Genomic DNA, 144,179 nt, shown 5'->3' with positions numbered 1-144,179 from the left:
TGGTTCTAATGAGATGATCATGTGATTTTTGTCCTTCAACCCGTTTATGTAATGTATTACATTTATAGATTTGCGTATGCTGAACCATCCCTGCATCTCTGGGATAAAGCCTACTTGGTCAGGGTGAATGATCTTTTTGACATACTCTTGTATTCTGTTTGCCAATATTTTGTTGAGAATTTTTGCATCTATGTACATGAGGGAGATTGGTCTGTAATTTTCGTTTTTTGTTCTATCTTTGCCTGGTTTTGGTATCAGGGTGATGCTGGCCTCATAGAAGGAGTTAGGTAGAATTCATTTTTTTCCTATTTCCTGGAAAAGCTTAAGAAGCAATGGTGTTAGCTCTTCCTTAAAAGTCTGGTAAAATTCAGCAGTGAATCCATCCGGGCCTGGGCTTTTTTTAGTTGGGAGATTGTTGATAATTATTCGCATCTCCATGTTTGTTTTAGGTCTATTTAAGTGATTAATCTCATTTTGATTTAATTTAGGCAGGTCATATAGATCAAGGAAATCATCCATTTCTTTCAGATTTTCATACTTTGTGGAGTATATGCTTTTATAGTACGTCCCAATGATTTTTTGAATTTCTCTGGAATCTGTTGTGATATTACCTTGTTCATCTCTGATTTTATTAATTTGTGTCTCTTCTCTCTTTCTTTTGGTCAGATTTGCTAAGGGTTTATCAATCTTGTTTATCCTTTCAAAGAACCAACTCTTTGTTTCATTAATTCTTTGGATTGTTCTTTTTGTCTCTATTTAATTAATTTCTGCCCTAATCTTTATTATTTCTTCCCGTCTACTGACTTTTGGTTTGGCTTGTTCTTCTTTTTCCTAGGCTTTAAGGCGAAGCATTAGGTCATTTACTTGCAACCTTTCTAATTTCTTAATATAGGTACTTAAGGCTATAAATTTACCTCTTAGAACTGCCTTCATTGTGTCCCAGAGATTTTGGTATGTTGTGTTCTCATTATCATTTGACTCTATAAATTTTTTGATTTCCTTCTTGATTTCTTCATTGACCCATTCATCATTTAGTAGTGTATTGTTTACTTTCCATGATTTTGTGTATGCTCTATAGCCTTTCTTGCTACTGATTTGTAGTTTAATTCCATTGTGGTCAGATAGAATGCAAGGAATTATTTCAATTTTCCTGAATTTGTTAAGATTTGCTTTGTGTCCTAATATATGGTCTATTTTAGAGAATGTTCCATGTGCTGCTGAAAAGAATGTATATTCTGAAGCCTTTGGGTGAAATGTCCTGTATATATCTGTTAAGTCCATTCCTTCTATGACCTCATTTAGTCCAGATGCCTCTCTGTTTATTCTTTCCTGGGATGACCTGTCAATTGATGAGAGTGGGGTGTTAAAGTCACCCACCACCACTGTGTTTGGTGTTATCTGTGACCTTAGTTCTAATAGTGTTTGATAAATTTGGGAGCCCCATGTTAGGTGCATATATGTTTAGGATTGTAATGTCCTCCTGTTGGAGTGTGCCCTTAATCAAGTGACCTTCCTTATCTTTCTTGACTAACGTCGGACTAAAGTCTACCCTGTCTGATATTAGGATAGCAACCCCTGCTTGTTTTCTAGGCCCATTTGCTTGAAACACCATCTTCCAACCTTTCACCCTAAGATAATGTCTATCCTTTGTAGAAAGGTGAGTTTCTTGGAGACAACAAATTTTAGGATCCTGCTTTTTAACCCAGTCTGCAAATCTATGTCTTTTCGTTGGGGCATTGAGGCCATTGATATTAAGAGATATTATTGAAAGGTGTGTATTTATGTTTGCTATTTCTTTTGTATGTGTTTCTGGTTCTACATGTGCTCTCTTCTGTTAACTTGTATTTGAGTATTGCTTGTTTTTTCTAGGTTCCTTATATGTGTAATTTTCCTTTTCTTCAGCATGGAGGATTCTGTCAAGTATTTTCTATAGAGCTGGTTTTGTCTTCAAATACTCCTTTAACCTGCTCTTGTCATGGAATGTCTTTATTTCTCCATCTATTTGAATGGATAACTTTTCAGGATAAAGTAACCTTGGTTGACAGTTGTTATCTTTCAGAACTTGGAATATATCACTCCAAGCTCTTCTGGCTTTAAAAGTTTGTGTTGAATAATCTGCTGTAATCCTGATGGGCTTGCTTTTGTAGGTAACTTGATTTTTCTCTCTAACTGCTTTCAATACTTTTTCTTTGGTGTGTGTGTTTGGAAGTTTGGTTATAATATGGCGAGGAGAGGTTCTTTCTGGGTTTTGTCTGGCTGGGGTTCTGAAGGCTTCCTGTATCTGCATTGGCACCTCTTTCCCAATTTGGGGGAAATTTTCTTCTATGATTTTGTTGAAGACGCCTACTATGCCTCTGGAGTGGAGTTCTTCTCCTTCTACTATGCCCTGAATTCTTATATTGGATCTTTTCATAGTGTCCCAAATATCTTGAAATTCCCACTCATACTTTTCTATAAGTTTGTCTTTCTCTTTGTTGGACTGTATTAGGTCTGCCACCTGGTCTTCTAGCTTAGATATTCTGTCCTCTCCCTCATCCATCCTACTGGTGAGATTTTCTACAGAGTTTTTTTATTTCATTAACTGTGTTCTTCATTGCTAGTAATTCTAACTGGTTTTTCTTTATTATTTCTATTTCCTTATTTATGTCTTGTATTGCCTTCTTTATTTCATTAAATTGGTGTCCTGCACTTCTTTGATTCCTTTGATTTCCTCTTTGATTGTTTTGATGTGTTCTTTGACCTCTTTGAACATATTTATAATCATTCTTTTGAACTCTTTCTCAGGCATTTCCTCTAACTGTTTCTCACTGGAGGACAATTCTGATGCATTAATACTTTTAGGTGGATTTATGTTGTCTTGCATTTTAGTGTTTCTTGTGTTATAATGTATATATTTTTGCATCTTGGATTAAGTTAATGCTTGGATTTTCTAGCTAGCTGTATATTCTTAGCTGTATCAATTGATTTGATGTAATATATTTTCAGGGTAGGACCTTAAGATGTTAGGTGTGGCTCTTAAGACTCTCAGAGTATCTACAAAGATGTTTTTAGGGGTTGAGTTTCCCTACTATAGGAGTATTCAAGCAGGCTGAGTGGAAAAAAATACAGGTAGATTCTAAAATTTAACTAAACACTGTACATATTCAATCAAAAACAGCCCCAAGTATGTATGCAAGAGTAGTTATTTAATGACCAAATCCTCTATCAACAAAGAGGTTAAGATTTATGGCCTGTTGAGGGATCCAAGTCAGCTTGCAACCAAGTGAGACCCTTCCCTGGTGCAATCCCAGTTACCTTGGGTGATTGTGGTCTCAGTCAAGTTGCTGCCTGGGTCGTCGGGCTGCTGTTCTGATTTCTGGAGCTGGGCACTTGCTTTTCCTGCGGGGCACACTGAGCCTGGCAAGTGTGGCCCTGCAGATCAGCACCCCTGCTGCTAGAACTGCTGCTGCTCAAGCTGCCCCTGCTGGGTCTGTAGCCACTGCTGCTGAAGGTGTTGCTGCTGGACCCACAGCTGCTGCTGCCTCTGCTGCTGCTGTAGCTGGCACTGCTGGAACCACCACTGCTGCTGTGTCCACTGCTGCTGCTCCCCCTGAAGCTGCTGCTGCCGAGTCTGCCGCTGCTGCCACTCCTGGTTCTGCTGCTGCTGGGGCCGCTGTTACCAGTGCTGGAGCCGCTGATGTTGCTGCCGAACTCTGCTCCTGCTTGGGTCCCGCTGTCAGCCCAAGTTGGCATGGCTGGGTCCCGGGCCGCTGCTGTGTTCGCCGGAGCTGGGCTCAGGCGGTGGGGGAGGGGAGGGAGCCGCAGCTGCTCCAGTTCTCTCGTTGCTCCACATGTTCTTCTACCTCGCGGTCTGCTCCTCTGTTGCTCACTGCCGCTCTCCCCTCACATTTCCTGAGTTGCGGAGAGCGCGGTGTGAGGGGAAGCTCCCACACCTGGCTTTTCCTGCAGCTGGAGCTGAGCCTGGCGGCTTTCTGGTGCGCCGCTGCCGCGGCGGTTGGCCAAGCTGATGGAGCCGCTTTTTCCAGCCTGTGCAGGCTCTGGATGCTCTGGAACTCTTCTACTTCTCCGCTGCCACTTCAATTTCCTATACACCTCACTTTTTAGTAAAAGTGTGTATTTTGCTGAGTTTTTTTGGTCTTTTTCCCCCCTAGGCTGCTTTGGCGTGGTACCTACGCCGCCATCTTAACCGGAAGTCTGGAATTGTTTTGTAGCTAGATGAGAGCTGCCATTGGAATGGACCCAGGCCACAGTCTGACTGACTTGACTTCCTTCCCTTTCTAGCTGCAGAGAAATGGCTGCCTGCAAGCTAAGAAATGAATGGAGGTGTGATTCTAATTGTCCTGCTCACACAGAGGCAGCTGAATAGAAAATGGGGCTGGAACACTGGTCATTTTGATAGTGGACCCTGTTGAACTCATATCCAACAAGCATAAGATCTTAATAGAGAAAAAACATAAGGAAACATATGAATAAAAGAACAAATGAGGTGTGGAGAGAGGACTTAGAGGTTAAGGCATTTGTCTGTGAAGCCAAAGGTCTCAGGTTGATAACACAGGACCCTCTTAAGCAAGATACAGAATGTGGCCCATGCATCTTGAGTTCATTTACAGTGGCTAAAGGCCCTTTCATGCATATTCTCCCTCTCTCTGTCTCTATCTCTCTCCCAAATAAAATAAAAAGAAAGAAAGAAAAAAAAAAAGAATAAAGTCTGACCTGATAGTAGCTGGGTGTGGTGGTACATGCCTTTAATCCCAGCACTCAGGAGGCAGAGGTACAAGGATCACCATGAGTTCGAGGCCACCCTGAGAATACAGAGTGAATTCCAGGTCAGCCTGGGGTAGAGTGAGACCTTACCTCATAAAACAAAAAGCAAAAAACAAACAAACAAACAAAAAAAGTATAGGATTAGGTGATCTTACTTTATTTCCTTGACCATCATCTTGTTCAAAAGTGGGATATACATTAAATCCTTGCATATCTTCTCTTTGCACTGCTCCTGCAAGAGTGGCTTGTAGGGGCGAGACATAAGGCCGAATCAAAGATAAAGGATGAAACTCACCCACAGGTTTCAACACTACCACTATAAGGGGAGGTTTCATTACAGTAGAAGGACTAGGAATGACTGGATTTCCTGGAGCATGCTTTTCCTGAAATTGCTGTACTTGTAAAGAGAACCATGTTTTGTAAACATTGCACCTCTTCTGAATATTTTTCTTTCTGTTCACTCTCAGATTTTATAAAGATGATAAAAGGTGGAAAATCCTCCTCTTGGTGATCTTTTGCTGCTTCATCTAATTGTGCTTCCTCATGTGAATCTAAATGATCAAGACATCATTCTTCTTCTCTACATAAAAGCTTAAATCCAGACTCCGGCTCCTCAGGTGGAACGGAAGGCTTAGTTTCATTTTCGAAGTCTGTGCCGAGAAGCAGTCCTTTGACTTTAACTGTATTTGATTGAACTTTATCTCTTTCATGTCTAGGATCTAAACTATCTCTAACTAAAGCCCATAAGCTAAAAGTTTCTACTGGTACTTTATTTGGCCTGTGGGCAACATAACAATCTTGAAGCTTAGTCCTTACTCTTTGCCAAGTTTTTAAATCGACAGTTCCTACTTCAGGAAACCAAGGACAGGCCTTTTCTATAAATTTCAAGAAATTACTAAGTTGCTACTGTATAACTTTGGCTCCCTGAGCATGCAACATATTTTTAAGCATATGCACAAAAGGCATTCAAGTACTTGCCTCACCCATATTTACTTATATTACTCACTCTCCCTTTTTCTTTTCCTAAGCACTCCTTTCCAATCCAGTGGTGTTCTTCACTTCAGATCCCCATCTTCAGGCCCCACGTTTGGGCGCCACCTGCTGGAGCCTGCCAGCTGAAATGGTTCAAGTCTGATGGGGAGTGAGGATTAAAGAAAGACAGGAGAAAAGAGTGAAAGCAAGGACTCCATGCCAGGACTGAAGCACCGTTTATTTCTCAGCAGTCCTTTATATCTTATTTTATTTTATTTTTTAAATAAAGCAGGCACTTTATCTGTGGAGGCGCTTTCGGACTCCATGACAAAATGCTGTGCTGTTTCACCACACACACTACAGAAGCTTAGGTACACAAAAATCACCCAAATATAAATTATCAAGTCATGCCTGGGGTTGTTCTCTGGTTTTCAGGGCCATTTCACTGTCTGTGAGACATCCTTCTTGCTGTGAGCATTGTGCCAGGCAGCTACAGGGAGGCCTCGCAATGAAGGCAATTTCAACCAGTGCGCCATTGACTTTCACTTTCTAGGAAGAAGGGGCACACTAGGAATTGAACCTACAGCTTCAAGCACGCTAGGCAAGCACTCCACCACAAAGTTATGTCCACAGCCCTCTTTTTACTCTTGAGACAGGGTTTCATTAAGTTGCCCAGGCTGGCCTTGAATTCACTTGTAGCCTAGCCAGGCCTTGAACTTATGGTCTTCTTGCCTCAGCCTCCCATGTAGCAGGGATTGTAGGTCTGCACTGCCAGGCCTGGCTTAGACTTGCTCTACCATCTCCACTGACCGTGTGGGATAGAAAACCAGTTTTATTTTGGGCTGAGCTGGGTGGCTCCCTTGGACATCAAGCTGTTTAAAGTTCTTCCCTTTTACAACCCTGGGCAACTCACTTGACCTTTCTTGGTATCCATTTCCTGATGTCTAAAATGAGAGGCCTGAGGACATCAGACATCCTCCCAGATAAACAATCCAGTTCGATTCAAGGACATTCTTAGCTCTGAGCATTAGAGGCCCAAAAATTTTTTCTAAGACCTAAATATTTCTGATTTTCTATTTATGAAAATTATGACTACCTGTGCTTGTGGGTGTTTGCACAATCAAGTGAACATGTGAGAATCAGCAGTCCTGTTTAATATGTCCTTGCAAACAATTTGCCCATGTACAAAAATTCCATGACCTTCACACAAGTTTCTATGAAAATAACTTCTTTCTATTACAGACTTACGCACCTTGACCACTTCTCAGTACAAAAGATTATTCCAAGGTTGGGAGAGAAATATACCATCTGTTCTCAGCAGTACAAGCATAAAGGTTCAAGGAACAGTCAGCTCTTGCCAGTAACACTGAATGTACACAGTCTTGCTCACTTGCAGGTGCAAAAGTCTTGTTGCTACACAGCCCAGTGCTATGGATTCAAGGCCAGCCCAATGGCCCCCCGACAATAATCATTGCATTACAGATGATACCTGGGGAGCTATGATCCTCATTGTGTTACAGATGAGGCCCGGGGATACATGATCAGCATTATGTTACAGAGGAGGCCTGGGAGTCATGATATTATTGTGCTACAGCTAAGTCCTGTAATTCCATGATCATGATTGTGCTACAGATCAGGCTTGGGGAGATGATTTGACCATCATTGTGTTTCACATGAGTCCTGGGGTGACATGATCAACCTTGTGTTACAGATGAGTCCTTGGAGAGACATGATCAACATTGTCTTATAGAAGAGGCCTTGGGAGACTTGATCATCATTATTTTACATAGGAAGTCTGGGTAGACATGATCATCATTGTGTTATATCTGAGGGTTGGTTAGACATGACCATCAATGCATTACAGATATATCCTGGGGAGACATGATTATTGTTGTGTTACAATTGAAGCCTGGGGATACATAATTATGACTGTGTTACCGGTGAAGCCTGGGGAGACTTGATCATTATTTTGTTATAGATGAGGCCTGATGATACATGACCATCAATGTGTTACAGATGAGGTTGGTGGATATATGGTCATTATTGTGCTACAAATGAGATCTGTGATGATATGATCATCATTGTGCTTAGCTGAGGCTTGGGGAGATGACTTGATCATCATTGTGTTACTCATGAGTCCTAGGGTCACATGACCAACCTTGTGTTACAGAGGCAGCCTTGGGAGACTTGATCATTGATGTCTTACAGATGTGGCCTGAGGAGATATGATCATGATTGTGTGACACATGAGACCTGAGGAGACATGATCACCATTGTGTTGCAGATGAGGCAAGGGGAGACATGACCATCTTTGTGTTACGATGAGGCCATGGGGAGATATGATCTTCATTATATTAAAGATGTGGCCCCCAAAGGCATTATTGTCATTGTAGTTCAGATAAGGAATCAGAAGGCTTGCTCATCATTGCATTACAGATGAAGCCTCTGGAGACATGATCATTACTCTGTTCCAGATGAGGCCTGGGGAGACATAATCATCATTGTGTTGTAGCTGATTCGTGGGGAGATATGATCATCATTGTGTTACAGATAAGGCCTTCAGATACATGATGATCATTGTGTTACAAGTTAGGCCTGCAGAGACATGATCCTCATTCTTACACATGAGGCCTGGTGAGACATGATGAACAATGTGTTACAGATGAGTTCTGGGAAGATTTAATCTTCCTTGTGTTAAAGATAAGACCTCCAAAGACATTATCATCATTTTGCTATATATGAGGCCTGGGAAGATGACTTGATCATGATTTTCTTACAGATGGGGCCTATGAAGACATTATCAACATTGTTACAAATGAAGTCAGGTGAGACATGACCCTCAATGTCTTACAGATGTCGCTTTTGGAGACATGATAATCCTTGTATTACAGTTGTGGCCTGGGGAAACAGGATCAACATTGTACTACTGGTAAGGAATGGGGAGATTTGATTATTATTGTGTTACAGATGGGATCTGGTAAGACATGATCATCAATGTGACAGATAAGGCCTGGTGAGACATGATCATCACTGTGTTACAGATGAGAACCGAAGAGGCATGATCTTCATTGTCCTGCAGATGACACTGATCATCTTTGTCACATACGAGGCCAGGTGTGAAATTATCATCAAAGTCTTACAGATGTGGCCTGTGGAGATATGATCATCATTTTGTTAAAGATGAGATCTGGAGAGATATGATCATTGTTGTATTACAGAAGGTGCCTGGGGAGACATGATCATCACTGAGTTACAGAAGAAGCATCAGGATTCAACATCACCATTGTGTTTCAGTTGGGGCATGGGGAGACATGCTTCTCATTCTGTTAAAGAGGAGGCCTATGTAGACTTGATCATCATTGTGTTACTGATGAGTCCTGGTAAGACATAAAGATCCTTGTAGCCAGGCATGGTGATGCATGCCTTTAATCCCAGTACTTGGGAGGCAGAGGTAGGAGGATTGCCATGAGTTTGAGGCCACTCTGAGACTCCATAGTGAATTCCAGGTCAGCCTGGGCTACAGTGAGACCCTACCTTGAAAAACCAAAATAAATAAATAATAAATAAATAAATAAAATAAAGATCCTTGTGTTACAGATGAAGCCTGGATAGACATGATCATCAGTGTGTTACAGATAGGACCTTGGAAGACATGATCATTAATCTGCTACTAATGAAGCCTAGGGAGACATGATCATCATGGTGTTACAGATGAGGCCTCTGAAGACATGGTCATCCCTGGTTTACAGATGAGGATTGGGGAGACATGATCTTCATTGTGCTACAGAAGATAAATGGGGAGACTTAATCATCATTGTGTTCCACATGAGGCCGCCAGAGACCTGATCATCCTTGGGGTACAGATGAGGCCTGGGGAGACATGATCATCATTGTTACAGATGACGCCTGGGGAGACATGGCCAACAATGTGTTCCAGATTTGTCCTGGGAAGACATGATCATCATTGTGTTATAAATTAGGCCTTGGGGGACATAATAATCATTGTGTTACAAATCAGGTCTGGGGAAACTGGATCATTATTGTGCTACAGTTGAGACCTGGGAAGACATGATCAACCTTGTTACAGATGAGGCCCAGTGTGACATGATCATCAAAGTCTTATAGATGTGACCTGCAGAGATATGATCATCATGTGATACAGGAGACACTGGGAAGACATGATTATCATCATGTTACAGATTAGGCCTGGGGAGAATTGGCAATTTTTGTGTTATAAATGAGGCCTAGGGAGACATGATCCTCTTTGTGTTATAGTTGAAGCCTGGGGAGAAATGATATTCATTGTGGTACAGATGAGGCCTGAGGAAATGACTTCATCATCATTGTGTTACAGATAAAGCCTGGGAAGAAATGGCTATCATTTTGTTAGAGATGAGGCCTTTGGAGATATTATCATCATTCTTATATAAGAAGTATGTTGAGATATGATAATCAATGTATTACCAATGAGGCCTAGTGAGACATGATCATCATTGTATTATAGTTTAGTTCAGGGTAGACATGAACATTATTGTGTTATATTGCATTACAGATGAGACCTGGTCAGTCTTGATCATCTTTGTGTTATATTTGACATCTGGGTAGATATGATCATCACCGTGTTACAGATGAAGCATGGGAAGACATGATCACCATTGTGTTAGAGATGAGACCTAGGGAGAATTGATCATCAATGTTATATATGAGGTCTGATGACATATGACTGTCAATGTGTTACAGATGACATCTGAGAACACATGATCAAAACTGTGTTACAAATTATGCCTAGGGAGACATGATCATTATTGTGCTATAGATTAGGCATGGGAAGACTTAAACATCATTCTGTTACAGATGATACCACAGGAGTCATGATCATCATTGTGTTACAAATGAGGCCTGAGAAGTCATGATCATTATTGTGTTACAGATGAGGCCTGCAAAGACTTGGTCACCTTTGTGTTACAGATGAGGCCTTCAAAGATATTATCATCCTTGCTACAGATGGAGGCTTGGGGAGACATGATCATCATTGTGTTACAAATTAGATCTGGGAAGATATGATCAGTTATTTGCTATAGATAAAGCCTGAGGAGAATTGATCATAATTCTGTTGCAGATGATACCATGGGAGACATGATCATCATTGTTTTACAAATGTGGACTGGGGACACATGACCATCCTTGTGTTGCAGATGAGGCCTGAGGAAACATGATCATCAGTGTGTTACAGAAGATGCCTAAGGAGACATTATAATCATTGTGTTGAAGATTAGACCCAAGGAGACCTGATCATCATTGCTACATATGAGGGCTAGTGAGAAATAACCATCAGTATGTTACAGATATGTCCTAGGGAGACAGGATCATCACTGTGTTAAAAATTATATCTGGGAGTTCATGATTATTAATTTGCTACAGACCAAGCCTGGGGAGAATTTATCATCATTTGTTACAGATGTCACCACAGGAGTCATAATCATCACTGTGTTACAAATGATGCCTGGGGAGACATGAACATCCTTGTGTTGCAGATGAAGCCTGAGGAGACATGATGATCATTGTGTTACATACAAGGCCCATGGAGACCTGATCATCTTTGTGCTACCTATCAGGCCTGGGGAAATAGGATCTTCATTGTGTTAAACATGTGGCCCCTTGTAGGGTGTGGTGGCCCACACATTTAATCCCAGCACTCGGGAGGCAGAGGTAGGAGGATTTCCATGTGTTCAAGGCCATGCTGAGACTACAGAGTAAATTGCAGGTCAGCCTAGGCTAGAGCAAGATCCTATCTCAAAAAACCAAAGAAGAAGAAAAAAAAGATGTGGCCTCTGAAGACATTATCACTGTGCTACAGATGAGATATGGGAAGACTTGATCATTGTGTTGCAGATGACACCTCCAGAGACATGATTATCATTATGTTACAGATGAGGCCTGGGGAGAAATAATTATCATTGTTACAGATGGGGCTTGGTGAGTGTTGCAGTATGGTTTGTATTGCTGGTAGAAATCACCCAACCAAGAGCAGCTTGTGGGAAAAAAAGAGGTTTATTTTGGATTACAGGCTTGGGGGGAAACTCCATGATTGCAGGAAAAACAATGGCATGAGCAGAGGTGGACATCACCTCCTGGCCAACATCAGGTTGACAACAGGAACAGGAGATTGTGTCAAACACTGTCAAGGGGACACTGGCTATAATACCCAGCCAGCCTCCAATAATAACACTGCCGCTAGGAGGCATTAATTCCCAAATGTCCATCAGCTGGGAACCTAGCATTCAGAACACCTAAGTTTATATGGACAGCTGATCAAACCACCACAATGAGACATTATCATCATTGTTACAGATGAGGTCTGTTGAGACATGGTCATCATTGTGTTACAGATGAGGCCTTGGAAGAAATGATCATCATTGTGTTACAGTTGAGGCCTGGAAAGACATGAACATCCTTGTGTTACAAATGATGCCTGGGGATGGTCATATCTCAACATGCTGATGGTGTTCAAGTTGTCTCCCCATGCCCTATCTGAAACACAATGATGATCAAGTCTACTGAAGCCTCATCTGTAACACAATCATGACCAGGTCTTCCCAGGCCTCATCTGTAACACAAAGTTGATCAAGTCTCCCAAGGCCTCAACTGTAACACAATGATGATCATGTTTCCTCAGGTGTCTTTTGTAACACACTGATGATCATGTCTCACCAGGTCTCATCTGTAACACAATGAAGATAAATTCTCCCCAGGCTTCATCTGTAGCAAATTAATGATCATGACTTCCCAGATATAATTTATAACACAATGATGATCAGTATCCTCAGGCCTTATCTATAGCATAATAATGATCATGTCTCCCTAGACCTAACTTGTAACCCAATGATGACCATGTCTTCCCAGGACATATCTGGAACACATTGTTGGTCATGTCTCTCCAGGCCTCATTGGTCACAATGATGATCATGTCTCCCCAGGCCTCATCTGTAACCCAAGGATGATTGGGTCTCTGGAGTCCTCATGTGTAACACAATGATGATTAAGTCTCCCCATTCCTCATCTTTAGCACAATAATTATCATGTCTCCCCAGGCCTCATCTGTAACACAAGGATGATCATGCCTTTGGAGGCCTCATCTGAAACACACAGATGATCAAGTCTTCATAAGCTTTATCTCTAACACAATGATGATCATGTCTTCCCACTCCTCATTGGTAATGCATTGATGGTCATATCTCAATATGACTCATATGAAAATGATAATGTCTCCACAGGCCTTATCTCTAACAAAATGATGATCATGTCTTCCCTGGCTTCATCTGTTACACAATGATGATCAAGCCATGTCCTCAGGCCTCACCTGTAACAAAAAGATGACCAATTCTCCCCAGGCCTAATATGTAACAAAATGATAACCATGTCTCCACAGGCCTTTTCTGCAATGCAATGATGATCAAAAGTCCCAACACCTCATCTGTAACAGAAATATGATCATGCCTCTCCAGACCTTGTCTATAAAAATAGTGATGATCATATGTACACAGGCCAAACCTAACAGCATTGATGATCATGTCTAGCCATGTCTTATCTGTAAAAAAAAAAAATGATGAAACATGGTAAGACATGATCTTTACTGTGCTACAGATGAGGCCTGAGGAGGCATAAACTTCATTATGTTACACATGAGCCCTGGGAAGTCTTGATCATCACTGTGTTACAACAGTCCTGGGGAGACACGATCTTCATTGTGCTGCAGATGCGGAATGAGGAGTCTTGATTATAATTCTGTTAACCATGAAGCCTCAGGAGACATGATCATCATTGTGCTACAGCTGAGGCCTGGGAAGAGTTAAACATCATTCTGTTACAGATGTTATTGTGGGAATCATGATCATCATTGTGTTACAGATGAGGCCAGGTGAGATATGATCATCATGTGTTAAATATGAGACCTGGGAAGACATTGCTGCAAGTGGGGAATGAAGAGACTTGATTATACTTCTGTTAACCATGAAGCCTCTGGACATATGATCATCATTGTGCTACAGATGATGCCTGGAGAGACATGATCATCCTTTTTACAAATGAGGCCTGGTGAGACATGATCATCAATGTTGTCCAGGTGTGACCTGTGTAGATACGTTCATCAATTTTTTACAGATGAGCTTGAGGAGGCCTGATAATACTTATATTACAGATGAGGCCTTGGGACATTTGATCACCACTGTGTTACAGAAGAGGTCAGGGGAGTAATAATTGTCATTGTGTTACAGATTAGGTCTAGGAGAATTGGTCATCTTTGTGTTACAGATGAGGCCTGGCAACACTTGGTCATTTTTGTTTTATAGTTGAGGCCTAGGGAAAAATGATCTTCATTGTGATAAGGATGAGGCCTAAGGATATGACTTGATCATCATTGTGTAACAGGTGAAGCCTGGAAAGACATGATTATCATTTTGTTAGAGATGAGGCCTAGGGAGTCATTATCATCATTCTTAAATATGAGGCATGTGGAGAAATGACCATCAATGTGTTACAGATAAGTCCTGGGGAGACATGATCATTATTGTGTTACAGATGAAGCCTGGGGAGACTTGATCATCTTTGTTTTACAGTTGAAGCCTGGGGATAAATGATCTTCATTGTGTAACAGATGAAGCCTGGGAAGACATGACCATCATTTTGTTAGAGATGAGGTCTGCAGAGACATGATCATCATTCTTATATAACAGGCGTGTTGAGATATGACCATCAGTGTGTTGCAGATGAGTTTTAGGGAGACATGATCATTATTGTGTTACAGAGAAGGCCTGGTGAGACATGGTCATCCTTGTGTTACAGATGAGGCTTGGTGAGACATGATCATCATTGCCTTACAGAAGACGCCTGTGTTACATATGAAGCTTGGGATTCATGGTCATCATTGTGTTACAGATGGGGCCTGGGGAGACATCATCATCCTTGTGTTTATACATGAGACCTAGGAAGACATGATCATAATTATGTTACAGATGAGGCTTACAGAAACTTGATCATCATTGTGTTACAGATAAAGCCCTGGGGAGATATGATCAGTATTGTGCTACAGATAAGGCCTGGGAAGACATAATCATCCTTGTGTTAAAAATTAGGCCTGGGGTTACATGATTGTTATTGACTACAGATAATTCCTGGGGATTTGAACAGCATTGTTTATAGATGATACTATGGGAGCCACTGTTGTGTTATAGATGTGCCATGTGGAGTTCTGACCATAACTGTGTTTCAGTTGAGACATGGAGAGACACTATCATCATTGTTACAGAAGATGCCTGGGGAGACCTGATCATCATTGTGTTACAAATAAGCACTTCAGAGAAAAGATGGTCATTCTTACATATAAGACCTGGTGAGACATAACCAACAATATGTTAAACATATGCACTGGGAAGACACAATCATCACTGTTTTACAAATTATGCCTGGTGAGATATGAACGTCATTGTATTACAGGTGAGAAATGGGTATGGCATGATCATTAATGTCTTACACATGTGGACTGTGGAGATATAATCATCCTGTGGAGATATAATCATCCTTGTGGTACATCTGAGGCCTGGGGAGCCATGATTATCATTACCTATATATGGGGCCTGGGAAGACCTAATCATCAGTGTGTTACAGGTAGGGCTTGGGGATATATGATCTTCATTGTGCTATGGAGAAGTAATGAGGAATCACTATCACTGTCGTGTTACACTTAAAGCCTAGGGAGAAATGATATTCATTGTGTTACAGATTAGGTTACAGGAGACATATCATCATTGTGCTATAGATGAGTTCTTGGGAAATGACTTGATCATCATTGTGTTACTGATGAAGTCTGTAGAGACTTGATTATCATTGTGCTACATATGAGGCCTTGGGATACTTGATCATCCTTGTGTTACAGATGAGACCAGGGAGTCATTATCATCTTTGTGTTATGGATGGGGCCTGGGAAGACATGATCATCATTGAATTAGAGATGAGGCCTTGGGAGGGACTTCATCATCATTGTGCTACAGTTGAGGCCTTGGGATAGTTGACCATCATTATGTTATACATCAGGCCTGTGGAGACATGATCATCCTTGTGTTACAGATGAGGCCTGCTGAGACATGGTCACCATTTTGTTACAGAAGAGACCTGGGGAGACATGATCATCATTGTATTACATAACAGGCCTGGGAAGACATGATCACATGTGGTGGTCATGCAGCTGCAATAGTCAGCTCTGGAGTGTAAAGCTGAAGGGACTCCATCTTGCAAAGATGCGGAATCCAAGACTTCCTTTGACAAAGCTGGGAGGTCTTTCACTGACTTCCTAGAATGCCTGCTACCTGACAATCTGTACTACTGCTATCTCTTTCTTAGATTTTCTTGGAATTTCAATGAGCATAATGTTGCTTATTTTGCTTTCATTTCCCCCTTTTCAGTAGTAATAGGGGAATCCAATTCACATGTGTTTATACAATCACCAATGATTAAATAGGAAAAGAATGTTTCTGCAGAAATTTCTGAGGCTGTAATGTTTAAGCAGATTATGGATCCTAAAACTATGACTAATTTGAATGTACAAAGTTTCTTAATACCACAAATGTATATTTTACCTAATGAGACATGTTCCTCACAATGCTACATGCCTTACCAATTGTTCCCAAGAAACATTACTTACAAGAGAATCCTTGTTGTCAAGATGATTACAGGAATTAATGGGCACATTTACTGAACTTAGAGATGACTCACTAGAAAAGGAGTCTGAAATGCTAGGGGGCAAAAGTAAACATCTTTCAAATAATTGGGTTGGGTCACACAAGGAATTAAAACAAAATACATAACTTTCAAAAGTAACAATAGTGTTTGTTGGGCTCCTAAAGGAAAGACACCAATGCAAAACACTGGTTGGATACATCAACCTTTACCATATACAGGGGCATACATTAATGGAGTAAGGATGGTCTGGAAAGATGAAAAAAATAGTTAAATATCAAAATATTCCTTTTGTAGAGAGACTTGGAAGGTCAGGACCAAACTGTAAAACAGAGCAACAAAGAAAAGTTTTGGAGAGACAAATCAGTACTGAATTAGAAATAGAGAAATGTACTGTTATTCAGGCCACAAGATAATATTATGTAGACAGTGCCTAACACAGCCCTTTCTGAGGACAAAAAAATGTCTATCACCTCATAACTTCAGGAGTTGCCTTCCAGGACAGACCCCACAACCTCTTTACAATGCTCCATGTTGATATCAGAATGTAACAACACAAAGCCCCACTGTGACATCACAAAGCCCAACTCCAACATGACAATGACCCCCTATGACATCACAATATTCCACTACTGCAGGGAGCGGCTACAGACGCCATTACAAGATGGCGCTGACTTCCTGCTGAGAGTGGTGACGAACAACCCCCTACTTGGTCATATCCTGGCGACAGTTTTGCTTGATGCTGCGCGTGCACATGATGTAATGCATCCTGGGCCTATCCCGTGGCCCTGGGTGGTGGGTGAGCAGGTGGCAGCCAATCCGTAGGTGTCTTGTAGTATTACACCCTATAAAAGCAGCTACACTCCTGCGCCCCGGCCCCTTCGCCATCAACTTTCCTGTTAACCAAGAGGCTCTCCAATAAAGTGTGATCGAGAAGGATCTTTGTTTGCTGGTCATTCTTATCCTGCTGGTCAGGGAGGTCCAGCAAAGTGGTGCCGAAATCCTGGGACGCCGGGTGCCAGAAGGGCATTGGGCGAGGGGCCGAAGAGGATCCAGAACTTGACACACGGAGAGGAAGACCGCGGTAAGTTACCCCAGTCATGCTAGACCCGTATTTGATTCTTGCCATTTTTATTCCTGTGTGGTTCATATTTCTTGTTGTCTGCTGCTCTTGGTGCCGTTGTGATGAAGAGGATTAGCCTCACGGTACAAATCAAAAGTAAAAGACCTTGGTAGATAACAAGGTTTTTCAATCTGTCACTCACTGTATTGCTTCTTTTGTTAGGCGGATAAATCGCTGGTAGATAACACCGTGTGCCATGGGCAATTCTCAGAGTACAAACTTTGCACCCGATAATTTTGTCCAACCCATAAAAGAATTGCTTAAGCAGAGGGACATTAAGATCTCATCCGCGACCGTTAAGAAAATAGTCAGAAACCTAGATGAGATCGCACCATGGTTCGCGGTGTTGGGTGATCTTTCCCTCCTTACGTGGGAGAAGCTAGGTCGTGATTTAGAACGGGCAAAGGAGGAGGATAGAATAGGAAAAGGCACGATGCCGTTCTGGCGCCTTATCCATTCTTGTTTAAGTAAAGGAAACCACATAGAAATCATTAAAAGGGGACGAGAAGCTCTAGCAAGACATCAGGATAGTCTTTCTGAGTCTGATTCAGGGGAGTCAAAAGTTAGGCCTAAGAAAAAGGGAGATAAAAAGAAGGAGAAACATATACAAGATAAAGATAAAAGCCTGCAGGAGGAGCTTGAAGAGATGGGGGAAATAAGTCATCACTTGCCTGAGAAAGGGACTAAAGGGGCCTTTACCAGGCTGTATCCCCCTATTGAAGAGCTTGTACGTCTAAGTGTTTTTGAGACAGATGAGGAAATCACCTCCAACTCAGACCTGGAGGAGGGGGAGGAGGAAGAACTATTACAAAAAGGGGGGGAAGGAAATAAGGAAGTTACAAAAGGGCACTATTCATCTCTGCCTAGGCGCCCCTTACTAACAAAAGGAAAACAGGCCCAGGGAGATGGTTCTCTGCATTTGAAAGAGCCGTCTGCACCTCCCCCCTATAACTCTGCTAGAGACACATACCGCTTTAATTGCCCCCCCTGAGGGGAAAAGAGGAGCCTTTAACAGGCTCTATCCTCCCATTGAGGAGCTTACACATGTAAATGTACTTGACACAGATAAGGAGGCTAACTCTGATTCTGCAGAGGAGGAAGAAGAAGAATTATTTAAAGGGGAAGAGGAAGGACTAAAGGAGGCCACCGCCTGTTATAAAAGGGAGCGGACAAAGGGGCCTCAAGGCCAAGGGTGTGGTCCTTTACAGTCGATAGAGCCTTCCGCACCCCCACCCTATAACTCCCCTGGGGACACATGCTGCTTCATTAAAACAAAAAACTCCCCTGGGGACACATGCCGCTTCATTAAAACAAAAACCTGGTCGCGGCTGGCCTCCACTAGGAGGGGCTTCTATTATGGCTTAAAAAAAAAAAAAAAAAAAAAACTCCTTGGGAGCCCGCACTCTCCAATATTTCCCACAGCTGGTCGCTCGACAAGCTTGCTTGGGGCTTAAATATTGTTTAATACACTTTGCCAGATTGCCTGACAGGCTTATCATTCCCTATACTAAGGAACAGGTAGAAGTTTTGTGTGGCACAGTAGATGATTGGAGCATTCTTATGTGCGCCTTTCCAAATGTCATAGATAATCATTACCCAAAGAGCCCTATTTTGTCTTTTGTTGAAAACAATTTGGTTTACTTTCCTAAAATCACTGTTCAGGAGCCTATTACATCAGCCCCTGCCATCTTTACTGATGGCTCAAAGTCTGGTCGTGGGGCCTACCTGGTACAGGGATCAGAGCCTATAGTAAGAATGTTCAGACCTGACTCTCCTCAGATTGTTGAATGCTTAATAGTCTTAAAGGTATTTCAGACATTCCCCACTTCCTTTAATTTGTTTACAGATTCCTTGTATGTGGCCAATGCAGTGGCTAATTTAGAGATCGCAGCTTCAGTTCGCTCTACTAGTTTAGTGTCTAATATTCTTTTACAACTTCAATCTTTAATTCTACAACGAACTTGCCCATTTTATGTTTCTCATATCTGAGCCCATTCCTTGCTGCCTGGACCCCTGTCACAGGCTAATGACCTGGTAGATCGGGCTACCAGGCTGGCCATGGTTTCCTTAGGAGATCCTAAGGCTTCAGCTATAGAATTTCATAGATTATATCACGTGCCTGCAAATACTTTAAGACTCAAATTTCTCATTTCCAGAAATGAGGCTTGAAATATTGTAAAATCTTGCCAATCTTGTGTCACCTTTTTGCCTTCCCCACATGTGGGTGTTAATCCCCGAGGCCTATGTCCTAGAGATCTTTGGCAAATGGATGTGACACATTTTCCAGAGTTTGGAAGGTTAAAATACCTTCATGTCTCAGTGGACACCTGTTCAGGCGTTATTTTCGCCTCTCCATTGGCAGGTGAAAAGGTCTCTCATGTCAAGACTCATTGTTTGGAGGCCTGGGCTGCTTGGGGAAAGCCACGCCATTTAAAAACTGATAATGGCCCAGCATACACATCTGCTGGTTTTCGAGCCTTTTGCGCACAAATGCAGGTAGCTCATGCCACTGGCCTTCCTTACAACCCACAGGGCCAAGGTATAGTAGAAACAGCAAATAAAACCCTAAAAGCTCTTTTATTTAAACAAAAAAGAGGGATAGCCGAGGACGCTACTCCCAAGGAAAGAATATCTTTAGCTCTTTTTACACTCAATTTTTTAATTTTGGATTTCCATGGTGACAGTGCAGCTGATAGACATGGAAAATCTCTAACTTCTGTGCCAAAAGAAATGGTGATGTGGAAAGATGTCTTGGATAATAAATGGAAAGGACCGGATCTTGTGATGTTAAGATCCAGGGGAGCTGTTTGTGTTTTTCCACAGGACCAAGATTCTCCGCATTGGGTTCTGGCTCGCTTGGTGAAAACAATTATCCGACCCCAACAGGAGGCTCCTGGAGACAGAGATGCCTACCAGGATGGAGAGAAGGATGGAGAAAAGGAGAGCCTTATTGATGATCCTCATCCTGTGCCTGGAATGTAGTGGAGAACAGCGTTGGGGCATTATGTCTGCATTTCCCAAACCCATGCCAGTATACCACTCCGCTGTGGTTTTTCCCTGTTTCTTTACAACAGAGAAGGAACTGGGTCTTCCCATGCTGAAGAAAGACACCTTTTCCGTTCCTATTGGAGAACAGCGGAGTTTCCAGGCATCAGGGACATTGTGCTTTACGCTTGATCCGACTTATGAAGACTGTATGGTCTTAAAGAAACAAGCCTTTGCTTGGTTCCACGGGGACATGATTTGGGAAAAAAATGACCAACAGAGATGTAATGATTGGTATGGTCCAGAAAATAAGACTTCCCAATATAAATTTGGTAACTATACCTATACTGAATTGGCAATCTGGCTTAATGGAACATTTCTGGTTGGTGTAAACATATCAGACAAAGCATACCAACCACGACTTGCTCCTCATTGTTGGGGAAGTGATGAAGGGGAAACCTGGCCATGGTCTGACTGTCAGTCTACCGGTGTTGGCTGGACTAGTAAGGGAAAACTCTTTAATTTCTCCCCGGACATGAGGGGTCCCCATCCCTATCCAGCCTTATGGACTGGGGGATTTTTCAGACAAGATAGAAGGTATAATCCATTTTCAAAGTGGATTTTGTGTGGAACAAATGGAAGCTGTACTGATTTCACACCTTTTGTGTTATTACAGGGAGGACAAGTTGCTTGTAATAATGTGACTGCAGTCTTTAGTGAGAAGGAACAGGTGGTGGAGGAAGCTGATGAGAACTGGGGTGCTTTATACAAAATTATCAACACCACAGGGGGAATTATGAGCATTGGACATGGGTGCCAAACTAACGCAAGAAATGCTACTTTCTCCCCGGCACCAGTTTGCGTTCACCCACCGTTTATGTTTGTCCTCAGTAATTCCTTCTTTAGTAGTTGCTCCAATACCTCCTGCCTCTTGTCCCAATGCTGGGATGCTCCAAAGTTTAAGAATGCTATGGTCCTTAGGGTCCCTCCCTGGGTCCCTGTGCCTGTGGAAGCTCCCAGCATGCTGACTTTATTTAGGAAAAAAAGGGATTTTGGCATCACAGCAGCAGTTATCGCAGCCGTGGCTGCGATAGCTGCTGCCGCTACTGCGGCGGGTGTGGCCATAGCTTCCTCAGTACAGACGGCTGAAACTTTAAATAACTTGGCTACTTCTACCTCAGAGGCCTTAGACACTCAGACAGCTTTAAATTCTCACTTAAAGGGTGGTATCCAAATTTTAAACCAAAGAATAGACTTAGTCCAAGAACAGGTTGATATCCTTTGGCAGCTAGCTCAGCTGGGATGTGAATGGAAGTATAATGCATTGTGTGTTACTAGTGTCTCTTATGAAAACTTCACCAGAGCTGCTAATCTGTCTTGTAGTTTGTCGCTAGCCCTCTCGCAAAATTGGTCTAAGGAATTTGATAGGGAATTGGAGGAATTAAGACAAGCTATAGTACATATTAATTCCACACGAGTGGATCTTAGCTTGGCAGAAGGCTTTGCTTCTTGGATATCATCTGCATTCTCCTATTTCAAGGAATGGGTAGGAACTGGAATGTTTCTGGTATGCTGCTTAGGAGGGTGTGTGCTTTGCCTATGGTTGGTCTGTCGCCTGCGAACCCAAACTAGGAGAGATAAAATGGTCATTTCACAAGCGCTCGCTGCCTTAGAATGTGGCTCCTCTCCCCAAATCTGGCTGGCAGCCTTAAAGGGAAAATAGCTCCCCTGGCCCTTGCACCCTCGGGGTCTCAGAGTACCCATTGCACGAGGATGGGCAGGAATATGGTAGCTTTCGTTTGACCACCACCTTTGCACTCTCAGGGGACCTGTCTCATTGCACTGAGGAAGGGGAGGTTGGACTTCTTCCCTTGATCGGTCAACACATCATGAGGTGCGGACCTGATCGGGAAGGCATGTTTTCTATTTACGCTTGGCCATTTTATTAAACAAAAAAGGAGGAGCTGCAGGGAGCGGCTACAGACGCCATTACAAGATGGCGCTGACTTCCTGATGAGAGTGGTGACGAACAACCCCCTACTTGGTCATATCCTGGCGACAGTCTTGCTTGATGCTGCGCGTGCACATGATGTAATGCATCCTGGGCCTATCCCGTGGCCCTGGGTGGTGGGTGAGCAGGTGGCAGCCAATCCGTAGGTGTCTTGTAGTATTACACCCTATAAAAGCAGCTACACTCCTGCGCCCCGGCCCCTTCGCCATCAACTTTCCTGTTAACCAAGAGGCTCTCCAATAAAGTGTGATCAAGAAGGATCTTTGTTTGCTGGTCGTTCTTATCCTGCTGGTCAGGGAGGTCCAGCACACTACCAAATCACAATATTCACCTGTGACAACACAATGATTCACAGTCTCATGACAATGACCAGCTATGTCATCACAAAAGGCCAATATGACATAATACCCAAGTTGTTCATTACAATGCCCCACTGTGATATCACAAAGCTCAACTTTGACATTACAATGACCCACTGTATCATCAAAATATCTGACTGTGGTGGTGCACACTTTTAATCACTGAACTTACATAGTGAATTCCAGGTCAGCCTGTGCTAAAGTGAAATGCTACCTTAACCCCCACCCCCTAAAAAAATACCCGACTGTGAAATCCCAATACCCAACTGTCACATCACAATGCCCAACTGACTGATCAAAATGCCCCATAGTACAACACAAATCCCCACTTTTACTTCAAAATGCCCCTCTCTGAAATCACGATGCTTCACTGTGATGCAACATAAGCTCACTGTACCATCATAATCCCCACAGTATCACCACATTGCCCCACTTTGACATCACAATGCTCCACTGTGACATCACCACACCCCACTGTCACTACACAATGCTCAAATCTGACATCACAATACCCTATTGTGACATCAGAAGACTCCCTCTGAATTCACAATGCCCCATTGTGAAAAATATAGTACACATATGTGACAACACAATTGCCTAGTGTCACACCATAATGCTCAACTCTGACACCATATTACCCCACTGTTACATCATAATGTTTTATGTGACATCACAACACCTCACTGCCACATCACAATGTACAGCTGTAACATCACTCTGACTCACTTTCTCATAATAATGCCTAGCTATAACATCACAATGCTCAAATATGACATAATAATATGCAACTTGTTCATCATAATGTCCCACTATGACATCACAATGTCCCATTGTGGTATTACAATGCACCTCTGTGACATCACAATGTCCCACTGTTACATAACAAAGCTCAACTATGACATTACAGTGACCCAATTTATCATTGCAAAGCCCACTGTCAATTCTCAATGCCCCACTGTGACATCACAATGATACAATATGACATCAGAATGCCCACTGTGATGTCCCAATGTTCCACTGTGGTATCAGAATACCTCTCTGCCACATCACAATGCCCAACTATGACATCACAATGACTCATATTCTCATGATAATGTCCATTTATGACATCATAACACACCATGATGATATAATTCTAAACTAGCTCACCATAATGCACTACTGTAATATCACACTGCCTTACTGAGACATACCACTGCCCCACTATGATATCACACTGCTTTACTGTGACATCACAATACCCTACTGTGATACCACAATGTTCCACTATGACATCATAATGACCTTTTGCCACATCACATTGCCAAACTGTGTACAATGACACTGTTTAATAAAAATGCCTGACTGGAAATCTCAGTGCTCCAATTAGATATCATATTACCCAACATTTTCATCACAATGCCCCACTGTGGTATGACAGTGCTCCGCTATAATATCACAATACCACAAGATCCCATCATAATGCTCAGCTGTGATGTCACAATGCCCCAGTGTGAATTCACAATGCCCAACTGTTAAATCACAATGGACCACTGTGAACAAACAATGCCCAGCTCTCTTATCACAATTCTCCCTTGGATGTTACAGTGTTTCACTGTGACATCACAATGTCTCACTCTCTCATCATAATTTCCCACTGGAATATCACAGATCCCCACTGTAATATCATTATGTCCCACTCTGATATCACTATGTTCCATGTGACAGCACAATACCCCACTGCCACATCACCATGTCCAATTGTGACCTCACAATGACTCACTGTCTCATGGCACTGCCTAGCTATGATATCACAATGCTCCAATATGACACAATAATATCAAACTTGTTCAATACAATGCCTTCTGTGACTTCACAACATCCCCCTGTTATATCTTAATGTTACTCTGTGATGCCACATTTGTCAGATCACAAAGCTCAACTGTGACATCAAAATGACCCACTGTAGCATCACAAAGCCCCTCTCAAATCACAATGCTCCATTGTCTCATCACGATAACCTAATGTGAAATTCCAATTCCCAACTATGACATAACAATGCCCCACTGTCACACAACAATGTTCCACTCTGACATCACAATGCTCTAATGTGACATCAATAAGCACCAGTCTCTTCACAACACCCCATGAGGATCGCACAATGTTCCACTGGCATATAGCAATATTCCATTGTGACATCATCATGCCCAACTGTCACATCACAGAAACCCACTGTTACAACACAATGCCCCACTGTGATATTACATTGCTCTACAGTGAGATCACAAAGGCCCACTATGGCATCACAATGCTGCAATGTGACATCAGAATCCTTCTCTACCATATCAAAATGCTGATTGTGAAATCACAATAACTAACAATCTCATGACAATGCCCGTCTATGACATCACAATGCCCTAATATATCATAATTCTCAGCTAGCACATTATAATGTCCCACTGTGATATCTGAATGTCCCACTGTGATTTCACAATGCCCCACTTTTATATCACAATGCTCTACTGTGTCATCACAAAGCCCCACTGAGACATAATGCCCCACTGAGATATCACATCTCCTTCCTGTGACATCACAGTACTCTACTGTGATATACCAACTTTCCATTATGGCATCACAATAACCTTCTGCTACATTACAATGCCCAACTGTTATATCACAATGACACTGTCTCATGAAACTGCATGACTGGACATCACAATGCTCCAACTAAATATTGTATTATCCAACATATTCACCATAATGCCTCACTGAGATATAACAATGCTCCACAGTAACATCAAAATGTGACATCAAAATACTACACTGTCATATCACAATGCTCAACTGTGATATCACAATGATCCACTATGACATCATAATGCCCCACTGTTATATGACAATGTTTTATATGACATGACAATACCCTACTACTACATCACAATGTCCAACTGTGACATCACAATTACTGAATGTCTCATGACAATGCCACGTATGACATTACAATGCTCAAACATGACATAATAACCAACTTTCTCATCACAATGCACCACTGTGACATCAAAATGACTCACTATCTCATGACAATGCCCAGCTATGACATCACAATACTCCAATATGACATGATACCCCAATTTGTTCATCTCAATGCTCCACTGTCACATCACAATGTCCACTGTCTGTTCAAAATGCCCCATGGTGACATCATAAATCCCACTTTTATTTCATAATGCCTCACTCTGAAGATAACAATAACCAAAAATAGACGTGGTTAAAAAATGTGCAAAACACAAGAAAGCACCAAGCCCCATAAAACACCTCATGGTAGGGATTAATACAAACAGTAATAACCAGATTCATATAAAACTGATTCATACTTGCAGTAATAACCTTAAATATAAATGGTCTTAACTCATCCATCAAAAGACACAGGGGGGCTGGGCGTGGTGGCGCACGCCTTTAATCCCAGCACACGGGAGGCAGAGGTAGGAGGATCACTGTGAGTTCGAGGCCAGCCTGAGACTATATAGAGAATTCCAGGTCAGCCTGACTTAAAGTGAGACCCTACTTTGAAAAACCAAAGAAAAAAAAAGACACAGGGGGGCTGGAGAGATGGCTTAGCGGTTAAGCGCTTGCCTGTGAAGCCTAAGGACCCCGGTTGGAGGCTCGGTTCCCCAGGTCCCATGTTAGCCAGATGCACAAGGGGGCGCACGCGTCTGGAGTTCGTTTGCAGAGGCTGGAAGCCCTGGCGCGCCCATTCTCTCTCTCTCCCTCTATCTGTCTTTCTCTCTGTGTCTGTAGCTCTCAAATAAATAAAAATTAAAAAAAAAATTCTAAAAAAAAAAAAAAGACACAGGGTATCAGGGTTGATTAAAAACTGGACCCTCTATCCACTGACTTCAAGAAACCCACCTGACCACTAAAGTTCATAGACACCTCCTCAGGGTGAAAGAATGGAAAATTATATTTCAAGCACATAGAAATTTAAAAAGCAGGCTTTGCTATATTAATATCTGATTGTGATAATAATATCTGATAATATAGACTTTCGAACCAAAAGCAATCAAAGAAGGCCACTTCTTTTTTTTTTTTGAGGTAGGGTCTCACTCTAGCCCAGGCTGACCTGGAATTAACTATGTAGTCTCAGGGTGTCCTCGAACTCATGGCGATCCTCCTACCTCTGCCTCCTGAGTGCTGGGATTAAAGGCGTGCGCCACCACGCCCGGCTAGAAGGCCACTTCTTATTCATCAAGGGAATGATCCAACATTAGCACATCACAATCATAAAAATATATGCACCAAACACAGGTGGACCACAGTTTATAAGTCAAAATCTACTTGAAAACAAAACAGAAATAAACACCAACACCATAATACTTGGAGACTTCAGTACTCCACTATCATCAATACACAGATCATCCAAGCAGAAAATAAACAGGGAACTAATAAAGCTCAAAAACATCATAGATCAACTAGTCCTAATGGATTTCTACAGAAATTTCCATCCCAACTCTACAGAATACAAATTCTTCTCAGCAGCCCATGAACCTACCCAAAAATTGGCCCTATAGTAAGTCATATGGTGTGCCTCCATAAAGTAAGGAAAATTGAAGTAATTTCCTATATCATATCAGATCCCAATGCTATAAAGCTAGAAATTAACAGCAAAAAACACATTAAGAATTCTACCAGATCCTGGAGACTAAACAACATACCTTTAAACAATGAATGGGTTGTGGAAGAAATAAAAAAAAGAAATCTTAAAATTCCTAGAGTTGAATGATAATGAAAACACAGCCTATCAAAACTGATGGGACACAATGAAGGTAGTCCTAAGAGGAAAATTCATAGCACTAAAGGTCTTCACAACAAAGACAGTGTACTCCCAAATTAATAACTTAACTGTCCACATGCAGTAACTAGTAAAACAAGAAGAATCCAACCCTAAGAGCTCCAGGTAGAAAGAAATAATCAAGATTAGAACATAAACTAATGTATAGGGAATGAAAAAAAGATTAATAAACTATGAAATGAAGAGCTACTTCTTTGAAAAAATAAACAAGACTGGCAAACCTGACCAATCTGATCAAGCAAAGAGAGAGAGGGAGAGAGAGAGAAAGGTCTCAAGTTAACAAAATCATAAATGAAAAAGGACAGATCACAAGAAACATCAATGAAACTTGAAGAATCACCAGGGCATACTTCCAAAACCTGTACTCCAAATTCAATAATATGGAAGAAATGGATGTATTTCTAGACACATACCACCTACCAAAACTAATCTCACAGCAAATTAATCTCCTAAAGAAATGTATCACATCCATGGAGATTGAAAAAGTAATCAAAAACCTCCCCCAAAAGAAATGTCCAGGACCAGATGGTTTCTGAGCTGAATTCTATAAAACCATCACTGAAGAACTGAAACCAATTTTTCTCAAAGTTTTTCACATAACAGAGACCAGAGAATTCTCTCCAACTCCTTTTATGAAGCTAGCACGCTAATACGAAAACCAGACAGAGATGCAACAAGAAAATTAAACTATAGACCTATGTTCCTGATGAATTCTGATGCAAAGATCCTGAACAAAATCCCAGCAAACCAAATTCAACAACACATCAAAAGCATTATCCACCTTGATCAAGTAGGCTTCATCAAAAAGATGCAGGGATGGTGCAACATACAAAAATTGGTCAGTGTAATACACCACATAAATAAACTTAACCATAAGAACCACATGGTCATCTCAATTTATGCAGAGAAGGCCTATAACAAAATACAACACAACTTCATGATCAAAACACTGGGAAAAATGCCATGGAGGGTTTATATCTCAATATAATAAAGATTATATATATATAAAATGTCACCTAGAGCCCAAATAATATGTAATGGGAAAGACTCAAGGAGTTCCCACGGAGATTGGAAAGAAGACAGGACAGGGGTGTCCAGTCTCACCACTGCTCTTCAATATAGTAATATAAGACCTAGCTCAATAAATAAGACATGAGAAAGAAATAAAAGGGATTCAATTTGGAAAGAAGTCAGGTTAGCCCTGCATGCAGATTACATGATCCTGTACATAAGTGACCTGAAAAAGGTCTCCATCTCAAAACTTTTTTTTTTGAAAACTGCAAATAAAGTTTAATTTCAGAATCCAAGTCCACCATTTATAAATATGCTATAGTCTACTCAAATTTAGACTAGATTAAGTCTAGATACAGTATCTCAACAAAAGGACAGCTTTTCTAAAAGTCCATATGCAAATGAATGATTTGTCTCACCCAGAATGTTTAAATTGATTTGAAAGGAGAAAATGAAGACCTTTTCTTAGATGTTAAAGCAAAAACTTTGGAGGCATATTGTGAAAGGAATCTGACAACTGCTATTTCATTCTGATGTCTTTGGAATTCTATAGTACCCCAGTGATGGCTGAATCTTCCCTGTCATAGAAAAACATCTAAATGCCTAAGGCTTTTCTCATGGCTGCAATAAAACAAGCTATTTCCTCAAATAATCTTGGTCTTATCAAATTGGGGGTCAGTGCACATATCTTAAGAGATAGCTTCATAGCACAGAGACGCTAAATCAGAGGCATGGAGATTTGATCAACAGGCCATCTGCTGTAAATGTGTTGTATTATGCAATGACTAACATAAGTATGGATTTATAACTTGGATGCAGTTTCAAGGAGCACATGATAAATGGGATCTCTGAGTTAACTGACAGTCTAAAACCTGAATGCAATCACCTGGAATGAGAAAGTTTTTGTGACCAATTAACCACTGACATTCCATGATATGTTTATGTTCAGTTCTGCTCTCAAATGACTGGTTTCTGCCATTAGTAATCAGCTTTCAGAACAGTCTCTCAACATACTTTAAAGTCTGCAGTTAAAAACTGCTCAGTCAGGATGGCTTAACCTTTATTTCCTATTTACAGGTTTCATCTGACAGTCACGAAAGCCATTTTGTTGCAATTAAAGCAACATTTAATTAAAATACAGCACCTGATTTGTGGCTTTTACACAACTGAATAAAAAAGCTACACATAAAATTGTTTACATCTTCTCTCCATTTTAGGAAAACAAATTACACACCCAACTTTTAAAAACCTTTACAGTTAGGAATTAAACCTGATCACTCTGTTTCATAACTGACAAGACAGGTTGTTTATAGTGGACTTCTAAAACATGCCACGATACCTGGCCAGAAGGAGTAAGGCACATGTGGACATATATGAGAGCTGGCAAGTGGCCCCAGATGCCTGATCTGGTGTCCTCCATGGCCCCTGCCAGGCAAGTCAGCCCTGGCACAACAGTCAGCACTTGTGGCCTGTCGTGTGTGAGTACTGAAAGTATATAAAGGGAAGATTAACTTTCAAGAAAATCAGCTTTTCAAAATGCTCCGTGGTGAGCCTGGGCTGGAAGCTGCCAGCTTCTGTGAGTGTGCTGAAGAGCTTTTCTGAGGGGACTGCACTTGGGGGGCAGCCCAAAAACCTGACTGCCAAGGTAGAAAGCCCCGGCCAGGAGGACCGCTTCAGGTTCCAGTAGGTAAGCGGGTCACAGCTGTGCTCCAGCACCTCTTCCTCCAGATACGAGAGCACCATGTCTTCAGGCAGCTTCTCTCTCTGACTTCTTCTCTTCATTGGTGCCACAAGTGACCACAGGCTCTCCTCTGCACTAGAGTCTTTCAATGGGGACCCTGAGTCACAGCCATTGGAGGTGGCCATGTCCTCTGAGGTAGAATTCAGTATTTCTAGCTCCCTGATTAAATCTTGCCTGTACTGCTCCATCTCCTCCTCTGTGAACAGGGAGGCTCTGTAGCGAGGGTCGAGCAGTGTGGCAAAGATGTACCTGGGGTCATGGAGGGTGGCGGACAGGCGGCTCGCCATGGCTTCCTTCAGTGACTTCAGCATGGTGTCGATGCCCATTGTCTCTCCAAAGAGCATCTCGACTTCACTGCTGAGAATGTGTATCATGGGGATAACCTGGCTCAGAGTGGACATGTGGGTACTCATCTCCTGACTTGCAATGTCAAAGGGTCTCAACACATGACATACAGACTGCATGACCTCCCACTGATCACAACTGATCAGTTCTCTGAGGTTATACTCAGTGGACACCTCATTAACTGCCCTCTTTTGCTCGATGAGCCGTTCAAGCATGTGAAATGATGTGCTCCACTTGGACAGCATGTCCTGGATCAGCTGGTGCTGTGGCAGCTCATACTCCTTCTGCAGCTCAGCAAGCTTCTCTCTGGCTCTGGGTGATCGATGGACCCACTCGCACAGCTTCCGAGCAATGCTCAGTAAGTTCTGCACCATCCTCTGGCTCTTGAGGGCCTCGCTCACGATCAGGTCCACCGTGTGGCTGAAGCACTGCACACTTGAGCGTTCCCCCTCACTCAGTGTCTCACCTATGCTTGGGTTGTCAGTGACTGTGATGCCGACCTGAAGGCCAATGGAGGTCACCCAGGCTTCCCACCAGCCCTCCAGCTGCTTCTGAATGCTGTTGCCGCTACAGTCACAGTCAATCTGTGATACGTCTAAAAGTGCTGAACAATGGTGGTCCTCACAATGTGGTCAGACAGAGGATGCAAAGGTGACCCAGTGAGCTGTGAGGGTTAGGTACTCATGGGTCTGGCTACTCATCCATACTCCAGAGGTGAAATGGACCACACCACTCTCAGCTTCCTTCACATGTGACATAATTACTTGTTTCACATTGTCATACATACCTGGTATAGCTGTCCTAGAGAAGTAGGAAGGGGAGGGTAAGGAGTACTGAGGTTTCAAGTATTTGAGCAGCCTGTTAAAACCAACATTGTCTACAAAAGAGTATGGATAAAGGTCAAGTGCAATCATTTCAGCTATGAGACTTGTGATTTTTTTGGCAATGGGGTGAGAGTCATAGAACTTTTCCGTGGTGTCACAGAAAGAGGAAGCTCCCGATGTCTCCATGCTTGGTGGCCCACGGATGCCTGGAGAGCATGGCACTGTGGCCAATAAGACGTCAGTCTTGAGCACGTGGCCATGGAACTGCTGTAGATGTCTCAGGAGGCAGCTAGTGCCCAGATTGGTGGGTTTCTTGCCGCGGCTGATGGTCCAGCCACAGTGCAAACACACTACCTTAGTGGAGTCTGAAGAGCAGATAGAAAAGTGGTTCCACAGCTTTGAGGTCTTCTTGCTGTTTGCAGAGAACATGCCTTGATGTTTTTTTTCTGACTACTGCTGGCAAGTCAGTTAATTTGGAGGAACTTTCTGCAGAAGCCGAAGTGGCATATGGAGAATTTGCCAAACTTGTACCAAGAAAGCCCTTCTGGCTCCCAACAATCTCAGGGTGGAGTCTGTACAGATGCTGCATCAAACAGCTGGTGCCCACATCTCCCTTCTTCCCCCGACTGAGGACACAGTTACGGTACCGACACACTGCCTTCAGACTGTCCATGGGGGCCAGAGAAAGGTGGTGCCAGACTTCTGATTTCAGTCTTTTCATGACCTTTTTGTTCTGCTGGAAAACAGTGCCTGATTCAAACCTTGGACTTGCCATGTTTCCTGGCTGCTTCTCTGGAGAGGATACCACAGAGGCCTCACCTGGATCATCGGAAGATGACAACATGGACATATTTTCCTGGGACATGATGTCTCCAGGATTTGAATGTGATGGTATGTCACTGCCCTGCCTGTCTGGGGGTGAGGAAGCAGAAGGAAACTCTTTGGCTGGCTTCCCTGGAGATGATGATACAGAATTCGGATCCCCCTCTGGGGGCAGCAGGGCAGGCAGCAGAGTTGGGGGTGTGGGGTACAAGGGTGGGATACCCATGCTGCCTCCATTCTCCTGGAGCGCAATGGAGCAGGGCGCTCTCCACATGTGTCTGATGAGGCAGCTTGTGCCCAGGTCCTTCCCATTCTTCCCTCTGCTGAACTCGTTCATGCAGTGCACACAGACAGCTTTGGAGCTGTCAAGTGGTGACAGATAGAAGTGCTTCCAGACAGCTGACCTCCTCCTTGACCCAGGTGTGCTCTTGGGAAGGGGAAGGTTTCTCTCTGTCACACTCTCTGCAGTGTCATCATAATGGATCATGGAAAGGTCGGGGGACAAGCTCGCCAGGGCCTCTTCTCTGCTAGACTTCTCGCTGACAGACACGTCTGAGGACACCTCTTCAGAAGAGACCACAGACTGACTCTTCCATTATCCGGTCAGGGGATGGGATCTTAGGAGCCATTTTCTGTACAAGTCTGATGGGTGAGTGTGCGGTACTGAGGTCCCCTACACCTGCAGGCTGTGGTGGAAGCAGGAGCGAGGGGGCAGGAAAGGAAGACCCTGCTGACATACTTCCATCTTCTTGAATGAGCTTGGTGGGATGGGCCCGCCTCACGTGTCTCATGAGGCAGCTTGTACTTAAGTCCTTTTCATTTTTGCCCCTACTGAACTCCTTCATGCAGTATGTGCATATTGCTTTAGTGCTGTCTCGGGGCGAGATGAAGAAATGCTTCCAAGCAGGAGATTTCTTCCTGGAGCTTATATGTCGGCTGGAAAGAAGGCTCTGAGTCACAGCTTCCATGGCTACGTTGTACAGTGTGCTGCTATACTGGGAGAAAAGCGATCCATAGTCATCCTCACTCTCAGCAGGTAAGTATTTCCCAGGGGCCTGACAGGGACAGCTTGCCACCCTGATTTCTGCCTGCTCGTCACCACTGTCTGTCTGTTTCATGTCCTCCGGCTCTCTCTTAAAGTCCACTCTTTCCAAACCGTGAGTAGGGATTTGGTCATCTTCCTTCTCTATTTTGAAACTTACTTTGTCTGAACTAAAATCACTGTCCCCTTTGGGACAAGCTTCCTGCTTATCCTCCATGGCCAACCATAACTATCCTGGCTGCTTCATCATCCCGACATTTCAGGTTAATAAAATTGCCCCAAATGCTCACTGGTGCCCCAGATGCAGATTCCTTTACTTTTTCATAATAATTCCGTCTTTGAGGTGTTTCTATTCATATGGCTGGTCATGAATGTACTGAAAACAAAGTGTGCCATGCACATGGGCACACTGTGTCACAGGGCACAGAGTATTCTCTTCAGTGGTGCTGCTACTCAACGCTTCTCAGTGTGGGGAGCAAAGATTTGCTTCTGGTCTCAGACAGGAGACCCACCATGCTGACAGCCCATACACGATCCTTCTACACTTCCTGGGGCGTCGGCTCGGCGCAGCGCGGGCCTGCGGCTGCTGACGACGCGGCGGGTGCGCCCATTCATTAGCCGCTTTGTCTGCCCCGCCGCCCCGGCCCGCCGCCTGCGAAGCTGGACGCTGCGCCCCTCCCACGGCCCCGTGCGGCTGGGGGCTGGGGCCGGGCAGGCCATCTCAAAACTTTTAAAGGTGATTAATTCCTTCAGTAAAGTGGCAGGATATAAAATCAATGCCAAAAAATCAGTAGCTTTTATATATGCAATGGATAATTATACAAAGAAAGAAATCAGTGAGACTGTCCCATTTTCGATATCAACAAAAAATTTAAATGCCTTGGAATAAACAAAATCAAGAATGTGAAAGGCCTATATAACAAAAAAAATTTAAAAGAAACAACAAAACTCAAGAACGAAATTGAGGAGGACTTGAGAAAATGGAAAAACCTACCATGTGCCTGAATATGTAGAATTAATATTGTGAAAATGGCAATTCTACTAAAAGCAATATATATATAGATTTAATATCCTACCAAAAAATATAGCAGCATCATTCTTCACAGAGATTAAAAAATTGAGCTTAAAATTCATATGGATTGGCAGCAGACCTCAGATATCCAAATATATTCTCAACAACAATAACAACAAACCTCTGGAGGTATCTAAAGCTACATTACAAAGCCATAGTAACAAACACAGCATGGTACTGGAATAAAAACAGAAACATACACCAATGGAACATAATTGGAGCCCCAGACCTTAGGTCAAGTAACTACAGTTGCTTGATCTTTGACAAATGGGCCAATAGACTGGAGAAAAGTTAGCATCTTCAACACATGGTTTTTGGAAAAACTGGATGACCATATGTAGAAAAATGAAATTAGACCCACTCATTTCTCCACACACACACAGAATAAGTTCAAAGGGATTAAAGACTTCAAAATAATACCTGAAACTCTTCAACTACTGGAAGAAAAATAGAAGGCATAGTCCATGATAGCAGACTGGGACAAGACTTCCTGAACAAAACCCCAGTAGCCCAGGAAATTAAACAACTACTCAACCAAAAGGATATTATGAAGCTAAAAAGCTTTTACACAGACAAAAATACCATAACTAAATCCAGTAGCTTATCCAATGAATGGGAGAAAATCTTTGCCAGCTCTACCACTGACAGAAGCCTAATATCTAGAATCTAAAAAGAACTAAAAAAAACTAAGCAATAAAAAAATCAAACAACCCACTCCAAAAATTGGGGCAGAGAACTAAATAGAGAGTTATCAGAGGAAGAGTAACAAATGGCATACACACACTTAAGAAAATGTGAAAATGGGGCTGGAGAGATGGCTTAGCGGTTAAGCGCTTGCCTGTGAAGCCTAAGGACCCCGGTTCAAGGCTCGGTTCCCCAGGTCCCACGTTAGCCAGATGCACAAGGGGGCGCACGCGTCTGGAGTTCGTTTGCAGAGGCTGGAAGCCCTGGCGCACCCATTCTCTCTCTCTCTCCCTCTACCTGTCTTTCTCTCTGTGTCTGTCGCTCTCAAATAAAAAATAAAAAATTAAAAAAAAATTATTAAAAAATAAAAAAAAAAAAGAAAATGTGAAAATGTTCAACAGCCCTAACCATTAGGGAAATGCAAATTAAAACAAATATGAGATTTCACCATACCCCAGTAAGGATAGCAAACATTAAAAGCTCAAATGAAAACAAATGTTGGTGAGGATGTGGATGAATAGGAACACTCATTCACCAACCATACTCTGTCTCCGTAGAAGGCTTTAATTTCCAATTGCCATCAGCTGGGGAGACTAGCATTCAGAATACCTAACTTTATGAGGGGCACCTGAATCAAACCATCACAGAATGTAAGAGGGTACAGCCTGTATGGAAATAAATATAGAGAGTCCTGAAAAGGATGACTATAGAGGTATCAACAGACCCTGTTATTCCCTTACTGGTCATTTACCCTAAAAACTCCACATCTCACTTCAGAGATATTTGCTCAAAACATTTATAGCTACTCAATTCATAATAGCTAAGACGTGGAATCAACTCAGTGCACATCATTGAATGAATGGATAACCAAGATGTAGTATATCTACATGATGGAAATCCACTCAGCAGTACTAAGAAAATGACACAATGAAATTTGTAGAGAAGTGGCCAAACTTGGAACAGATCATTCTAAGTGAACCCACACAATCATAGAAAAATAATTGTCACATGGTCTCACTCACATGTGGTTCCTAACCTAGATCAGCCTGACTGGCTGACATACCTGAATGGCATCTCAAAGCTTGGACAAAGGGAGGGTAGGGCTTGGGGGAAGGGGAAAGGTGGGTGGGGGACACAAAACTGAATGCAAAATGAACTGGTATCATAGAATCCTGTATCCAGGAAGTTGGAATAAAACGTGGAACCTCAAGAAGATTTTAGGGGGAGTACCTGAATCAAAGGGCCCTAGAGAGGTAAGATGAAGACTAATCTTAATTTTTTCCATTTCCTTTTCTGTCTTCTTTCTTTCTTTCTTTCTTTTTTTCTTTCTCCCTTTGGTGCTGGCCTATAATTCCGTGTACCAGGATATGGTTTACATCCACAATGTGCTGTTGCTCAGTGAAACCTACTAGATTTCCCAAATCAGACAAGGCAGAGTTTTGTCAGAGCACTTGATTACACACCAGAAGTTAATGATAAGACCCAACTGCTGAAGACATCATACATTGCTGGGACAGACCATGGAAAGATCTGTGAGGAATCTGGAAGAGAGCCAGTTCTCAGACAATTAACCCAACTAGTCTGAAAGGAACTACATGAGCTACTGGGGGAAAGTGGCCAACATCTGTTTGAACAACTAAAAGTCTAAGCTACTCAGAAGCAAAAAACCTGATGTGATGCTCACACAAGTGTAATAGTAGCACACAGCCATGGTGGGTAACCAACTGCTCTTGGACTGGCTAACAAATCTGTTCAGTGGAAAGTATCTGGAACCAGGAAACAAGTCAGAATCATATCCAGATAATTATTTTGCTTTCCATTCCCAATCTCCCACTAATCTTTGGCTATAACAGGGTGTACACCCTTCAATGGGCTTCTGTTTTTCAGACTGGAGCAGGATCTGAGGAGATAAACAACCCAGCACAGTTCATCCCAGACTCCACTGAAATCACAGAGGAAATAGGGAAATGAGCAGAGTGCTTCCTTCTTGGTGAACCTTATATCTGCCCAAGGATGAAGGAGATAGAAAGTGAGGACACTCAACATCTAACAAACCAGAGATCCAGAGGCTCCTAAGAGCCCATCACTGCAGTAACATGCACCCTACATGGCTAAGGGAATTTTGTGGAAGAGGGCCTGGAAAGATTGTTAGAACCACATGTTGGGACATTATGCCTCTCTCCAATAACTGACTGCTTTTCCCATAATACATGACCCACAATTCCCATGGGGTTGACTTGCATCACCAAGTAGGGCCTCTTTGGAAAAAGGACAAGGAAGAGGGAAAGGGTAGTACCAACATGTGTTTTTTACATACTAAGTATGTCCATATCTAATAAAAATACATTTTATAATAAATCTTTGTTTACCATTCCAGAAGGGGTCTTCAGTTGTAAATATCAAGTCCATGCCCATTCTTCCAAACAAAAGTTCCAAAAGAAAAAAATCCACATGTACAGCTTCATCTCACCCCACATTCTAGTACTAATTTCTGTATCACACAGCTTCAGGTCATGGAGATGAACTTTCTGACCAGGCACAGTTATGGAGTGCCGGCTCCTCCCAGCAGGTAGGTGGTGCTGAGGAGGGACCAGGCTAACTGGTTCCTCCCAAGGGGTTGAGGAGAAGGATGAGCATCGGGCGACTCAGAACCTCTCTTAGTCACCCGAGAAGAACCACACTGAGTCAGGAGTCTTGTCGAAGCAGGAACTCACTTTATTGTTACAAGCAGTTGCCTATATAATGTTGAGAACGAAGGTGGGGATTCTAGGACGGGGGAGAGGTAAGGGCCAATAGTAAACTGCGACCTTTGAGATGATTGGTCCCAAGCGCGCGTGTGGGAATTCCAACTCCTACGCGGAAGCAGCAGGCCAGAAGCCATTAGGCGTAGCTGGCCCGAGGCAGATCACCAAACTTTAGCTAAGCTCAGGAAGTTCCACTAGGCCTCACGCCCGGGCCTCTTAAGGCCTAACAATGGAGGAAGCAATTTATTGAATCTCACAGATCCAGGAGAAGTTCCATAATGGCAGAAGGAGCTGGCCTTGCTTTCACAGGTCCAAGCAGAGAGAGAGGGAAGTTACAAGCCAAATACCACAGCACACTTCAGAAACTCCAGGAACTTTGCATATCTTGCAATGGGATTTTTAAATCCGCTACCACACCTTAGGATCCCAATGACACCTCCACACGCCAGGTGGCTGTAGATCTAAACTACAAATTGTAATAATGCACTGAAAATATTGGGGGCTATCTATTCAAACTACCACAGATAGGATTGAAAATAGATAAAGCTGAACTTTGTGTTTCCCTATATCTTTTGATTACAGAGGTATAAAATAAAATAAATCCTGGCTTCTGAGCATGAATGCCAACTGCACTCATGAGTTTACAGTAAATGAGGTTTCCTATGCAAAACTGGGTCAGTTGGAATTCGATATGGATAGTGGAGGGCTCATGAGCATTCCCTTCTACCACATGAGGCTATTGGAAATTTTCAGTTGGTGTGGAAATGTTAAAGTATCTGCTCAATGGGCCCATTACAATAAATTCAGCCTGATATAATCTTATATTCCTTCCTCCATCATCTCACATCCTTAAAATACATGACCATATATATTACCCATGCTTCTGACTGTACAAATTAGAAAACTCCTGAAGTTCTTTAGGAGTGTACCTCAGCTCTTCTGGTATCATGCTTTCTATCTCACCTTTAGGGGCCTGCCTAGCCTTACATCTTGTTATAGGCATAGAGGTAAAGATGGGTGGGCCCTGAGGAGTATCAGTACCTCCTGCAGGGAGGGTCATTGCTGGTTTCCCAGACAAGAAATTGATTTCAGCAGGGCATGGTGGCACACTCCTTTAATCCCAGCACTCAGGAGACAGAGGTAGGAGGATTGCTGTGAGTTTAAAGAAACCCTGAAAATACATAGTGAATTCCAGGTCAGCCTGGGCTATAGAGACTCTACCTCTATAAAAATAAAGATAATTCCCTCAAGCAACGGTGGAGAGGGCAATATTTCAGGGTGTGAGGATGGGGATACAACTGCTGATAAGGGAGAGGAGGGCACATTCTCATGCAAAACTTCTTTCAGAATATGAATGCCCCAGATTCTTCAGGGTCTTCCCACACATTCCCATCTCAATTCAGAAGAACCCACTAATTTTCAATCAGTGCCCTCACTTTAACTTCTAATAGCTTGTGAGGCTGGGATTTGAGCTTGTGTTGCCAAGTTAGCTAACATTACAATGACAGCCTGGGTTTAGTTTTCTGCAATTTGAGCCCTGATCTGGCTAGAGAGGACACTCTCCTCCAGGGCTCCCTTAGAAACCTTCAGATCATGTGTGTGGGTTTTAAGATTGGAAACTTCCTTTCTGAGTTACTGATTTTCCCTTAACGGCTTATCCAGAGATGCTAGAAGCAACCAGCCAGCATCATCATTCATCTTATTTTTCCACAAATATTCAAAAATTTTAGATACAGAGTCACTAAATTCCTCACTCTTCCTAAGATAGGACTCAGGATCACCAAATACATCCATCTCACAGAGTTCTTTAAATAGTTTGCATGATGCACTATCAGTGCCCTCCTTATTACCAGTAAAAGTGCTCTTCTTGCTACCAGTAGAGCCTTTAGTGGCATTGAAGTTGGAGAGCCAACTCCAGAGAGTACCAAGCCTACTTAGGGAAATCCATCCTTACAATTTTGTGTCTCTAGAACCACTCCTGGCACCACAATCTGTATTAGTCAGGGTCCTCTAGAGGAACAGAACCAATAGGATAAATTGTATTAAAAGGGAATTTGTTGGATTATCTTATGACAGTCCAACAATAGCAGTTTTCAGGCTTGAGAGTCAAGGAACCTGGTAGCTGCTCAGTCCACAAGGGTGGATGCCTCAGAAGTCACAATTTAGAACTGAAGGCCTGGAGGCTTCTTGGAGAGCCACTGGTCTTCAGTCCACACTGGAAAGGATCAAGCAGTAATGACGGCCAGGTGGGAGGAGGGGATACTTTCCTTCCCAGAGCTTCCTTAGATAAAGGCCCTCTCAAAGAGAGGCTGCCCAGTCTGGGGGCTCACCCTGGGGAAAGGATTCCTCCTTTAGTTAGTCCTCCCTGCGAGGAGCCTCAGAGAGCCACTAAGGAGGAATGTCTGTGGATTCCTAAACAGATCAACTTGACACAAAACTTAAGCATCACAATCACTCTTATGGAAAAATCAATTAGAAGGCAGAATGAACACTCTGCTTTTGACTAAAGACAGGAAATCACCATGCATGTGCTTTAGTTTTCCCTATACATGTCCACATTAGTCACAGATAAATTTCCTAAACATTATCCCTGGATTTGAGTCACATGCAGGATTTTTCACACTGTGCAGTGTGCTCCTCTCACTATGGATGAGCACTTGCTCTTGCTTCCTTAAGAATTCTCCCATGAAGACTCCACATTGAAGCTAAGACTTGGCTGGTAACACTGCCTTGTTTACATTCAGAAACAGGTAAATGCTCCATGTCTTATTCAAATGGCCACAACAGTGACAACCCAAGAACACCTTTCTTTTCAATATGCTGCTCTTTTACGGAGATCACAGAGTCAGCAGAAACATAGACCGCCAACCCACCTCTACATCCTCCACACAAAACTTCAGTGGTGTATCTATCCAGACCCCTTGTGCTTTTAGACCAGATACAGTGTCTTCCCAATGCCACATCCCTAGTAGGAAGCAGTCAGTTACATGAGCCATCATCTCTTCACTGTATGATACATCACAATCTCAACTGGTGTTTAAAATGCAGATTCAAGATTCAAATATGAGCAGCATTTCCTCTCATTTCATAAAATGAATGCATGTCCACCCCATTCTCCTCAGAAGTGAACCCTGGGAAATCTAGACCCATTTCTTACCTGTCAATTTTCACAAGGTGCTAAGATGTGTTTGGGGATTTCATTTTCAGGCCCTGCTGGTCCTAGCGTCTTCTTGATCTAGAAGACCATGCAGATGGCAACATCAGAGCCATTGCCACAGGCTTGAGCTGCATTTTCTTCAGTAAAACAGAAATCAATGTCAAAGTGAAATAGCAAATGTGACAGAGAGGAAATCCACAGTACTCTAGAGAGAGAGTCACACAAGAAATCCTCATTACAGCACCTTATTCTCTAAACAAAAGTCATGTATCCACCAATTCTACTCATGCTGAGAGGCGATCTTTTGGGTCAGAAAATCAATTCAGTAACTGGACACTCACTACAAACTGTCTATAATCAAAGTGGGACAAATATTTATTGTATTCATGGCAAGCTCTGAGAAAAATGCCTGTTCTGAAATACTCAGCCAGCCTTTTGACACCAAACTTTGCATTGTGTAGTGGGATGACCATGTCCATGTTATTTCTCCCAGAAATATCCTCCTGCTTTGTCAAGCTTTCTATACTACAACCAAATTAAAAAGTGTCTTTGTGTTTTAAGTACATCCCTGATCATGAAATAGAGGCAACTCTGGAATTCATGCTAATGTGACAAGAAAAATGCAGACAATTTACTTAAAAGAGAAATCTATCTAAACATCATCAATATCTAGTGAATAGTTAAGTAAGCTTATTTTTCCCTTCATGATATGTAGAGATATTTATCCTACCAATAACTGTGGGCTAACTCTAGAATGCACGACCCTTATGCCTCAACAAGGAGGGGCCAATAGGGAGGGGGTAGGTCACGGATGAGCCTAATAATGGTACCAAACTGACTGACTGTATTTTCTGAATACAATAGTAATTAATAAAAATAATTAAAATAAAAGAAGTCCAAGTTGCAATTTCTCAAAATAACAAACATCTTAGCAAGTGCCTCCATACATTAGGCTCAATTTAATTTATGGGTTTAAGTTTATCTCAGAACACAAAAGACTATTTGTTTATTTATTTACTTGTCGCATGTGTGTGTGGTGTGTGCATATTCTCATATGTATGGGTATTCATGAAGGCCAGAGGTTAGTATCCAGTATCTTCCTTCATCATTCTCCACCCTATTTAGTAAGACACAGTCTTAAACTTGAACACATAGTTTACAGATTCAGATACTCTAGCCAGCCAGTGTGCCACGGTGTCCTCTATCTCTCTCAGTCTCTGGGGAAATAGGCAGGCAGACACATGTTGGAGGAATTTGAGTGGGTGCTGGTGATCCAAACTCTAATTCTTATACTTACTTGGCAAGAGAGTTTTTCACTGAGCCATCTCAACCTCCATTTGTTTTGTTTTGTCCTAATTAATTTTCTTTGTGTGTATGTGCTTGTGTGAATAGAGATGTTCACATGTGTGCACAACTGCGTGCATATGTACAGGGCATGACATGTACCCATGGTGAACAAAGTACAACTTGTTGCCCAGTCCTTGGCCTTTCTGCCTCATTTGAGGTGGTGTCTCTGTCTGGACTGTCATTCCGTGCTCCCTGGCTGTGCTCTCAGTGAGCTCGCTCGGGGCTTCTGTCTCCACCTGCACCTCACAGTCACTGGTCAGCACATTATTATCACAGAAACCCACCATGGCTTTTGGCTTCTTAGGTGGGTTCTGGGAGTCAACCCAGGTACTCAGGCTTAAGCAGTGAGCAATTTGTCCACTGAGCGTGATTATTTTATTTCTAACATGGCCAAAAATACATTACTTTTAACACTAGTGAGCAAATGAGTTAGCAAATGAAATGATGAGGAGGTTTTAGAAAAACACACAAAACTGCTGTTTATGTACACGAGAAACTATCATACTCTTCTTCAAGATTCAGGCAACATTCAACAAAGCACTGTGGAGAATTTGTCATTTGAGGGTCTCAAGAACATGACTGAATTTTGATTATAAAATTTTGTCCATACCTGTCACCAGGAAGTAAGTAAGGGCTGGTCCTCAGTGCTAGGATTATGTTGTCCAAAACTTCAGTATCAGACATGAACTCTCTGTAGAAAGGGGCCTGCACTGGGTCAAGGATTTGTATCCTAACCCTACAATACATGGTGTGTGTAAAAATACTAGTCTTTTGCTCAGATGAATGTGAGACCTATTTCTCATAATATTCTTGTTTGGGTATAAAAAATATGATATGAATATTAGACTCTGTAGAGTGAGTTGGAACCCACAGAAGGCCCTCCATATGTGGTGGATACCACAGGAATGAATGAAGATTCCAGAAGGCTCAGCTGGATAGTCAATCAGAGCATGCCCACTGTGGGGTTGTGAATGCAGAGGGAACTGACATCTTGCATTAGCAGTGTGTAAAGGATGCACATCGTTAGCATCCCCACAATCCTCTCCTCCTGTCCTTTGTCAAGCACGGTTCCAAACTGCATACACTACAGTGCAGTAACCAGCTCCATCCATGTTCACCACTGTCTATTGTTCTCTTAAGATACCCACATCCTGCATGACCAGCTTGGCCCAGTCAAGGTTTGTTGTCTCTACTCTAGACCAACCTTGAAAACCCAGGAAGCTAACTGATGATTTTACAACAGTTGCCTTACAGAACTGTCTCAACCTAATGTCTGACCTTCTAACACTATGCATTCCTTTCAGTATTTTAAAACCCAGGGTGCAGACTCCTGCTGGCTGTGAAGACCAAATAGGAAATGATCTATAACGCAGAAGTCACTGGGTCTGGCTTGGCTACTTTGGAGGCTTTTCAGCAGGGAGAGGCAGGGGCCTCTCCATCCAGTGGTGGGATGTAGAATGCCAAAAGACTGTCCTCTGGGAGCCCTGTCTTTCAGGCCAGTTGTTCAGTAGCAGCACACCATGGAAATGACTCCTCTAAAAGACTGTCAGGAGGATGGTAGTTTGATCCAGATTTATGTGGGTGCACTGCCATCTCCCGTCCTGAGCAGAGCCTCTTAGTACCTGTGGATCAGGGACCACCTCGACTGGGCAGGACTCTTGGGAAAAGGGAACTCTACGAAAGGGTAGGCTGTGCCACTTTGTCGAGTTCTTTCATTCTGAAGACAGGTGTATATGCAAAGCTCTGGGAATCCAAGTTCTTGGAGCAAGCCCTGAATGCAGTGCAAGATCCAAGGGCAGCCCTCCAGATGCTGTGTCCAGCAAGTTCTTATATCCCCAGTCACCTTCCAGAGCCAGGGCCTCATGGGATGTTGTCCACACACATGTCTTCCCACCACAAAACATGCCCTAAGAGGTTGGATCCACTTCAATACAACCACAGAGCCTTGCTCAAGTGGCTCTCTCCCATTTACTCCCTCCTCCTTCTAATCATCACCTGAACACTCCTCTCTGCTAAATTCTTTGGTTCTGAAACCAGATGTATATGCCAGGCTCTGGGACTCCAAGTTCTCTGCAGTGATCCTGGGCTAAGGGTTCAGGTGGAATGTTGCTAGGAGGGCCTCCTCCTGTCCCTGCTGCCAAGCCACCCTGCTGTGTTGGGTTTCCCTGGACATGTGGCATCCACCCATAGTGGACAGTCCAGCATGTCAGCTAAACTATGTGAGTTCAGCCCGTCCCAGAATGAGTGTGGCTGAATGCTTTTCAGGGAAAAGAGTGTAGTGTTCCCCCGTGACAGTCCCCCTAGATGCCTTTGACTTCTTCCTGCTGCCCTGGGGTGGCCTTAGAGGACCTCATGGCTCTCTTCCCAAAGCTCATCCTGGGTGGTGGTGGCACACACAAGTCAAGATGCAGGAGTTGGCCCTGGGGGAGCTGGGCAGTGGGTGGCTGAGTGAGAGGTCTCTAGGGGAGCTGCAGAGCTTGTCCATCAGTGTCTGAAAATCTTTCTCCTCCAGGGGTTGTGGGGGCATATGGACCCAGAAAGTGTACTGTTTATTCCTGAAACTGGGCCCCAGGCAGGAATGGATCTGGAAGGCAGAGGTCACTGGGGTCTCTCCCAACGTGCTTAGGGGGCACTTCAGCAGGGTAAGTCACAGGCACCCCCCAACATCCATGGGGACATGTGGTGAGCCCAGGAGCCTGGTTGTGATTTCCCTGGTCAGGTTTGGGCACTTTTCCTGCAGGCCGTGACCAAAAATCACCTGGGGGACCCTCACCTGACCCTTGCTTCAGAAGGGTAGGGTCTGGTCTAGCTTGAGCCCAGCAGGCTTGCCTTTGTTTCTGTGTGCCCCGGCCAGTGGGGAGTTGAACAAGGACTCGGGGAGAAGCCAACCTGAATGGGAGAGGCAAACAGACACAAGGAGACCAAGTTAGGTATTTGTCAAGGTCTCATAGTTTGTTTTTACACATAGGTTTTTATAGGGTTGTAGGGGGAAGGAATTGTAACCAGGCCAGAGATCACAGGGTTACTGGTTAAATGTAATTTCTTTGTTTCTTCATCAATTACCGGCAGCACCAGGAGAGGCTGTCACCCAGGAGTAACGGCTCCTTCATTTCTGGTAAAAGATCATTAGATGAGGAAATAGAAACTTAACTTGCTATATGGCGGTTTCTGTCAACATGGCCGAGGTTTGGTTCATAGCTCCCAACGTCTGTGAGTATGCAGTTTGGGGAATGAGACATGTCCAGGAAACTGGCTGTGATTTTTCCAGCCAGCTACTTGACCCTTCTCAAGTGGGTGGTGTCAAATCTTTCAATGGTTCAATGGACAGACTTATGGTACTAAATACACATTTCAGAACAGCACAATTCAGTATGGTATAAAAATTGAACCATCTCTCCAGCCCAACTGTGACTTTCTTCATCACTGAAGCAAAATAATCCTTAATGAGGAATGGAATCATTTCACAGCATTGACAAAACTGTAAATCAAGATTACTTGGAAAGGATTACATAACTAAAAAGTATATATATGAATAACAGATATCAATATGGTAAAAAAATGGAAAGTTTTCATGTATATTTGTTTGCATGACTGAGCTTATAATTTTAAAATAAAGTTTAGATTGCATAAAACTGTGAAGCATTTATGGAGCTGGAGAGATGGCTTAAAGTACTTGTCTATGAAGCCTAAGGACTAAGGTTCAATTCCCCAGTGCCTACATAAGCCAGATCCATAAAGGGATACATGCATCTGGAGTTTGCCTGTAGTGGATAGAGGCCCTGGAGTGCCCATCTTTCTCTTTTTCTGACTCTTTTTTTTTAATATATTTTTAAAATTTTATTTATTTATTTGAGAGCGACAGACACAGAGAGAAAGACAGGTAGAGGGAGAGAGAAAGAATGGGCGCGACAGGGCTTCCAGCCTCTGCAAACAAACTCCAGACGTGTGCGCCCCCTTGTGCATCTGGCTAACGTGGGACCTGGGGATCCAAGTCTCGAACCGGGGTCCTTAGGCTTCACAGGCAAGCGCTTAACCGCTACGCCATCTCTCCAGCCCTTTTTCTGACTCTTTTATCTCTTTCTGTCTTTCTCCCTCAAATAAATAAATACATAAATAAAAACATGTGACAATGTTGGCCAAATGTGCATTGTAAGATTTCAGGGAAAGCATAATATAACTAAAAAGAAATATCTGAATAATAGATATTAATATGGAAAAATGAGTTTTAATGTACTTTAATTTTTATATTTTACCTTAAATTTGTAAACCATGACATTTATGTTGTGTAAGGCTGTCAAATATTGAGTATAAAACATCGGTTATCTATGGTACCAATTGTTCTCATGCAATTTTCACAGAAAATGATAGAGAAATAAACATTAATGAAATCACAGAACAATTTGCCCATGTATTCATAAGTGGGAATAAGGACCTGTTGGGACTATTATATCTCTTTAGTACTCACAATTTCCTCATTGTTTGTGCTTCCCCTGGAAGGGTATGTTTCTTTTGCATGGTTGTCTAAATAATGTTTGTTTGTTTCCGACATTAACAACTTATTAAATCAAAGATTAGTAGAAACTATGACTTTGTGTTGTTGATTTCCATTAGCATCACTTAAAAAGGGGAAGAGAAATATTTAATAGTAGAGCCTTCATTTTTCCCGAGGGGAGTTCTAGTCCTTTGATGGATGAAAAATCTATCAATCTCCATCTGTCATTCTATACCCCTCTCACGGTTCCTCCCTCATTCCTCCTTACTTTGAGCAGCATGTAGCTCGACAGCCCTGACAGCCTTGTCCTCACAGCAACCCTTCTGCATCATCTTCACAAGTGCTGGGAGGAGAGTAATAAGAAACTTAATTAAGTCTTTCTCTTATTCCAGCAATTTCTCCAAATTGCCTCACTTTTCTTTTCTCTTTTCTCTTCATGCTCTTCCCTCTATTATGTGTTACAAGTGGCAGAAGTTGGCCTTGAACTAATTGTTCTGCTGTCTTTGGCTGCCAAGTTCTGAGATTGCAGATGAGCTCCCACGCCCTTCCACAGCTTTCCTGGGGGAGGGGAGGTGGAAGACTGGGACTTACAATGTAGTTTAGGATGGTTGCCTAAAACTATGAAGCCTATGCCAGCTTCAACTTCACACTGATTGCATGGCCTCAGTGCTGGAATGAGAAAGGTGTACCTCCAGACTTTACTAGACGCTTCTGTGTTGCCCCTTCTCACTCTGCTGCAGCTGCCTGACAACCAGGAGGGCCAGAGGCTTCCCCTACCTCCTTCCTGGTGCTTACTAGAAGCAAGTCCTTCTATGAGAGCAAACCAGGTATTTAACCTGGGAATGTCCACTGGGCATTGCTTGCTCACCTTTCCCCCACCAGCACATGACACCAGCTCGCTATTGGGTGCTCTGGGAGCAGCTCAAGCTTACCTGGAAGATTTCTATGGGGGATGTGTCAGCGTCCCACACTCAGGAAGAAGAGTCTAACCCTGGCAAGTGCAGAGGGAAGGGCAGGGGTCTGTGGAGGCCACATGGCCATAATGCTACAGAGCAAGAATTAGACAAACTGGTACATGCTACACCGGACATGTCTCCAACAACATTCCTTACACTGGCCTTACTGTGGCCTCATTATCCTAGCAGGCATGGAGTGACCTCATCACACTGTTCATCACAAATGCAGTTGTAAGTGTATAACTTGCTTTTTTTTTCCTTAAAAAAAATTTTTTTTTTTTTTGTAATTAACAACTTCCATGATTGTAGACAATATCCCATGATAATTCCCTCCCTCCCCCCACTTTCCCCTTTGAAACTCCACTCTCATGTCATCACCTTTCCTCCCGTTGTGATGGTCTTGTGTAGGTAATGTCAGGCACTGCGAGGCCATGGTTATCCAGGCCATTTTGCATCTGTAGGAGCACATTGTAAGGACTCTTACATTCTTTCTGCCACCTCTTCTGCAATGCACCCTGAGTCTTGGAAGGTGTGATAGAGATATTGCTGTGCTGAGCATTCTTCTGTCATTTCTTCTCAGCATCATGATGCCTACTGAGTCATCCCAAGATCACTGCCATCTGAAAAGAGAAAGTTCACTAACATTTTTCTGAGGTCCCATTGGAAAAAGGTGATTAGGAATGGATCACAAATCTTATGAATGGAGGGAAAGACTAGCATTCTAGTGTTGGGCTAGTGAACCATACCCATTACATTTTATTGTTGTTGTTGTTTTCTTTTGTTTTTGAGACAGCATCTCACTATCTTACTAAGATTTACCTGGGAGATTTTCTATCACATAAGACACTCTAACCTTGGTACTGTTAGGTCAGGACTAAATGGACTCACGGAGGACAGCAGGAGGGTGACAGAGACATACGGCAGTGGGTCATCCACATTCGTCAGGAAAGCATCCAGCCATTATCCCTTCCTTGCCTAACAATGCCCCCAGATCTAGGTTTCCTGCCCCCTTACCCCTCAGGTCAATTAATTACTGTTGTGGTGTCACACACTGGCTATCTTAGATCTCCCCTAAAGAAACCTGTTTGTTTGTTTGTTTGTTTTGTTTTGTTTTTTTACTTCTACCTTCCTCATCTTCCCCCAAATGAAGAGCTCTACATAGCTCACTATCTGTAATACCAAGTTGATTTGAAGAAGAGTGAAAAAAAGAAGACCTCAAAAATCAGCCAGCTAAGCTCAAAGAAGACAAAAATAAAAGCAAGGATGAATTCCAAGAAACATTAAGAAAATCAGAAGCTGACATAAAAAGGGAACTCAACAAGGGGTTGGATACTATACATAAAAAGGCAGTAGAAAATACAAATCAAATTGAACAAACCCAAAATGCTATACAAGCTCTCAAGAATAGATTCAACCATGTGGAGGATAGAAACTTAGAACTGGAAGAAAAAAACAGAAGAAAATAGTTCATGAGAGCAAAAGTTAAAATAAGTTCAAAAATTTTTGTGAACAGAACAAGAGGGAACTGTGTAATACCCTTAAGCATCCAACATTCAGAGCATAGGAATATCAGACAGGGACGAAATTCAAAATAAAGGCATGGAGAACTTATTCAATGCAATTATCAAAGAAAACTTCCACACACACTCAAAAGAATATCCTATCTAGTTACAAAAAGCTAACAGAACTCCAAACATACTGGGCCAAGGAGAAATTCTCCAAGAAGTATTATCATTAAGATTCTAACATTGATAACAAAGGGAAAGTTGTAAAAGTAGCTAGGGAGAAATAACACATTACATATAAAGGTAACTCTATCAGAATTAGTTCAGACGTATAAATGGAAACCCTGGCAACCAGAAGGCCTGGAATGGAACCCTGCAAATTCTATGAACTTATGGCTTCCAATCCAAACTTCTGTACCCAGCAAAAGTATCCCTTATATTAGATGGTGAAAGAAAAACTTTCTCCAATAAAAGTCAGCTTTAAGCTGGGTGTAGTGGTGCATATGTTTAATCCCAGTACTTGAGAGGCAGAGGTAGGAGGATCGCCGTGAGTTTGAAGCCACCCTGAGACTACAGAGGGAATTCCAGGTCAGCTTTGGCCAGAGCAAGACCCTATCTCAAAAAAAAAAAAGAAAAAAAAAAACAAACAAAACACACAACAAAAAAAGTCAGCATTACAACTACATGAACACAAAGATAAACCTACAGAGAGTACTTCAGGGAATTCTCAACACAGAAGAATCAAATAACCATCCCCAAGTGCCTACAAGAATCAGATCACAATAAGCAAACCCAAAGAAGTCACAAAAACCACAATGTCCAAGAAAACACCAAGCCACATAAACCACAATATGGAAACCTCACAGTTATTACCCTAAACATTAATGGCTTTACTTCTCCCATCAAGTGACATAAGCTAAGAAAGTAGATCAGAAAATTAGACCCATTAATCTCTTGTCCTCAAGAAACCCCCTAACCACCAAAGACAGACACTACCTTGGGGTGAAAAGGTGGAATAACATTAACCAAGGATGTGAAAAACTTATACAATGAAAACATAAAAGCAATCAAGAAAAATTGAAGAGGACTTGAGAAAACAGAAAGACTGCCCATGCTCCAGGATAGGCAGAATTAGCATTGTGGAAATGGCCACCTTGCCAAAACAATATGCAGGTTTAATGCAATGCCAATAAAACTCCTAACATTTTTCTTCACAGAGATAGAAAAAGTGATCTCAAGACTCATATGGAATAGCAGGAACATGCAGACTGATAGAGGTATGATTCTCAGGCCAAAATTAGGGGTCTTTCTCCAGTTCAGCAGCCCCAGAGTCAGGGAGGGGGGTTCTAGAATGTGTATCCCAGGCAATCCCCCAAGATCTTATGGGGCCTGGTGTTGCACAAGCAAGACCATCAGCTCCCGGAATGTGAGGCAAAGTTTTATTGAGTAAAAAAGAAAAGTCTGGTATGCCAGATCTCCACTCCAGATTCTGAGTGAAGCCTTGAACTCTTCAGAGTGTAAGTTTTTATAAAAAAGAAAACAGGATGGGAATTAACCCATAAATCACAATTTACATGTGACAGTTACAGTCATAAAGGTAAAAAAAAGGAACTTGTAAATAGGTTTGTTGGTCAGTAACAGGAAGCTCTAGCTGGGGGGGTGAGAGGTAGGCCTGTGACCAGGAGTCCCGCTTATCTTTAGGAGATTGCTAACAATGCAGGAAATGCTATTTATCCCAGCAGAGCCTCTTGTTTACCTGCTATTAGCAGAGCCTTCCGTTTGTCTACCATCAACAGAGCCTCCTGACTTGTATATTTCTCTAGCCTAGGTATAAAGAAATGTAGAAAAATATAACATCTTGCTCTTGTTACATCATCAGGTTCCCTTCTATCTCTCAGCTACTCAGCGCTCCATCCTTTGTGTCTCTTGGCTCTGGTGATCTTAGGTTATACCCACCTACTACTAAGAATTAGGAAGCTATTCACCCTGCTATTGGGATCTTGTCATAGTTCCACAGCCCTGTTTTAGACATCAGGCGGATGTGTAGGAAGGCTTTAGTGAGGCAGCATGGCACTGGCATCTGTGGTATTACTGATCTGGATGCAAAGGAACCTAAGCCTCATGTCCATGGTTTGGCACATGATGTAGGGTCTGGTCATGGTGTGTAGGAGATGAAAACTGTCGCAGTGTAGCAGTAGTGTGGGTGGTTTAAAAAGTTGGTTTCACCAGGCACCCTGTCAGCAGGTGAACAGAAGGAACTTTCCTCATTCTGCCTGGTCATGGCCACCCACATCCCCAGAGCAATCATTCATTCTTCTGTGTTTTCTAATCCTGTTGCAACCCCTAAGGGAGGCCTAGCTCAGGGAGGTTATAGCTCACATGAGAAGCTTTTTGTGTACATTTGAGTTTGTGTCTTAGGCTATTACCTTCCATCTCTCTGCCTCTGAATGACTATGACTCACTCAATCATTGTCCTAACTCAGCCATGTTAATGTGACCCACATAGTTCTGTCACTGACCCATCTCTCTCTTGTCTCTTGGTCTCTCACTACCTATTCTTTAGGAAGCATTACCTTCAGGTCCTGAGGTCACTAGATCACAGGCTGAAATCCGGATTCACCCTTCCTGGCTGGGTGACCTTTCTTAGGCATTTTCCCTTTCTGAGCTACTTATGTATGTGTCTGTGTGTTATAGTGGTCTGAGGATGGGTTCTGTCTGCCTTGGACAATTATATTCGAATGCAGGATCACAGGAGCAGCTATGTGCAGAAACTTACCCCTTCTCACCTCCTTCTCACATTGTCTGTATATCCTCTTCTTGTTAAGGTAAAATTGGGGGGAGAGGTATATATTATTTCAAATCTCCTTTCACTCATATCTTAGTAATATACCTGTTGTGGACAGGTTTGCACTGTTGGTAGAAATCACCTGACCAAGAACATCTTGTGGGAACAAAAAGGTATTCTGGTTTATAGACTCGAGGGGAAGCTCCATAATGGCAGGGTAAACAGATGGCATCTTCAGAGGGTAGAAATCACTTCCTGGCCAACATCAGGTGGACAATAGGAACAGGAGAGTGTGCCAAACACTGGCAAGGGGAAACTGGCTACAATACCCATAAGCCCATCCCCAACAATACACTCCCTCCAGGAGGTGTTAATTCCCAAGTCTCCATCAGCTGGAAACCTAGCATTCAGGACACTATGTTTATGGGGGACACCTGAATCAAACCATCACAGTCCATCCCTGGTTCCCATTAACTGACAAGCATACATGATGTAAAATGCAATGCATTCAGTTCATCTTTAAAAGTCCCCATAGCTTGTATCAGTCCTAATGATGTTTAATTATTCTTAGAGTTTGAGGTCTATTAACTGAGCCATAATACAAAAAAATAAAAGCCCCCCAAGCTGATAATGGCAAAGAATAAACACTCATACTGAAAAAGATAGCACTGGGCATAGCTAAGAAATATTCAAACAATACAAGATTTAAACACAGCAAGCATCAAACTCTAGTGTCAAGCCCAACAACTCGACTCAGTGATGAGTCTCCAAGTTCAATAATTCTAACCAGCATCAAATCTCTGGAGTTCCAATTCTGCCCCTCCAGCAAGGCTACTCACAGTCTTGGAAAACTTCATTTGGGGTCAGCAGCTCTCCTTAGTAGCCATCTTGTGGCCCTGGCATCTCCAGTAGGCCTGCACTGCAAACCGTGGTCCATCCTTACAACTCCATCGGGTCTGCATGCATGTAGTCCAACAAACCTGCTTCACCCTGCCCATGGCCATTTCTAAAACACAAGACTGAGTTGCAAATTCAATGACCATCTCTTTCCTGCATTTCTTTAATCCAGGGAAGGAATAAATCAACTTTGAAGAACAGGACATTCCTTCAGCATCCAGGCCCCTATAAAAAGAGTGTATGATCTCTCTTCCTTTGGTCTACAAGGATACATATGAGTCTGGCTTGTCCCTCACCCAACCTGGCATAAAACTTAGTTTTGGAGAGCTACTCTGCTTACTTCTGCTTTATAGTTGGGGGTGGCTTCTGGATTTGATTACATACATAATTTCCCTCTGGTCTCCGAATCTACCCCACGTGTATTTTTATGACACTCCATATCTGGCACATGGGTGCTCTCACCAACTGTCGGCTTCCTACCCGTGCAATCATGAGCGCAACTCTTCACAACTCATTTCTCCTCTGAGTCTCTTGGTCTTTGCTCTTTCATTTTTGCCACCTTGAGCCTCACCATTTACCCTCTTAACTTTGCTAAACACAAATGGCAAATCTCATGACAATTCTAGTCAAATTTCTTGTGTAAACAAGCTCCTAGTTTATATTTTCCACATGCTTTACTCTAACCTGCCTTTATTTTATTTATTTTTTGATAGAGGTAGGGTCTTGATCTAGCCCAGACTGACCTGGAAGTCACAATTCACTAAGTAGTCTCGGGGTGGCCTTGAACTCATCGGGATCCTCCTAAATCTGCCTCCCAAGTGCTGGAATTAAAGGCATGCACCACCACACCTGGCTTCTAATCTGTCTTTGAAGCCTCAGTTTCTCTCAACTCCAGGTGCTTGAAGCTTTACTCTAATTTATACTTAAAATGTTTTATTTATTTATTATTTATCTGAGGGAGACAAAAAGAGAGGGAGGGAAAGAACGGAAAGGCTAGGACCTCTAGCCACTGCAAACGACTCCAGAAGCATGAGTCATGCACATATGGCTTACGTGGGTTCTGGGGAGTTGAATCTAGGTCCTTAGGTTTTGCAGGAAAGCATCTTAACTGCTAAGCCACCTCTCCACCCTCTAATTTCTCTTTAAAATCCTTAGATTCTCTTAAGTCCATATGCTTGTGACTGTACCCAGTTTTTCCCAGCCCAACACAATTTTTATTTTCATTTTTTGGTTTATTTTTATTTATTTATTTGAGAGCAACAGACAGACAGAGAGAGAAAGAGGCAGCAAGAGAGAGGTAGAGAGAGAGAGATAAAGAGAGAATGGGGGCTGGAGAGATGGCTTAGCGGTTAAGTGCTTGCCTGTGAAGCCTAAGGACCCCGGTTTGAGGCTCGGTTCCCCAGGTCCTCTGTTAGCCAGATGCACAAGGGGGCGCACACGTCTGGAGTTCGTTTGCAGAGGCTGGAAGCCCTGGCGTGCCCATTCTCTCTCTCTCCCTCTATCTGTCTTTCTCTCTGTCTGTCACTCTCAAATAAATAAATAAATAAAAATTAAAAAAAAAAGAGAGAGAGAATGGGTGTGCAGGGCCCCTAGTCACCGTAAACAAATTCTTAGGCTAAGGTTTCAAATCCTTCTATATTGCTTTTGAAAATCAGCTCCAAAACCACAGTCAGCAAATGACACCATTCATCCATACTATCTGTTGAAATCAGGGTTGCACTGCTGGCAGAAATCAACTGCCTAAGAGGAGCTTGTGGGGAAAAAGGGTTTATTTTGACTTACAGACTCAAGAGGAAGCTCCATGATGGCAGGGAACACTGATGACATTAGAAGAGGATGCACATCCCTTCCTGGCCAACATCAGGTGGGCGACAGGACCAAGAGTGTGTGCCAAACATTGGAAATGGGAAAGTGGCTATAATACCCACACGCCAACACCCAAGAATGCACTGCCTCTAGGAGTCACCATGATAGACCTGTTTTATTAGTTAATGAAGACACTCAGGCAAGAGGAATTTCATTTAATTCTTTTCCTTTTAAAGTTGAAAAGGAAATATCAAAACATTCAAACTCAAAATTCATAAGATAGATGGAACAGGAATGCTGTATTGACAGTATTTAGGGGAAGAAAGGGATCCAGCCAGATAGGGACAGTGCTGTGGGAGAAGGGCGTGGAGAATGAAGGATAATGTCACACACATGTGTGACAATTTAATACTTTTGTCAGTTTGATAGATAGGAACTAAGAAACTTTTTTTTTTTAAGCAGGGATTCACACTAGCCAAGGCTGACCTGGAATTCACTATGTAGTCTCAGGATGGCCTTGAACTTGTGGTGATCCTCCTATGTCTGCCTCCCAAGTGCTGGAAAAAAGAAGACATGCATCACCACAACTGGCTAAGAAATGCATTTGTTGGGAGGTCCTTAGAGTTACCACTCCTTCAAGTGACAGACTGTATAAAAAGAAGCTCCAGCAAATCAGGGCCTCGGGTGTGGCTGCCATTGCTACTCACTAGTGTTTGCATATACCCTGTGGCTGCTATCATTCATGGGCATCTTGTCACTTTCCTCCACATTGTTTCAGATGGGACAGTTAGCTTCAGGATACCCCAAAACTCTCTGCTCCCTGTCCCCTTTAAAACTGGCTCATTTAGATAACACAGGGAGAACAGGAATTACCCATCACCTCTCTGAAGTGACTTAAGGAGACAATTAGAAAACACAGTAATGTAACTCCAGATAGCAGGGAGGAGGGAATTCTTAAGAATTTAAAACAGTTGCTCCAGGTGGTAACTTAGCCTTATTATAATCAGGGAGCAAATAAAAAAGAGACCATAAAGGGAGATTAAAAAAAAAAAAGGATATACCCCAGCAAAATATCATAATGATAATGAAGGTTAATCAGGGAAGAGCTCCTTCATTGAAACATTTAATTGGTTGAAATTTAAAATGTTTTTACTTGACGTCCAGGCTTTACCTATTAGAGAAACTGAGTCTAATAGTTCAGGCCTCAGTCATTAACAGTTCACTGATGCTAATTTGTGATGGATTTGGGGCTATCGAAATTAGCATTAAGACTCTCAGTAAATTAGGTTCCTCAATTTGTCAAGGTTTTTGTGTATTGACTTCGTAACTTGCAACTTTGCTGAAGGAATTGCCACCTTTAAGAGTTTTGAGATGGAGGTTCTCTGGTAACTTATGTATAGACTCATGTCATCCACTAACTTCTTTTCCAATTTGTAGCCCTTTAGTCTGTTTGTCATGTCTTGTTGGTTGAGCTAGGACATCTATACTATTTTGAAGAGCAGAGATGATAGTGGACATCCGGGTCATTTTCCTGATCTCAGTGGGAATCAACATACAAAATGCAGTAGCTTTTCTAGCAGCAAAAGTCAGAGAAAGACATTAGTGACATTGTCCCATTTTCAATAGCAAACAAAAACAACAAAAATACCTTGGAATAGGGGACTTCCGTTTAAGATGGTGGCGTAGGTACCACGCCAAAGGAGCCTAGGGGGGGGGAAAAGACCAAAAAAACTCAGAAAAATATACACTTTTACTAAAAAGTGAGGTGTATAGGAAATTGAAGCAGCAGCGGAGAAGTAGAAGAGATTCAGAGAATCCAGAGCCCGCACAGGCCGGCAAAAGTGGCTCCGTCAGCTTGGCCAACCACACCAGTGGCAGCGGCACACCAGAAAGCCACCAGACTCGCCTCCAGCCTCAGGAAAAGCCAGGTGCGGGAGCTTCCCCTCACACCAGCACTCTCCGCAACTCAGGAAACGTGAAGGGAGAGCGGCAGTGAGCAACGGAGGAGCAGACCACAAGGTAGAAGAACATGTGGAACAGCAAGAGAACCAGAGAAGCTGCGGCTCCCTCCCCTCCCCCACTGTCTGAGCCCAGCTCCGGCGAGCAGAGCAGTGGTGCTGGGACCCGGCCACGCCAAATTGAGCCGACAACGGGACCCAAGCAGGAGCAGAGTTCGGCAGCAACATCAGTGGCTCCAGCACCGGTAACAGTGGCCCCAGCAGTAGCAGCTCCAGTCACAGCAGCAGTGGCAGACCCAGCAGCAGCAGACCCAGGAGCGGCAGCAGCGGCAGACCCAGCAGCAGCAGCTTCTGTGGGAGCAGTGGCAGTGGACACAGCAGCAGGAGCTTCAGCAGCAGTGGTGGCTCCAGAAGTGGCAGCTACAGCAGCAGCAGAGCCAGGAGCAATGGTGGGTCCAACAGCAGCAACTTCAGCAGCAGCGACTACAGACCCAGAAGTGGCAGCATGAGCAGCAGTTCCAGCAGCAGGGGTGTTGATCTGCAGGGCCACACTTGCCAGGATTGGTTTGCCCCCCAGAAAAAGCCAGTGCCCAGCTCCAGAAATCAGAACAGCAGCTCCACGACCCAGGCAGCAACTTGACTGAGACCAAAATCATCCAAGGTAACTGGGATTGCACCAGGGAAGGGTCTCACTTATTTGCAAGCTGACCTGGATCCCTCAACAGACCAGAAATCTTAACCTCTACATTGATAGAGTATCTGGTCATTATAATAACTACTCTTGCATAAATACTCAGGGCTGTTTTTGATTGAATGTGTACAGTGTTTAGTTAAACTTTAGAATCTACCTGGATTTTATTCCACTCAGCCTGCTTGAATACTCCTATAGCAGGGAAACTCAACCCCTAAGAACATCTTTGTAGATACTCTGAGAGTCTTAAGAGCCACATCTAACACATTAAGCTCCTACCCTGAAAATATATTACATCAAATCAATTGATACAGCTAAGAATACCCAGCTAGCTAGAAAATCCAAGCATTAACTTAACCCAAGATGCAAAAATATATACATTATAAAACAAGAAACACTAAAAGGAAGATGATATAAATCCACCTAAAAGTATTAATGCATCAGAAATGTCCTCCAGCGAGAACGAGCTAGAGGAAATGCCTGAGAAAGAGTTCAAAAGAATGATCATAAATATGTTAAAAAAGGTCAAAGAACAAATCAAAAGAAACAAAGAAGAAATCAAAGAGGAAATCAAAGGAATCAAAGAAGATGCAGGACACCAATTTAATGAAATAAAGAAGGCAATACAAGACATATATAAAGCAATAGAAATAATAAAGAAAAACCAGTCAGAATTACTAGCAATGAAGAACACAGTTAATGAAATAAAAAACTCTGTAGAAAATCTCACCAGTAGGATGGATGAGGGAGAGGACAGAATATCTAAACTAGAAGACCAGGTGGCAGATCTAATACAGTCCAACAAAGAGAAAGACAAACTTATAGAAAAGTATGAGTGGGAATTTCAAGATATTCGGGACACTATGAAAAGATCCAATATAAGAATTCAGGGCATAGTAGAAGGAGAAGAAATCCACACCAAAGGCATAGTAGGCATCTTCAACGAAATCATAGAAGAAAATTTCCCCCAAATTGGGAAAGAGGTGCCAATGCAGATACAGGAAGCCTTTAGAACCCCAGCCAGACAAAACCCAGAAAGAACCTCTCCTTGCCATATTATAATCAAACTTCCAAACACACACACCAAAGAAAAAATATTGAAAGCAGTTAGAGAGAAAAATCAAGTTATCTACAAAAGCAAGCCCATCAGGATTACAGCAGATTATTCAACACAAACTCTTAAAGCCAGAAGGGCTTGGAGTGATATATTCCAAGTTCTGAAAGATACCAACTGTCAACCAAGGTTATTTTATCCTGCAAAGTTATCCATTCAAATAGATGGAGAAATAAGGACATTCCATGACAAAAGCAGATTAAAGGAGTATTTGAAGACAAAACCAGCTCGACAGAAAATACCTGATAGAATCCTCCATGCTGAAGAAAAGGAAAAGCATACATATAAGGAACCTAGAAAAAACAAGCAATACTCAAATACTAGTTAACAGAAGAGAGGACAGGTAGAACTGGAACCCAAAAACAACAACAACAAAAAAAAAATGGCAAACAAAAATACAAACCTTTCCATAATATCTCTTAATATCAACGGCCTCAATGCCCCAACGAAAAGACATAGGTTTGCAGACTGGGTTAAAAAGCAGGATCCCACAATTTGTTGTCTCCAAGAAACTCACCTTTCTACAAAGGATAGACATTATCTTAGGGTGAAAGGTTGGAAGATGGTGTTTCAAGCAAATGGGCCTAGAAAACAAGCAGGGGTTGCTATCCTAATATCAGACAAGGTAGACTTTAGTCCAACGTTAGTCAAGAAAGATAAGGAAGGTCACTTTATATTGATTAAGGGCACACTCCAACAGGACGACATTACAATCCTAAACATATATGCACCTAACATGGGGGCTCCCAAATTCATCAGACAAACACTATTAGATCTAAGGCCACAGATAACACCAAACACAGTGAAGGTGGGTGACTTTAACACCCCACTCTCATCAATTGACAGGTCATCCCAGGAAAAAATAAACAGAGAAGCAACTGGAATAAATGAGGTCATAGAAGGAATGGACTTAACAGATATATACAGGACATTTCATCCAAAGGCTGCAGAATATACATTCTTTTCAGCAGCACATGGAACATTCTCTAAAATAGACCATATATTAGGACACAAAGCAAATCTTAACAAATTCAGGAAAATTGAAATAATTCCTTGCATTCTATCTGACCACAATGGAATTAAACTACAAATCAGTAGCAAGAAAGGCTATAGAGCATACACAAAATCATGGAAAGTAAACAATACACTACTAAATGATGAATGGGTCAATGAAGAAATCAAGAAGGAAATCAAAAAATTTATAGAGTCAAATGATAATGAGAACACAACATACCAAAATCTCTGGGACACAATGAAGGCAGTTCGAAGAGGTAAATTTATAGCCTTAAGTGCCTATATTAAGAAATTAGAAAGGTAGCAAGTAAACGACCTAATGCTTCACCTTAAAGCCTTGGAAAAAGAAGAACAAGGCAAACCAAAAATCAGTAGACGGGTAGAAATAATAAAGATTAGGGCAGAAATTAATTAAATAGAGACAAAAAGAACAATCCAAAGAATTAATGAAACAAAGAGTTGGTTCTTTGAAAGGATAAACAAGATTGATAAACCCTTAGCAAATCTGACCAAAAGAAAGAGAGAAGAGACACATATTAATAAAATCAGAGATGAACAAGGTAACATCATAACAGATCCCAGAGAAATTCACAAAATCATAGGGACATCTATAATAGCATATACTCCACAAAGTATGAAAATCTGAAAGAAATGGATGATTTCCTTGATCTATATGACCTACCTAAATTAAATCAAAATGAGATTAATCACTTAAATAGACCTAAAACAAACATGGAGATGCGAATAATTATCAACAATCTCCCAACTAAAAAAAGCCCAGGCCCGGATGGATTCACTGCTGAATTTTACCAGACCTTTAAGGAAGAGCTAACACCGTTGCTTCTTAAGCTTTTCCAGGAAATAGAAAAAGAAGGAATTCTACCAAACTCCTTCTATGAAGCCAGCATCACCCTGATACCAAAACCGGGCTAAGATAGAACAAAAAAAGAAAATTACAGACCAATCTCCCTCATGAACATAGATGCAAAAATTCTCAACAAAATATTGGCAAACAGAATACAAGAGTATGTCAAAAAGATCATTCACCCTGACCAAGTAGGCTTTATTCCAGAGATGCAGGGATGGTTCAACATACGCAAATTTATAAATGTAATACATTACATAAACGGGTTGAAGGACAAAAATCACATGATCATCTCATTATACGCAGAGAAAGCATTTGACAAAATCAAACATCCCTTCATGATAAAAGTCCTACAGAGACTGGGAATAGAAAGAACATATCTCAATATAATAAAGGCTATTTATGACAAGCCTACAGCCAACATATTACTAAATGGGGAAAAACTAGAAGCTTTCCCACTAAAATCAGGAACAAGACAAGGGTGTCCACTGTCCCCACTTTTATTTAATATGGTTTTGGAAGTCTTAGCCATAGCAATAAGGCAAGAGACACACATAAACGGGATACAAATAGGAAAGGAAGAGATCAAGTTATCATTATTTGCAGATGACATGATTCTATACATAAAGGACCCTAAAGACTCTACTAGCAAACTGTTAGAGCTGATCAAAACCTGCAGCAATGTAGCAAGATACAAAATAAATACACAGAAATCAGTAGCCTTCATATGTGCTAACAACAAACACACAGAGGATAAAATCAGAGAATCACTCCCATTCACAGTTGCATCAAAAAAAAAAAGTACCTTGGAATAAACCTACCAAGGAAGTAAAGATTCTCTACAATGAGAACTTTAAAACACTCATGCGAGAAATTGCAGAGGACACTAGAAAGTGGAGAAACATCCCTTGTTCCTGGATTGGAAGAATCAATATTGTGAAAATGGCAATCTTACCTAAAGCAATCTACACATTTAATGCAATCCCTATCAAAATTCCGAAGGCTTTCTTCATGGAAATAGAAAAAACAATCCAAAAATTCATTTGGAATCACAAAAAACCTCGAATATCTAAAATAATACTGAGCAACAAAAAAGAGGCTGGTGGTATCACCATACCTGATTTTAACCTATACTACAGAGCCATAGTAACAAAAACAGCATGGTACTGGCACAAAAACAGACATGTAGATCAGTGGAATAGAATAGAGGACTCAGATGTAAGCCCAAGTAGCTATAGCCACCTGATATTCGATAAAAATGCCAAAAATACTCATTGGAGAAGAGACAGCCTCTTCAGCAAATGGTGTTTTGAAAGCTGGATATATATCTGCAGAAGGATGAAAATAGATTCTTCTCTCTCGCCATGCACAAGAATTAAGTCCAAATGGATTAAAGACCTTAACATCAGACCTGAAACTCTGAAAATGCTAGTGGAAAAAGTAGGGGAAACCCTTCAACACATTGGTCTTGGCAAAGACTTTCTGAATACAACCCCAATTGCTCAGGTAATATAACCACAGAATAATCACTGGGACCTCATGAAATTACAAAGATTTTGCACTACAAAGGACACAGTTAAAAAACAAAGAGGCAACCTACAGAATGGGAAAAAATCTTCGCCAGCTATATATCTGATAGAGGATTAATATCTAGGATATACAAAGAACTCAAAAAGTTAAATAATAAGGAATCAAACAAGCCAATCAAAAAATGGGCAATGGAGCTAAATAGAGAGTTCTCAAAGGAAGAAATACGAATGGCGTATAAGCATCTAAAAAAATGGTATACGTCACTAGTCATCATGGAAATGCAGATTAAAACTACATTGATATTACATCTCACTCCTGTCAGATTGGCCACCATCATGAAAACAAATGATCATAAATGTTGGCAGGGATGTGGAAAAAAAGGAACCCTTCTACACTGCTGGTGGGAATGCAATCTGGTCCAGCCATTGTGGAAAACAGTGTGGAGGTTCCTAAAACAGCTAAAGATTGATCTACTATATGACCCAGGTATAGCACTCCTAGGCATATATCCAAAGGACTCATCTCATTTCCTTAGAAGTACGTGCTCTACCATGTTTATTGTTGCTCAATTCATAATAGCCGGGAAATGGAACCAGCCTAGATGTCCCTCAACTGATGAGTGGATAATGAAGATGTGGCACATTTATACAATGGCGTTCTACTCAGCGGTAAAGAAAAACGAAGTTATGAAATTTGCAGAAAAATGGATGGACCTGGAAAGGATTATACTAAGTGAGGTAATCCTGGCCCAGAAAGCCAAGAGCCACATGTTCTCTCTCATATGTGGATCCTAGCTACAGATGATTGGGCTTCTGTGTGAGAATGAAAATACTTAGTAGCAGAGGCCAGTAAGTTGAAAAGGAGACATAAAGGGAAGAGAAAGAAAGGGAGGAGGATACTTAATAGGGTGATATTGTATATATGTAATTACAATGATTGTAATGGGGAGGTAATATGATAGAGAATGGAATTTCAAATGGGAAAGTGTGGGGGTGGGGAGGGAGGGAATTATCCTGGGATATATTTTGTAATCATGGAAAATGTTAATAAAAATTAAAAAAAATACCTTGGAATAACAATAACAAAGGATGGGAAAGACATATTATAAAAACAAACAAATACTCAAGAAATAAACTGAGGAGGACTTGAGAAGTTGGAAAGACCTCTCATGCTTCTGGACAGACAGAATTAACATCGTGAAAATGGCAATCATACTGAAAGTAATATCCAGATTTAATGCAATGCCAATAAAAATCTGGACATCATTCTTCACAGATATAGAAAAAATAATGTCAAAATTCATATGGAATGGCAGTAAGCCTTCAATATCCAAGCATATCCTCAGCAAAAGAAACACCTCTCAAGGTATCACCATACCTGATTTAAAGCTATATTACAGAGCCATAGTAACAAAAGCAGCCTAGTACAGGCATAAAAATAGGATTATAGACAACTGGAACAGGATGGAGGATCTGGACTTAAGGTAAAGTAACTACAGCTACTTGATTTTAACAAAGGCCATAATAATGTGGACTGGAGAAAAGTCAGCATCTTCAACAAATGGTACTGGACAAATACAACAATCATGTGCAGGAAAGTGAAATAAGACTCACACATCTTGCCATGCACAAAAATCAAATACAAATGGATCAAAGGCCTCAATATAAGACCAAAAACTCTGCTACTATTGAAAGAAAAAAATTGTGGGAAGCCACGCTGGCTTCGTCAGGCTTTGCCAAGTCAGCTTGTTTACTGCTTTTGTATCCTAATCATCTGCGCATGAGCATATGACGTTATCCTAATATGGCTGCTCACCTATTCCGATTGGGTGATGCAAAGTCATCCGATGAGACTTAAGCCAATCAGATGACGCTGCACATCCACATGATTACGAGTATATAAGCTTGGCGCTCCGTAGGGTCGGGGTCCTTCTCTCTTTCAGCTTGGAGCTCCCAATAAAGTGTGCTTGAGAAGAATCCTGTTGTTGTCGTTCTTCCTGCTGGCGGGACGGGAGCAACAAGTGGTGCCGAAACCCGGGAATTGTCAACAAATGGCAAGTCGAGAGGACCCCCGAGGATACTTCCGAGGGAGGATTCAGAACTCAACACATGGAGTGGCGGTACCGGTAAGTTCCCCTTTTTAAGGATGTGCTATATGATAATTTTGGCTTGTAACTGATCTGTAAGTCTGATGTAGATAAGTCAGCTGATCGCCCCAAACGTAGGTAGACCGTATATAAGGTCGCAGAATGGGACACCACCACTCCACCTTTTTGGAGCCGCTACAGGAATTATTAAAACAATGCAAACTTAAGATATCGGATAAGACTATTAAGGGGTTCTTGGAAGAGGTGGATATGATAGCGCCTTGGTTTGAGCTGACTGGGGGATTAAATTTGACCTGCTGGGATAAGCTAGGCAGAGACATTGACCGTGAGGCAGAAACGCGATAGTTGCACGCAGGTACACAGCCCTTATGGTGCTTGGTGCGATCATGTTTGGAGGACAAACGTTGTGAAGAGGTGATCAGGGAAGGCCAACGCATATTAGCACATCATCAAGATAGCATGTCAGAGTCTGAAGAAAATAAAAGGGGAAAACAAAAAAAGGTTAAAATTAGAAGAGAACCTAGGTTTCAGATAGAACAGAATAAAAGTGAAACGCAAAAGGGAGGGCCAATTTCAGGTCCGAAGCTATATCCAGATTTGACAGAACTTGCAAATTTGTATATAGAAAGTTCTAGTGCATCTGAGGGAGAAGAATTAACCCCAGAGGAAGAACAGGATCTTGAGGAAGCAGCGGCTGAATGCGGTCGGGAACGTTATGGACCCGGAGAAGTTGGTATCATTGCTCCTCCACCATCTTATGCCTCTACAAGCAGGAGGTGTAAGCAAGATGGCCTACTTCCGCCTGGGGCGTGTGCTTCATCCAGATGTAGTCTAGTGAGACCTGGCTCTTGGAGTAAATTAATGAGTGCCTATCCTGTGTTTGAGAATCAACAGACAAATGAGAGATATCATGAGCCTGTAGGATACAAGCAGATCAAAGATCTTGCTGAGGCCACTAGAACTTATGGAGTGAGTGCCTCTTTCACTCTGGCACTGGTGGAGCACTTAACGCATTCCACTATGACGCCAACAGATTGGATGGGAGTTGCCAAAGCATGTCTAAGTATGGGACAATATTTAGACTGGAAATCTATCTACAATGATGGAGCACAGCATCAGGCTAGGACCAATGCTGCTAATGGACAGCCTGCTTGGAATGCAGATATGCTTTTAGGACAGGGACAATGGGTTAATAATCAAACTGCATATCCTCTTGAAGTTTATAGACAGATAAATGACATTGCTCTTAAAGCATGGAGGACACTTCCTAATAAAGGAGAAGTGTCAGGCAATCTGACAAAGATTATTCAAGGAGCCACTGAACCGTTTTCAGATTTTGTGGCTCGTATAATAGAGGCAGCGGGCAGGACTTTTGGGGATGCAGAACGAGCTATGCCATTAATAGAACAATTGGTTTATGAACAATGTACCAAAGATTGCAGGAGGGCCATCATGCCCTGGAAAGGGAAGGGACTTGAGACATGGATGAAAGCCTGTAGGGAAGTTGGTGGGCCTCTATCCAATACTGGTCTAGCTGCAACAGTGTTAACTGCTGCTAGAGCAAATAAGGGAACCTCATCTTGTTTCCGGTGTGGAAGGACAGGCCATTTTAGGAAACAATGCCCTCAAAATAATAGTAAAGTGCAGGGTCAGGTGCGATTGCCTGGCTTATGCCCTAAGTGTAAAAAGGGAAAACACTGGGTGAATGAGTGTCGCTCTGTAAAAGATATCAATGGACAACCAATTAACCAGTCAACAGCTAATACAAAAAACGGGGTCAGGGGCCCCCGACCTCAGGGCCCTCAAATATATGGGGCACTTCAGAATCCATCTCTCCACCTCTGGCACAATCAGGAGAGCCACTCCGGGTTCCGCAGGATTGGACATCTGTGCCACCACCAGACTCATATTAACTCCACAGATGGGAGTGCAACCTGTGGAGTCAGATTTTCAAGGCCCGTTACCCCCTAATACTGTAGGTTTACTGCTTGGTAGATCTTCCTCAGCACTAAGAGGATTGACTGTTACTCCAGGAGTCATAGATTCTGACTATACAGGCACAGTAAAAGTGCTTTGCTCATCCCAGAAAGGAATTATTGCCATCTCACCTGGGGACAGGATAGCTCAGTTACTGGTTATCCCTAGCCTCCATAAGCAGTTCCCTTCTTGTGAGGAAATTAGAGGGAACAAAGGACTCGGCTCTACAGGAGTTGATTTGACATACCTATCCATGGAATTAGATGAGAGACCAATTCTACAGCTTACTATTGAGCGGATACATTTTCAGGGATTGCTGGACACGGGAGCTGACCGCAGTATTATTGCAGCTAAGTATTGGCCCAAGAACTGGCCCAAACAATCATCTTCACAAACCTTACAAGGTTTGGGGTATGCTCAAGCTCCAGATATTAGCTCTCGGGAACTTACATGGTCTTGCATCGAGGGACAAAAAGGAAAAGTTATCCCTTATATAGTAGATATTCCTATTACTTTATGGGGAAGAGATATTTTGGTACAAATGAATTTAAAATTAACTAATGAGTATTCTCCTCAGAGTCAATCTATTATGAAAATGATGGGTCATATACCAGGTAGAGGACTAGGTAAAAAATTACAGGGGCAGGTAGATCCTCTTGTGGCCTCAGGTAATCCAGGCACGCGAGGGTTGGGTTTTTCATAGGGGCCACTGAGGATGTGATCCCCATTCCTTGGAAAACGGCTGAACCGGTTTGGGTACCTCAGTGGCCTAGAAAAGCTCATAGCAGCAAAAGAACTAATAAAAGAGCAATTGTCATTAGGCCACTTAGAAGCCTCTCAATCCCCCTGGAATACTCCCATTTTTGTTATTAAAAAGAAATCAGGAAAATGGCGGCAACTTCATGATCTCAGGGCTGTAAATGCACAAATGAAAATCATGGGACCGATTCAGAGAGGTCTCCCTTTGTTATCTAGCTTACCGGATGGCTGGCCTCTTATTATTATTGACATAAAGGATTGTTTCTTTTCCATTCCTTTGGCCTTGGAGGATTGTAAAAGACTCGCCTTTACTCTACCAGCTATCAATCATGAGGAGCCTGATCAGCGGTTTTAATGGAGGGTCCTCCCGCAGGGGATGGCCAATAGCCCTACTATCTGCCAACATTATGTAAACCTAGTAATAGCACCTACTAGGAAGAGATTCCCGAAATTGAGGATTTGCCACTATATGGACGATATCCTATTAGTGGCTCCCATGGAGGACATTCTGTCAAAAGCATTTCTATCCCTCAAGAAGGATCTTGAAGCCTATGGTTTACATATAGCTAGTGAAAAGGTACAGGAAGGAGGTAGGTAATTTCCTAGGAGCAACAATTACTAAAAATATCATTAGACCTCAAAAACTACAAATAAGAACAGACACATTAAGGACATTGAATGATTTTCAAAAATTGTTAGGGGATATAAATTGGATAAGACCGTATCTAAAGATTCCTACCCATGAGCTGAGACCCCTATTTTAAATATTGGAAGGTGACTCACATATCTCCTCACTTAGAACTTTGACTCCAGCTGCACGAGTAGCTATTTTTAAAGTGGAGCAAGCTTTACAGTCTGCACAGTTATGCAGAATAGTCCCGGGACAACCCATTTTACTGTGCATTATTGCTATGCCGGAAACTCCTACAGGGGTTCTATGGCAACAAGGTCCATTGCTATGGATACATTCTCATTCTTCTCCTAAAAAATGCATAGAACATTATCCAACTATGGTAGCCACCCTTGCTCTTCAAGGTATAAAGTCATCTCTGATGCACTTTGGTGTGGCACCTGATTCTTTGATTGTCCCTTATAACTCTGAACAGGTACGTATTTTAGCTGCTACAACTGATGATTGGGCCATATTGATGTGCTCATTCTCTGGAAGATTGGATAACCATCTGCCCAGAGACCCTTTACTGCATTTTGTCTTGCTACACCCCATTGTGTTCCCAAAGATTACCTCGCAGTCACCTATTGCAAATGCCTTAGACATCTATACGGATGGATCTAAGACAGGCCTAGGAGCCTATGTAATCAAGGGACAACAACCAGTCACAGTACGATTTGAACCAAATACTCCACAAATAGTGGAATGCCAAATTGTATGTCATGTGTTTGCACTTTTCAGTGAATCTTTTAATCTAATCTCTGATTCCCAGTATGTAGTTAATGCTCTTAAGAATCTAGAAGTAGCAGGCCTTATTAAGGATACCAGTCCTGTTGCTGTACATTTATCTAAGTTGCAACATTTAATTTGGTCCCGAACCAATCCATTTTTTGTTCAACATATTAGAGCTCATTCTATGCTTTCTGGTCCCATGGCTGTTGGCAATGATCTTGCTGATAAAGCCACGCAAGCCTTTTTTCTCCTGTCCTTGGATAACTTGTCCAAGGCTCGAGATTTTCACAAATTGTATCATGTGTCCTCTGCAGTGCTGTGCAAAAAATTTAATATCTCTCAGGCCATGGCACGTGATATTATCATCAACTGCCCTGCCTGTGTCCCTTTCTTGCACTCTCCTCATATTGGCATTAATCCCCGGGGACTGCGTTCGGGAGAGATTTGGCAAATGGATGTTACACATATCCCATCTTTTGGCAAGTTGCAATATGTACACGTTTCTATAGATACCTGTTCAGGAATTATTCATGCTTCTCCCCTTGTTGGTGAATGTACTCAGCATGTTATTACTCACTGTCTAGAGGCCTGGGCAGCCTGGGGAAAGCCCCAGGTATTAAAGACCAATAATGGACCTGGATATACTGCAAAAGGTTTTCGCCAGTTTTGTGACATCATGGGAGTCACTCATACTACTGGCCTGCCTTACAATCCACAAGGGCAAGGCATTGTTGAACGAGCCCATCGTTCTATCAAAGAATGCTTACAAAAACAAAAAGGGGGAATAGGCCAAGGCCACACCCCAAAGAATAAACTATCTCTAGTACTTTTTACTTTGAATTTTCTGACGATTGATGCTGCGGGTCTAACGGCAGCTGACCACCATATGACCCAATCCCCTCCTTGTTACGAAGATGCAAAATGGAAGGATGTACTTGAAAATGTCTGGAAAGGCCTGGATCCAGTTATAGCCAGATCCAGGGGAGCTGTTTGTGTTTTCCCACAGGGCCAAGCTGATCCTATCTGGGTGCCAGAGCTGTTGACTCGAATTGTACGTCATGAGAAGACAAGGAATGACAACCTCCTTACTACTATTGATGATCCTGAGCCTGCTCCTGCTGATGATGATAAAGGGGAATAAGATGCAATTTTGGGCTGTGGCCAGAACATGGCCTGTCCCTATGCCGGTTCATTCCTAATCTGGTGTCTTACCTACTTTATTCTCTACATCCTGCCAAGGGGAAATGCCTTGCATCAGGGATCCTATGCAAACACCAAAAATTTATAATCAAACCTCTTTTCAACTGAATGGCACTTTGTGCTTTTTCCAGGGTAATAAGAATCACCCCCCCCCCCGGGAATGTATTACAGAAACAAAATCTTAGTGCTTGGCAGGACCCATTGGAAAAGTCTAAAGTTGATATGAGTGTAATAATCGCAGCTTTAACCCAGATAACTAAGGGAAAACAAAATGGGTCAGGAAAGGGAGATAATGTTACAAATGTTAACATTACCACGTTATTGATACAGAGTGAAGTGACCGTCCCCTATAGACAGCCAAATCTTAAGATAAATGCTAGTAATATAAAAAGTGCCCCCTGGTGTGAACCTAATTATGCCTTCCCCCCGATTTTCACTCCATGTCAGAGTCCAGACAAAATCCAGAAACAGATCCTGCAGGAATTCCAAATGACCCCCCCGTTAAGGCGCTACCAATTTAAGAGTAAAGGAAATGATACACTTAGTAATAGTGCTGGATGGCCCTGGTATCAATGGCTTCTTTCCAATGAGGTAGGTGCAATGGTGGGTGTGTCAGCCTTAGCAGGATTATTGGGTGCTAAACATGCATTATGGAATATTTCAGCAGTTTGAATCAATAAGAATGATAAAATCTACATTAAGGATATAACCAAAAATCACCAATGGATTAATAGTAGCTTTAATCCAACCTCAATTTGTGTGCAAGCCCCATTCTTCTTTTTTTTTTTTTTTTAATTTTTATTTATTTGAGAGTGACAGACACAGAGAGAAAGACAGATAGAGGGAGAGAGAGAGAATGGGCACGCCAGGGCTTCCAGCCTCTGCAAATGAACTCCAGATGCATGTGCCCCCTTGTGCATCTGGCTAACGTGGGACCTGGGGAACCAAGCCTCGAACCGGGGTCCTTAGGCTTCACAGGCAAGCGCTTAACCGCTAAGCCATCTCTCCAGCCCCCATTCTTCTTTCTAACAGCGAATGTTAGCACCAACACCTCTTCGATAGATTGCAGAAACATCACGTGCTGGCTTGCAGAGTGCTGGAATGCCAGCATCAACCTGGCTTTAATAGTAAAATTACCTACTTTTGTTCCCATTCCAGTGGAGGCGGATCCAAATAATTTTCCTTTAGTAGGACTTATTTGTCACAAAAGAGATTTTGGTATTACTGCAGCAATCATTTCCGCCATAGTCATTTCAGCTGCAGCAGCAACTACTGCTGCTCTTGCCACGACTCTCAGGCTCAAACTGTGGAAGTTGTTAATAACATAGTAGAAAAGACTTCTGCAGCACTAGAAACACAAGAAGCAATTAATAAGCACCTTCTCGCTGGCATTCATCTAGTTAATCAAAGAGTAGATCTGGTGCAAAATCAAGTAGAGGAATTATATAAAATAATACAACTTGGCTGTGTTTCCCAGTATCAACATTTGTGTATTACTCCCTTGCAATTTAATTTTACTGCTTCTTTCAATCAGAGTCGCAAGCTAGCTGAATTTTTGGCAGGAAACTGGACGCTCGAAGGAGAGCAGTTATCTCGGAAGTCACTATTCCAGATTGTACAGCTGAATGGAACTCGTCTGGAACCAGTCTCCCTGGGAGATTTTACCTCTTGGCTATCTTCTGCATTTTCCTTCTTTAAGGAATGGGTGGGGTGGCTATGTTCGGAGCAGCCCTTCTGTGTGGTATGGTGTTCTGTCTCTGGCTTATCTGTCGAGTCAGATGACAACATAAGCAGGATAACATAAAGATTGTTCAGGCACTTATGGCTTTGGATCAAGGAGCATCTCCACAAGTGTGGCTGGCAAGCCTGCGAGATGGTTAGTTCCACCCTGCCAACTGTAAGGCCTTTGCACACCAAGTGACCTTGCTGTCATTGCACCTTGGAAGGCTTACATCCCTGCATGAGCAGCCTTTGCACCCCGACGGGGTTTTTCCCATTGCACTCGGGAAGGTGCTTAAGCAGGCTCTTGGTCTTGGGCTCTACCCTCGATCGGACTGGCCATCATGAGGGCTGGTCCTTGGTCAGGTATCCTGAGGATCAAAAACAAAAAGAAAAGGGGGAACTGTGGGAAGCCGCGCTGGCTTCGTCAGGCTTTGCCAAGTCAGCTTGTTTACTGCTTTTGTATCCTAATCATCTGCGCATGAGCATATGACGTTATCCTAATATGGCTGCTCACCTATTCCGATTGGGTGATGCAAAGTCATCCGATGAGACTTAAGCCAATCAGATGACGCTGCACATCCACATGATTACGAGTATATAAGCTTGGCGCTCCGTAGGGTCGGGGTCCTTCTCTCTTTCAGCTTGGAGCTCCCAATAAAGTGTGCTTGAGAAGAATCCTGTTGTTGTCGTTCTTCCTGCTGGTGGGACGAGTGCAACAAAAAATAGGAGGAACTTTCTACAATATGGAATGGGAAAAGACTTCCTTAACAAAACCCCAGTAGCTCAGGAACTTGACTAGTGGCTGAAACTTGTAATGTCAAACATATTAGCAATCTTAACAGAGATGGCCCACCTGCTTTACATTAAAACAATGGAGAGAATAGTTGAGTTGATTCCACCCAAGAAAGATTAAATAGTAGGATTGCAACAACTTCCTCCTCTTCCTCCTCCTCCTCTTCTTTTTTTCTCCTTATTAAGGTTGGGTCTCACATTAGCCTATGAGTAGCTGGAATTCACTATGTAGTCTCAGGCTGACCTCAGACTCACAGCAATCCTCCTAACTCTTTTTTTCTTATGCTAGGATTGAAGATGTGTGCCAGCATGCTGTGCTGCAATCTCTTTTGAAAGGAGATCTATCAATAGGACCCTACTCTTTGAGGTCATGATTTCTGCATTCCTGACCTAAGAATAAAGCCATGACCTGCACACCTGGTATTGGTTTATGAAGCCTGAAGATATTTTGGATATACCTGAGCTATGCAAGGGCTACCATGGAGCATTGTTCATATGGGTGATTTGTGGTTTTATTTCCTGAGCAGTTGGGTAACATTCAGAAAATCTTAGCCAATACCAATATCTTGAAGGGTTTCCCTTACTTTTTCCTCTAGCATTTGCAGTTTCATGTCTGATAATAAGGACTTTGATGCATTTGGACTTAATTCTTGTGCCTGGAGAAAGATAAGGATCTATTTTCATCCTTCTACAGGCAAATATCTAGTCTTCCCATCACCATTTGCTGAAGAAGCTGTCTTTCCTCCAGGGAGTACTGTGGCAGTTTGAATAGCTAGTCCCCAATATATTCAGTTTTATTACTTTGTAATTTGCATCTGCAGCCATCTGGTGGGAGGTGGTTTCACTGGATGATCTTAAGGTGTGGTGGGGGGTTTGAGATTTCAATAGAAACATATACAAAAATGTGCCTAGCTGGAATGGCTGAAGTGTGCTATCCTGTGTGGCTTTTGGCCAATACTTTTCTATCTCTGCTTGGTCCTTTGAAAACAGACCAGCTTCTTTCATTATAAAACTTCCCCTGGATCTGTAAACTTCAATAAATATCCCATCCTGCATGGCTGAGTCTGGTCTTGAAGTTCATCTCAGTCAACCTGAACCTGTCTGCTACAGAATTTGGTATCAAGAATGGTGTGATACCACCAGCCTAATTTTTGTTGATCAAAATTGTTTTAGATAATCATGAGGTTTTTTTTCCTTGTGCTTCAAATGAATTTTTGGATCATTTTTTCCTGTTTCTGTGAAGAGCGACATTGGAATTTTGATGGGGATTGCATTAAATATGTAGATTGCTTTTGGTAAGGTTGCCATTTTCACAATATTGATTCTTCTGACCCAAGAACAAGGGATGCCTTTCAATTTCCTAGTGAATTCTACAATTTCTCACTTGAGTGTTCTAAAGTTTTCATTGTAGAGAGCATTTGCTTCCTGGTTGTTTATTCCAAGGTACTTTAATAACTTGATCACATCCTTTCTAATTTATATCCCTTTTATGTGTGTCTCTTGCATTATTGCTGTGGCTAACACTTCCAGTACTATATTAAATAAAAGTGAGGACAGTGGATACCCTTGTTTTGTTCCTGAATTGGGTGGAAGAGCTTCCTGTTTTTCTACATTTAGCATTATGTTGGCTGTAGTATGTCATAAATAGCCTCCATTATGTTGAGATATGTTCCTTCTATTCCCAGTCCCCTTAGGACTTTTATCATGAAGTAATCTTAGATTTTGTCAAATTACTTTTTCTGCATCAAATGGATAACCATGTGTTCTTTTTTTTCCTTTGATACATTTATACAACTTATTATATTTATCAACTTGCTTATGTTGAACCACCCCTGCATCTCAGGGATAAAGCCTACTTGGTTAGGGTGAAGGATTACTCAGATATACTCTTGTATTGTGTTTGCCAATATTTTGTTGAGAATTTTGGCATATATGTTCATGAGGGAGCTTGCTCTGAAATTTTATGTTTTTGTTCTATCTTTGCCTGGTTTGGGTATTGGGGTGATGCTGGCTTTGTAGAAGGTGTTTGGTAGGGTTCCTTCTCTTTCTGTTTTATGGAAAAGCATAAGAAGAATTGGTATTAGTTCTTCCATGAAGGTCTGGTAAAATTCACCAGTGAATCCATCTGGGTCTGGACATTTTTTAGTTAAGAGATTTTTGTTAACTGTTGGATCTCCATAGTTGTTACATGACTATTTTAGTGGTTAATCTCATCTTGATTTAATTTAGGTAGCTCATATAAAACAAGGAAATCATCTATTTCTTTCAGATTTTCAAGCTTAGTGGAGTATATGTTCTTATATATACCTGTGACTTTTTGAATTTCTCTGGTATCTGTTGTGATGGTGCCTTTTTTGACTCTTATTTTATTAATTTGTATCTCTTCTGGTCAGATTTTATAAAGGTTTATCAATCTTGTTTATACTTTCAAAGAACCAACTGTTTAATTGATTCTTTGGACTTTTTTGTTTTTTGATTGCTATTTCAATAATTTCTTCCCTAACCTATATTATTTCTGCCAATCTACTGATATTCATTCTGCCTTGTTCTTGTTTCAAGGCTTTAAGGTGAAGCATTAAGTTGTTTACTTGTGACCTTTCTGGTTTCTTAATATGTGCACTTAAAGCTATAAATTTCCTTCTTAGGAGTGCCTTCATTGTGTCCCAAAGATTTTGGTACGTTCTGTTCTCATTTTGGTATGAATTTTTAAAATTCCTTCATGATTTCATCAACCCATCCTTCATTTAGTAGGGTATTGTTTAGTTTCAATGATTTTGTGTATGCTCTATAGCTTTTCTTGCTATTGATTTATAGTGTGATCTCATTGTGATCATCTAGAGTGCAAGGAATTATTTCAATTTTCCTGTATTTTTAAAGATTTGCTTTGTGTCCTGATATATGTTCTATATTAGAGAATTTTCAATGTGCTGCTGAAAAGAATGTATATTCTGCAAGATTCTGATGACATGTCCTGTATATATCTGTTAGGTCCATTTCATCTATGACATTATTCAATCCCAATGTATCTGTTTGTTTTTCTTGCCAGGACTTGTCAATTGTTGAGAATGGGGTGTTGAAAGTCACCTACTACAACTGTATTTGGTGTTATTTGTGCTGTGGGCTCAGGTAGGCTGGCTGGTTTGGTGGGTTGCTGCTTATTACTTGTACCAGTTTCTGTGTTAGTGAGCTCCCATCCCCAGGTCTCTGGTGCTTGCACTGGAGGTGGGGGAGGGGAGTGGAAGCTGTGGATGGTGGCTGAAATTCTACCACTCGTCCTTGTGATCCTCTTCCTCATGAGACACTCCGTTTTTCCTTGTCAACCTCCCTTTATGTTTCTTGAGTTTCTGAGCAGGCCAGTAGAGAATCTCCTCATCTGTTTCTTCCTGTAACTCATGTCAAGCCTTGCATCTGTGGCCACAAAAACCTGTTTCTGCCATTGCTGAAACTTCTTGCTTTGGTGGGCTCAACACACTCAGAATCTCTCCTACTTCTGCGCTGCAGGTTATAATTTCTTATACATCTCACCTTTTAGTAGAAGAGTGGCTTTTACTTTTTTGTGTGTGTTTTTCTCACCTAGGCTGCTTTCGCATGTTCCTACACCACCATTTTAACCATAAGTCATATCTACATTCTTTCCAAGCAATGGACATTCTAAGCTACTAAATCAACCAGCCAGGCAAGATATAGTCACCAATGCATAGTGGCACATAAGTGATGGGTAATCAACTTCCTACTCATTGAATAAGAGGCCCTGCGCAGTGGGTGGGAGTTGATGCTTACAACGAAGAAATGAATAGAAACTATGGCATATAACAATGGGTGGTGGCACACACCCTTAATCCCATTACTCAGGAGGATGAGATAGAATTGCAGTTGTGTTGTGGGTATGTGTTGTGTGTGATTTGTGTGTTTTTTCTTCTTGTGTTTGTGTCCACTGTATGTAGTAAGTTGTAGGTGTGAGTTGGAGTTGTATGCATTGTGTGTGTGTACATATTGTGTGTGATGTGTTTTCAACTTGTGTTTGTGATCCTTCTCTGTAGTATGTCATGTTTGCTTTCTGTTTGTATTGTGTTCAGTGTGTGTTGTTTGGTGGGTTTTGTTTGCGTGTATAGTGTTTGTGTTTTGTTGTGTGTTGTTCATATGTGTCGTGTGTTGTTTAGGAGTTGTGTCGTGAGTTTTTGTGTTGTGTTTGTTTCTGCTGTGCATAGTGGGAGTTATTTAGTATTTTGTGTTTGTATGTTATTGCATGCTATGTGTGAGTGGTATGTATTTAGTGTGTGTTGTGTTACATAATTGTTATATTTTGCCACTTATTTGTGTGCATTTTGTGTAGTGTTATAAGCAGTTTGTGTTTTGTTTTGAGGGTGTGAGTTGGGTATGTTGTGTGATTTAGTAGTGTGCAATGTGTGTGAGTTGTGTGTTGTGTTTCTTTTTTCTATTCATTGTGTGTAGTTTTTGTTTTGTGTTGATGCATTGTGGGTATGTGCTATGAATTGTTTAAGTCTTCAGTTTATGTGTGTTGTCCATAGTATGAGTTGTTTCATGTTATGGGTGTGATATGTATGTATTGTATATTGTTTGTGGTTTTGTTTGTGGTTTATGAGCTGTGTGTATGTGGTTGGGTGTTGTAGGAGTATTTTTTGTGTGTGTTGTTTTTGTCCTGTGTTTTTGTACATTTTCTGTAGTGTACATTGTTTGTTTGTGTTTTTATGTGTTGCATGTACTTTTTGCTTGGTGGTTAATATGTTGTTTTGTGATCTGGTTATGTATTGTATATTTTGTTTTGTGATCTGAGTTGTGTGTTATCTCTTGTGATTGTTTGCATTGTGTGCAGTTTTATCTTTGTGTCTGATGTGTTAAGTGTTTGTAGTTTGAATTTTGTGTTTGCATATTTTTATGTAGTGTTTGGTTTTTGTATGTTGTGGGTGCTTGATGTGTGTATGGTATGCATTTATATGTGTAGAGGGTGTGTGTTGTGAGTAGGGTGTTGTGGTTTTTAGGTTGTATTGGAGTGCATGGGTGTAGTGTGTCTTGCAAATGTGTGTATTGTGTGTTCTGGTAATGTGTTATGAGTTGTGTTGCCTTTTTCTCTTGTATTTGTGTCCATTGTGGGTAGTGTGTAAGGAATTTCTATATTTTTATATTTGTATTGGTGTGTTGTGTTGTAAGTGTACATTATGTGTGAACTGTGTGTTGTTTTCTCTTGTGGTTATGTGCACTGTGTTTGTGTTTTCTGTTTGTGCTTTTGTGTTCTGTTGATGTATATTGTGTGTTGTGTCTTTTGCATTTGTGGCTGTTGTATGTTCTGGGTATGTGTTTTACATAAGTTGTGTGTTGTGCTTTTGCCTTGTATTTGTGACTATTGTGTGTATTTTGTGAGAATTTTCTGAGTTTTGTGGGTATATGCTGTGTGTGACTTGTGTTGTCTTTCATCTGTTTGTATTCGTTATGTGTTTTTGTGCCTTTTGGGTCTGGGTATTACTGTGCGTGGGGGTGTGTGTTGTGAGTTGTGTTTAAGTCTTCCGTTTGTGTGTGTTGTATATAGTGGGTTCTTGTGTGTTGTATGTGTGCTTTTGACTGAGTTGTGTGCCTTTGTCATGTTGGTGTGAATTGTGTGTAGTGTGTGCTTTTTGTGTTCTTTGGGTTGTTTACATGTTGTGTTTGTATTTTGTGCATTGTCTTTTCTGTGTTGACATTGAGAGAATTTGTTGTGACTTGTGTGTTCTTACGTGTTCTCTGTGAATTGAGTGTTGTGTTTTTGTCTTTTGCTTGTGTGCATTGTTGGTGTGTTTTTATTTCTGAGTGTCATGTTTTTGTCTTTCTGTGTGGTGGTGTACATTGCATGAATGTGTTGTTTATTGTGATTATATGTTTTGTGTGACATGTGTGTTCTATTTTCATCTTGTATGTCCATTGTGCATAGTATGTTTTGTCCATCATATGTAGTTTGCTTTGTTTTTGTTTTGTGATTTTGTGGATGCGTGTTGTGTATTGTGGGATTTGTGTATTCTCTGAGATGGGTGTTGTGTGTGTAGTTGAATGTTATGACAACTAGTTGTGTGAGCGTTTTATGTTGTGTATGAGTTGCTTGTTGGGTGTGGAATGTATGTTGTTTTTACTTGGGTTTGTTCACATTAATGTGTTCCTTCTGTGAGGTTTGTGTTGGCCAGTATTGTTATATGTTGTGGGTGCAAGTTGTCTGTGAATTTTGTTATGGGAGTTATGTGTTAGTTCTTTGTGGTGCTTTAATCTTGTGTTTGTGTGTCCTTTGGTTAATGTATCTTGTTTTGGTGTTATGTTTGTGTATGTTGTTTATGTTAGTTTGTATGCTTTGTGTTGTGATTTCTTGATTGTGTCCATTGTGTGTTGTGGGTTTTTTTAAATGTGTTGCGTGCTAGTTTTCTGTTGTAATACTTGTATGTTGTGTGTGTGACTACTGTATTGCATTATATGAGTTTCTCTTCATTGGGTCTAGTATGTTGCTTCTCTGTATTTTGTGATGTGTGTTCTGGGTTTCAGGATTGAGTTGTGTGTTGTTTTTGTGATTGAGCGCATTGTTTGCACCGTGGGATGTTGTGTGTGTGGTTTTGTGTTATGGGTAGTATGTTTTGTTTTCTGGGTGAGTTGGCTTTGTATTGTGTATGTTGTATGTGGTGGGAGTGTTGTTGAGTTGTGGATTACATTTTCATGTTGTTTGTGTGCCTTCTGTTGTGTCTTGTTTCTGATTGTGTTTGTGTGTGTTGGGTTTATGTTGTGTGTTTTTCTGTGTGGTAGGAATTTGTTGTATGGTGTATTTTGTCTGAGTTGTGTTTTTGTCTTGTTTGTGTCCACTGTTTGCATATTGGCATGTTTTTTGCATGTGAGTTGTGTATGTGTTTTGCTGAGTGTTGTGGGTTCTTTTGATGTGGGATAGTATTGTGAGTTTTGTGTTTTTTTCCCTGTGCTAGTGTGCATTGTTTGTAGTTTATTGTGTTTGTGTTTAGAGTGACTGTGGCTAGTGACTGAGAGGACCGAAGGATCTAATAGGCTGAGAACATGGTAATCAGCAGATTCTCAACTATGGCCCTGTGCCCTCCAACTGAAGGTCTGTTAAAACCTACTTGACCTGTAGCCTTACACATCTTGCCTGATACTACCCTGGGAGCTGAAGCATGGTTAAGCTGCAATCTTCATCAGTAGCCTGAAGGTGCTCTTTCCTCATTGAGTTGATCATTGATGTGACACAAAAGTCACCATACTTGGGCTGGAGAGATGGCTTAGCGGTTAAGCGCTTGCCTGTGAAGCCAAAGGACCCCAGTTCGAGGCTCGGTTCCCCAGGTCCCACGTTAGCCAGATGCACAAGGGGGCGCATGCGTCTGGAGTTCGTTTGCAGAGGCTGGAAGCCCTGACGCGCCCATTCTCTCTCTCTCCCTCTATCTGTCTTTCTCTCTGTGCCTGTCGCTCTCAAATAAATAAATAAATAAAATTTTAAAAAAATGTTAAAAAAAAAAGTCACCATACTCTTGAGAAGAGAGTAGAAACATGGTTATCACACCATCCCAGGCTCTGGGACTTCAGAGGAGGAAAATAGTGGTGGTAGGGGGAATTAAAATAGTTTCTTGTCCATATGTATAGACATTGTAAATAAAAAGGTCAATTTTTTAAAAGGATTTAATAATTTCCAAGTTGCCTCTCAGAAAGTTTGTTCAAGTTTGAATGGAAAACATTTTATATTTTACAGCCTATTCTTGACAAATATGAGAACACAGCATCATTAAGCTTAGTTTAAATATTATTAACTTATAGTACTTCCCATATCTTTTAAATCAACTTTTACTTGCAAGGAGAGTTAAGAGTGCAAAAACATGATAATGACTGTACCCGGAATGCAGCCACTATAACTGTACTCAACATATGTTCCATTTTGGGCATATGTCTTTATGTGGTCATTTTATGTAGTGAATGACTTCTCCAGCCTAATGTCATTTCTTACTAGTTTCTAACTTTTAATACATTACACATGAGCCTTTCTTTTTCATGTAAATGCTTTTGTCTTGGGTTTTTATAGCGCATTTTGTATTAATTTTAGAATCTGGTGTTATAAAAGTTTTATACTTTTATTTTTTCATTTCTGAATTCAATTCGGCTTAGGAAAGCTTTCCTATATAGAATTTTTATTTACTAAGCATAGTGTCCTTCAGTTTATTTGTGCTATTCATTATTTTGTGTACATAGAATCATTCCTGTATCTCTGGGTTATAACCATTCTAACTGTAATAAGTGATATTTTCGATGTATTCTTGCCTCTGTTTGCAAAGGTTTTGTTTAACATTTTTGCTTCTGTTTAAGAGATTGCACTTAGAATGTCACTGCTTATTATATACATGTTTACATTTACTAAGTACATTCCAGTTTTAGATATTGGGAGCTTAGATGTATGTATACAAAGTCTTTCTCTGAACTCAAAGGTCATCAATTCAGCTACACAATCTAGATAGTCAGATCTGGGATTCCTTGGGTGCACCTTTCTTTTTCTGGAATTACACACATGAACAATCACAACTAGTATTTTTAATTGTTTTATTCATTTAGCTTTTATTAATCAGGAGAGGGAGAGAGTAGACATGCTAGGCCTGTACCTGCATTCACCCAACTCCAGATGCATCTGACATTCTGCATATGAATTTATGTAGGTAGTGGGGAACTGAACATTGGTCAATGGGCTTTGCAGGCAAGTGCCTTAGTCACTGAGCACTTCTGCCAAACCCATAACATACATTATTATGTAGATACAGGGTATCCAAAGTCAGGCCCTCATGCTTTTATGGTATTCACTTTTCCCAGTTAACCATCTTCCAAGTCCTTTAAAATATTTTTAAGATATTCTTACATGCATAACATATCAATTACATACACTAAAAATTGAATAAGCACTTGGGGTAGTGGCATTTGCCTTTAGTGGCATTTGGGAGGCAAAGAAAGAAGAATCATTGAGAGTTAGAGGCCAGCCTGAGACTGCATAGTGAATTCCAAGTAAGCATGAAGTGAGCAAAAATATGAGGCTAGAGGAGAAACTTTACATTCAAACATCCAAATTTTGCCCCTGGCCGACTTAAACTAATGACCATTTTATGATTACAAATGTATTAAGTCTGACTTTAAAATATCTCCATAGTATTTAGCAAATATAATATTACTCCAAACTCAAAAATACAACATCTAAATACAGATGCCAGAAAGTCTACTTACTATGAACTTTCTAAACTCAAAGTATAGTTACTTATTTCCAACACACAATGACATAGGGCAAATATTTCCATACAAAAAAGGCATACCAAAGCAACGTTGAAGCAATATACATAGGAAAACAAACAGGCCAAACATCAAATCTTGCCGCTTTACCTTGGGAAACTAAGCAAAACATTAATTATTCTCCTAATTTAACCCCTCTAGAGAAATGAAAGCTAGCTTTATGGGAAAAATCAAACTATAGCAGCATGAGCAGCATTCCAGGGCAGCAATTCCCAGAAAACTGGAGTTGCTACAATGAAACATTTTTCATCTTCATAGATCCATTTTTGACATAATAGAGTCTCCACACAAGAACATCAAAACTTCCCTTAGTTGCAAAGTGGTAATCTAAATACTTTGTCTACTTAACTGACCCCTCTTTCCTGCCTTTGTTGGATGTACAAAAGCAATATAAACTGAGTGACAAAATTTATAAATATAGGAAGAATGAATCCTACTTTGAAGGAGAGTAATAAAATAAAGCTAATGATACTTGTACATCTTGAAATTCAAAACTTCTCAAAGTCCTCTACCAGACAACAGATAATTTCTTTCAAATTCAAGAACTGGTAGGACAATTGTTTATTACACAAAATACTCTCAAAGTATCTTCTGCCCAATATTTCATTGTGCTTTTAGCTTTTTCAAACATATCACAATTGCCCATCAAGCTTTGTTTACATCAGTACATGTCTCCTCAAGTTCAAATTTCCATATAGTTCCCACAAACCAATTCAATAAAAAAAATCAGTAAGCTTTCAGAAGTTTACTAAGCAGTGACAGAAAGAATAAAGTGTATGATTTTTTTCAGATTCGCAAATATCATCTGCAGGTAATATCTGATGTGACATTTGTATAATTTTGTTCCTCGGTTTTATTTTGTAACATTTCACACTTGCACAAAGGTTTCAGGTGAAAATGATATAAGCATTTTGAGTGAAAAACATATGTAGCACCAATATATAAACAATTTTTTAGTTCAATAATAGATAAATTATGAGTTTTGATAGCTTGTTCATAGGAACATTAATAGGAATTCTATTTTCATGATTTCTCTGTTGCATATTGAGAAGAGAAATGGAAGTTTTCACACATTCCAATGACTTTTATTTGGTAAAAGTTCTCAGAGGTATGTCTTCCAGATTCATGAGTTGTAATTGTAGAAACATTTCAAACTACACTACTTTGATAGGACTTATCTACAAAACTTCTTTGACATATGAATTTTGACTTATGGAAGAAAGCATTCTTGCAATCACTGCGTGTATGTGTGTGTGTATGGCTTCTCATTTGTTTAGTTCTGCCATACATGGCTGTCAAAACTTGGAAGAGATGTTTTCATCTTTCATTATGTTCATGATTTTCAAGGTATATTGATTCTATGATGCATAGTAAGCTGTGACTGGGTAAAGAAGGCTTTCCCACATTCACGTGTCTACTCAATTGTATGTATTCTCTGATGCATAGTGAGCTGTGACTGAAAGACAATATTCTATATTCTTACCTGTGTGAGTTTTCATATAATTAGTGACCTGATTTCAGGAAAAAAGATTTCCCACTTTCAGAAAATTCTCATATTCATTACATTAATGTAGTATCCCACATGTGTGCATTTTTTTTTGGATTATTAAGGAACAGCTTTTTCACATTCATTGCATGATATGACTTTGCTCTTGTATGAGGCTTCTGATGAATATTGATGTGCAACAACTGGATGCATCCTTTCCTACATTCATTTGGCTATACAACTATGTGACTTCACTGATGAACAGCAATTTGTGACTTTAGCAAAAATGCTACCACATTCACAGGGAATCACACCTGCTTAAATTCTGTGATAATGATGGGCATAGCAAATAAAACATTTCTATCTAAATTTTTTCATGTCTTTTGATCTGAATGAATTCTTTGATTCCTATTGAGACATGACTTCCCATATCCATTATAGTCTAATGACTTTACACCTATATGACTTTCCTGATGAACAGTAAGCTATGATTTGGGGATGAACGCTTTCCAACATTAATATGGTTTCTCCTAAGTGTCACTTCTCTAATATATACTGAGTTGTGACTGAGAAATAAAAGCTTTCCCACATCCATATTCATGTATCTTTCAACTGTGTCTTCTCATGTTTAATAAGATCTGGTATAGCAGTAAAAACTTTCCCACATTTATTACATTCATATGGCTTTTCACCTATATGAGTACTCTGATGTACTGTGAGATGTGACTTGGACATAAACGATTTCCCACATACTGTACATTCACATGGCTTCTCACCTGTGTGAATTCTCTGATGCTTATTTAGATTGGCTTGGTAATGAAAGCTTTCCCACATGCAGGACATTGATAAGGTTTTTCCACCAGTGTGCGTTCTCTGATGTATACTGAGCTATGACTTGGGAGATGAAAGCTTTCCCACATTCAGTTCATATGGCTTTTCACCTTTGTGAGTTCTCTGATGATTATTAAAATCTGACTTGGTAATGAAAGCCTTCCCACATGCACGGCATTCTATTCTTTATCCCGGTATGAGTTCTCTGATGCACATCAAGCTGTGACTTGAAGATGAAAGCTTTACCACATAGAGTATATTCAAATGGCTTTTCACCTGTGTGAGTTCTCTGATGCATAGTGAGTTGTGACTTGAAGATGAAACCTTTCCCACATAGAATACATTCCTATGGCTTTTCTCCTGTGTGAATTCTCTGATGTACAGTGAGCTGTGATTTGGAGATGAAAGCTTTACCACATACAGTACATTCATATGGCTTTTCACCTGTGTGAATTCTTTGATGCATAGTGAGCTGTGATCTGGAGATGAAAGCTTTACCACATACAGTACATTCATATGGCTTTTCTCCTGTGTGAATTCTCTGATGTATAGTGAGGTTTGACTTGGAAAAGAAAGCTTTACCACATAGAGTACATTCATATGGCTTTTTAGCTATGTGGTATCTGTGATGCCTACTAAGATCTGACGTGGAGATAAAGTTTTACCACATTCAGTACATTCATGTGGCTTTTCACCTGTATGAATTCTCTGATGTATAGTGAGCTGTGTCCTGGAGATGAAAGCTTTCCCACATGCAATGCATGCATATGGCTTTTTACCTGTGTGAGTTCTCTGATGCTTATTTAGATATGACTTCGCAACAAAAGCTTTCCCACACACAGTGCATTCATATGGCTTTTCACCCGTGTGAGTTCTCTGATGTATACTGAGCCGTGACTTGCAGACGAAAGCTTTCCCACATGCAGTGCACTCATATGGCTTTTCACCCATGTGAGTTCTCTGATGTATAATGAGCTGTGCCTTGCAGATGAAAAGTTTCCCACATGTAGTGCATGCATATGACTTTTTACCTGTGTGAGTTCTCTGATGCCTATTTAGATTTGACTTCACAACAAAAGCTTTCCCACACACAGTGCATTCATATGGCTTTTCACCCGTGTGAGTTCTCTGATGTATACTGAGCCGTGACTTGCAGACGAAAGCTTTCCCACATGCAGTGCACTCATATGGCTTTTCACCTGTGTGAGTTCTCTGATGTACAATGAGCCAATACTTGCTGATGAAAGCTTTCCCACATGCAGTACATTCATATGGCTTTTTACCCGTGTGAGTTTGTTGATGTATAGTGAGCTGTGACTTGCTGATGAAAGCTTTCCCACATGTAGTACATTCATATGGCTTTTCACCTATGTGAGTTCTCTGATGCACAGTGAGATCAGACTGGAAGATGAAGCCCTTCCCACATTCAGTGCACACATATGGCTTCTCAACAGCATGAATTTTCTGATGTTTCTTAAGATCTGACTTTGCAAGAAAAGCATCCCCACAAGCATTACATTGATAGGGCTTCTCGCTTGTGTAAGGATTCTGATGCACAGTGAGATATGACTGGGATTTGAAAGTTTTCCCACATTCATATGGCTTCTCACGTGTTTCAGTACGTTGATGCTTAGTGAGCTGTGACTTGGAGTTCAAGGCTGTACAACATTCATACAATTTTTCACCTGAGATTGTTACTTGATGACAAGTGTGATGTAACTTGTGATAAAAAGCATTCTGCCATTGTTTTAAATCATCAGTTTTTGTCCAGTACATTTTCTGTTTACTTTTTAATCCTAAAAAATAGAAAGGAACTTATTATATTCCTAATATTAAGTGAAAATTTCATTCACAAAGGCTTCATACTATTTGGAAAGGTACTATATTATAAGAATATACAGCTCACAATAGTATATTGTGATAGTTAAGGTGTTGTCAACTTGATCTGTTTAGTAATCCACAGGCTGCTTCTAGGAAGGATCAACTAAAGGAGGTCTTTCTCCCAGGGTGAGCACTTCCCCCAGAGTGGGCGGTCCCGCTCAGAGAGGGACTTGATATAAGGAAGCTCTGGGTAGAAGAGTTCCCTTTTTTCCTTCCTTCCTTCCACTTGGCTGCCGTTCTAGCGTGGATTGAAGACCAGTGCGGACTAAAGACCAACATCAACCGAAGACCCACGTGGATCGAAACCCAGCGGCTCCTCAGGAAGCCTCCAGGCTTTCCGGCTCCTCAGGAGGCCTCCAGGTTTTCCGGCACCATCTGCAGTGCCGGTCGGGACTGCTGAGGCATCTGGCCACGTGGACTGAGCAGCTACCAGGTTCGGTGATTCTCAGGCCTGCAACTGCTATTGGACTACTGTAAGCTAATCCAATAAATTCCCTTTATAAAATAATTCATTCTAGTAATTCTGTTCCTCTAGAGAACCCTGACTAATACAGATTTTGGTACCAGGAGTGGTTCTAGAGAAACAGAATTGTAAGGATGGATTTCTCTAATGGGCTTAGTGCTATCTGGGGTTGGTTCTCCAATTTCAGTGCTACCAAAGGCCCTACTGGTGATAAGGAGAGTGCCTGTACTGGAAATAAAGAGGGCACTAATAATCCATGGTGTGAACTTTTTAAAGAACTCCATGAGATAGATGTATTTGGTGACCCTGACTCATGTCTTGTGAGGAGCAAGGAATTTAGTGACTCTGTATTTAAAACATTTGAATATTTGTGGAAAAGTAAGACCAATGATGAGGCTGGTTGGTTGCTTTTAGCATCTCTAGACTGAGGGAACAGCAGAAGCTCAAAAAGGAAAATTCCAAGCTTAAGACCCACATACATGATCTCAAGGTTTCTAAAGGTGCCCTGGAGGAGAGTCTCCTCTCTAGCCAGAACAGGGCTCAAATTGCAGAAAACCAAACCCAAGCTCTCATTGTGAGATTAGCTAACTTGCAACGTAAGCTTAAATCCCAGCCTCACCAACTATCAGAAGTTAAAGTGAGGGCACTGATTGGAAAAGAGTGGGATCCTGTGACTTGGGATGGTCATGTGTGGGAAGACCCTGAAGAACCTGGGGACATTGAAGTGTTAGATTCTGAAGAAGATGTTTTGGATGAAAATATGACCTGCCTCCCTTAGCACCAGTTGTATCCCCAACCCCACATCCTGAAGGATTATCCTCCCCACCCCTGCCTGGGGGAATTCATCCCTCTTTGTCTGAGGAATCAGCAGAAAATGCTGGTGATTCTCAGTTCCCACCCATCTTTGCCTCTAGGCCTATAACCAGACGAAAGGCTAGGCAGGCTCCTAAAGGTGAGATAGAAAGTGTGACACAGGAGGAGGTGAGGTACACTCCTAAAGAACTTCAGGAGTTTTCTAACTTGTACAGGCAGAAGCATGGGGAATATGTGTGGGAATGGATTTTAAGGGTGTGGGATGATGGAGGAAGGAACATAAGATTAGATCAGGCTGAATTTACTGAAATGGGCCCATTGAGCAGAGATTTTAGATTTAATAATGCAGCTCGTGCAGTTGGAAGGGGTGCCAAGAGTTTATTTGATTGGTTGACTGAAGTATGGCTCCAAAGATGGCCTACTGTGAATGAGCTTGAGCTGCCTGATATCCCTTGGCTTAATGTCGATGAAGGGATTAAAAAGCTCAGAGAACTTGGAATGCTGGAGTGGATTTGCCATGTGAACTCATCTTTGCCCCCACAATGGGAGCGACCAGAAGATGTGCCCTTCACTAAGACCATAAGAAACAGATTTGTGAGGGGAGCGCCAGCATACTTAAAGTCCTCTATCATTGCTCTTTTATGTAAAGAAGACCTCACAGTGGGAGCTGCAGTTGCTGCATTAGGTGATTTAGATGCAATGGGCATAACTGGATCTCGGGGTAACAAGGGCCAAGTGGCAGCGCTGAATCGCCAAAGGCGGGGTGAACGTGTTTTTCATAATAGACAGCATAGGCAAAATTATGCACATAAAGGTATGACTCGTATGGACCTTTGGCGTTGGCTGATTAATCATGGTGTTCCCAGAAGTCAAATAGATAAGAAGCCTACTGAGTTTCTTCTTGATCTGTATAAGCAGAAAAGTTCCACAGTAAGGGGACATAAAGCCACTTTGAATTATAGCAACAGAGAATCAAGGCCTCTTAATCAGTTTCCAGACTTGAGCCAGTTTACAGATCCTGAGCCCCTTGATTGAAGGGTTGGCCGGGTTCCCTTGGGGAAGGACCCCCCTACAATTGCCAAAAGTTTCAATATTAAACTTACACCTATCCTTCCTCAGAGGGACCTGAGGCCTTTTGCTAGGGTAACTGTACACTGGGGGGAAGGAAATAATCAGACCTTTCGGGGCTTACTGGACACTGGCTCTGAATTGACATTGATTCCAAGAGACCCCAAAAAGCACCATGGCCCTTCAGTTAAGGTAGGTGCTTACGGAGGTCAGGTGATCAATGGAGTTTTGGCGAATGTTAGACTGACAGTGGGTCCACTGGGTCCCCGAACGCATCCTGTGATTATTTCCCCTGTCCCAGAATGCATAATTGGGATAGATATACTTAGCAGTTGGCAGAACCCCCACATTGGTTCCCTGACTTGTGAAGTAAGGGCTATTATGGTTGGAAAGGCCAAATGGAAGCCATTGAGGCTCCCACCACCAGGGAAAATAGTGAATCAAAAACAATATTGCATCCCTGGAGGGATTTCAGAAATTAGTGCCACTATAAAGGACTTGAAGGATGCAGGGGTGGTGGTTCCCACCACATCTCCCTTTAACTCTCCTATTTGGCCTGTTCAGAAGACAGATGGATCCTGGAGAATGACAGTGGATTATCGGAAACTTAATCAGGTGGTGACTCCAATTGCAGCTGCTGTACCAGATGTGGTTTCTTTACTTGAGCAGATTAACACATCTCCTGGTACCTGGTATGCAGCTATTGATCTTGCAAATGCTTTCTTCTCCATACCTGTCCATAAGGACCACCAGAAGCAATTTGCCTTCAGCTGGCAAGGTCAGCAGTACACCTTTACTGTTTTACCTCAAGGTTATATTAACTCTCCAGCCCTGTGTCATAGCTTAGTTCGCAGGGACCTTGATCGCCTGTCCCTTCCACAGGGTGTCACATTGGTCCATTATATTGATGACATAATGCTAATTGGATCAAATGAGCAGGAGGTGGCAACCACTCTGGAGTTGCTGGTACAGCATATGCGCATCAGGGGATGGGAAATAAATCCATCCAAAATTCAAGGACCTTCCACCTCAGTGAAATTTCTAGAAGTTCAATGGTGTGGGGCATGCAGGGATATTCCTTCTAAGGTGAAGGACAAGTTGTTGCATTTGGCCCCTCCTACCACTAAGAAAGAAGCACGTCTAGTGGGCCTATTTGGATTTTGGAGACAGCACATTCCTCACTTGGGTGTCTTACTCCGTCCCATATACCAAGTGACTCGGAAAGCTGCTAGTTTTCATTGGGGCCCAGAACAAGAGAAGGCTCTTCAACAGGTGCAGGGTGCTGTGCAGGCTGCTCTGCCCCTTGGGCCATATGATCCAGCAGATCCGATGGTACTTGAGGTTTCAGTGGCAGACAGGGACACTGTTTGGAGCCTTTGGCAGGCCCCCATAGGTGAATCACAGCGGAGGCCCTTGGGATTTTGGAGCAAGGCCCTGCCATCATCTGCAGACAATTATTCTCCCTTTGAGAGACAGCTCTTGGCCTGCTATTGGGCCTTAGTGGAAACTGAACGTTTGACAATGGGCCATCAAGTTACTATGCGACCCGAGCTGCCCATTATGAGCTGGGTGTTGTCTGACCCACCAGGCCATAAAGTTGGACGTGCACAGCAGCAGTCCATCATCAAGTGGAAGTGGTATATACGTGATCAGGCTCGAGCAGGCCCTGAAGGTACGAGTAAGTTACATGAGAAAGTTGCCCAAATGCCTATGGTTGCTACTCCTGTTGCAATGCCTTCTGTCCCCAAGCATGCACCTATGGCATCATGGGGCATGCCCTATGATCAACTGACTGAGGAGGAGAGATCTAGGGCATGGTTTACAGATGGTTCAGCACGTTATGTCGGCACTGCCCAGAAGTGGACAGCTGCAGCATTACAGCCCCTTTCTGGGACAACTCTGAAGGACTGTGGTGAAGGGAAGTCTTCACAATGGGCAGAACTTCGGGCAGTGCATATGGTTGTGCATTTTCCTTGGAAGAAAAAATGGCCAGATGTGCGGTTATACACTGACTCATGGGCTGTGGCCAATGGTTTGGCTGGATGGTCTGGGACTTGGAAGGAGCACAGTTGGAAAATTGGTGAAAAGGACATTTGGGGAAGGTGTATGTGGATAGACCTCTCTGAATGGGCAAAGGATATAAGGATACTTGTGTCCCATGTCAGTGCTCATCAGAAGGTGACCTCACTGGAGGATGACTTTAATAATCAAGTAGACAAGCTGACCCGTTCTGTGGATAGTGGTCAACCTCCTTCCTCAGCCACCCCTGTCATTGCCCAATGGGCCCATGAACAAAGTGGCCATGGTGGCAGAGATGCAGGCTATGCATGGGCCCAAAAACATGGACTTCCACTAACTAAGGCTGACCTGGCTACGGCTACTGCTGAGTGCCAAATTTGCCAACAGCAGAGGCCGACTCTGAGCCCCCGATATGGTAGTATTCCTCGGGGTGACCAGCCAGCAACCTGGTGGCAGGTTGACTACATTGGACCTCTTCCATCATGGAAAGGGCAGCGTTTTGTCCTTACTGGAATAGACACTTATTCTGGGTATGCATTTGCCTTTCCTGCACGTAGCGCTTCTGCCAAAACTACCATCCGTGGGCTTACAGAATGCCTTATCCACCGTCATGGCATTCCACACAGCATTGCTTCTGACCAAGGAACTCACTTCACCGCCAAGGAAGTACGGCAGTGGGCTCATGATCATGGAATTCACTGGTCTTACCATGTGCCCCACCATCCTGAAGCAGCTGGCTTGATAGAACGGTGGAACGGCCTTTTGAAGAAACAGCTACAGCGCCAACTGGGTGGCAACAGCTTGGAGGGCTGGGGGAGTGTCCTCCAGCAGGCTGTATATGCTCTGAATCAGCGTCCTATATATGGTACTGTTTCTCCTATAGCCCAGATTCACGGGTCCAGGAATCAAGGGGTGGAAATGGGAATGGTCCCACTTGCCATCACCCCAAGTGACCCGTTAGCTAGATTTTTGCTTCCTGTTCCCGCAACCTTACGCTCTGCTGGACTACAAGTCTTGGTCCCAGAGGGGGGAGTGCTTTTGCCAGGAGACACAAAGAACATTCTATTGAACTGGAAGCTAAGACTTCCCCCTGGTCACTTTGGGCTCCTAATGCCCTTGAGTGAACAGGCTGAGAAAGGAGTTACAGTGATTGCAGGGGTGATTGATCCAGATTACCAGGGGGAAATTGGGCTGCTCCTCCACAATGGCGGTAAGGAAGAGTATGCCTGGAGTGCAGGAGATCCTTTAGGGCGTCTGTTAGTGTTACCATGTCCTGCTGTCAAAGTCAATGGACGACTGCAACAACCCAATAGAAGTAGTGTGATAAATGGCCCAGATCCTTCAGGAACGAAGGTATGGGTTACCCCTCCAGGTAAAGAACCAAGACCTGCCGAGGTGCTTGCTGAAGGTGGAGGGAATACAGAATGGGTAGTAGAAGAAGGCAGTTACAAATATCAGCTAAGGCCACGTGATCAGTTACAGAAACGAGGACTGTGATTGCAATGTTTCTGTCCTGCCTTGATAACAGAGTGTTGTATCTACACCAATATTAAGATTGTATCATTAGCTAAACTGTTGAATTTATATTAGACCCATTGTATTAGAGACTAAGCTTGTGTTGGGGGGAAGATTTTGCGGTTCCAGTTGTACGTGGGATAGTTATGCGATGTTAGGCGGAATTATGAGCTTGTTACTGTTTTCACTTGGAAATTAAGTATGATGTAAGGAGACATGAATTGATGCCAAGTTGACAAGGGGTGGACTTGTGATAGTTAAGGTGTTGTCAACTTGATCTGTTTAGTAATCCACAGGCTGCTTCTAGGAAGGATCAACTAAAGGAGGTCTTTCTCCCAGGGTGAGCACTTCCCCCAGAGTGGGCGGTCCCGCTCAGAGAGGGACTTGATATAAGGAAGCTCTGGGTAGAAGAGTTCCCTTTTTTCCTTCCTTCCTTCCACTTGGCTGCCGTTCTAGCGTGGATTGAAGACCAGTGCGGACTAAAGACCAACATCAACCGAAGACCCACGTGGATCGAAACCCAGCGGCTCCTCAGGAAGCCTCCAGGCTTTCCGGCTCCTCAGGAGGCCTCCAGGTTTTCCGGCACCATCTGCAGTGCCGGTCGGGACTGCTGAGGCATCTGGCCACGTGGACTGAGCAGCTACCAGGTTCGGTGATTCTCAGGCCTGCAACTGCTATTGGACTACTGTAAGCTAATCCAATAAATTCCCTTTATAAAATAATTCATTCTAGTAATTCTGTTCCTCTAGAGAACCCTGACTAATACATATATTAATTATATTAATATTACAATTCAACAGACTTCATTATTCCCTATGGTGGAATTGTCTTATACAACAAAGTACATATTCAGCAAATGTTTTCCAATATTCACACAATGTATTAAAGATCTTTAAGTGACTATACATTTGTCTGTTGTCTGCTTGCTTTTATCGCCTCCTCAATAAATTCTGGTCTAATTTTTCTGACGACAGCAATTGTATCTTACATTAGGTATATTCAAGAATCTAATATTCAGGATGGAGAGATGTCTTAGTGGTTAAGACACTTGCCTGTGAAGCCTAAGGACTCATGTTCAACTACCCACATCCCACATAAGCCATATGCACAAAAGTGAGGCATGTACAAGGCCACAAATGCCTGCTATGTGGCAAAATCATTTGGAGTTTGATTGCATTGGCTGAGGTCCTGGTGTGCCAATTTTTTCTCCATCTGTCTTTCTTCCTCCAAAATTAAAAGAAAAAAAATTGACAAAAAGAATTCAATTTTCAGGGAAATAACCTAGTGAGTATGAAAAAAGTTTCCCCTTTTTATTCCAATTGCAGTTCCTTGCCAAAGTGTTTACATGGCATTTTACCACATGTTTAATGGATGCTTTATTATACAGATGTTTGGTTTATTTACCAAGATTAGTGCAGAAGTCTACTACAATAACAGGACGTATTTTACTTTTTCTTCCTTGTTTCTAGTCTCTCCACTACCACCTTTCTCCATGGATCATATTCCTGATAGGTTTTGTTGTTTACTATATGTTTATATGTTCATACAGATTTGTAAGTTTGAAAAGGTATGTTACTAAATGCATGTTTTCTGATGATACGTCAAACTTCAGTGTCAGTCATTGCCTTTATCCTTCTTTGGCAGAGCCTCCTGTTGTAAACTACTTTGTATGCCATGATTTAGACCTATGTGATTTGAGGCATTTTCAGTGTTCTGGTTGATTCTGAGGATCTTAACTCTTGATTATACAAAAAGCACATTTAACCCCCTAAGTGATCTCCACAGCCAATATTTGCTTAAATAAGAAATGTGGACATGATTATCTTATATTTTTCAATTACTGGTATCTAATGATAATAGATGAACACTGTTTACAAGCATTGTTATTCTGGATAAAGAAGAAAAGAAGAATGAGGATGGAAATGAAAAATAAAAGGCTATATGATGAAGAACAAGAACATACCACACGAAAATACTAGAGCAAAATAATAGTAACTAAAATAAAGAGGGTTAAAATGCAAACATGAAAAGCATTACAATATGGAATAAAGTGAAAAGAAAGGTATCAATGTTGAAAATAGTTGAAAAATAACAAATTGAAGAACACCTATATTCTTTCTCCCAAGTGGTTGTTTTATTAAGTAATGGTGCTTCATCTGTAGCTGGATATAGTCATTCTTTGCTCACTGTTGAAATTCGTGGTGTATGACTTGATGGATGAACCCATTAGCAAGGTCAGTGACAGGTCTGTACTAAAAAAAATGTATTTTCATATGAAAGTCAATAGATGCCCTTGAGAGTCCAACATTTTCTCCATATACAGACAAAAATACTACGCATCTCCATTGTGTATCACACAATGAAAAACCAGAAAAGGACTCAGCTCAATTCACAGACTTAAGTGTCCAAGCAAGGATTAACTAAATATGATAAGGGGTTAGAATTGACCTATGTAATTGACCTGCATTGAAAATTTTCACAACCACATTAGAATTCAACAAGTGAAGCTATAATGAATGTCCAAAGACCAAACAACACAATCAATAACACTCCATTGTTGGACATCAATAAGCAATGGGAATGACTCTTCACCATGAAGGGTGAAATACCCAAATGCTTATCTCCTTGGGCTCTCTAATGTAACCTTGATCAGAAATTCTACATTTAACACTTTCACATGAAATATTTCTTCTGAAATTGTGCCCATCTCTCACAGATAAATATTCAGTATTTCCAGACTCCCTGGATTATGTTTTCAAGTTTCAAAAATTTCAAAGGTTTTCTCCTAGCATATCTCTAATGTTAGTCTGCTGTTATAGACTGAAGGGCACACAGCATATGGCACTGAATCTCTAGAACTAACCATTGCAATAGACTCATTTCCACTAACACTACAGATACCACTAGTTAGGCACAAGAGCTCTTTCTAATGCCTACTATTATGTTGTTTCTGTGGCTTTACCTTGTATTTTCATGGAGAACATAAGAATGGACTATTTCCTACTTTTCTTTGCACAGTCATTCAGATTCCATTCCCATTAAAGTCTCAAATGCTCCTTAAAGCCCAGACACATTTCTTATTGTTCACAAATCTAGTATACTGTTGTTACCTACATTCTTCTCATGGAAATTTCACAAAAGGATACCCATCCCTTATGAAATCTCATATGCTCTCTTTTCTCACTTCCTTCTAAATTTTAGTTGACTGTAAATATAATTATATTAAATACTCTACACAACCACCACTATAGAATTATGTAGTTGAATAAATACTTTTCTTCCTCAAGGTGTTTCTTGTAAGAATTTTGTCACAGCAGAGAAATTGACTAGTAGGAATCTAATAATGAAATGTACAGAAAATGGACAAGTGAGAAATTAGGCACAATTTAGGCACAACAGGTAACATATAATTTTTCCAAGACCACCAGCCTATAAAATTAAATTTGGAATGCATTAAAAAAGAAACATTTTTCACTGGGTAAGGTACCCACACCTTTGATCCCAGCACACAGGAGGCATAGGTAGGAGAATTGATGTGAGTTTGAGACCACTTGCAGATTACATCATGAATTCCAGGTCAGCTAGACCTAGAATGAGACTCTACATTGGGGGGGGGGGGGATTCTTCAATGGCAGAAACATGTCATAGTGTCATAGTGTCATAGTGTGTCTGTTTCAAAGAAATTCCATTTCATGACAATTTGTGATGAGTTCTCATTTCAGTGACCTATGTTACACGATATGAATTTACTTGCCTGGAAAACTCTGAATTGAGTCTTCTTTTACACTCCACGGTGCAAGTCCATGCTCCAACTTGAAGATCAAATCTGGTTTGGTCAAACAATTCCCTGTAATTGGGAAATAATGTGCATATTCTGTCAACATGTTATATCACATGGACTCCTAGAAGATAACAGCTCCATTTCTACAATTTATCTCTACCAGGTGAAATACAAATTTAGCTTAGTGAAAGCTTATACTCCTGGAGTTTATTATCTACAATATTTCCCTAAAGTGACATTGAAGATCTCTCCCAAAAGTGATATTGAACAGCATGATAGATTACATGATGACTTTTTGTTTGCTTGTTTTTACAAGATATGGAATCACTCCAGGCCAGGTTGAACAAGAACAGATGCTGTAGTCCCAGACTGCCTTCATACTCATGGAGATCCCTCTACCTACGCTTCCCACATAGTAGCAGAAAAATTGTGTGGCACAATGCCCAGCATAAAAAAAAAAAAAAGATTTTTGAAAAATAAATAAATAGAGCATAATGGAAGGGGGACATAATGAAACTAGAAATAGAACAAATGACATTTATGATAGGTGGAACAAGAGAGAGTGCTCATAAAAAGAACAAGAAAGATTGTGGGAGAAGATCTCAACTAAAGAAAAACAGCAAAGAGGATTCACAACAAAATTAATAAGGCAGAAAAATCACATGTCTATTTATAAAGGCCACATGAAAATTAAGAAATTGGAAAGAATGGTCTTTAGATTTATAAGAATTGCCCTTAAGTTAATATATAAAAACAATGTTCCAGAGTAATACAAATGAAATAAAAATAGTGTCCATGAAATAATTTTCTATTATGTGAAAGAAACTGACAAAGCTCACAATAATCTGAACACATTTGAACAGCAAATTCAAGAGTAAAACCAAAAACCAGTTATAAAAGAAGACTCAATACAGAAACTAGCAACTTCTCAGGTATAAACTCATAGATCAGCATTAAAGTGATTTGTACAATGTACAGACAAAACATCCAAAATACAGAACAAGTAACAATCAATTAATACAGGTGCAAATTCCCGAATGTAATAAAAAATAAAGAACAGCACATAAAATACTTCATACTATAACTAGAACGATGACTCAGCAGGTAAGTATTGTTCTTCTGTAGGCATGTGGTAATGAAGGACCCTGAGTTCAATTTTCCAGATCCAGTGGAAACTGCAAGACCATGCAGGCCTGTAACCACATGACATACAGGGTTGTACAGACGAAAAAATTTTTGAATCCCTGTGTTGCAGTCAGGTTCTCATTGTTGGCAGAAATCAACCAAGCAAGAGCAGCCTGTGGGACAAAAGGTTTATTTTGGCTTACAGACTTAAGGGAAAGCTCCACGATGGCAGGGATAATGATGGCATGAGCATAGAGTGGACACTGACCCCTCCCTCACCAACATCAGGTGAACAACAGCAGTGGGAGAGCGTGTCAAACGCTGGCAGGGGAACACTTGCTATGATAACCATAAGCCCTCCCTCAATAATACCCAGCCAGTTCTGCCATCAGGAATAGGAGGCTTAGGCCAAAAACAGTAATGCCAGACAGACATGGAACAGATCCTATCAGTGAACTCACAGAAGCACAAAAAGGCAACTGCCAGATGTTTGTTTGGTTTTTTTTCTCATCTGAGATTGTTAAACTGGAACAGCTTGCAGCCCATGCATACCTGACAAGCAACTTGAGTGACAGATAAACAGATGTAAGGGCTTGGGGAAAAAGAGAATGGGAAGGCAGGAATTGCTATCATGGAAACTGTCCTCCTGGATAGCAAACTAAAAAACTAAAAGATACAACCCTCAACAGGAGCATGAAAGAATCATCTGGTAAGAAGGGCCCTGAGGGGTATGGGATAAAGTTTTATCATAAAACAATTGGATCTGGATTGTACCTTCCAGTACCAGATACTGATCAGAGAGACCCATGATGTGCCCAGGACAGGACAGGTTTCTGTCAAAGAACCTCATTACCCACCTGAGGGCAAAGATATTATCCTATTGCTGTAGACACCACATGCTATGAATGCACAACATCAAGAGATCCAGCTGAATCTGGAAGCAAGTTCCCAGACGGTTAGCATGTGTAGTGCTGAAAAGTATCACATAAGCTGCTGAAGGAAAATGGCCAAAAATGTGAGCAAGCAGGAAATCCTGCTATATGAAAGGAACCAATCTGAGAAGATTCACATACCTGTGCAATAGTGGCGCTCAGACTAGGTGGGTAAACAATAGCTCTTTGCTTAGCTACAAGATCTTCTTGGTAGAAAGGAATATATAGCTGGAGCTGGGAACCAAGTCAGAATCATATGGAGACCAAGATTATGGAACCCAGTGAGAAGTTCCCACTAGACTTTGGCCAGAAGTGTGGCCACTCTGATCAAAATCTCTCTAAATTAACAATGCTTATTCCCCTTGACCTATTCTGATCTCATTCTCCATTGGAGAACCTTTTTGTTTTATTTTTCAGAAAGTAGCAAGGACTGAGGACAACCAAAATCCACCCACAAAACAAGAATAGATGGCTGTCTTTGGGTCAGATGAAGCACTCATAGCACAGCAGCTAGGACCCAGGTGAAAGCACAGAGGAACTGGTGAGATGAGCATGAGTTCTGCTTCCATGGCAAGTCTGACAATTTATACCAGAGCAATGTAGACAGACACTGAGGATACTCAATATGCACCAAAGCAGAAATCCAGAAGCTCCTGAAAGCTCAACACTAAAGTATACTTAAAATATACCTACCAAAGCTCAAGGAATTTTGCAGAATAGGGGGTGGAAAGAATGTAAAAGCCACAGGGTTGACTACAATAGCCAGAGACATTGCCCACCCCCCACTCACAATGACTGACTGCTGCTCTCACAACTTATAATCCACAAAACCATGGTGAACAACAGCAATCCCACTAAGGAGTGGCACTCAGTGAAGTGGGGGAGAGGGAGGAGGGAAATCATCATACAAACACATGATGCATTTACACAGTTTCAACTGAATAAAAAATGTTATGCGGAGATATTTTTATACATTGTATTTTGAGCTATTTTAGAACAAACAATATGTATATAAACTCATAAATAAAAATGTAGAGCAAACTCATTGGTAAAACAACATTAGTTATCTTGCTCTATCATACTAGAAATAAGTACCAAGATCATAATCTAATGAAAATCAATGTGTTGGTGCTGTGTTGATCTTAAAGACTGTAAGACATTTTCCCAAATTTCAAATCAAGAATTTTATGATTAAAAAAAAACTGAAGAGGGGGCTGGAGAGATGGCTTAGCAGTTAAGGTGCATGCTTGCAATGCCTAAGGACCCATATTTGATTCTACAGGTCCCAAATAGGCCAGAGTCACATGGTGGTGCGTGTGTGTCTGGAGTTAGTTTGCTGTGACTGGAAGTCCTGGCACACTCATTCTTTCTGTCTCTAATAAACAAATAAAAATATATCTTAAAAAAAAAAAAGAAAAAGCAGCAGAGGCTATTAGGTAGAACCCAGTTATAGATATACACTGAGGATACTCAATATGCACCAAAGCAGAACTCAACACTAAAGTATACTTAAAATACGCCTAACTAATGACCCAGCATTGGGCAAGTAACACATCTACTAAGCCTTGGTTTTCTCATCTATAAGAAGCAGATAGGAAGCATGGATTATGCATAAAGTGACTGTGCATATTAAGTGAGCACCTCATATACTGTACATAACATAGCATCTGCTACATAGTTAAGTGCTCCAAGACTGTAGCCAACTTTATGATGGGAAGAGAATTATAGTGTAAGAATAACCAAGCACCTTTAATAAAGTATTTTCATTTACAAGAATTACTAGTGATATTCAATTCACTTAAAACTTTGCTGCAGAGTATTGGGATTACCAACGATATACCATAAAAGCACCTCAGTAAATAATTATAATAACTATATGTATATTAAAAACAATAATGTCAAATGGAAGAATAGAGCAGGCCCTCTGACGTTCCACTCTGGCCACTACAGGTAACTGAACAGCAGCAAGGAAAGTGCACAGGGCTTGGTAAAAGCATATGCATGTCAACACACCACATAAACACTGCACACAAACACACACACAGACTCTTCATGCAAGGAAAGTGCACAGGGCTAGATAAAGGCATATGCATGTCGACACACCACATAAACACTGCACACACACACACACACACACACAGACTCTTCATGCAAGGAAAGTGCACAGGGCTTGGTAAAAGCATATGCATGTCAACACACCACATAAACACTGCACACAAACACACACACAGACTCTTCATGCAAGGAAAGTGCACAGGGCTAGATAAAGGCATATGCATGTCGACACACCACATAAACACTGCACACACACACACACACACACACACACACACACACAGACTCTTCATGCAAGGAAAGTGCACAGGGCTTGGTAAAAGCATATGCATGTCAACACACCACATAAACACTGCACACAAACACACACACAGACTCTTCATGCACACACAAAAGCAAACAAATGAATAGTATAAAATATTGCTCAAAGTAGAAATGTAAGCATCACCATAATAAAATTTGCATGTAGAAATCAATGAATCCATATGATAAAATGCATAATTGCTTAATAATAATTTTACAAAATTTTTATTCACATCTTCAAAACAATTCCTCAATATATGGCTCAGCAGTTAAAGTTCCTTGTTTGCAAAACCTGCAGACCCAAACCACCCATACACAGCGCTACACAAATGTCACATGTCTGATCCTCATGAAGATAATCTGAAGAGGGTCATGTAGTAAGGTACATAAATGACCACAGCCCACTACACACACACACACACACACACACACAAACACACACACACACTGATAAATTTAAAGAAAAGTAAAATTTCTCCATAAACTAACACAGGACTGTAGTGAAACAAGTAATGTTACATATAAGGGAAGACCTCAATATTAATGACTGGGCAACACATAAAAATTTCTTTAAGGTCTGGAAAAGGAAACAAGGACGTACTTATCCATCACTCTTCTATAATACACTATTGAAGTCCCAGTGATGAAAAGTAACTCAGTGGCAGAGCGCTTTTCCAAGATGCATGAAGAGGTAAATTCAATTCAAAGCATGAAGAAAAACATAAACTCTTAGCCTAGGATATATGAAAAGGACAGTAAACAAAGTCCACACAAATCACAGGGGATACTAGAAAAATGTCCCTGTTTGTAGGTAAAATGGCTATGTAGAAAAAAAGGTTTTAAGGATAAATGGAGCCAGGTGTGATGGCACATCGTTTACCACCAATATGTGGGAGCATGAGTTAGGAGAATCACTAAGATTTTGAGGCTGGTCTTGGCTAAAGAGTATATTCCAGGAAAACCTAGGATAGACTGAGACCCAGTCTCCAAATAAAAAGAAAATATATTGGGCCAGAGAGATGGCTTCGCAGTTAAGGACCAGGTTCATTTCTCCAGGTCCTATGGAAGCCAGGTGCACAAGGTGACACATACATGTGCGGTTTGTTTACAGTGGCTAGAGGACCTGGCATGCCCATTCTCTCTCACACACAAATAAATAAAAGAAAAGAAAAATAAATCTTTAAAAAAGAAAATGTATTTAAAAGGGTGATATAAACATAACTGTAAGACATTATGCAAAGTAGTATAGCTATTTTTTTCTAGTTTCGAAATGACGGTCATCATTTTAATCAAAGCAGCTCGAATGACCTCTAAGAGACTTTCAATACAGTCATAGCAACAAAATTAAGTATGCTACCAGAGGTACATAGTCTATGATAACGGAAATAGACTATCAACACTCAACAATCAGAAATAAATGTCATAAATTTCTCACTTGACATTCTAGTTTGTAATGTGCAGATAACAGACAAAAAACAGGTTAGGGCTTTGGTGGTTTTTAGCAATACAAATGTGTATCATAGAAGCTTTTAATTTCTAAGTATCCCAATAAACACTTTCATCAAGGTGAATTTATTACTTTTTTTCCCCTGTGGACTAACAAGTGAATGAATGATCACTTGTCCCCAGAGAAGTCATGGGATATAAACACTACTTAAAAACATACAAAAACAAAATCCGGCACATTCTCATTATACTTACAAGTCCAAATTTACAGAATAGAAGTAGAAAATAAAACAAATAATTAAAGTGTGAAAAGTGAGTAGAAGAAAAGGGATAGACTAAGCATGTGGGAATTAAGTAGGTGTATTTAGAAGAAATAATTATATTCTATAACACACTAGTAAGTTAACATGCATCTGGCAACATTTACATGAATATGTCAAAATAGCTACAAGGTTTTTTAAAAGTGTTCCCCATACAAGTATTGCCTGATCTGACAGACTCTGGTTGTTATATATGTGTGTACTGTAAATCCATACTGTTTTGTATGATTTGTTCCTTTAAGTATGTCAGTTTAAGATTACAATATCAAAACCTTACTAAACATTAGTAATGATAACTATACTTATCAACCAAAGGGAAAGTAATTGCTATTCAGAGAATCACGGAAGTTTAATTTACCCAAGAACATCAGGCTGGTGTAGTTCTCCAGCATCACATCCCTGTAGAGGTTTCGCTGAACAACATCCAGGTCCTGCCACTCTTGCCGGGTGAAGTCCACAGCTACATCTTCAAATGATACCAACTCCTATAATAAAATATATCTCTTCAGCCAAAGACTACAAAAGAGGGAATAGCAAATAGGACTTCACACTTCTATATGTATCTTGGCAGATACTTATTCAATAAGCAGGAGATTTATATGCTGTAGCATCAAAAAAAAAGACTGAAGGCAAATATCTTACCTGTAATTTCTTATAATGATATAAGAAAATAAGATTAATTTTTTAAAATGAAAATACAATTGAATGGAAAAGCATACGTTAGGGATTGTGGCATCATAACACTGTGGTACTCTGCTTGCCCAGAAGACACAAGTCTATGAGTTCAATTCCTAACATGAGTAGTGGGATAAAAACTCTTAATAAAGTTGTGGACTTTGACCCTATACATAAAGAACTCAAAAAACCCTAAACAATAAAAAGTCAATGAACACAATCAAAAATGAGGTACAGAATTGAACAACAGAGAATTCTAAAAGAAATACAAATGGCCATTGCACACTTAATGAGATGTTCAACCTCTTTAGTCACCAGAGAAAAGAACATCAAAACATCTCTGAAGCTGGGTTGTGGTGGTATGGTGGTGCACACCTTTAATCCCAGCACTCAGAAGGCAGAAGTAGGAGGATCGCTGTGAGTTTGAGGCCACCCTGAGACTCCACATTGAATTCCAGGTCAGCCTGGACCAGGGTGAGACCCTACCTCGAAAGAAGAACAACAAAAAAGCCTCTGAGACTTTATCTCACACTAGACAGGATGGCATTAATTAAAAAAAAAAAATTCAAATTCTGGTGAGGCTGCAAACTCACAAACTACTGTGAGATTGTACACTCACACAGCCACTGAGAAACTCAGTGTGGAGACTCCTGGCAGAAGATAAACTTAGGTCCATCATTTCATCCAGCAATACCACTATAGAACTCTTGACAAAATGAAGTGCTTTGATTCAAGTGTCCATCATAAATTTAAGTGTTCTAAATGTAATGGGCCCAGCTGATGGCAACTGAGGAATGAGCACCTCCATGTGGCTAGTATATTGTTGGGGATGTGCTTATGGGTATTATAGCCAGTTTACCCTTGCCAGTGTTTGATATACTCTACTGTTGCTGTTGTATTCCTGATGTAGATCAGGAGGTGATGTCCATCCTCTGTCAGGTGTTTTCTGCCAGTAATGTGTACCTCACTACAATAGTGAAGTTAGTTTGGAGAATGAAGTCATTGGTCCTAGAAACCTGATTGTATGGCTTTGGCCTTTTGGAACTGCTTGGCAGGAAGAATGTGGATGAATTTGAAATTGTGGCCTAAGAGACAGCTTGCAGTGTGGTAAGTACAGCTTGCTGTATTATTCTGATCAGAGTTGAAAGACCTCAAGGAATGTGGACATGAAACTAGAATGTGGGCTGGAGATACAGCTCAGCATTTGAGGCACTAGCCTTCAAAGCCTAAGGACTGGAGTTCAATTCCCCAATACCCATATAAAGTCAGAGGCACAGTGTGAAGCATGTGTCTGGAGTTGATTGGCAGTAGCTAGAGGCCCTGGCATGCCCATTATTTTTCTCAATTTATCTGACTCTCTCTTAAAGGAATAAATAAACAGAAAAACAAACTAGAATGAGACCAGGAGGGAGAAGAAATATGGAGAGAGGAAAGTAGGAGTTACTTGATAGGTTAGGGAAGAAAAGGTTATTGGGGGTGGGAGAGGCTTGCAGGGGTAGGTATGCTTGGGGGGGGGGGGATTACATAAAAAAGTAAGATAACATGAATGAGGTCCACAGAAACCCTCATTCTGGCTAATATTCTACAAGATATAACCAGCCATAAGGTGGGAGTGGGGACAGTATGGACTGAAGGTGGAAAATGCTTATCCTAAAAATAGGTACTCTGGCCAGTAAATACCAGGCCCAGAATTGGGTTCTGACACACAATGAGTTCTTGAACAAGGTAATACATGAGGCCCCCAAATCAATGCACTCTACTGCAAAACACCTGATTACTTGACAAAGCTAACATGTAAGACCTTACTCTGAAAACACAGCATTCTGCAGTAATGGAATATTGAGATATACTGAAACTGAAAGGGAAACTAGCTCCTTTCTGGATAGCGCTCATAGTCCTGGAAATCACTATAGGAACCTCTGGAAGACGAGTCACCAACATCATGAGTGAACAGGAAACCCTGCAGCTATAAAGGAAGTACACACTTGTACAATAGTGACACATGTTCTCTGGACATAAAGCCCACTCAATGGGAAAGAATTTATACCTGGACTTGACACCACATCAGAATCCCATTGTCAGGAAAGTCAGATTTCAAATAGAAGCCCCCACTGCTATCCAGTGAAGAGTGGGCTTACACACCAAAAATCTCTCAAGTAACTTTGCATACTCCTTTAACTCAAGCTGTTCTTGCTCTTGGTTGGAGTATCTGCTTTATTTTACAGATGACAGAGAAAATGAAGATGAACCAAGATGTAGGGGTAAGATAAGAAGGTAGCTCACCATGAGACATTCAACCTATACTAGATTTTCCAGGGCCCAGAAGGAATTTCAGAATAAGCTGTGACATGAATACTGTTCTTACTGCTAGCCTGACAACCATCTTGGCACGGAAAGGTTTCGCCTACTTTTTTCTCTAGCATTTTCAGGTCTGATATTAAGGTCTTTGATCCATTTGGACTTAGTACTTGTGCATGGAGAGAGAGGAGGGCCTATTTTCTTCCCTGTACAGATACATATTCAGTTTTCCAAACACAATTTGTTAAAGAGGCCTTCTTTTATTCAATGAGTATTTTTGGCATTTTATCAAAGATCAAGTGGCACACGCCTTTAATCCCAGCACTCGGGAGGCATAAGTAGGAGGATCAAGGCCACCCTGAGACTACAGAGTTAATTCCAGGTCAGCCTGGGCCAGAGTGAGACCCTACCTCGAAAAACCAAAAAAAAAAAAAAAAAATCAAGCGGCTATAGCTACCTAGAATTAAATCTGGTCCTCTATTCTATTCCATTGACCTCATGTCTGGTGGTTTATTTTTTTTTTTATTTTTTTTTGCCATTACCATGCTGTTTTTGTTCCAATGCTCTATAATATAGGTTAAAACAGTTTTTCTTCCAATGCTCTGTAATATAAGTTAAAATCAGGTATGGTGATACCACGTGCCTTACTTTTATTGCTCAGAATTGCTTTAGATATTCAAGAGGTTTTTTTGGTTTGTTTGGTTGGGATTTTTTTTTGTTTTATTTTATTTATTTATTTATTTTTTTTGCTTCCATATGAATTTGAGGATTGGTTTTTCTATTTCTGTGAAGAATAACTTTGGAACTTTGATGGGGATTGCATTAAATGTTTAAATTGCTTTTGGTAAGATTGTCATTTTCACAATATTGATTTTTGCAAAACAAGAATATAGGAAGGATGTCTTTCCATTTCCTAGTGTCTTCTGCAATTTATGTCTTGAGTCTTTTGATGTTTTTATTGCAGAGATTCTTGACTTCCTGTTTAGGAATCTACAAAAGCTGTGGAGATAGATGGTTGTGATGTTTACATATTTAAAGCCACACAAGTTTCTATTTAAAATGCTTTAAAGAGCTGGGTATGGTGGCGCAGGCCTTTAATCCCAGCACTCGGGGGCTGGAGAGATGGCTTAGCTGTTAAGCGCTTGCCTGTGAAGCCTAAGGACCCCGGTTCAAGGCTCGGTTCCCCAGGTCCCACGTTAGCCAGATGCACAAGGGGGCGCACGCGTCTGGAGTTCGTTTGCAGAGGCTGGAAGCCCTGGCGCGCCCATTCTCTCTCTCTCCCTCTATCTGTCTTTCTCTCTGTGTCTGTCGCTCTCAAATAAATAAATAAAAATTAAAAAAAAAAATCCCAGCACTCGGGAGGCAGAGGTAGGAGGATTGCCATGAGTTCAAGGCCACCCTGAGACTCCATAGTGACTCCCAGGTCAGCTTGGGCTAGAGCAAAACCCTACCTCGAAAAACAAAAAAATGCTTTAAAGGATAAGGTTGATATTATGTTTTTATTACCACAATGACATAAACTGAAGCACGTATTAACTACTGTAAACCTCACATTAAATGACTGACCACCATCATGTATCACATCATGTGCACGAGAAAGCTGAGTGTCGTGGTGCACTCCTATAACTCCAGTAGAGGAGGCGGAGGTAGGAGGATCCTGAGTCTGGTTCACAATGAGGCCACATTTCTAAGTAAAAATAAAAAGAGCTGATGGTGTCATTTGGTGCAAAAGTTCCTGCTTAGTATACAAGAGACTCTGGGTTTGATAACCAGTAACAGGATAAACACTGACAGTCAGATTTAGCTCCAAAAGAGTGAAAATGTTTTGCCTTCAGGAGAGATACTGTGTGTAGGCCACCAGCACAAGGCTTGCTGAGTGTACAGAACATCAGTGTTCTGACATTACTACTACATGCACACTGGGCACAGCTACAAGACACAGAAAAGGTGTGCACCAAGTGCTACACAGCAAGAAAGACAAGGAAATGGTCTCCTTTTCTCCTTAGTCTTGGGAATGTCTGGTAAATACATGCACATCTCCACAGCCCATCCAGAAATCACTGTATCAACACCTGGGGAGATGTGAACAAATGATTTTCTTATTTGAGGGGAAGAGAGAGACAAAGATGGAGAGGAAGGGGGGAGGAGAAAGGGCACACCAGGGCCTCCAGCCACTGCAGTCAAATTCAACACATACACCACCTTGTGCATCTGGCTTACATGGGTCCTGCAGAGTCAAATCTGGGCCCTTTGACTTTGCAGGCAAGTGGACTAACTGGTAAACCATCTCTCCAGCCCTGAAAAAATGTTTGCTCACCCCAAATAAGGTACCAACAACAGACCATCAACCTGTGATAATACAAGAAACCCTGACTTAACTCAACGGGGTATATAAAAGAAAAAGGCATGAAAGTAAGATGGGAGATATAGGAATAAAGACGCATGTTAATGAGAAGTGGGGAGGGGTAGGACCATGTAATTGCCTGGCATAAGCTAAAACTACATCATAAACCTGTATGAAAACATCAAAATGGAAATAACAAAAAATTAATGAAAATAAAAGTTGAAGAGGAGGAGGGAGAAAATGAAGTGTCCAAATGGCCAGAAGAGATGAGCACGTGCCTGCGAAGAGGGGTGTGCGCAGCACTCATGGGCGCGCGCGGCTGCTATGCAGACCCTCAGCTCTGCTGCCCCGGCCCTGTCCTCCCTCCACACACCCGTTCTGTGTGCGGGACTTTTTTGTTTGATTTTGAGATAGGGTCTCCTATAATCCAGGCTGGCCTGAGTTACTACATATCCAGGATTATGTTGAACATTTGATCTCATGCCTCTAACCAAATAATGAGTTTCAGGCGTGTGCCACCAAGCCAGGTTTAGTGCCCTCACTTCTGTGTCTGCGTTCCATCTAGATCACCTTATCCGCACCCAGGCACTCAAAGGACAGTAACATGTTGAAGCCTCTGAAACATACATGCTAGCTCTGTACTTTCCACTGAATGTCAGGGTTGAACATGCATGTGCTCATAAGGCACATCTGCTGGTACCTGGTGCAGGACAGTTTTTAACATCTGTCCCCTTGACACGCTGGTATGTGCAGTTTGATTCTTGGAAAACGACCCCTCCCCATCTCAATCTCCCATTTGTTCCCCATGTATTCTCTATTTTATGCAATGGCCCCCCTCTCCTCTTTAGTGTATTCCTATCAGACCACCGGAGTTATTACTATGAAGCACTTCTTAGCTCCCTTATCAGTTTGGCACATGCCTCTCTGTGGCCTTGTTCACACTCACTATTCACATTTTGCTAGTTCAGCCTTTGAAATAGGATCTCTAGGTTGGAGGTATAGCTCGGTAGCTTCCCTTGTCTACCTAGGAAGTGTGAGGTTCTAGATTTGTGCCCAAGGTCTCAAGGGGGGAAAAAAAACTATGTCTGTGTTGAACATTTTACATAGTGGATTGAATGATTAGAAAGTCTGTGGTAGTGGAAAGCTGGTTTGCTACAGTTTTGTAACCAAATTTTGGGGGCATGACCTTAAGTCTCATGAATAGGTATTTACAGCCCACCTCACTGCTTGGCCTAATACTCGCATTAGTATCAAGTAAAATTCTTATTAGAATGTTCAAACGAACATCTTAGCTTCCACCAACCCACAGGCTATGGATGGCATCACAAAACATCTCAGGCCTCTAGCAGACATTTCTCTGCTTTGAAATCACCTACTTGATGTTTCCAAGAATGTACTTAAAATGCCTAGATTTGTAACTTTCTTATTCTATTACTATAAAAATTCCATGAGCCAGATAGACAGGATTCCACTTTTTTTTTTTTTTTTTAATTTGGATTTTCAAAGTAGGGTATCACTCTAGCCCAGGATGACCTGGAATTCACTATGTAGTCTCAGGGTGGCCTGGTGATCCTCCTACTTCTGCTTCCCAAGTGCTGGGATTAAAGGCATACGCCACCATGCCCTGCTTCAGCACATTTTTAATCCCAATACAGAAAAGGCTAAAGTAGGAAAATCGCTGTGATTTTGAGGCTATCTTGGCTTACAGATTGAGTTATAGGTCAGCCAGGCTAGAGTGAGACCTGCCTTAAGAAATGAAACAAGGGCTGGAGAGATGGCTTAGCAGTTAAGGTACTTGCCTGCAAAGTCAAAGTTCCTTGGTTCAATTTCCCAGGACCCACATAAACCAGATGGACAAGGTGAAGCATGCATCTGGAGTTCATTTGCAGTGGCTAGAGGCCCTGGCATGCCCTTTCTCTCTCTCCCTCTGCCTCATTCTTTCTCTCAAATAAATAAAAATATATATGAATAAAGAGAAAATGTTCTAAATAAATGAAACAAAAAATTCTGACAGTTATACCATGTTGAAACATCATATTTGACATTACCTATATCTGTTCCCAGGCCATCATTGTTCATACTTGGCTCATGATCACTCACTTTGAGGTGACAACTGTGGTTTGACATCCACAGGTTCCATCGACAGCACCACATGATTAAAAAATAAGTAAATAAAAAATCAGCACCTATTTTCTCATGAGTTTCAGGTTCTTTTACACATCCATACAATTGCACTTAGCATTCTCTTTGTCCTTTGACATTCTGAGTCAGATAGGACTTTGTTTCGGGGATGGCATGCACATTGCAGGCAACATCCATACAGCATTGTGTGTCATATCCTTAATTAAATAGCAAAGAACAATCCTCGACATCACAAAGTATTTGTTGAATGGTTAAAGCTAGCTCATTTCTCTTGAGATCAATGCTAGCAACAAGGTCTGTACCATTTTGCTGGTAATACCAGACCAGTTCAGTGAGGACAGAGGCTACATGGAAATTGGATTCATGCTGTGATCTTGGTATGATGTCAGGGAAAGAGCTGAACAATTCCAAGTGGCCACAAAAGAACAACCTAAAGAGAGGCCCTAGCCTCAATCTGATAGAATGGGCAATAGACCACAGGCTAGAGGGGGAAAGAATTTTAGGGCTCAGTGTGGGCTGGGCTACCCAACTCCTCACATAAGACTGATAAGGGCAAGACAGAAGTATGTTTTATATAAAGGAATCTATACATACACTGGTCATGGTTTGTCCTGTGTTAATTTTTGATCTAGGTAGAATCTAAACAAAGACTCAGAGGAATGCAAGTGTCATTGGCCTTAACTATATGAAACTCTTACCACATAGGGAGAAGAGTCCATATGAAGACATATAGGTTCATTAACACAATAAATCTGAGAGTCACGACTGATTACTTGACCAAAAAAAAAAATGAAATGACTGCCTTTCTTTCCCCACCTGTATCTACTGTTGGCTATACATGAAATATATCTCTAAGAAAAGAATACATTCTTATCCCAAACTGCCAGCTCCCAATGGAATACACATTTAAGTTTGAATTTTTCTTCGCTCACTGGCCTCTGAAAATGACAAATATTGGGAATCAAATTCCAGTTTCAGAAGCACAGGATTATGGATATAGATGAAAGTTGTAGGGAAAAAAACAAAATAGAAGATTCTGAAGTCAACGATCACTGGGGTGAGACAAAAATATGAAACAAAGACTTCCTTCACAAAACGAATGTCTTATGCATTAGACCTTCAAGAGATAGATGCAACAGAGCCCTGAGCATGGACCCTCCTTAACAGGTAGTCTAAGCTTGGCTCCCTGCTTCTCTACCTGGTTACTTCTCCCTCCACATCACCATGATGACCACACCACACTTCAGAGGAGAACCAACCCAGCACCAACGTCCAGAATGAAGAAGGTGGGTTAAGAATCATTACTCATCCTTCCAAAATTAACATTAGGGCTGGAGAGATGGCTTAGAAACTAAAGTGCTTGCCTGCAAAGCCTAATGACCCAAGTTCAGTTCCTCAGTACCTGCTTAAAAGCTAGACACACAAAAAGGTGAATGTATGTGGAATTCACTTATAGATGCTGGAATTTCTGTTGCACCCTTTCTCTCACTCTCTTTCCTTTCTATCTTTACTTCCAAATAAATAAATAAGCAAATGTGGTTGTTAAAAATCAACATTAAAATATCTTTTATAATGAAACTTTTCCAGAGAAGTACTATGCTTTCACAGTTTCATGGTTCATTTTAAATATGTCTTACAAATATTACTGCATTTAGATTCCAGAATGGACACTTCTGAGACAAGGAGAACCAAGGAAGAAAACAAACATGGTCTCTGACCATTTTACATATGTAGTTGTGTGAGATGGTAAAACAATAAGCAATACAAGCACGTGATAATTTTGGTTTTCATAAGTTCTGTTAAAGTGAAAAATATGGTGTTAAGGTGAGGAATAAAAAAGTGGAGCAACTTTTGAGTCTGCGGTGGTCTGAGTCTTCCTAGATTGGCAGAAGCTGAGAAAGGAATTACGAATGCAAGCAACATGTCCACAGGTTTAGAGGTCAGGGTGGGTTGGCAGTGCTCTAAGAAGGAAAGGTAACAGTTCCCTCGTCTCGGCATCCACACCAGCATTTATCTTATCTTCTTGATGACACTCTTTTCTGGCAAAGGACCAGGTCACTGCATTTGGGATATTTTCTGGAGATTCATAATATAGAGATAATTGTCATCTTTGTTTTATGTCTTCTTTCAAGAAACATCTATCGATCTATTGGGTCTTGTGAGCAGTTTTTAATCATGACTTTTTTTTTAAGTAGGGTCTCACTGTAACCCAGGCTGACCTGGAATTCATGATATAGTCTCAAATTGGCCTCAAACTGATGTAAACCTCCCACCTCTGCCTTCTGAGTGCTAGGATTAAAGGCAGGTACCACCACGCCCTGCTATTTTTCATGTTTTAAATAAGAGAATGTTAATGAGGGGTCTGGGAGGTGGTCAAAGGCACTTCCTTGAAAGCTTAACAGCTCCAGTTCAACTCCCCACCATCCACATAAGGGCACATGCAAGCTGCATGCCCACTCCAAGGCAATCAGGAGGAGCCAGGAGAACTGAGAAGCCTGCAGGCCTCTAGAATTGTGCACATGAAGCAGCCAAACAAACACAGCACACCCAGTAAGACAAGAGAGAGCTTCTGTCAAGCAAAGCAGAGGTTGTCCTCAGACCTCCGCATGCACTGTGGCATGCACATGCACAAGAAGACACATATCACTTCACTCTTTAATGCCATCGTCTACATTCCTGCAAGCACCCCTAAGTATCACATTAACCACTCAATCGGAAGGTCTCATCCAAATAACAGATTAGGCATGGTGTGCCTGGCATACCCTGCTGTTCCTTTCCATTAAGTACCTAAGCTATTCTTCCATTCATGAAGTGTAAGGATTTTCCTGACACCAGCCTGCCATTCACAAACTGTCATTTCTTCACAGGCCTAATGAGTTCTCTAACATTCTCTACCTACCTATCACCACAGCACCTTATATGAACACCTTTTCTCAAATTATAGTGAACTTATTAAACTTAGAACCTTCCCAGTTTTGTTAATCACAGTAGTGTTGGATATCTGTTTCTCACAAACAAAAAGATTTTAGCATTTTGGGTTAAGATTAGAATCTGTCCCCATCCACAGAAAAATGAAAAATGGAAAATGAAAGCAATGTCTGTAATCCTAGAACACTGCCAGCCCTGACCTTCCTATCTCATGCTTAGAGGTCTCACTCGCTCACAGATCTCCACGGCTGTTGCCTCCACCACCACATTGCCAGTAGAGGCTCAGGAAAATAAGCTCTCCTGCTACCTCCTCACCTTTTGCACCTCTCACCTGTTTCCATTTCCATAAAGCTCAGGTTGAGCTGTAGCACTCTAATGTCATGGGCTGTTCCACCTCCCCTGGTTTGGGGCGGGGGCCTGGGTAGAGCCAAGCACTGCCTTGCAGAAGGGAGTGGGGTCCAGCTGCACTGGACCCTGTGCCACCCATTCCCCCCACCACCGCCACCTGCCCAAGATCAGATGCAGGGTTTCTCATAGCTGGGCTGCAGCTGCACTGGAGCAGGAACTCGTCGGCTGACAGAACCTGTGCCTGCCAACTACCCATAGAGCAGATGCAGGCACTCCTGGGGCGTGAGCAGACTCACGTGATAGTGCGACTCCTGGCCAGAAGACACCACAAGGCCCACTGTGTGTGCCTGACAACACTATGGCCAACCCACGAGGACTGACTGTGCTCAGACCTCGGTTTTGCATTTGCCCACCCGCTCTCGCTCTCCCTCCCCCCTTCTCTTTTTATCTTTTTTCTCCCTTCCTTCTTTCCTTCCTTATTTTCTCCTTCCTCCCTGACGTTCTTCTCCCTTCCCCCCCTTTTACTACTTTTCCTTATTCCGTCCTTCTTTCCTTTCTTCTTTCCATTCTTCTCCCCTTCCCCTTTTTCATTCCTTCTCTTCTCCTCCTCCCTTTCTTTTTCCTTTCTTCCTTCCTTCCATTCTTCTGCTTCTCTCTTTTCTTACTTCCATTCTTAACCTTCCCCCTTTTTCTCCGTTTTTTCCTTCCTTCTTCCCAATTGTCTTCCTTCCCCTTTTCACTTTCTTCCTTTCTTCTCCTCCCTTCCTCCTTCAATTTCCTTCCTTGCTTCCATCTTCCTTCCTTCCCTCTTTTCTTCCCTTCAACCCTTTAATCTTTTGTTCCCTGTTTGCTCTTGTGTTTTATAGTCCAGAAATGCCCAGAACTCTTGACCATCGTACCTCCATCTTTCCCTGGGGGTACAGGAGTGCACCACAGCCAGTTTTTCTTTGGTGGGGAGAGGCACGTATGTTTGGTCTGTGGATGTGGATGCATGTTCCAGGGCAGTGCGCTGGAGCTGGGTGCTGGCCACAGAAGGCCCTGGATCCTCCTAGCACCATCCGGGGAGCCCACATAGCCCCTCTGCCCGGCCTGGGAGGTCTGTTGCTGGGAGGTCTCTGTAGCTGGGCACTCCTCAGCCCTGTTGCCAGATAGAGGATGGGGAAAATGAACTCTGCTGCTAGCACTGCATGGCTCCTGTGGCCTGCCGTTAAGTTTACAGTTTCCCTAAGGACACTCTGGTTGAGCCACAGCATGGTGACGATGGCATGGGCCCTTCCACCTGCCCATGATGTGGGGAGAACAAAGCCATCCGTATGTCAAGGGGAAGGCGATTTGCAGAAGGGAGTGGGGTGCAGCTATTTTGGAGCAGAGACTTTGCAGATCAGAGTTTGTGTGCTCCTGCAACTACTCACACCAGATGAAGGAATTCCTGGTGCCTGAAGTGCAGCTGTAATGGACCAGAAAATCTGCAGATCATAGAACTTGTACCCCCCCACACACACCTACCCAAGGAGCAGATGTGGGGACACCTGGGGTTTGAGAAGGCCTCATGTGATAGTGTGACTCCTGGCCAGAAGATCCCACAAGGCCCACTGTGCGTTCCTGACAGTACTATGGCCAACCCACTGGGACTGACTGCCCAGGCTTGGGTTTCACAGCTGTGCTCTGCTTCCTTGGTCCTTCCTTCCTTCCTTCCATTCTTTCTTCCCTCTATTCTTCGCCTCCCTGTGCCCCTCATATCTCTCAAGTTCTTTCTTCCTTACTTCTTTTCGTCCTTCCATTCTTCTCCCTCCCTCCCTTCCTTCCTTCTTTCCATTCCCTCAATTTCGATGTCTTTTTGACATTCTTCCCTTCTATTTATCTCCCTTTCCCCTTTTCTCCCTCTCTTCTAATTCTTCCCCTCCTTTCCCCACAGTTTCCTTCCTTCCTTCTTTTCTCCTTCCCCCCATTTCCTTCCTTCCTTCCCACTTCCCTTCCCTTCCTTTATCTCTGGCTTGCTGGGAACACAGAGGCCTAACCCAGACTCCATCCCATGTCTCTCTGTGCATTCAGTACCAAGATATGGCCTTCCACCCTTGCAAAATTCTGGAACAAGGGAAGGCAAGAGACAGATGTGAAAGACTGGAGTGGAGAGCATAGGGAAGGGTGTGTATGTTGGGAGTGAGGAGGCAGAAAGCTGGCCTGAGGACAGGTAGACTAGCTCACTGACAGAGGGATCCTTTCATTATTAACCTGTGGGAAATATATATGTAATTTTGAGAGATAAACTCCACAGGGAAGTTCCTCCTTTATGATGTCTGAAGAGATTTATAGATAGTACAGAGATTTTACAGCATCCTAATATCACACCCCTGGCCACATGCGAGCCCTCTTTCAAAGGATTAACAGAGACAAAGCACCACAGCACTGCTGCTCCTGCCAGGCCCAGGAGTCTGAGAAGTGAAGGGGAGGAGAAGGGACTGGGAAGGCCACGCAGGTGCTTAGATGGAGGTGAGAAACTGGGGAAACTAGATAGGCTTGGCTAGGGAGGGTATCGTTGGCTGGGATGAGGGCACTGTTCCTAGACATTCCTCTTCTGACATCGAGGGCCAATTTGAGGCCTCACTCTCCTTAGGCTGTGGGCCAGAATAATGATTTATTGGAAAAAGTCCCCCAGTGGGGTGTACAGACAATGAATTTGGTGAATGTCCAGTATGGTATGGAGGAGAGGGGCTCCTGGACACCAAGATGTTTTGTAAGAAACATCTACAAAACAAGAAATCGAGCTAGAGGTATGGGAGGCACAGCTTCATGGGTGGTATAGGAGAAACCTGGATTCTGAGCAGCTGCTTGAAAATGTGAGGTGAGCCCAGCTCAGAGCTAAGTCCAGTCAGGGATGGAGCACAATGGATCTCGCCCTTGAGGTCTCTAAATCCAGGGGCAGACATGTAGAAGAATGATGGGCAGTGGGGTATGGGCAATGGCAGTGATGGTCCAAGACTAGGAAGTGGCCAGAGATCTAGGAAGGCCCCTTCAGGAGGAGGGCCTGGGGAGCTGAGGTGATAGGTACAGTGACACGCCCCTGTCATCCCAGCAGTCCACAAGCAGAGGCAGGAGGATCATCAATTCAAAGCCAGCATGGGCTATGTATGTATAGCAAGACCTCGTCTCAAAAAAACATTCTTTGGGACTGGAGTGATAGCTCATTGGGTAAAACATTTCCCTTTTAAGCATAACAGCCTGAGTTTGAGCCCCAGAACTCATACAAAAATGCCAGTTGTGGTGGTACAGGCTTGTAATCCTAGCACCAAAGAGGAAGAAACAGGCCTCTGGGGATGACTGTCCAGCCAGTCTATCCTATTTGGTGAGTTCCAGGCTATTGAGAGACCCTATCTCAAAAAATGTAGATGGTTGTACCATCTTACATTCCCACCAACAATGGATGAGGGTTCCTACTTCTCTACATCCTCGCCAGCATTTATTTTCATTTGACTTTTAAAGGTTTGCTATATACTTACTGGGGTAAGGCAGAATCTCATAATTGTTTTAATTTACATTTCCCTGATGATCAGGGATGATGGACATTTTCTTAAGTGTGTTTGTCATTTGTATTTCATCCTCTGTGAATGGCCTGTCCAGTTCTTTGCCCCATTTTTTAAAACTTTTTTTGAGGTAGGGTCTCGCTCTGCCCCAGGATGATCTGGAATTCATTATGCAGTCTCAGGGTGGCCTCGAACTCACGGCGATCCTCCTGCCTCTGCCTCCTAAGTGCTGGGATTAAAGGTGTGCGCCACCATGCCTGGCACATCTTTGCCCCATTTTGTGACTAGGTTGCTTCACTTTTTATTGGTTAGGTTTTTGAGTTCTTTGTAGATTCGAGAAATTAGGCCTCTGTCAGTTGGATATTCAGCAAATTTATTTCCTCCCATTATGTGGGTAATCTATTGGTTTTACTTATTGTATGTTTGTCTGTGAAGAAACTCTTCAGCTTCATGTGATCCCATTGGTTGTCTGATTGTTTAAGATCCTGTGCTACTGGGGTTTTGTTCAGGAAGTCTTTTTCCATTCCTATATCATGGAAAGTTCCTCCTATATTTTCTTAAAGTAGAAACCAAGTTTCCCATTTTATATTGAGGTCTTTGATCCTTTTGGACTTGAATGTTGTGCATGGTGAGGTGTGTGGACCAAGTTTCAATTTCCTGCATATAGTCATCCAGTTTGTCAAGCACCATTTGTTGAAGATGCTGTCTTTTTTCCATTCTATACTGTTAGGGCCTTTGTCAAATATCAAGTAGCTATAGTTGCCTGACCCAAAGTCTGGGTCCTCAATTCTATTCCTTTGGTTTATACTTCTGTTTTTATGCTATTACCATGCTGTTTTTATTACTATGGCTGTTGCAGTCCGGTTCGCATTGCTGGTAGAAATCACCCAACCAAGAGCAGCTTCTGGGAAAAAGAGGTTTATTTGGCTTACAGGCTCGAGGGGAAGCTCCACGATGGCAGGGGAAAAACAATGGCATGAGCAGAGGGTGGACATCACCCCCTGGCCAACATAAGGTGGAACACAGCAACAGGAGGGTGTGCCCAACACTGGGATGGGGAAACTGGCTATAAAGCCCATAAGCCCACCCCCAACAATACACTCCCTCCAGGAGGCATTAATTCCCAAATATCCATCAGCTGGGAACCTAGCATTCAGAACACCTAAGTTTATGGGGGACACCTGAATCAAACCACCACATTCCGCCCCTGGACCCCATAAACTGATATCCATACATGATGTAAAATATGATGCATTCAGTCTGACTTTAAAAGTCCCCATAGTTGTTTTTTTTTAATCAATCCCAATGATGTTCATACATCCCCATAGTCCAAGATCTTTTAACTGAGCCATAATACCAAAATATAACCTCAAAAAACCCATAATGGCACAGAATAAATATTCACACTGCAAAAGATGGCATTGGGCATAGCAAAGAAACATTCAACCAATACAAGATTTAAAACAACCAGGGCAAACATCAAACTCTGTAGCTTCAAGTCCAGCAACTCAAACCAGTGACAAATCTTCAAGTCCAATAATTCTAACCAGCAACAAGTCTCTGTCATTCCAATTCCGCCCCTCCAGCTAGGCTACTCACAGTCCTGGAAAACTTCATCGGGGCCGGCAGCTCCTCGGCAGCCATCTCATGGTCCCGGCATCTCCACTGGGTCTCCACTGCAATCCACGGTTCATCATCATGGCCCCATGGGGTCTCTATGCAGGCAACCAGCAAACCTGCTTCACACGGACCATGGCCATTTCCAAAACACAAGACCGTGTTGCAAACTCAATGACCCTCTTTCCAGCATTTCTTATACTCCACGATACCAGGTAGGGTGCCAATTTGTTAATCCAGGGGGGAATTAAGCAGACTTTGAAGAACAGGACACTCCTTGAGCACTCAGGCCCCTTCAAAAGAGTCGACATTCTTTCTGTTGCCCCAGCGTAGGTCAGCTAGCCCAGTCTCAAAGGTTGTAATCTCTCAGTTGCAGCTGAATGGGCAACAGTTCACCCAAAGATTTTTCTTTCTGTGCCATATCCCTCTGCACACACCAGTTCATTTCTACGCAAAGCAACCCTGCACAATTTCTCAGGACATGGGCATAAGAGCAAGCTTCTCACACAAACTGCTAGCCCAGTCCAAGCACAGCTCTTTCTCGCCCTCATAAGCCAAACCTCACAGCCCATAGTTCTTACTGCCTTCCGGTCTTTCAGCTCTGACCAGGATAGACCATTAAGCTGTACTTACAGCACTACAAGGCATCTCTTAGGCCAAGGTTTCAAATCTCCCACATTCCTCTTGAAAATCAGCTCCAAAAGGCCGAAGCCACATAGTCAGGTGTCTAGCAGCAATCCCACTCCTCGGTACCACTTTACTGTTGCAGTCCGGTTCGCATTGCTGGTAGAAATCACCCAACCAAGAGCAGCTTCTGGGAAAAAGGTTTATTTGGCTTACAGGCTCGAGGGGAAGCTCCACGATGGCAGGGGAAAAACGATGGCATGAGCAGAGGGTGGACATCACCCCCTGGCCAACATAAGGTGGAACACAGCAACAGGAGGGTGTGCCCAACACTGGGATGGGGAAACTGGCTATAAAGCCCATAAGCCCACCCCCAACAATACACTCCCTCCAGAAGGCATTAATTCCCAAATATCCATCAGCTGGGAACCTAGCATTCAGAACACCTAAGTTTATGGGGGACACCTGAATCAAACCACCACAATGGCTTTGTAACATAGCTTTAGATCAGGTATAACGATGCCTCCAGAGGTTATTTCCTTTGCTGAGGATATGCTAGGATATCTGAAGGCTTTCTGCCTTTCTATATGAGTTCTGAGATCATTTTTTCTATCTCTGTGAAGAACAATGTTGGGATTTTAATTAGAATTGTATTAAATCTGTATATTGCCTTTGGTAGGATTACCATTTTCACAATGTTAATTCTGCCTATCCAGGAGCATGGGAGGTCTTTCCATTTTCTCAAATCCTCCATCAGACCCAGTTATTTCCTTATTGGGCATGTACCCTAAAACCTCCAAGCCTCAGTCCAGAGAAATTTGCTAAACCATGTGTAGTGGCTCAATATGTAATAGCTAAGAGCTGGAATCAACACAGATATCCATCACTAGAAGAATGGATAACTAAGATGTGGTATATCTACACCATGGAATTCTATATAGCAGAAAGAAAAAACACCACAATGAAATTTGAAGAAAAATGGTCAAATCTGGAACAGATTATTCTCAGTGAACTTAACCAATCATAGAAAGATAATCGCCGCATACATAGTCTCACTCATCTACAGCACCTAACCTGAATCTACCCAAGATGCCTACATGCCCAGCAAGAATCTCGAGGAATGGACAATAGGGTAGATAGGGGGGGGGGGAGGGAATGGAAGAGGGTGGGGGACACAAATCTAGATCCAAACATCAATGGTACCATAAAATTCTACATCATAAAAGGCACACCAAATGGCTGAACTTTCACCAGGCCCTTAGAGGGAACATCTGAGCCACAAGACACTGGAGAGGGTATGATGAAGACTGACTTTAATTGTTTACAGCTTTTCTCTCTCTCTCTCTCTCTCCCTTCCTTCCTCCCTCTTCTCTCTCTCGCTCTCTCTCTCTTTTTTTGGCGGGGGGGTTTCCAGGTAGCGTCTCAGGCTGACCTGGCATTCACTATGTAGTCTCAGGGTCGTCATGAACTAATGGCAATCCTCCTACCTCTACCTCCCAAGTGCTCCCAAGTGGCATGCACCACTACATCTGGCCTCTCTCTAACTCTTTTATATTAGTTAACTTTTTCTTCTCTCTTTTCATGGCCACTGACCTGTAACTCCCACTACCAGCAGGTGGCTATCCTCCACAATGAGCTTTTGATCAGAAACCTATAAGGTTTCCTAAAAAAAAATGACAGATTACTGTCAGAGCACTTGATGACCCACCAAAAGTTAGTGGTAAGATCCTACTGCTGAAGACACCATATGCAGTTGACATGTAACATAGAATGACATGGCTGGAAGCTGGAAGAGAGTCAGACCCTACATAGTCAGCAAGTCTAGTGCCAGAAGGTGCTACATGGGCGACTGGGGGAAAATGACCAATATCTGTACAATCAACTCATGGTCTAACCAACTTAGCAGCAAATAACCTGTCGTGATACTCACACAAGTGAAATAGTGGCGCATAGCCATGGGGAGAAACAAACTGCTCTTGATTTGGCTAACTGATCCACTAGCGGAACAGAAGCCACAGCTGGAGCTGGGAAACAAGTCAGAACCAGATCCAAAAATGAGCCCACTCTCTATTATCAAGCTCCCACCAACCGTGGGCTACAAGAGGGCCTACACCTATTAAATTCTCTATTAAAAAAAAAATAATGGTTATCCCATTTATCTGGCAGAGAATCTGCTTCTCTTTCTCAGGTAGATGTAGATCCTATGGAGAGAACCACCCATCATACCTCAAAAGGGGCCCATCTAAAACTAAGAATAATTGGCAAAACAAGCAAGGGTGCTGTTTTCTTGGTGAACCTGGTACCAGCACAAGAGTGAAGGAGATTGACACAGAGAACAATCAACTCCTACCAAATCACATATTCAGAGACACAGAGACTCCCAAGACCTCATCACTGAAGCAAACCTAAAATGAGCCCAACATGGCTCAGGGAAAATTTGTGGAAGAGGGGCAGAAAGAATGTCAGAGTCACATGTTGGGTCATGATACACAGAGACATTTCATCCTACCCATATCTGAGGGCTAACCCCACAACGCATGACCCATATGCCTCAACAAGGAGGGGCCAGGGAAAGGGGTGAGGACAGGAAGGAGGCTAACAATGGTACCAACTTGACTGTATTCACTGAATACAAAACTAACTGATAAAAATAAATAAACATAGATGGTGTACCTGAGAATAATATGCAAATTTGTCTTTTACACCCTACCCTGTGTGCACATGTGCATGCATACTTGCATACCACATATGCAGCTGCACACACATGAATATACAAATCTATATTCACACATGCATCGCATTTTTAAAGTATTTTTATTTACTTATTTGCAAGTGGAAATAGAGATATAGAGAAGAGACCAGGAAATAGAATATGCATGCCAGGGCCTCCATTCACTATAAAGGAACTCCAGACACATGAGCCTCTTTGCGTATCTGGCTTTAGGTGGGTACTGGGGAAACAAATTCAGATCATCAGGCTTTTCAGGCAAGCACCTTAACCAGTAAGCCATCTGTCCAGCCCACATATCACATTCCTAGCAAGAAAAGAGTCCTTGGGTGAGAGGAGCATATGTTAGGAGAGGGAGAGAAATCTGTTAAAGCAGGTTTAAGGTAAGTAGGGGATCCAGGAAGGCAGCAAGAGTAGCCACGAGATCCTGTGGAGGGATGGATCTTGCATTAAAAAAAAAAAAAAAAAAGAGCCCAGAGATTATATTGAGAACAGTCTGGGAACTTAACAGCTGAACAGGACAGATGCCATCTGAGCAGAGGGTGGCAGGAGTGGTGGAAAGAAACCCCCCCAAAATGCCAAGGTTAGAAATGAGCCCATTCTGGGCCTCCGAGAAAAGTGGCCTGGATTGGGGTGAAATGACTGGGCCTGCAGCAGGAACCCAGCCCTGCATGCCAGACACTCTGCAGACTTCTTGCCTGGGTTGAGAAATGTCCTGACTAACTAGCAAGGCTTTGATATGGCTATCAGGAGGGTGGGTGTTGTCAGCCAGCCTCATGATGCTCTGGGACCTGAGGCCTGGCTCTGGTGCCTGCTGACCTCTGGAGAATGGAACAACTGGTCCCGTACAGGTATCTGGAAGAACCTGGAAGAGAGCAGAAGGTGGAGCCAGCTCTGGTGTCTTCTCAGTGTTCAATTTGTCTCAGAACCAGGAGTTTAAATAGGTTGAGAGGAACTTTGAGGGGATTAATAGAACTCATGGAAATTATTCACAGAGGACTAGAGAGATGGCTCAGAAATTAAGGAGCTTCCTTGCAAAACCTGATGGCCTGGGTTTGATTTTCCAGTTTCCCTGTAAAGCCAGACACACCACATAATATATGTGCCTGGAGTTTGTTCCTAGTCGCCAGAGGCCTGGGTGCACCGTGGCATGCTCATTTTCTTTCTCCCTTGCAAATAAATATACAAAAGTATTTTAAAAACAAAATCATTCAGGGAAACTTCTGTGGCTGCACAAGTTGGCAGCATTCTCTGTGGCCACCATGGCATGCCACCGAGCCTGCAGATGTGATTGCTGCCTCCTCTATATACACCTGAGTGTATGTTTGTCATGTGACCTCAAGCAAGGCCCTTCCCTCTCAGCGTCAGCTTCCCTCTCTGGGTTTGTGTGGTCACGAAATGAGGGGCTGAGTGTGGAGCTTCCAGCGTGCTGAATTACATGCACCTCTCCAAGAGTGGACCTTAGAGCTGGGGATTGGAGAAGCCTGAACTGAGGTTCTTTGGGCAGCAGATGTCAGGAGAACACCCTTGGGGAGGTGTGTGTGACCATCTGGACTCATAGATCATGGCTGCTCAGGGCTCATGTCTGTCAGGCCTTCACCATCAGGGACCAGAATCGGGATGGCTTCATTGACAAGGAGCACCTGAAGGGCATCTTTGTTGCACTTGTGTGGTGATGTAGTAACTGGAAAAACTTGGATGGGGGCGGGGAGGAGTTGTTTCTATGTGCAGACCACCAATCAGGAAGAGGTGACTGGGTCCATACCAAAGCAGGGCACTGGTTGATGGGCTTGTGAGCTGAGTGTTCCTCTGGGCCCATTATACTCTTGCCCCACTTCCCTCCTCCAGGTGGCATTCGTGTCAAAAAAGAACAGTTGTATGGAACGATGAAGGAAGGCCCAGGGCCCATCAACTTCACAGTCTTCCCAATCATGTTGAAGGAGAAACTTCGGAGTGAGGCTCTCAGGAGGCTGGGAAAGGCTAGGAATAGAAAGCAGACATGTCTCTCTCTACCGCCCTGATGTTTACAGTCGAGACCATGATGTGCCCCTATCTCTGGATGAACACACCATCCTAGGCCCTGCCTCACTTCCACTTGGGCTCATGGCCCACAGTCAAGACAGCAACTTCCACATCCTTTCTATTACTATTCTGTCCCCCTTCTTTGAGCTAGGGCCTCAATCTAGCCCAGGCTGACCTGGAAATAAATATATTGTCTTGGGCTGGCTCAAGCTCACATATTCTCTTACCACAGACTCCCAAGTGCTGGGATTAAAGGTGTGTGCCATCAGTCTCAGCTACTGGTGGTGAGTGACAGGCAGAGAGAACTGCTATGGGGTAAAGGGGTTATGAAAACAACTGTGGATGACTGAGCACATGGCCAGTCAGCTTACTCAGCTTTTCTAATTCTTTAGTCACCACAGTCCCACTTAAAGGATCAGAGACCTGTGCTCACCACTAAGGAGTCAGAACACGCTCAGAGAGGTCATGATACTTTCAGGTGCCCTGGGAAAAGACATCTGGAAAGGAGCCACTACACTCTCCTAGGAATCAGAATCCGGTCTGTGACTAGAGAATGGGGCCATCTCTCTTCCCTTTCTCTCCTAACTCTGGGACATCTGCTCTATAATCATCTCAAAGTTTGAGGTTTCTATAATTGAAAGAAAGGGTCAGACTGGGCTGTGGCTATATGGGGTGATAGGCAGTGTGGTCACTCTCCCCTCAAGCTGCCCTTGACTGGCTCCTGAGATCAACTTCTGGCCTTCCACACACTGTAGGGTGATCTTGGGTGGGTTTCTTTTTACATCTTAACATTTCTGTAGAGTGCTTATCTAGAATCTCCCTGAAAGGAGCTGGGGCATGGCTCAGCAACTTAACACTTGTCTACAATCCCCCAGTGGTGGGCTGGGAATGAGTTCTGTGGCAGAGCACTTGTCTTGAATCCTCCACTGAGGGGCTTGGGTGTGGTTCAGTGGTAAAGCCCCTGCCTAGGATCCCTAGGAGCCCCCCAACTCCATGACTGCTTCCCTCACACCTGTAAGGCCTGTCTACCTCATACAGATTCTCTGACCACAGGACCCTTAGTCCCCCAGTCATCCTAACACACTGGGGACCATCAGTTACGAACACATTTCCCTTCCTATTAGAACCCTGTGCACTGAGTGAAGACCCAGCCTTGTGGAACTTGGAATTTTCAAGCTACTGTCTATTTGTTTCATGGTGACAGACAAATGTTCAAACCTGGCATCAGTTTAACATTCTATACAGCAAACCAAGCTCCATTTCCCACTAATCTTACAGGTTCGGGGCCCAGAGGGAGGGCTGGTCAGTAGACTGTGAAGCAACCCTGGCCTCTTCAAAGCCAATTCCTTATGCTTGGCATGCTGCAGTTCACCACATCAGCCAGCAGGAGGCAGCATCTCTCCATTTCCAGAAGAAAAAGAAAACTGAGTGAAGGATAGGAACTGGCTTATCAAGTTACCACTGAGAGAAAGTGATTAGGAATAAATTCAAGGCACAAGCCATGCCGGACACGTGCTCTATCTCTCATACTTATACCATTAGTTCTAGTTTTTTTTGTTGTTGTTTTTTTTTTTTGTTGACAGAGTTTCACTAAATGCCCAGTTTGGCCTTGAAATAATTCTGTTCACCAAGTTGATCTGCAACTTATGGTCCTTCCTCCTGCCTTACTTCCTAGATGGCTGCGTTTACAGGCCTGCACCTCCACTCCTGCTTTAGCTACCAACCTCCAGCTATTTGGAAGCCACAGGTCACAGATCTCTGCTAGCTTCAGGCAGGCCTGGCCTATGAATTCCAAATCAATATTGGCTAGGTAGTGAGACACTACCTGAGAAAAGAGAATGAAAACAGGGAAAGTATGGAGAGACAGATATTTAGAAACAAGGGGACACCCAGAGAATCCAAAATTATATGTACTCTGGGAAGTTTTCCTTCCTCTGACCATGAGTATCCCAAGCCATACCCTGTGATCTGTTACTCAGTGAAAAGGATTCAACCTCAGCAACGTCCACAGGAAAGCCAGGAAAGCCCCAAGTGTTAGCTGTACAACAGGGAGAAGACTGGAGGAGACTGCTTCTGCCCTAGTTCCCTGGCTCCAGGGCTTCTGGACCATGTTCCAAGCCAGCTGGACCTGTTCTCCTGTAGCCAGGCCCTCCCAGGTGTGGAAGGTAAAGGGTGAAAACAGATAAAGTCAGCCTCACCCTGAATCCCAGTACCTGGCCTTGAGTTCCAGCTCTGTCCTCCTGAGCTGTCTCACTGAGTCTCTATGTCTCTCTTGGTCTCCACAACTGCCTCCAATGCTCTTTCCCTCTGTGAATGTCTGACTTCACAGGACCTGCCTTGGACTCTGAGGGCTCTAGTGGTGGGAGAAGCAGATTCAGCACTGTACCACAGCCTGGCCAGATCAAAGTGAGTCCTAAGGTAATTATGTGTACACAGGGACTTGGCTGAGAGATGTGTCTAAATAAAACCACCCAGCAGGAAAATGTAAGATATCTGGATTTCAATCCATGTCTTATTGTCTCTAGAGTCACAAGGAGTTCATCCTGTGAAAAAAGCAGTTGTGAGAGACCTAAACCCACTAGGGAAAGATGTACCAATGACTGCAGAGACCAAAGGAAGTGCCGCTCGTATGTGATCACAAGCCTGGAGTTCCACAGTCAGATAGTCACAGAGATCTAGACACAAAGAAGTCAGTCATCGATGGGACAAATACAGATACGAAATCAGGGACTCAGGAAGAAATCCAAAGGTGGAGTGGTACTAAGAGCCTTGGTGCTGAATCCCTGTGGACTGGCTAGCACAGAGACAGAAAATCCAGACTACATAAGAGACATACCCAGGAGAGGTCAGGAGTGCAAGGCGATACATCAGCTGAGCTGACAAAAGTTCCCTCAACTCAGTCAGGAGAAGGGCACTTGCTGTAACCCTTCTGAACCTCAAGCTTCCCAGCCCCAGTGCCCAACAGGCTCCATGGATGTGGTCAGGTGCCCCTATGCAGAAGGCCCAACCACTCCTCAGCCCTGATACCTTCCTGAACCCAGACAGCCAAGGACTCCCACAAGGAAACAGCCACATGACAGTGGTCAGCAGACCCCACTATGGGCCTGGACACATACTGGTGAAGACATGGGGGGATACCTTCTGTCCCATGACTCAAAGGCCACACATCCTCCAGGAAAGAGACACCCAGAGTCCTACTACCTGGTCTGGGGTCCCTAGTTGGGGGGAGACAGGATAATTGCAGCCTCATATATTTTTATGTCTTTCCCCATCATTCCACAACCTGAAAATACACTCCCACACATATATCACAACTTCTTGCGTTACAATATTTCCTCATGTTCTTTATGGAAAAGTGTCCCAATTTTCCATTTTACCTCTCAGGTCTTCTTAATCTTATAGGCCTAGAAGCAAAGTATTGCATACTGGACAGAAAGCAGTATCAGCATTGTAATGTTTGGCATCTCCCTCTGAGAAAGTCATCTCCACTTTCAAAGAAAATGTAGAATTAATTTCTTTACGCAAAGGATGAGAGAGAAATACTTCACGGGCTGAGGAAGGGGATATGCCTGCTTCTATGTACGGGGAGACTACAACCTCAGGCAAGACAAATCCATCAGAATATGGCAGTTCAGTGTCTTCAACATTACCTGCATCTTACCACACATCTCCATGGCAAGGTATAGGATACAACTCTTTTTCAATCAGTACATTTAAGTGATGAAATTTCTCCAAGCTAAGACCTGAAGTTTGTAGTAAATGAGACATTGTGTGTAGAAGACTTTGGCTTACTTCTTGGCAGCCAGAGTCCCATGTCTCTTGATGAGAAGAATCTCTCCCAAGGAAGACTTAGAAAATGGCGGCATGAAATTGCATCTGGGAGCTAATGTTTTTCCATAAAGCCTTATCCAGAGATTCTAGAAGATGCCAGCATCATTAAATTTCTTACATTTCCCCAAAATACTCAAAAGCTTTACAACAGAGTAACTGGATTTCTTGTCCTCACAAAAGGTGAATCAGGATCATCAAATACATAATTCTTTAACATTTCCCAGCATACATTATCAGTGTTCTTCATGTTACCCGGAGAATCCTTTAGTAGTTTAAGTGTTAGACAGCAAGTTACAGTAAGCACTGAGACCATATTTACAATTCCATTTCTCTAGAACCATTCCAGGTACCCAAAATACTCAAGAGTTCCTTAGAGAAACAGAATTAATAGAATGTATATGGAAGGGAGAGTTATTAGAAGATCCTACAAAATATGGACTAGGTGGTCCAACAGTGACTAACTGCAGTCTGGAGAGGCTGTGGATGCTCAGTCCATGAGGCTGGAAGCCTCTGCAGGAAAAGAATGGAGGGACAAATATCCAGAGTGACAGGAACACCAAGAGAACCAGGGGAGGGCATGTGTCCTCTAGGCAGGTTTGGGGTACATGCTCCATTCCTCTGTCATTGAGTATCCAACACCTTCCCCTCTGACCTCTGTGAAAAGGATTCAATCCCAGAAATAGCCTTGTCTCAAGGGAAAACCAGAAAAGGCCCAAGTTTTCAGTTACTGTTTCTTAAGTTTTCTCTGTAAGATAAGACAGGATGGGTACTTGCTTGAGCACATATATACTAAAATTGAAATGATACAGAAAAGGTAAGAATGACTTTTACACAAAATGACAGAATAATTTATGAAGTATTCCATATGCTTTCTATATTTACTTATTTTCAAGCAGAGAGACAGGATGAGAGGGTATGGGTACACACAGCCTCTTGCCAGTGCAAATTCATGTGCCATTTCTTTGAGCATGTTGCTATACTCGGGTACTAGAAAACTAAGCCTAGTCTCTCAGGCTTTGCAAGCAATTTGCTTTAACCACTGAGCTACAACTTTAGCCCATCTCCCATATTTTTATAAACATTCCCACATACATACACACAATGATTTCTTAGAACTATTTTTCACTCAAGTATTGGGTTTTTCACTTTTTTTTGTTATTGTGTTAATTGTAAATGCAATCAGACTTCTCAACTCTGTTATATATCTTGTTTGAGACATAATCTCATGAACACCAGTTTGTACTTGAACTCACTACATAGCTGAGGAAAACCCTGAACTTCTCATTTTCTATGGGATTGTAAGCATGTGCAATCCTGTACAGTTGTATTATACCATTCTTAAAGTTGTTTCCACATCACCTTCACATTTTTACAGAAAGCCAATACACATGACTATATCTTCCTAAAGTTTATTCCTGTAGTCCTCCCATAGTTTTTGTTTTGGTTTGTTTTTTATTTGTATTTATTTATTTAGGAACAAAGGACACAGAGAGAAAGAGGCAGATAGAGGATGGGCACGCCAGAGCTGCCAACCACTGCAAACAAACTCCAGACACATGAGCCCCCTTGTGCATCTGGCTAACATGGGTCCTGGGGAATCAAGCCTTGAACCAGGGTCCTTAGGTTTCACAGGCATGTGCTTAACTGCTAAGCCATCTTTCCGGCCCTCCTCCCATACTTTTGACACATATGGTCTTTTTGTTCTTAAGAAAAGATCTCATTCTAGCACAGGCTGGCCTTGAACTCACAGTGATGCTTAGATCTCAACCTTCTGAGTACTGCAATAAAGGCCTGAACCACCATGCCTTACTAACATTTAAGGCATTTAAAAATGTTTAGGCTAAGCTAGGTCTGGTAGAGTAGCACTTGGGAGGCAGAGGTAGGAGGATCCCATGAGTTCAAGGTTAGTCTGAGACTACACAGTGAATTTCAGGCCAGTCTGGGCTAGAGGGAGACCCTACCTCAAAAATATCAAAATAAATAAATAAACAAAATAAAATGGAGAAAATGAAAAAGAAAAAGTTTAGGTCTTTGACCCACTTATACTGAATGATAAGGATCCAATTTCATATATACATATATATCTATATAGATATATTACAGTAATATAATCTACAATATACATAATTATATAATATATTTATTGTAAGTAATAAAAATTAAAAAATTATAGCTGGGCATGGTGGCGCATGCCTTTAATCCCAGCACTCGGGAGGCAGAGGTAGGAGTTCAAGGCCACCCTGAGACTCCATAGTGAATTCCAGGTCAGCCTGGGCTAGAGTGAGACCCTACCTTGAAAAACCAAAAAATTAAAAAATTAAAAAAATTAAAAAATTATAAATTTTATACACATGCATATATAAAGAGCTTTTAAGAGTCTGTCACTTTTTTCCAAAACAGATCATTGGTGATCATTGGTTGATTCCCACTGAGATCAGGAACAAGACAGGGGTGCCCCTTCTCACCTCTGCTCTTCAACATAGTATTGGAAGTCCTAACTTGAACAACAACACAGGAAATGAAGAATCAAGGTAGCCTCTGGAGTCATCACCATACCTGATGATCTAAAGCTGTATTACAAAGCCACAGTAACAAAAACAGCTTGTCACTGGCACCAAAACAGGATTACAGGCCAATGGAACATAATTGAGGATCTGGACTTTAGGTCAAATAACTATAGCTACTTGATCTTTGACAAAGGCCCTAAATAATGTAGCCTGGAAAAAGATAGCATCTTCAACAAATGGTGCTGGACAAACTGAATAGCCAGCCATAAGCAAGAAAATGAAACTAGACCCACACATCTTGCCATGCACAAAAATAAAGTCCAAATGGATCAAAGACTTCAATATAAGATCAGAAATTCTGCTACTACTAGAAGAAAAAAATAGAAGGAACTTTCCACGGTATAGGAGTGGGAAAAGACTTCCTTAACAAAACCCCAGTACCTCAGGAACTTAAACATTGGGATCTTGGGAGACTGAAGAGTTTTTTCACAGACAAACATACAATAAGCAGAGCCAATAACAGACTACCCACAGAATGGGAGAAATTTTTTGCCGGCTATACAACTGACAGAGGCCTAATTTCTAGAATTGACAAAGAACTCAAAAACCTCAACAATAAGAAGTCAAACAACCCACTCACAAAATGGAGGAGGGATCTGAACAGGAGTTCTCAGAGGAAGAAATATAAATGGCAACACTCACTTAAGAAAACATTCAACATCCCTAACCATCAGGGAAATGAGAATTAAAACATCTATGAGATTCCACCTTATGCCAGTAAGGTTAGCAAACATTAAAAAATTAAATGAAGCCGGGTATGGTGGTGCACGCCTTTAATCCCAGCACTCGGGAGGCAGAGGTAGGAGGATCGCCGTGAGTTCAAGGCCACCCTGAGACTACAGAGTTAATTCCAGGTCAGCCTGAGCTAGAGTGAGACCCTACCTCAAAAAAAACCAAAAAACAAAAAATTAAATGAAAGCAAATGTTGGTGAGGACATGGAGAAATAGGAACCCTCATTCTCTGTTGGTGGGAATGTAAGATGGTACAACCACTGTGGAAAGCAATATGGAGGCTCCTAAAAAGGTTGACTACAGAGTTACCAACAGACTCAGTTTCTCCCTTACTGGGGATTTACCCTCAAAGCTCCATACCTCAGTTCATACAGGTTAGCTCAACTATGTCTATAGCTGCTCCATTCATAATAGCTAAGAAGTGGAATCAATCCAGATGTCTATCATTTGATGAATGGATAACCAAGATGTAGTATATCTACATGAAGGAATTCTCCTCAGCAGTTAGAAAAAAATGACACAATAAAATTTGTAGAAAAATGATTGAACTTGGAGCAGATCATTCTCAGCAAACTCATCCTATCACAGGAAGACAATCATCGCATGGTCTCACTCATCTGTGGCTCCTAACCTGATCAGTCCAAGATGCTTACATCCCTAATAGGCATCTCAAGGACCGGACAATCAGGAGGGTAGGGCTGGAGGAAAGGGTAAGGGTGTGGGTGGGCGGACAAAAAAACTGGACCAAATGGAACTGGTACCATAAAATCCTAAATCATGGAAGACAGACTGAAAGGTTGAACCCTCATCAGGACCTTAGAGGGAACACCTGAAAAAAGGGCCCTTGAGAGGGTGAAATGAAGCCTAACCTTAACTTTCTCCTGTTTCTCTATCTCTCTCTATTTCTTTCTCTTTTATAATTTCTTTCTTTTTCTTCTCTCTTTTGCCTTGGCACTGCCCTGTAACTCCCAATACCAGGATTTGGTTAACACCCACCATGAACTGTTGATTAAAGAGACCCACACATTTCCCAAAAGAAGACAGACATCTGTTAGAGCACTTGATTACCCACTAAAGGTTAATGGTAAGACCGTACATCTGAAGACACCATATGTTGTTGGTATGGAACATGGAGAGGCCTGGCTGGAATCTGGAAGAAAGCCAGTCCACACAGAGCCCTTCTAGTGCCAGAAGGTGCTATATGAGCTACTAGGGAAAAATGGCCAACATCTGTCTGGGCAACCTGAGGTCTAAGATACTCAGAAACAAACAACCTGACTTGATTCTCACCCACATGCAATAGTGGCACATAGCCATGGTGGGTAACCAAGTGCTCTTGGGTTGGCTAAAAGAGCCACTCAGTGGAAAGGAATCCATATATCTGGAACTGGGAAACAAGTCAGAAGCATAGCCAGATAACAAGTTAGAGTTTGCTCTCCAATATCAAGCTCCTACCAATCTTGGGCTACATGAGAGCCTACACCTATTAAAGTCTCTCTAAATTAACAACGGTTATCCCATTTAACCTAAGTTGGCCTCACTTTCCATTGGAAAATCTGCCTCTCTTTTTCAGTTGGACATAAGATTTGAAGAAAGAATCGGCCCATTGCACTTCACCAGGGCCCCAGCTGAAACCATAGAGGAAATGGGAAAATGAGCAAGAGTACTGTTTTCTGGGTGAACCTGATATTAGCACATGGGTAAAGGAGACAGACACAGAGAGCATTCAAAAGAGATCCAGAGACTCCCAAGAGCCCATCCCAGAAGGAGACCTAAAATGAACTCAACATGGCTCAGGGAAATTCATGGAAGAGGAGGCAGAAAGATTGCTAGAGCCAGAAGCTGGGACATGACACAAAGAGACATTGCCTCTTCCCAGTAACTGATGGCTACCTCCACAAGGCAAGACCGACAATCACCATGGAGATAACCAGCATGTCCATCGAGGAGCATCCCTGGGAGGGGGAGGCAGGGATAAGGATAAGGATGGTACCAACATGTGCTATTTACATGTTGAGTATGTCCATAACTAACTTAAAAAAAGAGTTAATTTTGTTATAAGCCCTGGAATTGAGATGCCAGAAATGAGGCAGGTACTTTACATATAGTAGAGCAAAATCTGGTCACTGTTGAGCCAAAACAGCTAAGTTCTAATACAATCCTTGACAAATTTGATCTGAAACAGAAAACACCATTTGACAACCAATGTTTTTAGCTTAATCTTGTCAGCAATTGATTTTATCTATAATAAAAATTTTATTAACATAAAAATATTTTATGTATTATCCATGACTTAAAATTGATAAAGCTTAAGCAATCTATCTAAACATATATTACCTACCAGGAAAATGAATGTTGTCATGATTCAAATTAAATTACTTACACCTAAGTGATTAAACCTAGTGATGACCATTCAATACAATAAGTATAAACAAAACAAAAGCTGCATTTAAAGCCACAATGTCATTAGGTATGAGTACTTCATCTTTGGAAATTAAACACATATGAACCTTTATCTTAAGATTCAGTTTCTCGAGGAGTTAAAATGTTAACAAATAGAGGGAACTAATTTACTTTTCTGAGAGTCTTAAATCCAGTTTTTATAACACTTAAACCATAACAAATTAGCATCAGTGAGCTGTTAATGAGTGAGGCCTTAAACATAAGACTCAGTTTCTCTACTGATTAAAACCTAGACATTAAATAAACAGAGTTTAAATTTTAACTAATCAAATGTTTCAATGAAGGAGCCCTTCCCTGAGCAACCTTCATTACCATAATGATGTACTGCTAAGGTCTGTCCTTGTTTTTTGTTTTGTTTTGTTTTTAATCTCCATTTCTGGTGCCTATTTTCTTTGCTTCTTGATTATAATAAACCAAAGTTGCCAACTGGAGCAACTGTTTTAAGTTCTTAAGAATTTTCTCAGCCAGGCGTGGTGGTGCATGCCTTTAATCCCAGCACTCGGGAGGCAGAGGTAGGAGGATCTCCGAGAGTTTGAGGCCACCCTGAGACTACATAGTGAATTCCAGGTCAGCCTGAGCCAGAGTGAGACCCTACCTCAGAAAAAAAAAAGAATTTTCTCTGCCATGGTATCAGGAGTTATACTAGTATGTTTTCTGTCTCCTTAAGTCAAATTTGACCAAATTTGAGAGAAGAAATTAGGGCTTTTTAGCTACTTCCTATCAGTGTAAATTTTTGTTTTGTTTTTGTTTTATTAAAGGCAGGAATTCACTCCCTCTAGCCCATGTTGAATGGTCATCACTAGGTTTAATCACTTAGGTGTAAGTAATTTAATTTGAATCATGACAACGTTCATCTTCCTGGTAGGTAATATATATTTGGATAGATTGTCTAAGCTTTATCAATTTTAAGAAGTAATGGCCAAATCCTGTTCTCCCTGTATTATCTAAATGAGCCAGTTTTAAAGGAGACAAGGGAGCAAAGAGTTTTGGGGTGTCCTAGATGCCAATTATCCCATCTGAAACAACGTGGAGGAAAGTGAAGGGTATAGAGTCAGGTTATGCCCAATCTTGGCTTTCAACTTCTTGTAGAAGGGGGCCAAATTTGACCAAATTTGAGAGAAGAAATTAGGGCTTTTTAGCTACTCCCTATGAGTGTAAATTTTTGCTTTGTTTTTGTTTTATTCAAGGCAGGAATTCACTCCCTCTAGCCCATGTTGACAGGGAACTCAACCTTGAGCCCCAGGCCTACCTTAAACTCACAGTAACTCTCCTTCCTCATCTCTGAGTACAAGGACTAAAAATGTGTGCCAAAACACCCAGATTCTGAAGTCTGAATCAATCTCTCTCTCTCTGTATGTATGTGTGTGTGTGTGCACATGTGTGGGTACGTACATGTGTTTAAATGCACAAGGGGCTCTTGTGGCTGCAGATGTCAATCAGATAGATATGCCATTTTTTGCATATGGTTTTATGTGTGAAATAGGGAACTGAATTGGTCCATCTAGGTTTACAAGCTAGTGTTTTTAACCATTCAGCAATCTCCCCAACTGGAGTTTTGTGTGTGTTTTTGAGACAGGACCTCACTGCATTGCCCAGATTGGCTCTGAACCTGGCCTTTAGCTCAGGCTCCTCCAGAATATCTAGTTAATTCTCCTGCTTCACTGTCCACAAGCAAGTTCCTGGCCAACATCACCAGGCTTGGCTTGGAGGTGTGACTTGAACCCTGATCTAGGCCACTTCACATGTTTCACCCTAACAGGGCACTGAGGAGAAACCAGACTAGAAATTAATTGTACAGATAAAGTGACACAAACACACACAGGCTGAAGAGATGGCCTAGAGGATAAGAGTGCTTTCATTTCATCTAGAGAGACTGAGGGGACCTGAGCTGCTCTAGATCAATTACATTGTGCCCATGTATACTGCTGGGCATTGTTACACACGTCCATAACCCCAGTCATACGGGAGAAGAGATGGGAGAACTACTGGTGCTTATACAAAAAGAGCAAGCTCAAGCCAGGCATGGTGGCACAGGCCACTAATCCCAGAACTTGGGAGGTAGAGGTAGGAGGATCACCGTGAGTTTGAACCCACCCTGAGATTACATAGTAAATTCCAGATCAGCTTGCACTAGAGTAAAACCCTACCTTGAAAAAACAAAAAAAGAGGCCCCACCTCAAGGAAAAACAGGTGGATCTGTGTTGGGGGAAGACACCCAATAATCTCGTTTGGCCTGGCCTCCACAGAATAAAAACTCTGAGAGCACACATAGCTAAGATTGGGGACTGAAACATATGACCCAGCACTAGGAGACTGATACAGGCAGATGGATATGAGCTTGAGGCCAGCCAGGGCTAAAAAATGAACCCCCTAACCCTTAAAACCCAAGCAGTGGGGAGAGTGAGCAGATGAAAAGAATGACCGATATGTAGACTCAACACCAGTGAGAGAAAGAACAAGGTGAAGCTGCCTGCCCATCCGCCACTGGGAGGCAGTCCCTACTTCCACACCCTACGCATTTCCCAAGTGTCCACTGTGTGTCCTGTGACTCCATTACCAACACTGCCCCAGGGGCTGAGCACATGCCTCAGTTTTGCAAAGCCTGAAGGCCCAATTTGATTCCCCAGCAAAAAAAATAAAGTCAGATGCAATCTGGCTGTGCTTCTATTATTCCAGTGGGATGAGGCCAATGGGAAGCAGAGCCAGGAGAATCCAAAACTTAGGGAGGAGACCCTGTCTCATGGTGAGTGAACCAGAGATAATGATGTTTTCTTCTGACCTTCATGTGCACAGACACACACAACACAAATACACTCACAATTACCTAAATGCATATATATATATTTTTTGGGGGGGGTATCGTATGTCTTTATTTTTTCTCTCTCCTCCTCCCTTTCTTCCCATTCTTGAGGCCGTGAGGAGACAGAGGGAGAGCCAGTCACTTATAAGCCTACACCTCCCGTCTCATGCACCATGGCCAACTGAGAGGCATCAGAAGATGTGAAATGGATTTGAGACCTTTGGTCACTTCTGACAGCTCTGACTTTGTCTTCAGGGAAGGGCTTTGAAAGGTCTTTGTGTGGATAACAGGAAGAACAGACAGCTTCTCCTGAGATTTACTAAGAGAAACGACCAGTATTTATTTTGTGATATAGCTGGTAGGTCATTATCCAAACTGAGAGAACTAACCTATTATCAACTTTTCACATCCCCTGTTGGGAGAGACTTGACCCCTTGGACCAGACATCTCTGGAAGTCAGGGAGAGGGCTTAGCCTCCACCCTGAGCTTCCCTGTGAGGTGAAATGCTGGAAGCTACAAGAGCGAGTGTGGGTCATCAGCCTGCTGGGCTCACATTTCTCTAAATGCATATTTTGAGAAAGAAGCAACTTAAAATCCTGAAAGCCTGGCATTGGTAAGAGCCCTTCTAATGAAGGAGACATGAGGAGGACACCTCTGCCTTACCTCCCGAACTACAGAGCATTTGCTTAATGTTACCAAAGCTGATGGCTTATTACCTTTCCCAAGACAATGGGAAACCTGAGGGGGGGTAAAGGGGGGGAAACATGAACCTTTGCTTGACCTTCAAGGAGCCTAGGCTCTAACCATGGTCTGCTGTGTTGTTTGTGCCTCTTGTTACCTGTTTCCCTGTTTCTCACCATTTTTGCACCTCTTTCTCCAAGACTCTGGCTATATATATCTGGGATTTCCCCAGCCATCATACTGTACTCAAAGGCTCTGCCTGGGAACAAGAACGACACAAGGAGATACATATTCAGAAGTTTTGTATAAACCCTACCTTCAGAACCCCACTAGGAACTGCATGCAGGAGGCAGAAGTCCAGCCAGGGAGGTAAAAGGGTCAAAAGGATAAATGGTGCCTGCCCTGCCTCCTCTGTTTACTTCCACAAAGGACACAGAACCAGCCTTGAAGGTCCATGTCTGTAGTCTCAGGTACATGGGAAGCCAAGGCTGGAGCATGCAAAGTGTAAGACCAGCCTGGGGTACAGAGTGAGACCATGCCTCGGGTCTCAAAGTTAGAAAGAAAAGAAATGTAATGTGGTTCAATGGCAGAACTTGTTAAGCATACACTAATCTCTATGTTAATTCCTTAAAAACACACACAGAGAGACTGGGCTCTGGGAGTAAAAGGGCAAATCAAATGGCAAGGAAGTGGAAATCCTGACACCAGCTCCTGTCCCAAGACCCCAAGTACTGATGGAAAAGCCTCCTGGGAAGAGATCCTGAGAAACCTAAAGATAACTAGGGAAAGAATGGCCAGTGGCAGCAGAAAAACAAAAGTGAGTAGCGCTCAAGCAGCTGGTTTAGACAAGGCAAAGAGATAATCACAAAGATTCAGAAATAGAGAAATTACAGAGATTCAGATATAGGCAGAGAAACAAACACAGAGGAGGCTGAGGCAGGGTGGGATCAAGATCCCTGGCATGGCCTCCTAGGGCTTCAGCCCAGGAAACACTGGAGCAGATAGAAAAGGACCCTCACAACAGTCCACTAAATGTCTCTTCAGTTCAGCCTGCCTTAGTGTGCCTTGAGAAAACAGCTCCACGTGCCCAACACTCTATAACCACAGTCTCCATCTCAGGGGACCTTGCCCCCATACTCCACAGGGAGAGTAGACAAGGATTCTAGTACCTCCCACACAGACAATACCTCAGCTCACAAAGTGACACTCATGCTCCCTGAGTGCCACAATATGCAAAGCCTCAAGGGGAACCACAGACTCCCATAGCACTGACCACCCTGATGTCTCCTGAACCTCTGTCTGGCAGATAAAACTTGGTGATGGAGCTCAGGTTCAAGCCAGGCTGGCTAGTCATAGTACGTGGCCTCCTGAGGGTCAGGACCTGATTGGCTCTACCTGAGATCACCAAAGTCCAAAGGCAGAGCATAAAACACAAATAGATGGAGGTTTTGGTTAACTGGGAGACAGAAAAGAACATATTCTCCAAGGGACAAGTATGAGACTATACAGATACGTACTTGAAATGTCTGGGAAACCACACAGGTGGGCTCAGGAGTTGGGTGTCATGGCATTCTGTGGGTCAGAACCCAGAACCCAAATGGAGTAGATAATGGGAGCCAGGAGACAGTGTCCTATGGTTGATGTATAGGAACCACAGTTTACCTTCACTAGCTAAGGAATCCAGTCCACAAATGCATCATTTTTGGCTACCTGGACATAAGGTTCCCTGCCTTAACCTCTCCAGAGGCTTGGTACAGGAAATACCACATTTTCAAGTATAGACCTGGAGAAGGAATAATGCCATGCACAAAGGTTAGTTAACTCAGGACTTAAGTAAGCAGGGTTAATCTCTACTTTAATATTATTTAAAATACTATTGAATAAAAGAAATATCCGCCGGGCATGGTGGTGCACACCTTTAATCCCAGCATTCAGGAGGCAGAGGTAGGAGGATTGCCATGAGTTCAAGCCCACCCTGAGACTACATAGTGAATTCCAGGTCAGCCTGAGCTAGAGTGAAACCCTACCTCAAAAAAAACAAAAAACAAAAAACAAAAAACAAAAAAACATTTATATATGTTGACAAACTTCATGGCAAAAGTTGCTAGTATTGCTGGAATTCTTGACTCTTAGAGACAAGTCAGATACCAGACGGAAGGGCTCATTTTCCTGTCCATATCCCCTCAATTTTCATTTATTTCCTTATTCTGCCTTTCTCTTGGCCAGGCCTGCACCCACCAGATCTCCTCTAACTTCACTCCTCCTTCAGATCTGGCCCCCTCAGACCCTTACCTCTTCCTGCAGAACCTCATATAGTCCTTCACATTAATCTCATCCTCACTTCCACCTTCTGGATGTCACTTCCTTCAGTTTCTCATCTCCTCCAGAGTCACTGGCAACCAAGCCTCAGTCAATGACCAGCTACAGAAGGTGCTCACACTCTCCCTCACACCATGCCTTCTTCTCTTTTACATCTGCCATGTCTGTCTTGCTAGCAGATTCTCCTCCCACAGATCATTTAATATGTCATCCATCCATGCAGTCTAGGGACCTTTGGCCACTGATGTCTCACATCCTATTGAGACCCCTCTGAGCCCAGTGAAGAAAGTTTCCTGGAGCCTTAGGAGAGCCAAGCCACTGCATGACCTGCCCCAAGGACACAGCCAGTGCAGGACTAATCCTGAAGTCAGTGTCACTTCCCATATGTTGAGCCATACTCCACACTTGGCCTGATGGTCACAGAAGGGACAACGGTGGGCTCTGAAGCAGCACAGCCCCCTCCAAAGCAATAGTTATTCTTGCCTTTCTGTGCCACCACACAGCTCAGCAGGGAGTGACATCACTCCAGTCTCCTGAAGATCAAAGTGAGTCTCAAGAGAGCACATGGCTTCTCTGAGATCACACACAGAGACGTTGAATGAGAATGGAGACGAGGGCTCTGTCCACATCAACCATAGTTACTAACACTGAACTTTATCCACTCGGGTTTGGGTTATATCAGATTGAGTCTAACTAAACCAAGCAGGCTGGTCTTAAACACACTATGAAGCTCAGGCTGGTCTGGAACTTTTAACACTTCCTCTTTCCTAAGACTCCTCAGAAGCTGGGATGACAGACATGTACCACTATGACTGGTTTGGTAGTGAGACACGAACCCAGGTCTACACCACGTCCCCTATTTCAAATTAACAGAATACTGGGGAGAGGGGATCAGTGAGAAGGATGCTTGAAGGCATGAAGGCCTCTGTGCATGGGTGTTCCTGGAATCCCCCATCTCAAAATAACTATGCAAAAGTGTGGGGTACCAGACAAGGTTTCTTTCCAGCCCATGACTCAACACCCACTTTCAATGCAAGAGTATTGAAGACACAGACAGTGACAGAGATGGAGAGACAAAAGAGGGCAGGTGTCTGCAGGATAGGGGGTGAGAAAGCTGAGCCTTACAGGAGCATTACAGTTGGACAGCCACATACAGTTAACACTGAACCACTTGGGAAACTCATCCTTACAACTCCTTTTCTCTAGCACCACTCCTGGTACCACTATCAGTATTGGACAGAGTTCAGTAGAAGAAGAGAATAGATACAATGAATATAATTATAAGGGGGATTTGTTAAATTGGCTTACAGGCTATGAGCTGGGAAGTCCAACAATGACTGCCTGCAGGCTGGGAATCTGGGAACTCTGTGACTGCTCAGTGAGACACTGGATGCTTCAGGAGTCCTGAGGTGGTGCTGGAGGTCTGGAGCACTCCTGGGAACTGCTGGTCTTCAGTCCATGTTGGAAGGCGGAAGAAGCCGGGTGCAGATGTCCATGAATGACAGCAGCAATAGGGTGGAAGCATGCACCAGTGAGTAGCAAAGGCAGCCAGGCCAGAGGCCCCGATTTCCTAGAGCTTCCTTTTATATAGTCTGTCACTTGAAGGGCTGATCACTCTAAGGGACACCAAAAAGTGTGTTTCTTAGCCAGTTATGGTGGTGCACTCCTTTAATCCCAGCACTTGGGAGGCAAAAATAGGAGGATCACTCTGAGTTCAAGGCTACCCTGACATTACATAGTGAATTCCAGGTCAGCCTGGGCTACAGTGAAACCCTACCTCGAAAAACAAACCCCCCCCCAAAAAAAAGGGGTGTTTCTTAATTCTTGATCTGATCAAAATGACAAAGGTATTAAACTGTCACACATATATGTAGCATGTGACATTATACTTCATTCTCTACTCCCTTCCCCTGCAGAACTGTCCCTATCTGACTGGATCTTTTTCTTCTCCTATGTACTGTCAATATAGCATTCCTGTCCCAACTATCCCAAGTGTTACAGTCAGGTTCACATTGCTGGTAGAAATCACCCAACCAAGAGTAGCTGCTGGGAAAAAAGAGGTTTATTTTTGGCTTACAGGCTCTAGGGGAAGCTCCTCAATGGCAGGAGAAAAACAATGGCATAAACATAGGGTGGACATCACACCCTGGCCAACATAAGGTGGACAGTGGCAACAGGAGAGTGTGCCAAACACTGGCATGAGGAAACTGGCTATAACACCCATAAGCCCACCCCCAACAATACGTTGCCTCCAAAAGGCATTAATTTCCAAATTTCCATCACCTGAGAACCTAGCATTCAGAACACCTAAGTTTATGGGGGACACCTGAATCAAACCACCACATTCCGCCCCGGCTCCCATAAACGGATAACCATACATCATGTAAAATGCAATGTGTTCATTTAACTTTAAAAGTCCCCATAGTTTTTATCAATTCCAATGCTGTTCATACATCCCCATAGTCCAAGATCTTTTAACTGAGCCATAACACCAAAAAATAACATCAAAAAAACCATAATGACACAGAATAAAAGTTCACACTGCAAAAGTTGGCATTGGGTATAGCAAAGTGAGAAACCCAGATACAGTAGAAAAACATTAGCCAATGATTACAGAGACCAAGGCCAAGAGACCAACAGCCCCACAGTCAGTGAGATAATCACAGACATCCGGAGAAAGAGAGATCAGAGATTAAGTGATAGACAACTACAGATTCTGAACCAGAGGCTCAGGGAGAACTCTGAAGGTGACATGAAACTGTTCGCTGCTGAATCCCTGGGGACAGGGCGACACAGGTCAAAAAACCCAAGGCGTATAATGGTGGCACACCCACAGAGAACCAGACTACACAAGCCACCATCCACCTGGCTGAGGAAAGTCCTCTTAACTCATCCAGCAGTAGGGCACCTGGCAAAACCACCCTTTCTGGCTGCTCCATGCCCCAGTGCCCCCGGGATCCATGAATGTGGACCCAGGGCACCCGCAGCGGCTGCAGGCCGGTGGGCTGCGGGCTGCGCAGCCACGAGCTGTGGCGCGGGGTGACCACCTCCCCCTCGGCTCGAGGCCGCACACACTCCAGGCAGACAGAGGCGCCCGACGAGCGCTGCACGCGGGCGGCGTCCCGGGCGGGGAGAGGGCCCCGGTTCCGGGAGCACGCCGCCCGCACTCGGACCCCGCCGGCCCCAGGGCCCCGGCAGCAGCCGCTCGCCCGCGGGCCTCAGCTGGGCGCACACGGGCTGCGGCTGGGGTGAACGCCTCCCTCCCTGGGGCGAACCCCGCACGCTCCACGCCCAGGGCGCCGCACGGGCTGCGGGCTCCGCACGGACGGAGAAGGCGCCGCTCGGCCCGCACCGCAGCGCCGCGCCGGGCGGAGGAGCGCAGGGCGGCCCCAGCGGAGAACCGGGGCCGGGGGCTCGGAAGCGGACGAGGAGCCCGGCCGCCCGGGATCTGCCGCGTGCAGGCTCCTGCCCTGGGTCCGACGGCGCACTCACCATTCCCGGCCTCCGGGCTCCCTCCTCCTGCCCCGACGCTCCGCGGCCCGGCCACAGTCCGCGACCGAAACGCCCCAAACTCCCGAGGAGGAGGCGACCGCGCGCATGCCCAGGAGGCGGACGGCCAGCGCGCCACACAAAGGCCCCACTGCGCAGGCGCGCCCCCGGCCCTGTCCTGGAGGAACGTGTGTCCCATTGGACGGCGCCCCAAGTCCCGCCCCCTCGGGCGCTGAGTGACAGTACATGGCCGGGACCACAGGCAAAGGAAGACGCAACTCCTAGGCCACAAGGGCTATTTCACTGTGTGACTTCAGCATTTGGGAGGCTGAGACAGGAAAATCAGCACTTCAATGCCAGACTGGGCTAAATGAGACCCTTGCTCAAAAACAAAAACAAACAAACAACAACAACAAAAAAACAGAATAAATGATATAAAAATAACAACAGCAACCACCAAAACTAACAACTGCTTCTCTGCTGTTACTTTACGGGAAAACTTCCTGTAAGAGAAGTATTTGCCAATGCAAACTTTGCACTCATATCAGTTTAGGAATTGTATTAGGTTTCTCTAGGCCCAAGAATCAAGGAGCCTAGTGGCTCCTCAGTCCATGCTTGAAGGCCTGGAGGCTTCCTGAGGAGCCACTGGATTTCCATCCAGGCGGGTCTTCAGCTGATGCAGGTCTTCAGTTTGCACTGGTCTTTAATCCATGCTGGAAGGCAGCAAGCAGCTCCCGCAGCCAAGTAGGAAGAAGGAAGGGGCTCTTTTCACTCAGAGCTTCCTTATATGACGTCCTCCTCAGCGGGAAGTCTTAGCTTCCAGTTCATTGGAATGTTCTTCGTGTCTCCTGGCAAAAGCACTCCCCCCTCTGGAACCAAGACTTCTCGGCCAGCAAAGAGTACAGTTGTGGGAACAGGAAGCAAAAATTTAGCTAATGGGTCACTTGGCATGATGGTAAGTGGGACCATTCCCATTTCCACCCCTTTATTTATGGACCTGTGAATCCCGGCTATAGGAGAAACAGTAACATATATAGGATGGTGAATCAGAGCATATACAGCCTGCTAGAGGACACTCCCCCAGCCCTCCAAGCTATGGCCACCTAGTTGGTGGTGTAACTGTTTCTTTAAAAGGCCATTCCACAGTTCTATCAAGCCAGCTGCTTCAAGATGGTGGGGCACATAGTTAGACCAGTGAATGCCATGATCTTAAGCCCACTCTGTACTTCCTTGGTGGTGAGGTGAGATCCTTGGTCAGAAGCAATTATGTGTGGAATTCCACAAAGGTGAATAAGGCATTCTGTAAGCTCATGGATGGCAGTATTGGCAGAAGCACTACATGCAGGAAAGGCAAATGCATAGCCAGAATAAGTGCCTATTCCAGTAAGGACAATACGCTGCACTTGCAATGATGGATGTGGTCCAATGTACCTGCCACCAGGTTGCTGGCTGGTCACCCCGAGAAATAATACCATGCCAAGGGCTCAGAGTTGGTCTCTGCTGCTGGCAAATTTGGCACTCAGCAGTAGCCATAGCCAGGTCAGCCTTAGTGGAAGTCCATGTTGTTGGGCCCATGCATAGCCTGCATCTCTGCCACCATGGCCTCATTGTTCATGGGCCCATTGGGCAATGACAGGAATGGCTGAGGAAAGAGGTTGACCACTACCCACAGAAAGTGTGAGCTACTTGATTATTAAAGTCATCCTCTGATGAGGTCACCTTCTGATGAGCATTAACATGGGACACAAGTATCTTTATATCCTTTGCCCATTCAGAGAGTTCTATCCTCGTACCTTCCCCAAATGTCCTTCTCACTAATTTTCCAACTGTGCTCCTTCCAAGTCCTGAACCATCCAGCCAAACCATTGGCCACTGCCCATGAATCAGTGTTTAACCACACATCTGGTCATTTTTCTTTTCAATCAAAATACACAACCATGGGCACTGCCCTAAGTTCTGCCCATTATAAAGACTTCTCTTCACCACAGTCCTTCAGAGTTGTCCCAGAAAGAGGATATAATGCTGCAGCTGTCCACTTCTGGGAGGTGCCTGCATAATGTGCCGAACCATCTGTAAACCATGCCCTAGTCCTCTCCTCCTCAGTCAATTGATCATAGCACACACCCCATGCATGATGACAGAGGTGCATGCTTGGGAACAGAAGACATTGTAACGGGGTAGCAATCATAGGCATTTGGACAACTTCTTCATGTAACGTACTCATTCATTCAGGGCCTGCTCAAGCTTGATCACATATATACCACTTCCACTTAATGATGGACTGCTGCTGTGCACATCCAACTTTATGGCCTGTTGAGTCAGATAACACCCAGCTCAAAATGGGCAGCTCAGGTTGCATAGTAACTTGATGGCCCATTGTCAAATGTTCAGTTTCCACTAAGACCCAAGAGCAGGCCAAGAGCTGCCTCTCAAAAGGAGAATAATTGTCTGCAGATGATGGCAGAGCATTTCTCCAAAATCCCAAGGGCCTCCTCTGTGATTCACCTATGGGAGCCTGCCAAAGACTCCAAACAGCATCCCTATTTTCCACTGACACCTCAAGCACTATTGGATCTGCTGGATCATA

General features: G+C 42.5%; 1 protein-coding gene, 1 long non-coding RNA gene, 1 other non-coding gene and 1 pseudogene across 7 annotated transcripts; 1 reads left to right on the top strand and 3 right to left on the bottom strand.

Annotated features, from left to right (window-relative positions):
• Positions 1–6,019: 6,019 nt before the first annotated feature.
• Positions 6,020–47,399, bottom strand: LOC123456268. Of its 5 annotated transcripts, none has more exons than XR_006634431.1 (4): positions 47,323–47,399; positions 45,336–45,451; positions 41,216–41,352; positions 6,020–8,885 (listed from the first exon to the last, which is right to left on the bottom strand). It is a non-coding gene; the product is annotated as an uncharacterized LOC123456268 (long non-coding RNA). The 5 variants fall into 5 exon arrangements; XR_006634432.1 differs by having other exon boundaries at positions 41,216–41,293; XR_006634434.1 differs by lacking the exon at positions 6,020–8,885 and adding an exon at positions 22,801–22,917.
• Positions 30,143–33,886, bottom strand: LOC123456267 (annotated as a pseudogene).
• Positions 47,400–82,494: 35,095 nt separating the features above from the next.
• LOC123456284 (zinc finger protein 717-like) lies at positions 82,495–141,707 on the bottom strand. Its single transcript, XM_045139058.1, has 4 exons — positions 141,596–141,707; positions 101,822–101,948; positions 95,256–95,348; positions 82,495–85,538 (listed from the first exon to the last, which is right to left on the bottom strand). Exons 1-4 carry the CDS (start codon positions 141,596–141,598, stop codon positions 84,355–84,357), a joined length of 1,407 nt encoding a protein of 468 aa, XP_044994993.1. The 5' UTR covers positions 141,599–141,707; the 3' UTR covers positions 82,495–84,354.
• On the top strand, positions 127,310–127,412 carry LOC123456347. Its single transcript, XR_006634482.1, has one exon. It is a non-coding gene; the product is annotated as a U6 spliceosomal RNA (small nuclear RNA).
• Positions 141,708–144,179: the final 2,472 nt, after the last annotated feature.

Source organism: Jaculus jaculus, chromosome 20 (genome assembly GCF_020740685.1).
Source record: "Jaculus jaculus isolate mJacJac1 chromosome 20, mJacJac1.mat.Y.cur, whole genome shotgun sequence".
NCBI classification, from domain to species: domain Eukaryota; kingdom Metazoa; phylum Chordata; class Mammalia; order Rodentia; family Dipodidae; genus Jaculus; species Jaculus jaculus.
The sequence above is the reverse complement of the archived record's forward strand: the minus strand, read 5'-3'. Positions and strand labels throughout refer to the sequence as shown.

Coding starts and splice junctions, on each gene's coding strand:
- LOC123456284 (XM_045139058.1), bottom strand. Junction 95,349..101,821: donor CACCAGCCTGATGTTCTTGG/GTAAATTAAACT, acceptor TCCCAATTACAG/GGAATTGTTTGACCAAACCA. Junction 85,539..95,255: donor CTCAATTCAGAGTTTTCCAG/GCAAGTAAATTC, acceptor TCTATTTTTTAG/GATTAAAAAGTAAACAGAAA.